We start from the raw sequence: 144179 nt of genomic DNA on the forward strand, positions 1-144179 counted from the left end.
TGAGCACCCAGCACCCTGAGCACTGAGCACCCAGCACCCTGAGTACTGAGCACCCAGCACCCTGAGCACTGAGCACCCAGCACCCTGAGTACCGAGCACCCAGCACCCTGATCACTGAGCACCGAGCACCCTGAGCACTGAGCACCCAGCACCCTGAGGACTGAGCACCCAGCACCCCGAGCACTGAGCACCCAGCACCCTGAGCACTGAGCACCCTGTGTACTGAGCACTGAGCACCCTGAGTACTGAGCACTGAGCACCCTGAGTACTGAGCACCCAGCACCCTGAGTACTGAGCACCCAGCACCCTGAGAACTGAGCACCGAGCACCCTGAGCACTGAGCACCCAGCACCCTGAGCACTGAGCACCCAGCACCCCGAGCAGTTAGCACCCAGCACCCTGATCCCTGAGCACCCTGATTACTGAGCACTGAGTACCCTGAGTACTGAGCACTGAGCACCCTGAGTACTGAGCACCCAGCACCCTGAGTACTGAGCACCCAGCACCCTGAGTACTGAGCACCCAGCACCCTGAGCAATGAGCACCCTGAGTACTGAGCACCCAGCACCCTGAGCACTGCGCACCCAGCACCCTGAGTATTGAGCAACCAGCACCCTGAGCACTGAGTACCCAGCACCCTGAGTACTGAGCATCCAGCACCCGGAGCACTGAGCACCCAGCTCTCTGAGTACTGAGCACTGAGCACCCAGCACCCCGAGCACTGCGCACCCAGCACCCTGTGTACTGAGCACTGAGTACCCAGCACCCCGAGCACTGAGCACCCAGCACCCTGAGCACTGAGCACCCTGAGTACTGAGCACTGAGCACCCTGCACCCTGAGTACTGAGCACCCAGCACCCTGAGCACTGAGCACCCTGAGTACTGAGCACCGAGCACCCTGACCACAGAGCACCCTGCACGCTGAGTACTGAGCACTGAGCACCCTGAGCACTGAGCACCCAGCACCCTGAGTACTGAGCACCGAGCACCCTGAGTACTGAGCACCCAGCACTCTAAGCACTGAGCACCCAGCACCCTGAGCACTGAGCACCGAGCACCCCGAGCACTGAGCACCCAGCACCCCGAGCACTGAGCACCCAGCACCCCGAGCACTGAGCCTGAGCACCCTGAGTACTGAGCACTGAGCACCGTGAGTACTGAGTACCGAGCACCCTGAGTACTGAGCACCCAGCACCCTGAGCACTGAGCACCCAGCACAACGAGTACTGAGCACCCAGCACCCTGATTACTGAGCACCAAGCACCCCGAGCACTGAGCACCGAGCACCCCGAGCACTGAGCACCCAACACCCCGAGCACTGAGCACCCAGCACCCTGAGTACTAAGCACCCAGCACCCTGAGTACTGAGCACCCAGCACCCCGAGCACTGAGCACCCAGCACCCTGAGTACTGAGCACTCAGCACCCTGAGCACTGAGCACCCAGCACCCTGAGTACTGAGCACCCAGCACCCTGAGTACTGAACACCCTGCACCCCGCGCACTGAGCACCCAGCACCCTGAGCACTGAGCAACGAGCACCCTGAGTACTGAGTACCCAGCACCCTGAGTACTGAGCACCCAGCACCCTGAGCACTGAGCACCCAGCACCCTGAGCACTGAGCACCCAGCACCCTGAGTACTGAGCACCCAGCACCATGAGTACTGAACACCCAGCACCCTGAGCACTGAGCACTGAGCACCCAGCACCCTGAGCACTAAGCACTGAGCACCCAGCACCCTGAGCACTGAGCACCCAGCACCCCGAGCACTGAGCTCCCAGCACCCTGAGCACCCAGCACCCTGAGCACTGAGCACCCTGAGCACTGAGCACTGAGCACCCAGCACCCTGAGTACTGAGCACCCAACACTCTGAGCACTGAGCACCCAGCACACTGAGTACTGAGCACCCAGCACCCCGAGCACTGAGTACCCAGCTCCCTGAGCACTGAGTACCCAGCACCCTGAGCACTGAGCACCCAGCACCCTGAGCACTGAGCACCCAGCACCCTGAGCACTGAGCACCCAGTACCCTGAGTACTGAGCACTGAGCACCCAGCACCCCGAGCACTGAGCACCCAGCACCCTGAGTACTGAGCACCCAACACCCCAAGCACTGAGCACCCTGAGTACTGAGCAACCAGCACCCCAAGCACTGAGCACCCTGAGTACTGAGCACCCAGCACACTGAGTACTGAGCACCCAGCACCCTGAGCACTGAGCACCCAGCACCCTGAGCACTGAGCACCCAGCACCCCGAGCACCGAGCACCCTGAGTACTAAGCACCGAGCACCCTGAGCACTGAGCACCCAGCACCCTGAGCACTGAGCACCCAGCACCCTGAGTACTGAGCACCCAGCACCCTGAGCACTGAGCACCCAGCACCCTGAGTACTGAGCACCCAGCACCCTGAGTACTGAGCACCGAGCACCCTGAGCACTGAGCACCCAGCACCCTGAGTACTGAGCATCCAGCACCCAGAGCACTGAGCACCCAGCTCCCTGAGTACTGAGCACTGAGCACCCAGCACCCCGAGCACTGAGCACCCAGCACCCTGTGTACTGAGCACTGAGTACCCAGCACCCCGAGCACTGAGCACCCAGCACCCTGAGCACTGAGCACCCTGAGTACTGAGCACTGAGCACCCTGCACCCTGAGTACTGAGCACCCAGCACCCTGAGCACTGAGCACACTGAGTACTGAGCACCGAGCACCGTGACCACTGAGCACCCTGCACGCTGACTACTGAGCACTGAGCACCCTGAGCACTGAGCACCCAGCACCCTGAGTACTGAGTACCGAGCACCCTGAGTACTGAGCACCCAGCACTCTAAGCACTGAGCACCCAGCACCCTGAGCACTGAGCACCCAGCAACCCGAGCACTGAGCACCCAGCACTCCGAGCACTGAGCACCCAGCACCCCGAGCACTGAGCCTGAGCACCCTGAGTACTGAGCACTGAGCACCGTGAGTACTGAGTACCGAGCACCCTGAGTACTGAGCACCCAGCACCCTGAGCACTGAGCACCCAGCACAACGAGTACTGAGCACCCAGCACCCTGATTACTGAGCACCAAGCACCCCGAGCACTGAGCACCGAGCACCCCGAGCACTGAGCACCCAGCACCCCGAGCACTGAGCACCCAGCACCCTGAGTACTAAGCACCCAGCACCCTGAGTACTGAGCACCCAGCACCCCGAGGACGGAGCACCCAGCACCCTGAGTACTGAGCACTCAGCACCCTGAGCACTGAGGACCCAGCACCCTGAGTACTGAGCACCCAGCACCTTGAGCACTGAGCACCCAGCACCCTGAGTACTGAGCACTGAGCACCCAGCACCCCGAGCACTGAGCACCCTGAGTACTGAGCACCAGCACCCCAAGCACTGAGCACCCTGAGTACTGACCACCCAGCACACTGAGTACTGAGCACCCAGCACCCCGAGCACTGTGCACCCAGCACCCTGATTACTGAGCAGCCAGCACCCTGAGTACTGAGCACCCAGCGTACTGAGCACCGAGCACGCAGAACCCTGAGTACTGAGCACCGAGCACCCTGAGTACTGAGCACCCAGCACCCTGAGCACTGAGCACCAAGCACCCTGAGTACTGAGCACCGAGCACCCCGAGTACTGAGCACCCAGCACCCCGAGCACTGAGCACCCAGCACCCCGAGCACTGAGCACCCAGCACCCCGAGCACTGAGCACCCAGCACCCTGAGCACTGAGCACCCAGCACCCTGAGCACTGAGCACCCAGCACCCCGAGCACCGAGCACCCTGAGTACTAAGCACCGAGCACCCTGAGCACTGAGCACCCAGCACCCTGAGCACTGAGCACCCAGCACCCTGAGTACTGAGCACCCAGCACCCTGAGCACTGAGCACCCAGCACCCTGAGTACCGAGCACCCAGCACCCTGATCACTGAGCACCGAGCACCCTGAGCACTGAGCACCCAGCACCCTGAGGACTGAGCACCCAGCACCCCGAGCACTGAGCACCCAGCACCCTGAGCACTGAGCACCCTGTGTACTGAGCTCTGAGCACCATGAGTACTGAGCACTGAGCACCCTGAGTACTGAGCACCCAGCACCCTGAGTACTGAGCACCCAGCACCCTGAGAACTGAGCACCGAGCACCCTGAGCACTGAGCACCCAGCACCCTGAGCACTGAGCACCCAGCACCCCGAGCAGTGAGCACCCAGCACCCTGAGCCCTGAGCACCCTGATTACTGAGCACTGAGCACCCTGAGTACTGAGCACTGAGCACCCTGAGTACTGAGCACCCAGCACCCTGAGTACTGAGCACCCAGCACCCTGAGTACTGAGCACCCAGCACCCTGAGCAATGAGCACCCTGAGTACTGAGCACCCAGCACCCTGAGCACTGAGCACCCAGCACCCTGAGTACTGAGCAACCAGCACCCTGAGCACTGAGTACCCAGCACCCTGAGTACTGAGCATCCAGCACCCGGAGCACTGAGCACCCAGCTCTCTGAGTACTGAGCACTGAGCACCCAGCACCCCGAGCACTGCGCACCCAGCACCCTGTGTACTGAGCACTGAGTACCCAGCACCCCGAGCACTGAGCACCCAGCACCCTGAGCACTGAGCACCCTGAGTACTGAGCACTGAGCACCCTGCACCCTGAGTACTGAGCACCCAGCACCCTGAGCACTGAGCACCCTGAGTACTGAGCACCGAGCACCCTGACCACAGAGCACCCTGCACGCTGAGTACTGAGCACTGAGCACCCTGAGCACTGAGCACCCAGCACCCTGAGTACTGAGCACCGAGCACCCTGAGTACTGAGCACCCAGCACTCTAAGCACTGAGCACCCAGCACCCTGAGCACTGAGCACCCAGCACCCCGAGCACTGAGCACCCAGCACCCCGAGCACTGAGCACCCAGCACCCCGAGCACTGAGCCTGAGCACCCTAAGTACTGAGCACTGAGCACCGTGAGTACTGAGTACCGAGCACCCTGAGTACTGAGCACCCAGCACCCTGAGCACTGAGCACCCAGCACAACGAGTACTGAGCACCCAGCACCCTGATTACTGAGCACCAAGCACCCCGAGCACTGAGCACCGAGCACCCCGAGCACTGAGCACCCAACACCCCGAGCACTGAGCACCCAGCACCCTGAGTACTAAGCACCCAGCACCCTGAGTACTGAGCACCCAGCACCCTGAGTACTAAGCACCCAGCACCCTGAGTACTGAGCACCCAGCACCCCGCGCACTGAGCACCCAGCACCCTGAGCACTGAGCAACGAGCACCCTGAGTACTGAGCACCCAGCACCCTGAGTACTGAGCACCCAGCACCCTGAGCACTGAGCACCCAGCACCCTGAGCACTGAGCACCCAGCACCCTGAGTACTGAGCACCCAGCACCATGAGTACTGAACACCCAGCACCCTGAGCACTGAGCACTGAGCACCCAGCACCCTGATCACTAAGCACTGAGCACCCAACACCCTGAGCACTGAGCACCCAGCACCCCGAGCACTGAGCACCCAGCACCCTGAGCACCCAGCACCCTGAGCACTGAGCACCCTGAGCACTGAGCACTGAGCACCCAGCACCCTGAGTACTGAGCACCCAACACTCTGAGCACTGAGCACCCAGCACGCTGAGTACTGAGCCCTGAGCACCCAGCACCCTGAGTACTGAGCACCCAGCACCCCGAGCACTGAGCACCCAGCAACCTGTGTACTGAGCATCGAGCACCCTGAGCACTGAGCACCCAGCACCCTGAGCACTGAGCACCCAGCACCCAGAGCACTGAGCACTGAGCACCCTGAGTACTGAGCACTGAGCACCCTGAGCACTGAGCACTGAGCACCCTGAGTACTGAGCACTGAGCACCCTGAGCACTGAGCACCCAGCACCCCGAGCACTGAGCACCCAGCACCCCGAGCACTGAGCACCCAGCACCCCGAGCACTGAGCACCCAGCACCCCGAGCACTGAGCACCAAGCACCCCGAGCACTGAGCACCCAGCACCCCGAGCACCGAGCACCCTGAGTACTAAGCACCGAGCACCCTGAGCACTGAGCATCCAGCACCCTGAGCACTGAGCACCCAGCACCCTGAGTACTGAGCACCCAGCACCCCGAGCACTGAGCACCCAGCACCCTGAGTACTGAGCACCCAGCACCCTGATCACTGAGCATCGAGCACCCTGATCACTGAGCACCCAGCAAACTGAGGACTGAGCACCCAGCACTCCGAGCACTGAGCTCCCAGCACCCTGAGCCCTGAGCACCCTGAGTACTGAGCACTGAGCACCCTGAGTACTGAGCACTGAGCACCCTGAGTACTGAGCACCCAGCACCCTGAGTACTGAGCACCCAGCACCCTGAGAACTGAGCACCGAGCACCCTGAGCACTGAGCACCCAGCACCCTGAGCACTGAGCACCCAGCACCCCGAGCAGTGAGCACCCAGCACCCTGAGCCCTGAGCACCCTGAGTACTGAGCACTGAGCACCCTGAGTACTGAGCACCCAGCACCCTGAGTACTGAGCACCCAGCACCCTGAGTACTGAGCACCCAGCACCCTGAGCAATGAGCACCCTGAGTACTGAGCACCCAGTACCCTGAGCAATGAGCACCCAGCACCCTGAGTACTGAGCAACCAGCACCCGGAGCACTGAGCACCCAGCACCCTGAGTACTGAGCATCCAGCACCCTGAGCACTGAGCACCCAGCTCCCTGAGTACTGAGCACTGAGCACCCAGCACCCCGAGCACTGAGCACCCAGCACACTGTGTACTGAGCACTGAGTACCCAGCACCCCGAGCACTGAGCACCCAGCACCCTGAGCACTGAGCACCCTGAGTACTGAGAACTGAGCACCCTGCACCCTGAGTACTGAGCACCCAGCACCCTGAGCACTAAGCACCCTGAGTACTGAACACCGAGCACCCTGACCACTGAGCACCCAGCACGCTGAGTACTGAGCACTGAGCACCCTGAGCACCGAGCACCCAGCACCCTGAGTACTGAGCACCGAGCACCCTGAGTACTGAGCACCCAGCACTCTGAGCACTGAGCACCCAGCACCCTGAGCACTGAGCACTGAGCACCCCGAGTACTGAGCACCGAGCACCCCGAGCACTGAGCACCCAGCACCCTGAGTACTGAGCACCCAGCACCCTGAGCACTGAGCACCCAGCACCCTGAGTCCTGAGCACCGAGCACCCTGAGTACTGAGCACCCAGGACCCTGAGTACTGAGCACCCAGCACCCTGAGTACTGAGCACCCAGCATACTGAGCACCGAGCACGCAGCACCCTGAGTACTGAGCACCCAGCACCCTGAGCACTGAGCACCCAGCACCCTGAGTACTGAGCACTGAGCACCCCGAGTACTGAGCACCGAGCACCCCGAACACTGAGCACCCAGCACCCTGAGCACCGAGCACCCTGAGTACTGAGCACCCAGCACCCTGAGCACTGAGCACCCAGCACCCTGAGCACTGAGCACCCAGCACCCTGAGCACTGAGCACCCTGCACCCTGAGTACTGGGCACCGAGCACCCCGAGCACTGATCACCCAGCACCCTGAGCACTGAGCACCCTTAGTACTGAGCACTGAGCACCCTGAGTACTGAGCACTGAGCACCCTGAGTACTGAGCACCCAGCACCCTGAGTACTGAGCACCCAGCACTCTGAGCAATGATCACCCTGAGTACTGAGCACCCAGCACCTTGAGCACTGAGCACCGAGCACGCCGTGCACTGGGCACCCAGCACCCGGAGTACTGAGCACCCAGCACCCTGAGTACTAAGCACCGAGCACCCTGAGTACTGAGCACCCAGCACCCTGAGCACTGAACACACAGCACCCTGAGTACTGAGCACCCCGAGCACTGAGCACCCAGCACCCTGAGTACTGAGCACCGAGCACCCCGAGCACTGAGCACCCAGCACCCCGAGCACTGAGCACCCAGCACCCCGAGCACTGAGCACCCAGCACCCTGAGTACTGAGCACCCAGCACCCTGAGTACTGAGCACCCAGCACCCCGAGCACTGAGCACCCAGCACCCTGAGCACTGAGCACCCAGCACCCTGAGCACTGAGCACCCAGCACCCCGAGCACTGAGCACCAAGCACCCTGAGTACTGAGCACTGAGCACCCAGCACCCCGAGCACTGAGCACTCAGCACCCTGAGTACTGAGCACTGAGCACCCAGCACCCTGAGCACTGAGCACCCAGCACCCTGAGCACTGAGCACCCAGCACCCGAGTACTGAGCACCCAGCACAATGAGTACTGAGCACCCAGCTCCCTGAGTACTGAGCACCCAGCACCCCGAGTACTGAGCACCCAGCACCCTGAGTACTGAGCACTCAGCACCCTGAGCACTGAGGACCCAGCACCCTGAGTACTGAGCACCGAGCACCGTGAGCACTGATCACCCAGCACCCTGAGTACTGAGCACCGAGTACCCTGAGTACTGAGCACCCAGCACCCCGAGCACTGAGCACTCAGCACCCTTAGTACTGAGCACTGAGCACCCAGCACCCCGAGCACTGAGCACCCAGCACCCTGTGTACTGAGCACTGAGTACCCAGTACCCCGAGCACTGAGAACCAGCACCCTGAGCAGTGAGCACCCAGCACCGCGAGTACTGAGCACACAGCACCCCGAGCACTGAGCAACCAGCACCCTGAGCACTGAGCACCCAGCACGCTGAGTACTGAGCACCCAGCACCCCGAGTACTGAGCACCCAGCACCCTGAGCACTGTTCACCCAGCACCCTGAGCACTGAGCACCGAGAACCCTGAGTACTGAGCACGGAGCACCCTGAGTAATGAGCACCCAGCACCCTGAGCACTGAGCACCCAGCACCCTGAGCACTGAGCACCCAGCACCCCGAGTACTGAGCACCCAGCACCCTGAGTACTGAACACCCAGCACCCCGAGCACTGAGCACCCAGCACGCTGAGCACTGAGCACCGAGCAACCTGAGTACTGAGCACCGAGCACCCTGAGTACTGAGCACCCAGCACCCTGAGCACTGAGCAACCAGCACCCTGAGCACTGAGCACCCAGCACCCTGAGTACTGAGCACCCAGCACCCTGAGTACTGAACACCCAGCACCCTGAGCACTGAGCACTGAGCACCCAGCACCCTGAGCACTGAGCACTGAGCACGCAGCACCCTGAGCACTGAGCACCCAGCACCCCGAGCACTGAGCACCCAGCACCCTGAGCACTGAGCACCCTGAGCACTGAGCACCCAGCACCCTGAGTACTGTGCACCCAACACTCTGAGCACTGAGCACCCAGCACGCTGAGTACTGAGCCCTGAGCACCCAGCACACTGAGTACTGAGCACCCAGCACCCCGAGCACTGAGCACCCAGCACCCTGTGTACTGAGCATCGAGCACCCCGAGCACTGAGCAACCAGCACCCTGAGTACTGAGCACCCAGCAAACCGAGAATGAGCACAAAGCACCCCGAGCACTGAGCACCCAGCACCCTGAGCACTGAGCACCCAGCACCCTGAGTACTGAGCACCCTGAGTACTGACCACCCAGCACCCTGAGTACTGAGCACACTGCACCCCAAGCACTGAGCTCCCTGAGTACTGAGCACCCAGCACCCTGAGTACTGAGCACACAGCACCCTGAGTACTGAGCACTGAGCATTCAGCACCCCGAGCACTGAGCATCCTGAGCTCTTAGCACCCTGAGTACTGAGCACCCAGCACCCTGAGTACTGAGCACCCAGCACCCTGATCACTGAGCACCCAGCACCCTGAGTACTGAGCACCCAGCACCCTGAGTACTGAGCACCGAGCACCCCGAGCACTGAGCACCCAGAACCCTGAGCACTGAGCACCCAGCACCCTGAGCACTGAGCACCCAGCACCCCGAGTACTGAGCACCGAGCACCCCGAGCACTGAGCACCCAGCACACTGAGTACTGAGCACTCAGCACCCTGAGCACTGAGCACCCAGCACCCCGAGTACTGAGCACCCAGCACCCCGAGTACTGAGCACTGATCACCCTGAGTACTGAGCACCCAGCACCCCGAGTACTGAGCACTGAGCACTATGAGTACTGAGCACCCAGCACCCTGAGTACTGAGCACCCAGTACCCTGAGCACTGAACACACAGAACCCTGAGTACTGAACACCCCGAGCACTGAGCACCCAGCACCCTGAGCACTGAGGACCCAGCACCCTGAGTACTGAGCACCCAGCACCCTGAGCACTGAGCACCCAGCACCCTGAGTACTGAGCACGAGGCACCCTGAGCACTGAGCACCCAGCACCCTAAGTACTGAGCATCCAGCACCCCGAGCACTGAGCACCCAGCACCCTGAGTACTGAGCACTGAGCACCCAGCACCCCGAGCACTGAGCACACAGCACCCTGTGTACTGAGCACTGAGTACCCAGCACCCCGAGCACTGAGCACCGAGCACCCTGAGTACTGAGCACTGAGCACACAGCACCCCGAGCACTGAGCACTCAGCACCCTGTGTACTGAGCACTGAGCACCCAGCACCCCGAGCACTGAGCACCGAGCACCCTGAGTATTGAGCACACAGCACACCGAGTACTGAGCACCCAGCACCCTGAGTACTGAGCACCCAGCACCCCGAGCACTGAGCACCGAGCACCCCGAGCACTGAGCACCCAGCACCCCAAGCACTGAGCACCCAGCACCCTGAGTACTGAGCACCCAGCACCCCGAGCACTGAGCACCCAGCACCCTGAGTACTGAGCACCGAGCACCCTGAGTACTGAGCACCCAGCACCCTGAGCACTGAGCACCCAGCACCCTTAGCACTGAGCACCCAGCACCCTGAGCACTGAGCACCCAGCACCCTGAGTACTGAGCACCCAATGTACTGAGCACTGAGCACCCTGAGCACTGAGCACCCAGCACCCTGAGTACTGAGCACCCAGCACCCTGGGTACTGAGCACCCAATGTACTGAGCACCGAGCACCCTGAGCACTGAGCACCCAGCACCCTGAGTACTGAGCACCCAGCACCCTGAGCACTGAGCACCCTGAGTACTGAGCACTGAGCACCCTGAGTACTGAGCAATGAGCACCCTGAGTACAGAGCACCCAGCACCCTGAGTACTGAGCACCCAGCAACCTGAGCACTGAGCACCGAGCACCCTGAGCACTGAGCACCCAGCACCCTGAGCACTGAGCACCCAGCACCCTGAGCACTGAGCACCCAGCACCCGAGCACTGAGCACCCAGCACCCTGAGCACTGAGAACCCTGAGTACTGAGCACTGAGCACCCTGAATACTGAGCACTGAGCACCCTGAGTATTGAGCAACCAGCACCCTGAGTACTGAGCACCCAGGACCCGGAGCAATGAGCACCCTGAGTACTGAGCTCCCAGCACCCTGAGCACTGAGCACCCAGCACCCTGAGTACTGAGCACCCAGCACCCTAAGCACTGAGCACCCAGCACCCTGAGTACTGAGCATCAAGCACCCTGAGCACTGAGCAGCCAGCACCCTGAGTACTGAGCTCGCCGAGCACTGAGCACCCAGCACCCTGAGCACTGAGGACCCAGCACCCTGAGTACTGAGCACCCAGCACCCTGAGCACTGAGCACCCAGCACCCTGAGTACTGAGCACCCAGCACCCTGAGCACTGATCACCCAGCACCCTGAGTACTGAGCATCCAGCACCCTGAGCACTGAGCAGCCAGCACCCTGAGTACTGAGCACTGAGCACCCAGCACCCAGAGCACTGAGCACTCAGCACCCTGTGTACTGAGCACTGAGCACCCAGCACCCTGAGCACTAAGCACCCTGAGTACTGAGCACCCAGCACCCTGAGCACTGAGCACCCAGCACCCCGAGCACTGAGCACCAAGCACCCTGAGCACTGAGCACTGAGCACCCTGAGTACTGAGCACTGAGCACCCTGAGCACTGAGCACAGAGCACCCTGAGTACTGAGCACTGAGCACCCTGAGCACTGAGCACCCAGCACCCTGAGTACTGAGCACCCAGCACCGTGAGCACTGAGCACCCAGCACGCTGAGTACTGAGCACTGAGAACCGTGAGTACTGAGTACCGAGCACCCTGAGTACTGAGCACCCAGCACCCTGAGCACTGAGCACCCAGCACAACGAGTACTGAGCACCCAGCACCCTGAGTACTGAGCACCAAGCACCCCGAGCACTGAGCACCGAGCACCCCGAGCACTGAGCACCCAGCACCCCGAGCACTGAGCACCCAGCACCCTGAGTACTAAGCACGCAGCACCCCGAGTACTGAGCACCGAGCACCCCGAGCACTGAGCACCCAGCACCCCGAGAACTGAGCACTCAGCACCCTGAGCACTGAGCACCCAGCACCCCGAGTACTGAGCACCCAGCACACTGAGTACTGAGCACTCAGCACCCTGAGCACTGAGCACCCAGCACCCTGAGTACTGAGCAACCAGCACCCTGAGTACTGAACACCAAGCACCCTGAGTACTGAGCACCCAGCACCCCGAGTACTGAGCACTGAGCACTATGAGTACTGAGCACCCAGCACCCTGCGTACTGAGCACCCAGTACCCTGAGCACTTAACACACAGAACCCTGAGTACTGAGCACCCCGAGCACTGAGCACCCAGCACCCTGAGCACTGAGGACCCAGCACCCTGAGTACTGAGCACCCAGCACCCTGAGCACTGAGCACCCAGCACCCTGAGTACTGAGCACGAGGCACCCTGAGCACTGAGCACCCAGCACCCTAAGTACTGAGCATCCAGCACCCCGAGCACTGAGCACCCAGCACCCGGAGTACTGAGCACTGAGCACCGAGCACCCCGAGCACTGAGCACCGAGCACCCTGAGTACTGAGCACTGAGCACCCAGCACCCCGAGCACTGAGCACCGAGCACCCTGAGTACTGAGCACCCAGCACACCGAGTACTGAGCACCCAGCACCCTGAGTACTGAGCACCCAGCACCCCGAGCACTGAGCACCGAGCACCCCGAGCACTGAGCACCCAGCACCCCGAGCACTGAGCACCCAGCACCCTGAGTACTGAGCACCCAGCACCCCGAGCACTGAGCACCCAGCATCCTGAGTCCTGAGCACCGAGCACCCTGAGTACTGAGCACCCAGCACCCTGAGCACTGAGCACCCAGCACCCTGAGCACTGAGCACCCAGCACCCTGAGCACTGAGCACCCAGCACCCTGAGTACTGAGCACCCAATGTACTGAGCACTGAGCACCCTGAGCACTGAGCACCCAGCACCCTGAGTATTGAGCACCCAGCACCCTGAGTACTGAGCACCCAATGTACTGAGCACCGAGCACCCTGAGCACTGAGCACCCAGCACCCTGAGTACTGAGCACCCAGCACCCTGAGTACTGAGCAATGAGCACCCTGAGTACTGAGCACCCAGCACCCTGAGTACTGAGCACCCAGCAACATGAGCACTGAGCACCCAGCACCCTGAGCACTGAGCACCCAGCACCCTGAGCACTGAGCACCCAGCACCCTGAGCACTGAGCACCCAGCACCCCGAGCACTGAGCACCCAGCACCCTGAGCACTGAGAACCCTGAGTACTGAGCACTGAGCACCCTGAGTACTGAGCACTGAGCACCCTGAGTATTGAGCACCCAGCACCCTGTGTACTGTGCACCCAGGACCCGGAGCAATGAGCACCCTGAGTACTGAGCACCCAGCACCCTGAGCACTGAGCACCGAGCACCCCGAGCACTGAGCACCCAGCACCCGGAGTACTGAGCACCTAGCACCCTGAGTACTAAGCACCGAGCACCCTGAGTACTGAGCACCCAGTACCCTGAGCACTGAACACACAGCACCCTGAGTACTGAGCTCCCCGAGCACTGAGCACCCAGCACCCTGAGCACTGAGGACCCAGCACCCTGAGTACTGAGCACCCAGCACCCTGAGCACTGAGCACCTAGCACCCTGAGTACTGAGCACCCAGCACCCTGAGCACTGAGCACCCAGCACCCTGAGTACTGAGCATCCAGCACCCTGAGCACTGAGCAGCCAGCACCCTGAGTACTGAGCACTGAGCACCCAGCACCCAGAGCACTGAGCACTCAGCACCCTGTGTACTGAGCACTGAGCACCCAGCGCCCTGAGCACTGAGCACCCTGAGTACTGAGCACCCAGCACCCTGAGCACTGAGCACCCAGCACCCCGAGCACTGAGCACCCAGCACCCTGAGCACTGAGCACTGAGCACCCTGAGTACTGAGCACTGAGCACCCTGAGCACTGAGCACCGAGCACCTTGAGTACTGAGCACTGAGCACCCTGAGCACTGAGCACCCAGCACCCTGAGTACTGAGCACCCAGCACCCTGAGCACTGAGCACCCAGCACGCTGAGTACTGAGCACTGAGCACCGTGAGTACTGAGTACCGAGCACCCTGAGTACTGAGCACCCAGCACCCTGAGCACTGAGCACCCAGCACAACGAGTACTGAGCACCCAGCACCCTGATTACTGAGCACCAAGAACCCCGAGCACTGAGCACCGAGCACCCCGAGCACTGAGCACCCAGCACCCCGAGCACTGAGCACCCAGCACCCTGAGTACTAAGCACCCAGCACCCTGAGTACTGAGCACCCAGCACCCCGAGCACTGAGCACCCAGCACCCTGAGTACTGAGCACTCAGCACCCTGAGCACTGAGCACCCAGCACCCTGAGTACTGAGCACCCAGCACCCTGAGTACTGAACACCCAGCACCCCGCGCACTGAGCACCCAGCATCCTGAGCACTGAGCAACGAGCACCCTGAGTACTGAGCACCCAGCACCCTGAGTACTGAGCACCCAGCACCCTGAGCACTGAGCACCCAGCACCCTGAGCACTGAGCACCCAGCACCCTGAGTACTGAGCACCCAGCACCGTGAGTACTGAACACCCAGCACCCTGAGCACTGAGCACTGAGCACCCAGCACCCTGAGCACTAAGCACTGAGCACCCAGCACCCTGAGCACTGAGCACCCAGCACCCCGAGCACTGAGCACCCAGCACCCTGAGCACCCAGCACCCTGAGCACTGAGCACCCTGAGCACTGAGCACTGAGCACCCAGCACCCTGAGTACTGAGCACCCAACACTCTGAGCACTGAGCACCCAGCACGCTGAGTACTGAGCCCTGAGCACCCAGCACCCTTAGTACTCAGCACCCAGCACCCCGAGCACTGAGCACCCAGCAACCTGTGTACTGAGCATCGAGCACCCCGAGCACTGAGCAACCAGCACCCTGAGTACTGAGCACCCAGCAGCCTGAGCACTGAGCACCCAGCACCCAGAGCACTGAGCACTGAGCACCCTGAGTACTGAGCACTGAGCACCCTGAGCACTGAGCACTGAGCACCCTGAGTACTGAGCACTGAGCACCCTGAGCACTGAGCACCCAGCACCCCGAGCACTGAGCACCCAGCACCCCGAGCACTGAGCACCCAGCACCCCGAGCACCGAGCACACTGAGTACTAAGCACCGAGCACCCTGAGCACTGAGCATCCAGCACCCTGAGCACTGAGCACCCAGCACCCTGAGTACTGAGCACCCAGCACCCCGAGCACTGAGCACCCAGCACCCTGAGCACTGAGCACCCAGCACCCTGAGTACTGAGCACCCTCAGTACTGACCACCCAGCACCCTGAGTACTGAGCACACTGCACCCCGAGCACCCAGCACCCCGAGCACTGAGTACCCAGCACCCCGAGCACTGAGCACCCAGCACCCCGAGCACCGAGCACACTGAGTACTAAGCACCGAGCACCCTGAGCACTGAGCATCCAGCACCCTGAGCACTGAGCACCCAGCACCCTGAGTACTGAGCACCCAGCACCCCGAGCACTGAGCACCCAGCACCCTGAGCACTGAGCACCCAGCACCCTGAGTACTGAGCACCCTGAGTACTGACCACCCAGCACCCTGAGTACTGAGCACACTGCACCCCGAGCACTCAGCTCCCTGAGTACTGAGCACCCAGCACCCTGAGTACTGAGCACACAGCACCCTGAGTACTGAGCACTGAGCACCCAGAGAACTGAGCACCCAGCACCCCGAGGACTGAGCACCCAGCACCCTGTGCACTGAGCACTGAGCATTCAGCACCCCGAGCACTGAGCACCCTGAGCTCTTAGCACCCTGAGTACTGAGCACCCAGCACCCTGAGTACTGAGCACCCAGCACCCTGATCACTGAGCACCCAGCACCCTGAGTACTGAGCACCCAGCACCCTGAGTACTGAGCACCGAGCACCCCGAGCACTGAGCACCCAGCACCCTGAGCACTGAGCACCCAGCACCCTGAGCACTGAGCACCCAGCACCCCGAGTACTGAGCACCGAGCACCCCGAGCACTGAGCACCCAGCTCCCTGAGTACTGAGCACTCAGCACCCTGAGCACTGAGCACCCAGCACCCCGAGTACTGAGCACCCAGCACCCCGAGTACTGAGCACTGATCACCCTGAGTACTGAGCACCCAGCACCCCGAGTACTGAGCACTGAGCACTATGAGTACTGAGCACCCAGCACCCTGAGTACTGAGCACCCAGTACCCTGAGCACTGAACACACAGAACCCTGAGTACTGAGCACCCCGAGCACTGAGCACCCAGCACCCTGAGCACTGAGGACCCAGCACCCTGAGTACTGAGCACCCAGCACCCTGAGCACTGAGCACCCAGCACCCTGAGTACTGAGCACGAGGCACCCTGAGCACTGAGCACCCAGCACCCTAATTACTGAGCATCCAACACCCCGAGCACTGAGCACCCAGCACCCTGAGTACTGAGCACTGAGCACCCAGCACCCCGAGCACTGAGCACACAGCACCCTGTGTACTGAGCACTGAGTACCCAGCACCCCGAGCACTGAGCACCGAGCACCCTGAGTACTGAGCACTGAGCACCCAGCACCCCGAGCACTGAGCACTCAGCACCCTGTGTACTGAGCACTGAGCACCCAGCACCCCGAGCACTGAGCACCGAACACCCTGAGTATTGAGCACCCAGCACACCGAGTACTGAGCACCCAGCACCCTGAGTACTGAGCACCCAGCACCCCGAGCACTGAGCACCGAGCACCCCGAGCACTGAGCACCCAGCACCCCGAGCACTGAGCACCCAGCACCCTGAGTACTGAGCACCCAGCACCCCGAGCACTGAGCACCCAGCACCCTGAGTACTGAGCACCGAGCACGCTGAGTACTGAGCACCCAGCACCCTGAGCACTGAGCACCCAGCACCCTGAGCACTGAGCACCCAGCACCCTGAGCACTGAGCACCCAGCACCCTGAGTACTGAGCACCCAATGTACTGAGCACTGAGCACCCTGAGCACTGAGCACCCAGCACCCTGAGTACTGAGCACCCAGCACCCTGAGTACTGAGCACCCAATGTACTGAGCACCGAGCACCCTGAGCACTGAGCACCCAGCACCCTGAGTACTGAGCACCCAGCACCCTGAGCACTGAGCATCCTGAGTACTGAGCACTGAGCACCCTGAGTACTGAGCAATGAGCACCCTGAGTACAGAGCACCAAGCACCCTGAGTACTGAGCACCCAGCAACCTGAGCACTGAGCACCGAGCACCCTGAGCACTGAGCACCCAGCACCCTGAGCACTGAGCACCCAGCACCCTGAGCACTGAGCACCCAGCACCCGAGCACTGAGCACACAGCACCCTGAGCACTGAGAACCCTGAGTACTGAGCACTGAGCACCCTGAGTATTGAGCACCCAGCACCCTGAGTACTGAGCACCCAGGACCCGGAGCAATGAGCACCCTGAGTACTGAGCTCCCAGCACCCTGAGCACTGAGCACCCAGCACCCTGAGTACTGAGCACCCAGGACCCGGAGCAATGAGCACCCTGAGTACTGAGCTCCCAGCACCCTGAGCACTGAGCACCCAGCACCCTGAGTACTGAGCACCCAGCACCCTGAGCACTGAGCACCCAGCACCCTGAGTACTGAGCACCGAGTACCCTGAGCACTGAGCAGCCAGCACCGTGAGTACTGAGCTCGCCGAGCACTGAGCACCCAGCACCCTGAGCACTGAGGACCCAGCACCCTGAGTACTGAGCACCCAGCACCCTGAGCACTGAGCACCCAGCACCCTGAGTACTGAGCACCCAGCACCCTGAGCACTGATCACCCAGCACCCTGAGTACTGAGCATCCAGCACCCTGAGCACTTAGCAGCCAGCACCCTGAGTACTGAGCACTGAGCACCCAGCACCCAGAGCACTGAGCACTCAGCACCCTGTGTACTGAGCACTGAGCACCCAGCACCCTGAGCACTAAGCACCCTGAGTACTGAGCACCCAGCACCCTGAGCACTGAGCACCCAGCACCCCGAGCACTGAGCACCAAGCACCCTGAGCACTGAGCACTGAGCACCCTGAGTACTGAGCACTGAGCACCCTGAGCACTGAGCACAGAGCACCCTGAGTACTGAGCACTGAGCACCCTGAGCACTGAGCAACCAGCACCCTGAGTACTGAGCACCCAGCACCCTGAGCACTGAGCACCCAGCACGCTGAGTACTGAGCACTGAGAACCGTGAGTACTGAGTACCGAGCACCCTGAGTACTGAGCACCCAGCACCCTGAGCACTGAGCACCCAGCACAACGAGTACTGAGCACCCAGCACCCTGAGTACTGAGCACCAAGCACCCCGAGCACTGAGCACCGAGCACCCCGAGCACTGAGCACCCAGCACCCCGAGCACTGAGCACCCAGCACCCTGAGTACTAAGCACCCAGCACCCCGAGTACTGAGCACCGAGCACCCCGAGCACTGAGCACCCAGCACCCCGAGAACTGAGCACCCAGCACCCTGAGCACTGAGCACCCAGCACCCCGAGTACTGAGCACCCAGCACCCTGAGTACTGAGCACTCAGCACCCTTAGCACTGAGCACCCAGCACCCTGAGTACTGAGCAACCAGCACCCTGAGTACTGAACACCAAGCACCCTGAGTACTGAGCACCCAGCACCCCGAGTACTGAGCACTGAGCACTATGAGTACTGAGCACCCAGCACCCTGCGTACTGAGCACCCAGTACCCTGAGCACTGAACACACAGAACCCTGAGTACTGAGCACCCCGAGCACTGAGCACCCAGCACCCTGAGCACTGAGGACCCAGCACCCTGAGTACTGAGCACCCAGCACCTTGAGCACTGAGCACCCAGCACCCTGAGTACTGAGCACGAGGCACCCTGAGCACTGAGCACCCAGCACCCTAAGTACTGAGCATCCAGCACCCCGAGCACTGAGCACCCAGCACCCTGAGTACTGAGCACTGAGCACCCAGCACCCCGAGCACTGAGCACCGAGCACCCTGAGTACTGAGCACTGAGCACCCAGCACCCCGAGCACTGAGCACTCAGCACCCTGTGTACTGAGCACTGAGCACCCAGCACCCCGAGCACTGAGCACCGAGCACCCTGAGTACTGAGCACCCAGCACACCGAGTACTGAGCACCCAGCACCCTGAGTACTGAGCACCCAGCACCCCGAGCACTGAGCACCGAGCACCCCGAGCACTGAGCACCCAGCACCCCGAGCACTGAGCACCCAGCACCCTGAGTACTGAGCACCCAGCACCCCGAGCACTGAGCACCCAGCACCCTGAGTCCTGAGCACCGAGCACCCTGAGTACTGAGCACCCAGCACCCTGAGCACTGAGCACCCAGCACCCTGAGCACTGAGCACCCAGCACCCTGAGCACTGAGCACCCAGCACCCTGAGTACTGAGCACCCAATGTACTGAGCACTGAGCACCCTGAGCACTGAGCACCGAGCACCCTGAGTATTGAGCACCCAGCACCCTGAGTACTGAGCACCCAATGTACTGAGCACCGAGCACCCTGAGCACTGAGCACCCAGCACCCTGAGTACTGAGCACCCAGCACCCTGAGTACTGAGCAATGAGCACCCTGAGTACTGAGCACCCAGCACCCTGAGTACTGAGCACCCAGCAACATGAGCACTGAGCACCCAGCACCCTGAGCACTGAGCACCCAGCACCCTGAGCACTGAGCACCCAGCACCCTGAGCACTGAGCACCCAGCACCCCGAGCACTGAGCACCCAGCACCCTGAGCACTGAGAACCCTGAGTACTGAGCACTGAGCACCCTGAGTACTGAGCACTGAGCACCCTGAGTATTGAGCACCCAGCACCCTGTGTACTGTGCACCCAGGACCCGGAGCAATGAGCACCCTGAGTACTGAGCACCCAGCACCCTGAGCACTGAGCACCGAGCACCCCGAGCACTGAGCACCCAGCACCCGGAGTACTGAGCACCTAGCACCCTGAGTACTAAGCACCGAGCACCCTGAGTACTGAGCACCCAGTACCCTGAGCACTGAACACACAGCACCCTGAGTACTGAGCTCCCCGAGCACTGAGCACCCAGCACCCTGAGCACTGAGGACCCAGCACCCTGAGTACTGAGCACCCAGCACCCTGAGCACTGAGCACCTAGCACCCTGAGTACTGAGCACCCAGCACCCTGAGCACTGAGCACCCAGCACCCTGAGTACTGAGCATCCAGCACCCTGAGCACTGAGCAGCCAGCACCCTGAGTACTGAGCACTGAGCACCCAGCACCCAGAGCACTGAGCACTCAGCACCCTGTGTACTGAGCACTGGCACCCAGCACCCTGAGCACTGAGCACCCTGAGTACTGAGCACACAGCACCCTGAGCACTGAGCACCCAGCAACCTGAGCACTGAGCACCCAGCACCCTGAGCACTGAGCACTGAGCACCCTGAGTACTGAGCACTGAGCACCCTGAGCACTGAGCACCGAGCACCTTGAGTACTGAGCACTGAGCACCCTGAGCACTGAGCACCCAGCACCCTGAGTACTGAGCACCCAGCACCCTGAGCACTGAGCACCCAGCACGCTGAGTACTGAGCACTGAGCACCGTGAGTACTGAGTACCGAGCACCCTGAGTACTGAGCACCCAGCACCCTGAGCACTGAGCACCCAGCACAACGAGTACTGAGCACCCAGCACCCTGATTACTGAGCACCAAGAACCCCGAGCACTGAGCACCCAGCACCCCGAGCACTGAGCACCCAGCACCCCGAGCACTGAGCACCCAGCACCCTGAGTACTAAGCACCCAGCACCCTGAGTACTGAGCACCCAGCACCCCGAGCACTGAGCACCCAGCACCCTGAGTACTGAGCACTCAGCACCCTGAGCACTGAGCACCCAGCACCCTGAATACTGAGCACCCAGCACCCTGAGTACTGAACACCAAGCACCCCGCGCACTGAGCACCCAGCATCCTGTGCACTGAGCAACGAGCACCGTGAGTACTGAGCACCCAGCACCCTGAGTACTGAGCACCCAGCACCCTGAGCACTGAGCACCCAGCACCCTGAGCACTGAGCACCCAGCACCCTGAGTACTGAGCACCCAGCACCGTGAGTACTGAACACCCAGCACCCTGAGCACTGAGCACTGAGCACCCAGCACCCTGAGCACTAAGCACTGAGCACCCAGCACCCTGAGCACTGAGCACCCAGCACCCCGAGCACTGAGCACCCAGCACCCTGAGCACCCAGCACCCTGAGCACTGAGCACCCTGAGCACTGAGCACTGAGCACCCAGCACCCTGTGTACTGAGCACCCAACACTCTGAGCACTGAGCACCCAGCACGCTGAGTACTGAGCCCTGAGCACCCAGCACCCTTAGTACTGAGCACCCAGCACCCCGAGCACTGAGCACCCAGCAACCTGTGTACTGAGCATCGAGCACCCCGAGCACTGAGCAACCAGCACCCTGAGTACTGAGCACCCAGCACCCTGAGCACTGAGCACCCAGCACCCTGAGCACTGAGCACCCAGCACCCAGAGCACTGAGCACTGAGCACCCTGAGTACTGAGCACTGAGCACCCTGAGCACTGAGCACTGAGCACCCTGAGTACTGAGCACTGAGCACCCTGAGCACTGAGCACCAAGCACCCCGAGCACTGAGCACCCAGCACCCCGAGCACTGAGCACCCAGCACCCCGAGCACTGAGCACCCAGCACCCCGAGCACTGAGCACCCAGCACCCCGAGCACTGAGCACCCAGCACCCCGAGTACCGAGCACACTGAGTACTAAGCACCGAGCACCCTGAGCACTGAGCATCCAGCACCCTGAGCACTGAGCACCCAGCACCCTGAGTACTGAGCACCCAGCACCCCGAGCACTGAGCACCCAGCACCCTGAGTACTGAGCACCCAGCACCCTGATCACTGAGCATCGAGCACCCTGATCACTGAGCACCCAGCAACCTGAGGACTGAGCACCCAGCACCCCGAGCACTGAGCTCCCAGCACCCTGAGCACTGAGAACCCTGAGTACTGAGCACTGAGCACCCTGAGTACTGAGCACTGAGCACCCTGAGTACTGAGCACCCAGCACCCTGAGTACTGAGCACCCAGCACCCTGAGAACTGAGCACCGAGCACCCTGAGCACTGAGCACCCAGCACCCTGAGCACTGAGCACCCAGCACCCCGAGCAGTGAGCACCCAGCACCCTGAGCCCTGAGCACCCGGAGTACTGAGCACTGAGCACCCTGAGTACTGAGCACCCAGCACCCTGAGTACTGAGCACCCAGCACCCTGAGTACTGAGCACCCAGCACCCTGAGCAATGAGCACCCTGAGTACTGAGCACCCAGCACCCTGAGCAATGAGCACCCAGCACCCTGAGTACTGAGCAACCAGCACCCTGAGCACTGAGCACCCAGCACCCTGAGTACTGAGCATCCAGCACCCTGAGCACTGAGCACCCAGCTCCCTGAGTACTGAGCACTGAGCACCCAGCACCCCGAGCACTGAGCACCCAGCACCCTGTGTACTGAGCACTGAGTACCCAGCACCCCGAGCACTGAGCACCCAGCACCCTGAGCACTGAGCACCCTGAGTACTGAGCACTGAGCACCCTGCACCCTGAGTACTGAGCACCCAGCACCCTGATCACTGAGCACCCTGAGTACTGAGCACCGAGCACCCTGACCACTGAGCACCCAGCACGCTGAGTCCTGAGCACTGAGCACCCTGAGCACTGAGCACCCAGCACCCTGACTACTGAGCACCGAGCACCCTGAGTACTGAGCACCCAGCACTCTGAGCACTGTGCACCCAGCACCCTGAGCACTGAGCACTGAGCACCCCGAGTACTGAGCACCGAGCACCCCGAGCACTGAGCACCCAGCACCCTGAGTACTGAGCACCCAGCACCCTGAGCACTGAGCACCCAGCACCCTGTGTCCTGAGCACCGAGCACCATGAGTACTGAGCACGCAGGACCCTGAGTACTGAGCACCCAGCACCCTGAGTACTGAGCACCCAGCATACTGAGCACCGAGGACGCAGCACCCTGAGTACTGAGCACCCAGCACCCTGAGCACTGAGCACCCAGCACCCTGAGTACTGAGCACTGAGCACCCCGAGTACTGAGCACCGAGCACCCCGAGCACTGAGCACCCAGCACACCGAGCACCGAGCACCCTGAGTAATGAGCACCCAGCACCCTGAGCACTGAGCACCCAGCACCCTGAGCACTGAGCACCCAGCACCCTGAGCACTGAGCACCCTGCACCCTGAGTACTGGGCACCGAGCACCCCGAGCACTGATCACCCAGCACCCTGAGCACTGAGCACCCTTAGTACTGAGCACTGAGCACCCTGAGTACTGAGCACTGAGCACCCTGAGTACTGAGCACCCAGCACCCTGAGTACTGAGCACCCAGCACTCTGAGCAATGATCACCCTGAGTACTGAGCACCCAGCACCTTGAGCACTGAGCACCGAGCACGCCGTGCACTGGGCACCCAGCACCCGGAGTACTGAGCACCCAGCACCCTGAGTACTAAGCACCGAGCACCCTGAGTACTGAGCACCCAGCACCCTGAGCACTGAACACACAGCACCCTGAGTACTGAGCACCCCGAGCACTGAGCACCCAGCACCCTGAGTACTGAGCACCCAGCACCCTGAGTACTGAGCACCAAGCACCCCGAGCACTGAGCACCCAGCAGACCGAGCACTGAGCACCCAGCACCCCGAGCACTGAGCACCCAGCACCCCGAGCACTGAGCACCCAGCACCCTGAGTACTGAGCACCCAGCACCCGAGTACTGAGCACCCAGCACAATGAGTACTGAGCACCCAGCACCCGAGTACTGAGCACCCAGCACAATGAGTACTGAGCACCCAGCTCCCCGAGCACTGAGCACCCAGCACCCTGAGTACTGAGCACCCAGCACCCCGAGCACTGAGCACCCAGCACCCTGAGCACTGAGCACCCAGCACCCTGAGCACTGAGCACCGAGCACCCCGAGCACTGAGCACCCAGCACCCGGAGTACTGAGCACCTAGCACCCTGAGTACTAAGCACCGAGCACCCTGAGTACTGAGCACCCAGTACCCTGAGCACTGAACACACAGCACCCTGAGTACTGAGCTCCCCGAGCACTGAGCACCCAGCACCCTGAGCACTGAGGACCCAGCACCCTGAGTACTGAGCACCCAGCACCCTGAGCACTGAGCACCTAGCACCCTGAGTACTGAGCACCCAGCACCCTGAGCACTGAGCACCCAGCACCCTGAGTACTGAGCATCCAGCACCCTGAGCACTGAGCAGCCAGCACCCTGAGTACTGAGCACTGAGCACCCAGCACCCAGAGCACTGAGCACTCAGCACCCTGTGTACTGAGCACTGAGCACCCAGCACCCTGAGCACTGAGCACCCTGAGTACTGAGCACCCAGCACCCTGAGCACTGAGCACCCAGCACCCTGAGCACTGAGCACCCAGCACCCTGAGCACTGAGCACTGAGCACCCTGAGTACTGAGCACTGAGCACCCTGAGCACTGAGCACCGAGCACCTTGAGTACTGAGCACTGAGCACCCTGAGCACTGAGCACCCAGCACCCTGAGTACTGAGCACCCAGCACCCTGAGCACTGAGCACCCAGCACGCTGAGTACTGAGCACTGAGCACCGTGAGTACTGAGTACCGAGCACCCTGAGTACTGAGCACCCAGCACCCTGAGCACTGAGCACCCAGCACAACGAGTACTGAGCACCCAGCACCCTGATTACTGAGCACCAAGAACCCCGAGCACTGAGCACCGAGCACCCCGAGCACTGAGCACCCAGCACCCCGAGCACTGAGCACCCAGCACCCTGAGTACTAAGCACCCAGCACCCTGAGTACTGAGCACCCAGCACCCCGAGCACTGAGCACCCAGCACCCTGAGTACTGAGCACTCAGCACCCTGAGCACTGAGCACCCAGCACCCTGAATACTGAGCACCCAGCACCCTGAGTACTGAACACCAAGCACCCCGCGCACTGAGCACCCAGCATCCTGTGCACTGAGCAACGAGCACCCTGAGTACTGAGCACCCAGCACCCTGAGTACTGAGCACCCAGCACCCTGAGCACTGAGCACCCAGCACCCTGAGCACTGAGCACCCAGCACCCTGAGTACTGAGCACCCAGCACCGTGAGTACTGAACACCCAGCACCCTGAGCACTGAGCACTGAGCACCCAGCACCCTGAGCACTAAGCACTGAGCACCCAGCACCCTGAGCACTGAGCACCCAGCACCCCGAGCACTGAGCACCCAGCACCCTGAGCACCCAGCACCCTGAGCACTGAGCACCCTGAGCACTGAGCACTGAGCACCCAGCACCCTGTGTACTGAGCACGGAACACTCTGAGCACTGAGCACCCAGCACGCTGAGTACTGAGCCCTGAGCACCCAGCACCCTTAGTACTGAGCACCCAGCACCCCGAGCACTGAGCACCCAGCAACCTGTGTACTGAGCATCGAGCACCCCGAGCACTGAGCAACCAGCACCCTGAGTACTGAGCACCCAGCACCCTGAGCACTGAGCACCCAGCACCCTGAGCACTGAGCACCCAGCACCCAGAGCACTGAGCACTGAGCACCCTGAGTACTGAGCACTGAGCACCCTGAGCACTGAGCACTGAGCACCCTGAGTACTGAGCACTGAGCACCCTGAGTACTGAGCACCCAGCACCCTGAGTACTGAGCACCCAGCACCCTGAGAACTGAGCACCGAGCACCCTGAGCACTGAGCACCCAGCACCCTGAGCACTGAGCACCCAGCACCGCGAGCAGTGAGCACCCAGCACCCTGAGCCCTGAGCACCCGGAGTACTGAGCACTGAGCACCCTGAGTACTGAGCACCCAGCACCCTGAGTACTGAGCACCCAGCACCCTGAGTACTGAGCACCCAGCACCCTGAGCAATGAGCACCCTGAGTACTGAGCACCCAGCACCCTGAGCAATGAGCACCCAGCACCCTGAGTACTGAGCAACCAGCACCCTGAGCACTGAGCACCCAGCACCCTGAGTACTGAGCATCCAGCACCCTGAGCACTGAGCACCCAGCTCCCTGAGTACTGAGCACTGAGCACCCAGCACCCCGAGCACTGAGCACCCAGCACCCTGTGTACTGAGCACTGAGTACCCAGCACCCCGAGCACTGAGCACCCAGCACCCTGAGCACTGAGCACCCTGAGTACTGAGCACTGAGCACCCTGCACCCTGAGTACTGAGCACCCAGCACCCTGATCACTGAGCACCCTGAGTACTGAGCACCGAGCACCCTGACCACTGAGCACCCAGCACGCTGAGTCCTGAGCACTGAGCACCCTGAGCACTGAGCACCCAGCACCCTGACTACTGAGCACCGAGCACCCTGAGTACTGAGCACCCAGCACTCTGAGCACTGAGCACCCAGCACCCTGAGCACTGAGCACTGAGCACCCCGAGTACTGAGCACCGAGCACCCCGAGCACTGAGCACCCAGCACCCTGAGTACTGAGCACCCAGCACCCTGAGCACTGAGCACCCAGCACCCTGTGTCCTGAGCACCGAGCACCATGAGTACTGAGCACGCAGGACCCTGAGTACTGAGCACCCAGCACCCTGAGTACTGAGCACCCAGCATACTGAGCACCGAGGACGCAGCACCCTGAGTACTGAGCACCCAGCACCCTGAGCACTGAGCACCCAGCACCCTGAGTACTGAGCACTGAGCACCCCGAGTACTGAGCACCGAGCACCCCGAGCACTGAGCACCCAGCACACCGAGCACCGAGCACCCTGAGTACTGAGCACCCAGCACCCTGAGCACTGAGCACCCAGCACCCTGAGCACTGAGCACCCAGCACCCTGAGCACTGAGCACCCTGCACCCTGAGTACTGGGCACCGAGCACCCCGAGCACTGATCACCCAGCACCCTGAGCACTGAGCACCCTTAGTACTGAGCACTGAGCACCCTGAGTACTGAGCACTGAGCACCCTGAGTACTGAGCACCCAGCACCCTGAGTACTGAGCACCCAGCACTCTGAGCAATGATCACCCTGAGTACTGAGCACCCAGCACCTTGAGCACTGAGCACCGAGCACGCCGTGCACTGGGCACCCAGCACCCGGAGTACTGAGCACCCAGCACCCTGAGTACTAAGCACCGAGCACCCTGAGTACTGAGCACCCAGCACCCTGAGCACTGAACACACAGCACCCTGAGTACTGAGCACCCCGAGCACTGAGCACCCAGCACCCTGAGTACTGAGCACCCAGCACCCTGAGTACTGAGCACCAAGCACCCCGAGCACTGAGCACCCAGCAGACCGAGCACTGAGCACCCAGCACCCCGAGCACTGAGCACCCAGCACCCCGAGCACTGAGCACCCAGCACCCTGAGTACTGAGCACCCAGCACCCGAGTACTGAGCACCCAGCACAATGAGTACTGAGCACCCAGCACCCGAGTACTGAGCACCCAGCACAATGAGTACTGAGCACCCAGCTCCCCGAGCACTGAGCACCCAGCACCCTGAGTACTGAGCACCCAGCACCCCGAGCACTGAGCACCCAGCACCCTGAGCACTGAGCACCCAGCACCCTGAGCACTGAGCACCCAGCACCCCGAGCACTGAGCACCAAGCACCCTGAGTACTGAGCACTGAGCACCCAGCACCCCGAGCACTGAGCACTCAGCACCCTGAGTACTCAGCACTGAGCACCCAGCACCCCGAGCACTGAGCACCCAGCACCCTGAGCACTGAGCACCCAGCACCCGAGTACTGAGCACCCAGCACAATGAGTACTGAGCACCCAGCTCCCTGAGTACTGAGAACCCAGCACCCCGAGTACTGAGCACCCAGCACCCTGAGTACTGAGCACTCAGCACCCTGAGCACTGAGGACCCAGCACCCTGAGTACTGAGCACCGAGCACCCTGAGTACTGAGCACCCAGCACCCTGAGTACTGAGCACCCAGCACACTGAGTACTGAGCACCCAGCACCCTGAGCACTGATCACCCAGCACCCTGAGTACTGAGCACCGAGCACCCAGCACCCCGAGGACTGAGCACTCAGCACCCTGTGTACTGAGCACTGAGCACCCAGCACCCCGAGCACTGAGCACCGAGCACCCTGAGTACTGAGCACCCAGCACACCGAGTACTGAGCACCCAGCACCCTGAGTACTGAGCACCCAGCACCCCGAGCACAGAGCACCGAGCACACCGAGCACTGAGCACCCAGCACCCTGAGCACTGAGCACCCAGCACCCTGAGTACTGAGCACCCAGCACCCCGAGCACTGAGCACCCAGCACCCTGAGTACTGAGCACCGAGCACCCTGAGTACTGAGCACCCAGCACCCTGAGCACTGAGCACCCAGCACCCTGAGCACTGAGCACCCAGCACCCTGAGCACTGAGCACCCAGCACCCTGAGTACTGAGCACCCAATGTACTGAGCACTGAGCACCCTGAGCACTGAGCACCCAGCACCCTGAGTAATGAGCACCCAGCACCCTGAGTACTGAGCACCCAATGTACTGAGCACCGAGCACCCTGAGCACTGAGCACCCAGCACCCTGAGTACTGAGCACCCAGCACCCTGAGCACTGAGCACCCTGTGTACTGAGCACTGAGCACCCTGAGTACTGAGCAATGAGCACCCTGAGTACTGAGCACCCAGCACCCTGAGTACTGAGCACCCAGCAACCTGAGCACTGAGCACCCAGCACCCTGAGCACTGAGCACCCAGCACCCTGAGCACTGAGCACCCAGCACCCTGAGCACTGAGCACTGAGCACCCTGAGTACTGAGCACTGAGCACCCTGAGCACTGAGCACCGAGCACCTTGAGTACTGAGCACTGAGCACCCTGAGCACTGAGCACCCAGCACCCTGAGTACTGAGCACCCAGCACCCTGAGCACTGAGCACCCAGCACGCTGAGTACTGAGCACTGAGCACCGTGAGTACTGAGTACCGAGCACCCTGAGTACTGAGCACCCAGCACCCTGAGCACTGAGCACCCAGCACAACGAGTACTGAGCACCCAGCACCCTGATTACTGAGCACCAAGAACCCCGAGCACTGAGCACCGAGCACCCCGAGCACTGAGCACCCAGCACCCCGAGCACTGAGCACCCAGCACCCTGAGTACTAAGCACCCAGCACCCTGAGTACTGAGCACCCAGCACCCCGAGCACTGAGCACCCAGCACCCTGAGTACTGAGCACTCAGCACCCTGAGCACTGAGCACCCAGCACCCTGAATACTGAGCACCCAGCACCCTGAGTACTGAACACCAAGCACCCCGCGCACTGAGCACCCAGCATCCTGTGCACTGAGCAACGAGCACCCTGAGTACTGAGCACCCAGCACCCTGAGTACTGAGCACCCAGCACCCTGAGCACTGAGCACCCAGCACCCTGAGCACTGAGCACCCAGCACCCTGAGTACTGAGCACCCAGCACCGTGAGTACTGAACACCCAGCACCCTGAGCACTGAGCACTGAGCACCCAGCACCCTGAGCACTAAGCACTGAGCACCCAGCACCCTGAGCACTGAGCACCCAGCACCCCGAGCACTGAGCACCCAGCACCCTGAGCACCCAGCACCCTGAGCACTGAGCACCCTGAGCACTGAGCACTGAGCACCCAGCACCCTGTGTACTGAGCACGGAACACTCTGAGCACTGAGCACCCAGCACGCTGAGTACTGAGCCCTGAGCACCCAGCACCCTTAGTACTGAGCACCCAGCACCCCGAGCACTGAGCACCCAGCAACCTGTGTACTGAGCATCGAGCACCCCGAGCACTGAGCAACCAGCACCCTGAGTACTGAGCACCCAGCACCCTGAGCACTGAGCACCCAGCACCCTGAGCACTGAGCACCCAGCACCCAGAGCACTGAGCACTGAGCACCCTGAGTACTGAGCACTGAGCACCCTGAGCACTGAGCACTGAGCACCCTGAGTACTGAGCACTGAGCACCCTGAGTACTGAGCACCCAGCACCCTGAGTACTGAGCACCCAGCACCCTGAGAACTGAGCACCGAGCACCCTGAGCACTGAGCACCCAGCACCCTGAGCACTGAGCACCCAGCACCCCGAGCAGTGAGCACCCAGCACCCTGAGCCCTGAGCACCCGGAGTACTGAGCACTGAGCACCCTGAGTACTGAGCACCCAGCACCCTGAGTACTGAGCACCCAGCACCCTGAGTACTGAGCACCCAGCACCCTGAGCAATGAGCACCCTGAGTACTGAGCACCCAGCACCCTGAGCAATGAGCACCCAGCACCCTGAGTACTGAGCAACCAGCACCCTGAGCACTGAGCACCCAGCACCCTGAGTACTGAGCATCCAGCACCCTGAGCACTGAGCACCCAGCTCCCTGAGTACTGAGCACTGAGCACCCAGCACCCCGAGCACTGAGCACCCAGCACCCTGTGTACTGAGCACTGAGTACCCAGCACCCCGAGCACTGAGCACCCAGCACCCTGAGCACTGAGCACCCTGAGTACTGAGCACTGAGCACCCTGCACCCTGAGTACTGAGCACCCAGCACCCTGATCACTGAGCACCCTGAGTACTGAGCACCGAGCACCCTGACCACTGAGCACCCAGCACGCTGAGTCCTGAGCACTGAGCACCCTGAGCACTGAGCACCCAGCACCCTGACTACTGAGCACCGAGCACCCTGAGTACTGAGCACCCAGCACTCTGAGCACTGAGCACCCAGCACCCTGAGCACTGAGCACTGAGCACCCCGAGTACTGAGCACCGAGCACCCCGAGCACTGAGCACCCAGCACCCTGAGTACTGAGCACCCAGCACCCTGAGCACTGAGCACCCAGCACCCTGTGTCCTGAGCACCGAGCACCATGAGTACTGAGCACGCAGGACCCTGAGTACTGAGCACCCAGCACCCTGAGTACTGAGCACCCAGCATACTGAGCACCGAGGACGCAGCACCCTGAGTACTGAGCACCCAGCACCCTGAGCACTGAGCACCCAGCACCCTGAGTACTGAGCACTGAGCACCCCGAGTACTGAGCACCGAGCACCCCGAGCACTGAGCACCCAGCACACCGAGCACCGAGCACCCTGAGTACTGAGCACCCAGCACCCTGAGCACTGAGCACCCAGCACCCTGAGCACTGAGCACCCAGCACCCTGAGCACTGAGCACCCTGCACCCTGAGTACTGGGCACCGAGCACCCCGAGCACTGATCACCCAGCACCCTGAGCACTGAGCACCCTTAGTACTGAGCACTGAGCACCCTGAGTACTGAGCACTGAGCACCCTGAGTACTGAGCACCCAGCACCCTGAGTACTGAGCACCCAGCACTCTGAGCAATGATCACCCTGAGTACTGAGCACCCAGCACCTTGAGCACTGAGCACCGAGCACGCCGTGCACTGGGCACCCAGCACCCGGAGTACTGAGCACCCAGCACCCTGAGTACTAAGCACCGAGCACCCTGAGTACTGAGCACCCAGCACCCTGAGCACTGAACACACAGCACCCTGAGTACTGAGCACCCCGAGCACTGAGCACCCAGCACCCTGAGTACTGAGCACCCAGCACCCTGAGTACTGAGCACCAAGCACCCCGAGCACTGAGCACCCAGCAAACCGAGCACTGAGCACCCAGCACCCCGAGCACTGAGCACCCAGCACCCCGAGCACTGAGCACCCAGCACCCTGAGTACTGAGCACCCAGCACCCGAGTACTGAGCACCCAGCACAATGAGTACTGAGCACCCAGCACCCGAGTACTGAGCACCCAGCACAATGAGTACTGAGCACCCAGCTCCCCGAGCACTGAGCACCCAGCACCCTGAGTACTGAGCACCCAGCACCCCGAGCACTGAGCACCCAGCACCCTGAGCACTGAGCACCCAGCACCCTGAGCACTGAGCACCCAGCACCCCGAGCACTGAGCACCAAGCACCCTGAGTACTGAGCACTGAGCACCCAGCACCCCGAGCACTGAGCACTCAGCACCCTGAGTACTCAGCACTGAGCACCCAGCACCCCGAGCACTGAGCACCCAGCACCCTGAGCACTGAGCACCCAGCACCCGAGTACTGAGCACCCAGCACAATGAGTACTGAGCACCCAGCTCCCTGAGTACTGAGAACCCAGCACCCCGAGTACTGAGCACCCAGCACCCTGAGTACTGAGCACTAAGCACCCTGAGCACTGAGGACCCAGCACCCTGAGTACTGAGCACCGAGCACCCTGAGTACTGAGCACCCAGCACCCTGAGTACTGAGCACCCAGCACACTGAGTACTGAGCACCCAGCACCCTGAGCACTGATCACCCAGCACCCTGAGTACTGAGCACCGAGCACCCAGCACCCCGAGGACTGAGCACTCAGCACCCTGTGTACTGAGCACTGAGCACCCAGCACCCCGAGCACTGAGCACCCAGCACCCTGAGCACTGAGCACCCAGCACCCTGAGCACTGAGCACCGAGCACCCCGAGCACTGAGCACCCAGCACCCGGAGTACTGAGCACCTAGCACCCTGAGTACTAAGCACCGAGCACCCTGAGTACTGAGCACCCAGTACCCTGAGCACTGAACACACAGCACCCTGAGTACTGAGCTCCCCGAGCACTGAGCACCCAGCACCCTGAGCACTGAGGACCCAGCACCCTGAGTACTGAGCACCCAGCACCCTGAGCACTGAGCACCTAGCACCCTGAGTACTGAGCACCCAGCACCCTGAGCACTGAGCACCCAGCACCCTGAGTACTGAGCATCCAGCACCCTGAGCACTGAGCAGCCAGCACCCTGAGTACTGAGCACTGAGCACCCAGCACCCAGAGCACTGAGCACTCAGCACCCTGTGTACTGAGCACTGAGCACCCAGCACCCTGAGCACTGAGCACCCTGAGTACTGAGCACCCAGCACCCTGAGCACTGAGCACCCAGCACCCTGAGCACTGAGCACCCAGCACCCTGAGCACTGAGCACTGAGCACCCTGAGTACTGAGCACTGAGCACCCTGAGCACTGAGCACCGAGCACCTTGAGTACTGAGCACTGAGCACCCTGAGCACTGAGCACCCAGCACCCTGAGTACTGAGCACCCAGCACCCTGAGCACTGAGCACCCAGCACGCTGAGTACTGAGCACTGAGCACCGTGAGTACTGAGTACCGAGCACCCTGAGTACTGAGCACCCAGCACCCTGAGCACTGAGCACCCAGCACAACGAGTACTGAGCACCCAGCACCCTGATTACTGAGCACCAAGAACCCCGAGCACTGAGCACCGAGCACCCCGAGCACTGAGCACCCAGCACCCCGAGCACTGAGCACCCAGCACCCTGAGTACTAAGCACCCAGCACCCTGAGTACTGAGCACCCAGCACCCCGAGCACTGAGCACCCAGCACCCTGAGTACTGAGCACTCAGCACCCTGAGCACTGAGCACCCAGCACCCTGAATACTGAGCACCCAGCACCCTGAGTACTGAACACCAAGCACCCCGCGCACTGAGCACCCAGCATCCTGTGCACTGAGCAACGAGCACCCTGAGTACTGAGCACCCAGCACCCTGAGTACTGAGCACCCAGCACCCTGAGCACTGAGCACCCAGCACCCTGAGCACTGAGCACCCAGCACCCTGAGTACTGAGCACCCAGCACCGTGAGTACTGAACACCCAGCACCCTGAGCACTGAGCACTGAGCACCCAGCACCCTGAGCACTAAGCACTGAGCACCCAGCACCCTGAGCACTGAGCACCCAGCACCCCGAGCACTGAGCACCCAGCACCCTGAGCACCCAGCACCCTGAGCACTGAGCACCCTGAGCACTGAGCACTGAGCACCCAGCACCCTGTGTACTGAGCACGGAACACTCTGAGCACTGAGCACCCAGCACGCTGAGTACTGAGCCCTGAGCACCCAGCACCCTTAGTACTGAGCACCCAGCACCCCGAGCACTGAGCACCCAGCAACCTGTGTACTGAGCATCGAGCACCCCGAGCACTGAGCAACCAGCACCCTGAGTACTGAGCACCCAGCACCCTGAGCACTGAGCACCCAGCACCCTGAGCACTGAGCACCCAGCACCCAGAGCACTGAGCACTGAGCACCCTGAGTACTGAGCACTGAGCACCCTGAGCACTGAGCACTGAGCACCCTGAGTACTGAGCACTGAGCACCCTGAGTACTGAGCACCCAGCACCCTGAGTACTGAGCACCCAGCACCCTGAGAACTGAGCACCGAGCACCCTGAGCACTGAGCACCCAGCACCCTGAGCACTGAGCACCCAGCACCGCGAGCAGTGAGCACCCAGCACCCTGAGCCCTGAGCACCCGGAGTACTGAGCACTGAGCACCCTGAGTACTGAGCACCCAGCACCCTGAGTACTGAGCACCCAGCACCCTGAGTACTGAGCACCCAGCACCCTGAGCAATGAGCACCCTGAGTACTGAGCACCCAGCACCCTGAGCAATGAGCACCCAGCACCCTGAGTACTGAGCAACCAGCACCCTGAGCACTGAGCACCCAGCACCCTGAGTACTGAGCATCCAGCACCCTGAGCACTGAGCACCCAGCTCCCTGAGTACTGAGCACTGAGCACCCAGCACCCCGAGCACTGAGCACCCAGCACCCTGTGTACTGAGCACTGAGTACCCAGCACCCCGAGCACTGAGCACCCAGCACCCTGAGCACTGAGCACCCTGAGTACTGAGCACTGAGCACCCTGCACCCTGAGTACTGAGCACCCAGCACCCTGATCACTGAGCACCCTGAGTACTGAGCACCGAGCACCCTGACCACTGAGCACCCAGCACGCTGAGTCCTGAGCACTGAGCACCCTGAGCACTGAGCACCCAGCACCCTGACTACTGAGCACCGAGCACCCTGAGTACTGAGCACCCAGCACTCTGAGCACTGAGCACCCAGCACCCTGAGCACTGAGCACTGAGCACCCCGAGTACTGAGCACCGAGCACCCCGAGCACTGAGCACCCAGCACCCTGAGTACTGAGCACCCAGCACCCTGAGCACTGAGCACCCAGCACCCTGTGTCCTGAGCACCGAGCACCATGAGTACTGAGCACGCAGGACCCTGAGTACTGAGCACCCAGCACCCTGAGTACTGAGCACCCAGCATACTGAGCACCGAGGACGCAGCACCCTGAGTACTGAGCACCCAGCACCCTGAGCACTGAGCACCCAGCACCCTGAGTACTGAGCACTGAGCACCCCGAGTACTGAGCACCGAGCACCCCGAGCACTGAGCACCCAGCACACCGAGCACCGAGCACCCTGAGTACTGAGCACCCAGCACCCTGAGCACTGAGCACCCAGCACCCTGAGCACTGAGCACCCAGCACCCTGAGCACTGAGCACCCTGCACCCTGAGTACTGGGCACCGAGCACCCCGAGCACTGATCACCCAGCACCCTGAGCACTGAGCACCCTTAGTACTGAGCACTGAGCACCCTGAGTACTGAGCACTGAGCACCCTGAGTACTGAGCACCCAGCACCCTGAGTACTGAGCACCCAGCACTCTGAGCAATGATCACCCTGAGTACTGAGCACCCAGCACCTTGAGCACTGAGCACCGAGCACGCCGTGCACTGGGCACCCAGCACCCGGAGTACTGAGCACCCAGCACCCTGAGTACTAAGCACCGAGCACCCTGAGTACTGAGCACCCAGCACCCTGAGCACTGAACACACAGCACCCTGAGTACTGAGCACCCCGAGCACTGAGCACCCAGCACCCTGAGTACTGAGCACCCAGCACCCTGAGTACTGAGCACCAAGCACCCCGAGCACTGAGCACCCAGCAGACCGAGCACTGAGCACCCAGCACCCCGAGCACTGAGCACCCAGCACCCCGAGCACTGAGCACCCAGCACCCTGAGTACTGAGCACCCAGCACCCGAGTACTGAGCACCCAGCACAATGAGTACTGAGCACCCAGCACCCGAGTACTGAGCACCCAGCACAATGAGTACTGAGCACCCAGCTCCCCGAGCACTGAGCACCCAGCACCCTGAGTACTGAGCACCCAGCACCCCGAGCACTGAGCACCCAGCACCCTGAGCACTGAGCACCCAGCACCCTGAGCACTGAGCACCCAGCACCCCGAGCACTGAGCACCAAGCACCCTGAGTACTGAGCACTGAGCACCCAGCACCCCGAGCACTGAGCACTCAGCACCCTGAGTACTCAGCACTGAGCACCCAGCACCCCGAGCACTGAGCACCCAGCACCCTGAGCACTGAGCACCCAGCACCCGAGTACTGAGCACCCAGCACAATGAGTACTGAGCACCCAGCTCCCTGAGTACTGAGAACCCAGCACCCCGAGTACTGAGCACCCAGCACCCTGAGTACTGAGCACTCAGCACCCTGAGCACTGAGGACCCAGCACCCTGAGTACTGAGCACCGAGCACCCTGAGTACTGAGCACCCAGCACCCTGAGTACTGAGCACCCAGCACACTGAGTACTGAGCACCCAGCACCCTGAGCACTGATCACCCAGCACCCTGAGTACTGAGCACCGAGCACCCAGCACCCCGAGGACTGAGCACTCAGCACCCTGTGTACTGAGCACTGAGCACCCAGCACCCCGAGCACTGAGCACCGAGCACCCTGAGTACTGAGCACCCAGCACACCGAGTACTGAGCACCCAGCACCCTGAGTACTGAGCACCCAGCACCCCGAGCACAGAGCACCGAGCACACCGAGCACTGAGCACCCAGCACCCTGAGCACTGAGCACCCAGCACCCTGAGTACTGAGCACCCAGCACCCCGAGCACTGAGCACCCAGCACCCTGAGTACTGAGCACCGAGCACCCTGAGTACTGAGCACCCAGCACCCTGAGCACTGAGCACCCAGCACCCTGAGCACTGAGCACCCAGCACCCTGAGCACTGAGCACCCAGCACCCTGAGTACTGAGCACCCAATGTACTGAGCACTGAGCACCCTGAGCACTGAGCACCCAGCACCCTGAGTAATGAGCACCCAGCACCCTGAGTACTGAGCACCCAATGTACTGAGCACCGAGCACCCTGAGCACTGAGCACCCAGCACCCTGAGTACTGAGCACCCAGCACCCTGAGCACTGAGCACCCTGTGTACTGAGCACTGAGCACCCTGAGTACTGAGCAATGAGCACCCTGAGTACTGAGCACCCAGCACCCTGAGTACTGAGCACCCAGCAACCTGAGCACTGAGCACCCAGCACCCTGAGCACTGAGCACCCAGCACCCTGAGCACTGAGCACCCAGCACCCTGAGCACTGAGCACTGAGCACCCTGAGTACTGAGCACTGAGCACCCTGAGCACTGAGCACCGAGCACCTTGAGTACTGAGCACTGAGCACCCTGAGCACTGAGCACCCAGCACCCTGAGTACTGAGCACCCAGCACCCTGAGCACTGAGCACCCAGCACGCTGAGTACTGAGCACTGAGCACCGTGAGTACTGAGTACCGAGCACCCTGAGTACTGAGCACCCAGCACCCTGAGCACTGAGCACCCAGCACAACGAGTACTGAGCACCCAGCACCCTGATTACTGAGCACCAAGAACCCCGAGCACTGAGCACCGAGCACCCCGAGCACTGAGCACCCAGCACCCCGAGCACTGAGCACCCAGCACCCTGAGTACTAAGCACCCAGCACCCTGAGTACTGAGCACCCAGCACCCCGAGCACTGAGCACCCAGCACCCTGAGTACTGAGCACTCAGCACCCTGAGCACTGAGCACCCAGCACCCTGAATACTGAGCACCCAGCACCCTGAGTACTGAACACCAAGCACCCCGCGCACTGAGCACCCAGCATCCTGTGCACTGAGCAACGAGCACCCTGAGTACTGAGCACCCAGCACCCTGAGTACTGAGCACCCAGCACCCTGAGCACTGAGCACCCAGCACCCTGAGCACTGAGCACCCAGCACCCTGAGTACTGAGCACCCAGCACCGTGAGTACTGAACACCCAGCACCCTGAGCACTGAGCACTGAGCACCCAGCACCCTGAGCACTAAGCACTGAGCACCCAGCACCCTGAGCACTGAGCACCCAGCACCCCGAGCACTGAGCACCCAGCACCCTGAGCACCCAGCACCCTGAGCACTGAGCACCCTGAGCACTGAGCACTGAGCACCCAGCACCCTGTGTACTGAGCACGGAACACTCTGAGCACTGAGCACCCAGCACGCTGAGTACTGAGCCCTGAGCACCCAGCACCCTTAGTACTGAGCACCCAGCACCCCGAGCACTGAGCACCCAGCAACCTGTGTACTGAGCATCGAGCACCCCGAGCACTGAGCAACCAGCACCCTGAGTACGGAGCACCCAGCACCCTGAGCACTGAGCACCCAGCACCCTGAGCACTGAGCACCCAGCACCCAGAGCACTGAGCACTGAGCACCCTGAGTACTGAGCACTGAGCACCCTGAGCACTGAGCACTGAGCACCCTGAGTACTGAGCACTGAGCACCCTGAGTACTGAGCACCCAGCACCCTGAGTACTGAGCACCCAGCACCCTGAGAACTGAGCACCGAGCACCCTGAGCACTGAGCACCCAGCACCCTGAGCACTGAGCACCCAGCACCCCGAGCAGTGAGCACCCAGCACCCTGAGCCCTGAGCACCCGGAGTACTGAGCACTGAGCACCCTGAGTACTGAGCACCCAGCACCCTGAGTACTGAGCACCCAGCACCCTGAGTACTGAGCACCCAGCACCCTGAGCAATGAGCACCCTGAGTACTGAGCACCCAGCACCCTGAGCAATGAGCACCCAGCACCCTGAGTACTGAGCAACCAGCACCCTGAGCACTGAGCACCCAGCACCCTGAGTACTGAGCATCCAGCACCCTGAGCACTGAGCACCCAGCTCCCTGAGTACTGAGCACTGAGCACCCAGCACCCCGAGCACTGAGCACCCAGCACCCTGTGTACTGAGCACTGAGTACCCAGCACCCCGAGCACTGAGCACCCAGCACCCTGAGCACTGAGCACCCTGAGTACTGAGCACTGAGCACCCTGCACCCTGAGTACTGAGCACCCAGCACCCTGATCACTGAGCACCCTGAGTACTGAGCACCGAGCACCCTGACCACTGAGCACCCAGCACGCTGAGTCCTGAGCACTGAGCACCCTGAGCACTGAGCACCCAGCACCCTGACTACTGAGCACCGAGCACCCTGAGTACTGAGCACCCAGCACTCTGAGCACTGAGCACCCAGCACCCTGAGCACTGAGCACTGAGCACCCCGAGTACTGAGCACCGAGCACCCCGAGCACTGAGCACCCAGCACCCTGAGTACTGAGCACCCAGCACCCTGAGCACTGAGCACCCAGCACCCTGTGTCCTGAGCACCGAGCACCATGAGTACTGAGCACGCAGGACCCTGAGTACTGAGCACCCAGCACCCTGAGTACTGAGCACCCAGCATACTGAGCACCGAGGACGCAGCACCCTGAGTACTGAGCACCCAGCACCCTGAGCACTGAGCACCCAGCACCCTGAGTACTGAGCACTGAGCACCCCGAGTACTGAGCACCGAGCACCCCGAGCACTGAGCACCCAGCACACCGAGCACCGAGCACCCTGAGTACTGAGCACCCAGCACCCTGAGCACTGAGCACCCAGCACCCTGAGCACTGAGCACCCAGCACCCTGAGCACTGAGCACCCTGCACCCTGAGTACTGGGCACCGAGCACCCCGAGCACTGATCACCCAGCACCCTGAGCACTGAGCACCCTTAGTACTGAGCACTGAGCACCCTGAGTACTGAGCACTGAGCACCCTGAGTACTGAGCACCCAGCACCCTGAGTACTGAGCACCCAGCACTCTGAGCAATGATCACCCTGAGTACTGAGCACCCAGCACCTTGAGCACTGAGCACCGAGCACGCCGTGCACTGGGCACCCAGCACCCGGAGTACTGAGCACCCAGCACCCTGAGTACTAAGCACCGAGCACCCTGAGTACTGAGCACCCAGCACCCTGAGCACTGAACACACAGCACCCTGAGTACTGAGCACCCCGAGCACTGAGCACCCAGCACCCTGAGTACTGAGCACCCAGCACCCTGAGTACTGAGCACCAAGCACCCCGAGCACTGAGCACCCAGCAAACCGAGCACTGAGCACCCAGCACCCCGAGCACTGAGCACCCAGCACCCCGAGCACTGAGCACCCAGCACCCTGAGTACTGAGCACCCAGCACCCGAGTACTGAGCACCCAGCACAATGAGTACTGAGCACCCAGCACCCGAGTACTGAGCACCCAGCACAATGAGTACTGAGCACCCAGCTCCCCGAGCACTGAGCACCCAGCACCCTGAGTACTGAGCACCCAGCACCCCGAGCACTGAGCACCCAGCACCCTGAGCACTGAGCACCCAGCACCCTGAGCACTGAGCACCCAGCACCCCGAGCACTGAGCACCAAGCACCCTGAGTACTGAGCACTGAGCACCCAGCACCCCGAGCACTGAGCACTCAGCACCCTGAGTACTCAGCACTGAGCACCCAGCACCCCGAGCACTGAGCACCCAGCACCCTGAGCACTGAGCACCCAGCACCCGAGTACTGAGCACCCAGCACAATGAGTACTGAGCACCCAGCTCCCTGAGTACTGAGAACCCAGCACCCCGAGTACTGAGCACCCAGCACCCTGAGTACTGAGCACTAAGCACCCTGAGCACTGAGGACCCAGCACCCTGAGTACTGAGCACCGAGCACCCTGAGTACTGAGCACCCAGCACCCTGAGTACTGAGCACCCAGCACACTGAGTACTGAGCACCCAGCACCCTGAGCACTGATCACCCAGCACCCTGAGTACTGAGCACCGAGCACCCAGCACCCCGAGGACTGAGCACTCAGCACCCTGTGTACTGAGCACTGAGCACCCAGCACCCCGAGCACTGAGCACCGAGCACCCTGAGTACTGAGCACCCAGCACACCGAGTACTGAGCACCCAGCACCCTGAGTACTGAGCACCCAGCACCCCGAGCACAGAGCACCGAGCACACCGAGCACTGAGCACCCAGCACCCCGAGCACTGAGCACCCAGCACCCTGAGTACTGAGCACCCAGCACCCCGAGCACTGAGCACCCAGCACCCTGAGTACTGAGCACCGAGCACCCTGAGTACTGAGCACCCAGCACCCTGAGCACTGAGCACCCAGCACCCTGAGCACTGAGCACCCAGCACCCTGAGCACTGAGCACCCAGCACCCTGAGTACTGAGCACCCAATGTACTGAGCACTGAGCACCCTGAGCACTGAGCACCGAGCACCCTGAGTAATGAGCACCCAGCACCCTGAGTACTGAGCACCCAATGTACTGAGCACCGAGCACCCTGAGCACTGAGCACCCAGCACCCTGAGTACTGAGCACCCAGCACCCTGAGCACTGAGCACCCTGTGTACTGAGCACTGAGCACCCTGAGTACTGAGCAATGAGCACCCTGAGTACTGAGCACCCAGCACCCTGAGTACTGAGCACCCAGCAACCTGAGCACTGAGCACCCAGCACCCTGAGCACTGAGCACCCAGCACCCTGAGCACTGAGCACCCAGCACCCTGAGCACTGAGCACCCAGCACCCCGAGCACTGAGCACCCAGCACCCTGAGCACTGAGAACCCTGAGTACTGAGCACTGAGCACCCTGAGTACTGAGCACTGAGCACCCTGAGTATTGAGCACCCAGCACCCTGAGTACTGAGCACCCAGGACCCGGAGAAATGAGCACCCTGAGTACTGAGCACCCAGCACCCTGAGCACTGAGCACCGAGCACCCCGAGCACTGAGCACCCAGCACCCTGAGTACTGAGCACCCAGTACCCTGAGCACTGAACACACAGCACCCTGAGTACTGAGCTCCCCGAGCACTGAGCACCCAGCACCCTGAGCACTGAGGACCCAGCACCCTGAGTACTGAGCACCCAGCACCCTGAGCACTGAGCACCCAGCACCCTGAGTACTGAGCACCCAGCACCCTGAGCACTGAGCACCCAGCACCCTGAGTACTGAGCATCCAGCACCCTGAGCCCTGAGCAGCCAGCACCCTGAGTACTGAGCACTGAGCACCCAGCACCCAGAGCACTGAGCACTCAGCACCCTGTGTACTGAGCACTGAGCACCCAGCACCCTGAGCACTGAGCACCCTGAGTACTGAGCACCCAGCACCCTGAGCACTGAGCACCCAGCACCCCGAGCCCTGAGCACCCAGCACCCTGAGCACTGAGCACTGAGCACCCTGAGTACTGAGCACTGAGCACCCTGAGCACTGAGCACCGAGCACCCTGAGTACTGAGCACTGAGCACCCTGAGCACTGAGCACCCAGCACCCTGAGTACTGAGCACCCAGCACCCTGAGCACTGAGCACCCAGCACGCTGAGTACTGAGCACTGAGCACCGTGAGTACTGAGTACCGAGCACCCTGAGTACTGAGCACCCAGCACCCTGAGCACTGAGCACCCAGCACAACGAGTACTGAGCACCCAGCACCCTGATTACTGAGCACCAAGCACCCCGAGCACTGAGCACCGAGCACCCCGAGCACTGAGCACCCAGCACCCCGAGCACTGAGCACCCAGCACCCTGAGTACTAAGCACCCAGCACCCTGAGTACTGAGCACCCAGCACCCCGAGCACTGAGCACCCAGCACCCTGAGTACTGAGCACTCAGCACCCTGAGCACTGAGCACCCAGCACCCTGAGTACTGAGCACCCAGCACCCTGAGTACTGAACACCCAGCACCCCGCGCACTGAGCACCCAGCATCCTGAGCACTGAGCAACGAGCACCCTGAGTACTGAGCACCCAGCACCCTGAGTACTGAGCACCCAGCACCCTGAGCACTGAGCACCCAGCACCCTGAGCACTGAGCACCCAGCACCCTGAGTACTGAGCACCCAGCACCGTGAGTACTGAACACCCAGCAACCTGAGCACTGAGCACTGAGCACCCAGCACCCTGAGCACTAAGCACTGAGCACCCAGCACCCTGAGCACTGAGCACCCAGCACCCCGAGCACTGAGCACCCAGCACCCTGAGCACCCAGCACCCTGAGCACTGAGCACCCTGAGCACTGAGCACTGAGCACCCAGCACCCTGAGTACTGAGCACCCAGCACCCCGAGCACTGAGCACCCAGCAACCTGTGTACTGAGCATCGACCACCCCGAGCACTGAGCAACCAGCACCCTGAGTACTGAGCACCCAGCACCCTGAGCACTGAGCACCCAGCACCCTGAGCACTGAGCACCCAGCACCCAGAGCACTGAGCACTGAGCACCCTGAGTACTGAGCACTGAGGACCCTGAGCACTGAGCACTGAGCACCCTGAGTACTGAGCACTGAGCACTGAGCACCCTGAGCACTGAGCACCCAGCACCCCGAGCACTGAGCACCCAGCACCCCGAGCACTGAGCACCCAGCACCCCGAGCACTGGGCACCCAGCACCCCGAGCACTGAGCACCCAGCACCCCGAGCACTGAGCACCCAGCACCCCGAGCACTGAGCACCCAGCACCCCGAGCACCGAGCACCCTGAGTACTAAGCACCGAGCACCCTGAGCACTGAGAATCCAGCACCCTGAGCACTGAGCACCCAGCACCCTGAGTACTGAGCACCCAGCATACTGAGCACCGAGGACGCAGCACCCTGAGTACTGAGCACCCAGCACCCTGAGCACTGAGCACCCAGCACCCTGAGTACTGAGCACTGAGCACCCCGTGTACTGAGCATCGAGCACCCCGAGCACTGAGCACCCAGCACACCGAGCACCGAGCACCCTGAGTACTGAGCACCCAGCACCCTGAGCACTGAGCACCCAGCACCCTGAGCACTGAGCACCCAGCACCCTGAGCACTGAGCACCCTGCACCCTGAGTACTGGGCACCGAGCACCCCGAGCACTGATCACCCAGCACCCTGAGCACTGAGCACCCTTAGTACTGAGCACTGAGCACCCTGAGTACTGAGCACTGAGCACCCTGAGTACTGAGCACCCAGCACCCTGAGTACTGAGCACCCAGCACTCTGAGCAATGATCACCCTGAGTACTGAGCACCCAGCACCTTGAGCACTGAGCACCGAGCACGCCGTGCACTGGGCACCCAGCACCCGGAGTACTGAGCACCCAGCACCCTGAGTACTAAGCACCGAGCACCCTGAGTACTGAGCACCCAGCACCCTGAGCACTGAACACACAGTACCCTGAGTACTGAGCACCCCGAGCACTGAGCACCCAGCACCCTGAGTACTGAGCACCCAGCACCCTGAGTACTGAGCACCAAGCACCCCGAGCACTGAGCACCCAGCAGACTGAGCACTGAGCACCCAGCACCCCGAGCACTGAGCACCCAGCACCCCGAGCACTGAGCACCCAGCACCCTGAGTACTGAGCACCCAGCACCCGAGTACTGAGCACCCAGCACAATGAGTACTGAGCACCCAGCACCCGAGTACTGAGCACCCAGCACAATGAGTACTGAGCACCCAGCTCCCCGAGCACTGAGCACCCAGCACCCTGAGTACTGAGCACCCAGCACCCCGAGCACTGAGCACCCAGCACCCTGAGCACTGAGCACCCAGCACCCTGAGCACTGAGCACCCAGCACCCCGAGCACTGAGCACCAAGCACCCTGAGTACTGAGCACTGAGCACCCAGCACCCCGAGCACTGAGCACTCAGCACCCTGAGTACTCAGCACTGAGCACCCAGCACCCCGAGCACTGAGCACCCAGCACCCTGAGCACTGAGCACCCAGCACCCGAGTACTGAGCACCCAGCACAATGAGTACTGAGCACCCAGCTCCCTGAGTACTGAGCACCCAGCACCCCGAGTACTGAGCACCCAGCACCCTGAGTACTGAGCACTCAGCACCCTGAGCACTGAGGACCCAGCACCCTGAGTACTGAGCACCGAGCACCCTGAGTACTGAGCACCCAGCACCCTGAGTACTGAGCACCCAGCACACTGAGTACTGAGCACCCAGCACCCTGAGCACTGATCTCCCAGCACCCTGAGTACTGAGCACCGAGCACCCAGCACCCTGAGCACTGAGCACTCAGCACCCTGTGTACTGAGCACTGAGCACCCAGCACCCCGAGCACTGAGCACCGAGCACCCTGAGTACTGAGCACCCAGCACACCGAGTACTGAGCACCCAGCACCCTGAGTACTGAGCACCCAGCACCCCGAGCACAGAGCACCGAGCACACCGAGCACTGAGCACCCAGCACCCCGAGCACTGAGCACCCAGCACCCTGAGTACTGAGCACCCAGCACCCCGAGCACTGAGCACCCAGCGCCCTGAGTACTGAGCACCGAGCACCCTGAGTACTGAGCACCCAGCACCCTGAGCACTGAGCACCCAGCACCCTGAGCACTGAGCACCCAGCACCCTGAGCACTGAGCACACAGCACCCTGAGTACTGAGCACCCAATGTACTGAGCACTGAGCACCCTGAGCACTGAACACCCAGCACCCTGAGTAATGAGCACCCAGCACCCTGAGTACTGAGCACCCAATGTACTGAGCACCGAGCACCCTGAGCACTGAGCACCCAGCACCCTGAGTACTGAGCACCCAGCACCCTGAGCACTGAGCACCCTGAGTACTGAGCACTGAGCACCCTGAGTACTGAGCAATGAGCACCCTGAGCACTGAGCACCCAGCACCCTGAGCACTGAGCACCCAGCACCCTGAGCACTGAGCACCCAGCACCCCGAGCACTGAGCACCCAGCACCCTGAGCACTGAGAACCCTGAGTACTGAGCACTGAGCACCCTGAGTACTGAGCACTGAGCACCCTGAGTATTGAGCACCCAGCACCCTGAGTACTGAGCACCCAGGACCCGGAGCAATGAGCACCCTGAGTACTGAGCACCCAGCACCTTGAGCACTGAGCACCGAGCACCCCGAGCACTGAGCACCCAGCACCCGGAGTACTGAGCACCCAGCACCCTGAGTACTAAGCACCGAGCACCCTGAGTACTGAGCACCCAGTACCCTGAGCACTGAACACACAGCACCCTGAGTACTGAGCTCCCCGAGCACTGAGCACCCAGCACCCTGAGCACTGAGGACCCAGCACCCCGAGTACTGAGCACCCAGCACCCTGAGTACTGAGCACTCAGCACCCTGAGCACTGAGGACCCAGCACCCTGAGTACTGAGCACCGAGCACCCTGAGTACTGAGCACCCAGCACCCTGAGTACTGAGCACCCAGCACACTGAGTACTGAGCACCCAGCACCCTGAGCACTGATCTCCCAGCACCCTGAGTACTGAGCACCGAGCACCCAGCACCCCGAGCACTGAGCACTCAGCACCCTGTGTACTGAGCACTGAGCACCCAGCACCCCGAGCACTGAGCACCGAGCACCCTGAGTACTGAGCACCCAGCACACCGAGTACTGAGCACCCAGCACCCTGAGTACTGAGCACCCAGCACCCCGAGCACAGAGCACCGAGCACACCGAGCACTGAGCACCCAGCACCCCGAGCACTGAGCACCCAGCACCCTGAGTACTGAGCACCCAGCACCCCGAGCACTGAGCACCCAGCGCCCTGAGTACTGAGCACCGAGCACCCTGAGTACTGAGCACCCAGCACCCTGAGCACTGAGCACCCAGCACCCTGAGCACTGAGCACCCAGCACCCTGAGCACTGAGCACACAGCACCCTGAGTACTGAGCACCCAATGTACTGAGCACTGAGCACCCTGAGCACTGAGCACCCAGCACCCTGAGTAATGAGCACCCAGCACCCTGAGTACTGAGCACCCAATGTACTGAGCACCGAGCACCCTGAGCACTGAGCACCCAGCACCCTGAGTACTGAGCACCCAGCACCCTGAGCACTGAGCACCCTGAGTACTGAGCACTGAGCACCCTGAGTACTGAGCAATGAGCACCCTGAGCACTGAGCACCCAGCACCCTGAGCACTGAGCACCCAGCACCCTGAGCACTGAGCACCCAGCACCCCGAGCACTGAGCACCCAGCACCCTGAGCACTGAGAACCCTGAGTACTGAGCACTGAGCACCCTGAGTACTGAGCACTGAGCACCCTGAGTATTGAGCACCCAGCACCCTGAGTACTGAGCACCCAGGACCCGGAGCAATGAGCACCCTGAGTACTGAGCACCCAGCACCTTGAGCACTGAGCACCGAGCACCCCGAGCACTGAGCACCCAGCACCCGGAGTACTGAGCACCCAGCACCCTGAGTACTAAGCACCGAGCACCCTGAGTACTGAGCACCCAGTACCCTGAGCACTGAACACACAGCACCCTGAGTACTGAGCTCCCCGAGCACTGAGCACCCAGCACCCTGAGCACTGAGGACCCAGCACCCCGAGTACTGAGCACCCAGCACCCTGAGTACTGAGCACTCAGCACCCTGAGCACTGAGGACCCAGCACCCTGAGTACTGAGCACCGAGCACCCTGAGTACTGAGCACCCAGCACCCTGAGTACTGAGCACCCAGCACACTGAGTACTGAGCACCCAGCACCCTGAGCACTGATCTCCCAGCACCCTGAGTACTGAGCACCGAGCACCCAGCACCCCGAGCACTGAGCACTCAGCACCCTGTGTACTGAGCACTGAGCACCCAGCACCCCGAGCACTGAGCACCGAGCACCCTGAGTACTGAGCACCCAGCACACCGAGTACTGAGCACCCAGCACCCTGAGTACTGAGCACCCAGCACCCCGAGCACAGAGCACCGAGCACACCGAGCACTGAGCACCCAGCACCCCGAGCACTGAGCACCCAGCACCCTGAGTACTGAGCACCCAGCACCCCGAGCACTGAGCACCCAGCGCCCTGAGTACTGAGCACCGAGCACCCTGAGTACTGAGCACCCAGCACCCTGAGCACTGAGCACCCAGCACCCTGAGCACTGAGCACCCAGCACCCTGAGCACTGAGCACACAGCACCCTGAGTACTGAGCACCCAATGTACTGAGCACTGAGCACCCTGAGCACTGAGCACCCAGCACCCTGAGTAATGAGCACCCAGCACCCTGAGTACTGAGCACCCAATGTACTGAGCACCGAGCACCCTGAGCACTGAGCACCCAGCACCCTGAGTACTGAGCACCCAGCACCCTGAGCACTGAGCACCCTGAGTACTGAGCACTGAGCACCCTGAGTACTGAGCAATGAGCACCCTGAGCACTGAGCACCCAGCACCCTGAGCACTGAGCACCCAGCACCCTGAGCACTGAGCACCCAGCACCCCGAGCACTGAGCACCCAGCACCCTGAGCACTGAGAACCCTGAGTACTGAGCACTGAGCACCCTGAGTACTGAGCACTGAGCACCCTGAGTATTGAGCACCCAGCACCCTGAGTACTGAGCACCCAGGACCCGGAGCAATGAGCACCCTGAGTACTGAGCACCCAGCACCTTGAGCACTGAGCACCGAGCACCCCGAGCACTGAGCACCCAGCACCCGGAGTACTGAGCACCCAGCACCCTGAGTACTAAGCACCGAGCACCCTGAGTACTGAGCACCCAGTACCCTGAGCACTGAACACACAGCACCCTGAGTACTGAGCTCCCCGAGCACTGAGCACCCAGCACCCTGAGCACTGAGGACCCAGCACCCTGAGTACTGAGCACCCAGCACCCTGAGCACTGAGCACCCAGCACCCTGAGTACTGAGCACCCAGCACCCTGAGCACTGAGCACCCAGCACCCTGAGTACTGAGCATCCAGCACCCTGAGCACTGAGCAGCCAGCACCCTGAGTACTGAGCACTGAGCACCCAGCACCCAGAGCACTGAGCACTCAGCACCCTGTGTACTGAGCACTGAGCACCCAGCACCCTGAGCACTGAGCACCCTGAGTACTGAGCACCCAGCACCCTGAGCACTGAGCACCCAGCACCCCGAGCCCTGAGCACCCAGCACCCTGAGCACTGAGCACTGAGCACCCTGAGTACTGAGCACTGAGCACCCTGAGCACTGAGCACCGAGCACCCTGAGTACTGAGCACTGAGCACCCTGAGCACTGAGCACCCAGCACCCTGAGTACTGAGCACCCAGCACCCTGAGCACTGAGCACCCAGCACGCTGAGTACTGAGCACTGAGCACCGTGAGTACTGAGTACCGAGCACCCTGAGTACTGAGCACCCAGCACCCTGAGCACTGAGCACCCAGCACAACGAGTACTGTGCACCCAGCACCCTGATTACTGAGCACCAAGCACCCCGAGCACTGAGCACCGAGCACCCCGAGCACTGAGCACCCAGCACCCCGAGCACTGAGCACCCAGCACCCTGAGTACTAAGCACCCAGCACCCTGAGTACTGAGCACCCAGCATCCCGAGCACTGAGCACACAGCACCCTGAGTACTGAGCACTCAGCACCCTGAGCACTGAGCACCCAGCACCCTGAGTACTGAGCACCCAGCACCCTGAGTACTGAACACCCAGCACCCCGCGCACTGAGCACCCAGCATCCTGAGCACTGAGCAACGAGCACCCTGAGTACTGAGCACCCAGCACCCTGAGTACTGAGCACCCAGCACCCTGAGCACTGAGCACCCAGCACCCTGAGCACTGAGCACCCAGCACCCTGAGTACTGAGCACCCAGCACCGTGAGTACTGAACACCCAGCAACCTGAGCACTGAGCACTGAGCACCCAGCACCCTGAGCACTAAGCACTGAGCACCCAGCACCCTGAGAACTGAGCACCCAGCACCCCGAGCACTGAGCACCCAGCACCCTGAGCACCCAGCACCCTGAGCACTGAGCACCCTGAGCACTGAGCACTGAGCACCCAGCACCCTGAGTACTGAGCACCCAACACTCTGAGCACTGAGCACCCAGCACGCTGAGTACTGAACCCTGAGCACCCAGCACCCTGAGTACTGAGCACCCAGCACCCCGAGCACTGAGCACCCAGCAACCTGTGTACTGAGCATCGAGCACCACGAGCACTGAGCAACCAGCACCCTGAGTACTGAGCACCCAGCACCCTGAGCACTGAGCACCCAGCACCCTGAGCACTGAGCACCCAGCACCCAGAGCACTGAGCACTGAGCACCCTGAGTACTGAGCACTGAGCACCCTGAGCACTGAGCACTGAGCACCCTGAGTACTGAGCACTGAGCACTGAGCACCCTGAGCACTGAGCACCCAGCACCCCGAGCACTGAGCACCCAGCACCCCGAGCACTGAGCACCCAGCACCCCGAGCACTGAGCACCCAGCACCCCGAGCACTGAGCACCCAGCACCCCGAGCACTGAGCACCCAGCACCCCGAGCACTGAGCACCCAGCACCCCGAGCACCGAGCACCCTGAGTACTAAGAACCGAGCACCCTGAGCACTGAGCATCCAGCACCCTGAGCACTGAGCACCCAGCACCCTGAGTACTGAGCACCCAGCACCCCGAGCACTGAGCACCCAGGACCCTGAGTACTGAGCACCCAGCACCCTGATCACTGAGCATCGAGCACCCTGATCACTGAGCACCCAGCAACCTGAGGACTGAGCACCCAGCACCCCGAGCACTGAGCTCCCAGCACCCTGAGCACTGAGCACCCTGAGTACTGAGCACTGAGCACCCTGAGTACTGAGCACTGAGCACCCTGAGTACTGAGCACCCAGCACCCTGAGTACTGAGCCCCAGCACCCTGAGAACTGAGCACCGAGCACCCTGAGCACTGAGCACCCAGCACCCTGAGCACTGAGCACCCATCACCCCGAGCAGTGAGCATCCAGCACCCTGAGCCCTGAGCACCCTGAGTACTGAGCACTGAGCACCCTGAGTACTGAGCACCCAGCACCCTGAGTACTGAGCACCCAGCACCCTGAGTACTGAGCACCCAGCACCCTGAGCAATGAGCACCCAGAGTACTGAGCACCCAGCACCCTGAGCAATGAGCACCCAGCACACTGAGTACTGAGCAACCAGCACCCTGAGCACTGAGCACCCAGCACCCTGAGTACTGAGCATCCAGCACCCTGAGCACTGAGCACCCAGCTCCCTGAGTACTGAGAACTGAGCACCCAGCACCCCGAGCACTGAGCACCCAGCACCCTGTGTACTGAGCACTGAGTACCCAGCACACCGAGCACTGAGCACCCAGCACCCTGAGCACTGAGCACCCTGAGTACTGAGCACTGAGCACCCAGCACCCCGAGCACTGAGCACCGAGCTCCCTGAGTACTGAGCACCCAGCACACCGAGTACTGAGCACCCAGCACCCTGAGTACTGAGCACCCAGCACCCCGAGAACTGAGCACCGAGCACCACGAGCACTGAGCACCCAGCACCCCGAGCACTGAGCACCCAGCACCCTGAGTACTGAGCACCGAGCACCCTGAGTACTGAGCACCCAGCACCCTGAGCACTGAGCACCCAGCACCCTGAGCACTGAGCACCCAGCACCCTGAGCACTGAGCACCCAGCACCCTGAGCACTGAGCACCCAGCACGCTGAGTACTGAGCACTGAGAACCGTGAGTACTGAGTACCGCGCACCCTGAGTACTGAGCACCCAGCACCCTGAGCACTGAGCACCCAGCACAACGAGTACTGAGCACCCAGCACCCTGAGTACTGAGCACCAAGCACCCCGAGCACTGAGCACCGAGCACCCCGAGCACAGAGCACCCAGCACCCCGAACACTGAGCACACAGCACCCTGAGTACTAAGCACCCAGCACCCCGAGTACTGAGCACCGAGCACCCCGAGCACTGAGCACCCAGCACCCCGAGAACTGAGCACCCAGCACCCTGAGCACTGAGCACCCAGCACCCCGAGTACTGAGCACCCAGCACCCTGAGTACTGAGCACTCAGCACCCTGAGCACTGAGCACCCAGCACCCTGAGTACTGAGCACCCAGCACCCTGAGCACTGAGGACCCAGCACCCTGAATACTGAGCACCCAGCACCCTGAGCACTGAGCACCCAGCACCCTGAGTACTGAGCACGAGGCACCCTGAGCACTGAGCACCCAGCACCCTAAGTACTGAGCATCCAGCACCCCGAGCACTGAGCACCCAGCACCCTGAGTACTGAGCACTGAGCACCCAGCACCCCGAGCACTGAGCACCGAGCACCCTGAGTACTGAGCACTGAGCACCCAGCACCCCGAGCACTGAGCACTCAGCACCCTGTGTACTGAGCACTGAGCACCCAGCACCCCGAGCACTGAGCACCGAGCACCCTGAGTACTGAGCACCCAGCACATCGAGTACTGAGCACCCAGCACCCTGAGTACTGAGCACTCAGCACCCTGAGCACTGAGCACCCAGCACCCCGAGCACTGAGCACCCAGCACCCTGAGCACTGAGGACCCAGCACCCTGAATACTGAGCACCCAGCACCCTGAGCACTGAGCACCCAGCACCCTGAGTACTGAGCACGAGGCACCCTGAGCACTGAGCACCCAGCACCCTAAGTACTGAGCATCCAGCACCCCGAGCACTGAGCACCCAGCACCCTGAGTACTGAGCACTGAGCACCCAGCACCCCGAGCACTGAGCACCGAGCACCCTGAGTACTGAGCACTGAGCACCCAGCACCCCGAGCACTGAGCACTCAGCACCCTGTGTACTGAGCACTGAGCACCCAGCACCCCGAGCACTGAGCACCGAGCACCCTGAGTACTGAGCACCCAGCACACCGAGTACTGAGCACCCAGCACCCTGAGTACTGAGCACCCAGCACCCCGAGCACTGAGCACCGAGCACCCCGAGCACTGAGCACCCAGCACCCCGAGCACTGAGCACCCAGCACCCTGAGTACTGAGCACCCAGCACCGCGAGCACTGAGCACCCAGCACCCTGAGTCCTGAGCACCGAGCACCCTGAGTACTGAGCACCCAGCACCCTGAGCACTGAGCACCCAGCACCCTGAGCACTGAGCACCCAGCACCCTGAGCACTGAGCACCCAGCACCCTGAGTACTGAGCACCCAATGTACTGAGCACTGAGCACCCTGAGCACTGAGCACCCAGCACCCTGAGTATTGAGCACCCAGCACCCTGAGTACTGAGCACCCAATGTACTGAGCACCGAGCACCCTGAGCACTGAGCACCCAGCACCCTGAGTACTGAGCACCCAGCACCCTGAGTACTGAGCAATGAGCACCCTGCGTACTGAGCACCCAGCACCCTGAGTACTGAGCACCCAGCAACATGAGCACTGAGCACCCAGCACCCTGAGCACTGAGCACCCAGCACCCTGAGCACTGAGCACCCAGCACCCTGAGCACTGAGCACCCAGCACCCCGAGCACTGAGCACCCAGCAGCCTGAGCACTGAGAACCCTGAGTACTGAGCACTGAGCACCCTGAGTACTGAGCACTGAGCACCCTGAGTATTGAGCACCCAGCACCCTGTGTCCTGTGCACCCAGGACCCGGAGCAATGAGCACCCTGAGTACTGAGCACCCAGCACCCTGAGCACTGAGCACCGAGCACCCCGAGCACTGAGCACCCAGCACCCGGAGTACTGAGCACCTAGCACCCTGAGTACTAAGCACCGAGCACCCTGAGTACTGAGCACCCAGTACCCTGAGCACTGAACACACAGCACGCTGAATACTGAGCTCCCCGAGCACTGAGCACCCAGCACCCTGAGCACTGAGGACCCAGCACCCTGAGTACTGAGCACCCAGCACCCTGAGAACTGAGCACCTAGCACCCTGAGTACTGAGCACCCAGCACCCTGAGCACTGAGCACCCAGCACCCTGAGTACTGAGCATCCAGCACCCTGAGCACTGAGCAGCCAGCACCCTGAGTACTGAGCACTGAGCACCCAGCACCCAGAGCACTGAGCACTCAGCACCCTGTGTACTGAGCACTGAGCACCCAGCACCCTGAGCACTGAGCACCCTGAGTACTGAGCACCCAGCACCCTGAGCACTGAGCACCCAGCACCCCGAGCACTGAGCACCCAGCACCCTGAGCACTGAGCACTGAGCACCCTGAGTACTGAGCACTGAGCACCCTGAGCACTGAGCACCGAGCACCTTGAGTACTGAGCACTGAGCACCCTGAGCACTGAGCACCCAGCACCCTGAGTACTGAGCACCCAGCACCCTGAGCACTGAGCACCCAGCACGCTGAGTACTGAGCACTGAGCACCGTGAGTACTGAGTACCGAGCACCCTGAGTACTGAGCACCCAGCACCCTGAGCACTGAGCACCCAGCACAACGAGTACTGAGCACCCAGCACCCTGATTACTGAGCACCAAGAACCCCGAGCACTGAGCACCGAGCACCCCGAGCACTGAGCACCCAGCACCCCGAGCACTGAGCACCCAGCACCCTGAGTACTAAGCACCCAGCACCCTGAGTACTGAGCACCCAGCACCCCGAGCACTGAGCACCCAGCACCCTGGGTACTGAGCACTCAGCACCCTGAGCACTGAGCACCCAGCACCCTGAGTACTGAGCACCCAGCACCCTGAGTACTGAACACCCAGCACCCCGCGCACTGAGCACCCAGCATCCTGAGCACTGAGCAACGAGCACCCTGAGTACTGAGCACCCAGCACCCTGAGTACTGAGCACCCAGCACCCTGAGCACTGAGCACCCAGCACCCTGAGCACTGAGCACCCAGCACCCTGAGTACTGAGCACCCAGCACCGTGAGTACTGAACACCCAGCACCCTGAGCACTGAGCACTGAGCACCCAGCACCCTGAGCACTAAGCACTGAGCACCCAGCACCCTGAGCACTGAGCACCCAGCACCCCGAGCACTGAGCACCCAGCACCCTGAGTACTGAGCACCCAGCACCCGAGTACTGAGCACCCAGCACAATGAGTACTGAGCACCCAGCACCCGAGTACTGAGCACCCAGCACAATGAGTACTGAGCACCCAGCTCCCCGAGCACTGAGCACCCAGCACCCTGAGTACTGAGCACCCAGCACCCCGAGCACTGAGCACCCAGCACCCTGAGCACTGAGCACCCAGCACCCTGAGCACTGAGCACCCAGCACCCCGAGCACTGAGCACCAAGCACCCTGAGTACTGAGCACTGAGCACCCAGCACCCCGAGCACTGAGCACTCAGCACCCTGAGTACTCAGCACTGAGCACCCAGCACCCCGAGCACTGAGCACCCAGCACCCTGAGCACTGAGCACCCAGCACCCGAGTACTGAGCACCCAGCACAATGAGTACTGAGCACCCAGCTCCCTGAGTACTGAGCACCCAGCACACCGAGTACTGAGCACCCAGCACCCTGAGTACTGAGCACTCAGCACCCTGAGCACTGAGGACCCAGCACCCTGAGTACTGAGCACCGAGCACCCTGAGTACTGAGCACCCAGCACCCTGAGTACTGAGCACCCAGCACACTGAGTACTGAGCACCCAGCACCCTGAGCACTGATCACCCAGCACCCTGAGTACTGAGCACCGAGCACCCAGCACCCCGAGCACTGAACACTCAGCACCCTGTGTACTGAGCACTGAGCACCCAGCACCCCGAGCACTGAGCACCGAGCACCCTGAGTACTGAGCACCCAGCACACCGAGTACTGAGCACCCAGCACCCTGAGTACTGAGCACCCAGCACCCCGAGCACAGAGCACCGAGCACACCGAGCACTGAGCACCCAGCACCCCGAGCACTGAGCACCCAGCACCCTGAGTACTGAGCACCCAGCACCCCGAGCACTGAGCACCCAGCACCCTGAGTACTGAGCACCGAGCACCCTGAGTACTGAGCACCCAGCACCCTGAGCACTGAGCACCCAGCACCCTGAGCACTGAGCACCCAGCACCCTGAGCACTGAGCACACAGCACCCTGAGTACTGAGCACCCAATGTACTGAGCACTGAGCACCCTGAGCACTGAGCACCCAGCACCCTGAGTAATGAGCACCCAGCACCCTGAGTACTGAGCACCCAATGTACTGAGCACCGAGCACACTGAGCACTGAGCACCCAGCACCCTGAGTACTGAGCACCCAGCACCCTGAGCACTGAGCATCCTGAGTACTGAGCACTGAGCACCCTGAGTACTGAGCAATGAGCACCCTGAGCACTGAGCACCCAGCACCCTGAGCACTGAGCACCCAGCACCCTGAGCACTGAGCACCCAGCACCCCGAGCACTGAGCACCCAGCACCCTGAGCACTGAGAACCCTGAGTACTGAGCACTGAGCACCCTGAGTACTGAGCACTGAGCACTCTGAGTATTGAGCACCCAGCACCCTGAGTACTGAGCACCCAGGACCCGGAGCAATGAGCACCCTGAGTACTGAGCACCCAGCACCTTGAGCACTGAGCACCGAGCACCCCGAGCACTGAGCACCCAGCACCCGGAGTACTGAGCACCCAGCACCCTGAGTACTAAGCACCGAGCACCCTGAGTACTGAGCACCCAGTACCCTGAGCACTGAACACACAGCACCCTGAGTACTGAGCTCCCCGAGCACTGAGCACCCAGCACCCTGAGCACTGAGGACCCAGCACCCTGAGTACTGAGCACCCAGCACCCTGAGCACTGAGCACCCAGCACCCTGAGTACTGAGCACCCAGCACCCTGAGCACTGAGCACCCAGCACCCTGAGTACTGAGCATCCAGCACCCTGAGCACTGAGCAGCCAGCACCCTGAGTACTGAGCACTGAGCACCCAGCACCCAGAGCACTGAGCACTCAGCACCCTGTGTACTGAGCACTGAGCACCCAGCACCCTGAGCACTGAGCACCCTGAGTACTGAGCACCCAGCACCCTGAGCACTGAGCACCCAGCACCCCGAGCCCTGAGCACCCAGCACCCTGAGCACTGAGCACTGAGCACCCTGAGTACTGAGCACTGAGCACCCTGAGCACTGAGCACCGAGCACCCTGAGTACTGAGCACTGAGCACCCTGAGCACTGAGCACCCAGCACCCTGAGTACTGAGCACCCAGCACCCTGAGCACTGAGCACCCAGCACGCTGAGTACTGAGCACTGAGCACCGTGAGTACTGAGTACCGAGCACCCTGAGTACTGAGCACCCAGCACCCTGAGCACTGAGCACCCAGCACAACGAGTACTGAGCACCCAGCACCCTGATTACTGAGCACCAAGCACCCCGAGCACTGAGCACCGAGCACCCCGAGCACTGAGCACCCAGCACCCCGAGCACTGAGCACCCAGCACCCTGAGTACTAAGCACCCAGCACCCTGAGTACTGAGCACCCAGCACCCCGAGCACTGAGCACCCAGCACCCTGAGTACTGAGCACTCAGCACCCTGAGCACTGAGCACCCAGCACCCTGAGTACTGAGCACCCAGCACCCTGAGTACTGAACACCCAGCACCCCGCGCACTGAGCACCCAGCATCCTGAGCACTGAGCAACGAGCACCCTGAGTACTGAGCACCCAGCACCCTGAGTACTGAGCACCCAGCACCCTGAGCACTGAGCACCCAGCACCCTGAGCACTGAGCACCCAGCACCCTGAGTACTGAGCACCCAGCACCGTGAGTACTGAACACCCAGCAACCTGAGCACTGAGCACTGAGCACCCAGCACCCTGAGCACTAAGCACTGAGCACCCAGCACCCTGAGCACTGAGCACCCAGCACCCCGAGCACTGAGCACCCAGCACCCTGAGCACCCAGCACCCTGAGCACTGAGCACCCTGAGCACTGAGCACTGAGCACCCAGCACCCTGAGTACTGAGCACCCAACACTCTGAGCACTGAGCACCCAGCACGCTGAGTACTGAACCCTGAGCACCCAGCACCCTGAGTACTGAGCACCCAGCACCCCGAGCACTGAGCACCCAGCAACCTGTGTACTGAGCATCGAGCACCCCGAGCACTGAGCAACCAGCACCCTGAGTACTGAGCACCCAGCACCCTGAGCACTGAGCACCCAGCACCCTGAGCACTGAGCACCCAGCACCCAGAGCACTGAGCACTGAGCACCCTGAGTACTGAGCACTGAGCACCCTGAGCACTGAGCACTGAGCACCCTGAGTACTGAGCACTGAGCACTGAGCACCCTGAGCACTGAGCACCCAGCACCCCGAGCACTGAGCACCCAGCACCCCGAGCACTGAGCACCCAGCACCCCGAGCACTGAGCACCCAGCACCCCGAGCACTGAGCACCCAGCACCCCGAGCACTGAGCACCCAGCACCCCGAGCACTGAGCACTCAGCACCCCGAGCACCGAGCACCCTGAGTACTAAGCACCGAGCACCCTGAGCACTGAGCATCCAGCACCCTGAGCACTGAGCACCCAGCACCCTGAGTACTGAGCACCCAGCACCCCGAGCACTGAGCACCCAGGACCCTGAGTACTGAGCACCCAGCACCCTGATCACTGAGCATCGAGCACCCTGATCACTGAGCACCCAGCAACCTGAGGACTGAGCACCCAGTACCCCGAGCACTGAGCTCCCAGCACCCTGAGCACTGAGCACCCTGAGTACTGAGCACTGAGCACCCTGAGTACTGAGCACTGAGCACCCTGAGTACTGAGCACCCAGCACCCTGAGTACTGAGCCCCAGCACCCTGAGAACTGAGCACCGAGCACCCTGAGCACTGAGCACCCAGCACCCTGAGCACTGAGCACCCAGCACCCCGAGCAGTGAGCACCCAGCACCCTGAGCCCTGAGCACCCTGAGTACTGAGCACTGAGCACCCTGAGTACTGAGCACCCAGCACCCTGAGTACTGAGCACCCAGCACCCTGAGTACTGAGCACCCAGCACCCTGAGCAATGAGCACCCTGAGTACTGAGCACCCAGCACCCTGAGCAATGAGCACACAGCACACTGAGTACTGAGCAACCAGCACCCTGAGCACTGAGCACCCAGCACCCTGAGTACTGAGCATCCAGCACCCTGAGCACTGAGCACCCAGCTCCCTGAGTACTGAGCACTGAGCACCCAGCACCCCGAGCACTGAGCACCCAGCACCCTGTGTACTGATCACTGAGTACCCAGCACACCGAGCACTGAGCACCCAGCACCCTGAGCACTGAGCACCCTGAGTACTGAGCACTGAGCACCCAGCACCCCGAGCACTGAGCACCCAGCACCCTGAGCACTGAGCACCCAGCACCCTGAGCACTGAGCACCCAGCACGCTGAGTACTGAGCACTGAGAACCGTGAGTACTGAGTACCGAGCACCCTGAGTACTGAGCACCCAGCACCCTGAGCACTGAGCACCCAGCACAACGAGTACTGAGCACCCAGCACCCTGAGTACTGAGCACCAAGCACCCCGAGCACTGAGCACCGAGCACCCCGAGCACTGAGCACCCAGCACCCCGAGCACTGAGCACCCAGCACCCTGAGTACTAAGCACCCAGCACCCCGAGTACTGAGCACCGAGCACCCCGAGCACTGAGCACCCAGCACCCCGAGAACTGAGCACCCAGCACCCTGAGCACTGAGCACCCAGCACCCCGAGTACTGAGCACCCAGCACCCTGAGTACTGAGCACTCAGCACCCTGAGCACTGAGCACCCAGCACCCTGAGTACTGAGCAACCAGCACCCTGAGTACTGAACACCAAGCACCCTGAGTACTGAGCACCCAGCACCCCGAGTACTGAGCACTGAGCACTATGAGTACTGAGCACCCAGCACCCTGCGTACTGAGCACCCAGTACCCTGAGCACTGAACACACAGAACCCTGAGTACTGAGCACCCCGAGCACTGAGCACCCAGCACCCTGAGCACTGAGGACCCAGCACCCTGAGTACTGAGCACCCAGCACCCTGAGCACTGAGCACCCAGCACCCTGAGTACTGAGCACGAGGCACCCTGAGCACTGAGCACCCAGCACCCTAAGTACTGAGCATCCAGCACCCCGAGCACTGAGCACCCAGCACCCTGAGTACTGAGCACTGAGCACCCAGCACCCCGAGCACTGAGCACCGAGCACCCTGAGTACTGAGCACTGAGCACCCAGCACCCCGAGCACTGAGCACTCAGCACCCTGTGTACTGAGCACTGAGCACCCAGCACCCCGAGCACTGAGCACCGAGCACCCTGAGTACTGAGCACCCAGCACACCGAGTACTGAGCACCCAGCACCCTGAGTACTGAGCACCCAGCACCCCGAGCACTGAGCACCGAGCACCCCGAGCACTGAGCACCCAGCACCCTGAGCACTGAGCACCCAGCACCCTGAGTACTGAGCACCCAGCACCGCGAGCACTGAGCACCCAGCACCCTGAGTCCTGAGCACCGAGCACCCTGAGTACTGAGCACCCAGCACCCTGAGCACTGAGCACCCAGCACCCTGAGCACTGAGCACCCAGCACCCTGAGCACTGAGCACCCAGCACCCTGAGTACTGAGCACCCAATGTACTGAGCACTGAGCACCCTGAGCACTGAGCACCCAGCACCCTGTGTATTGAGCACCCAGCACCCTGAGTAATGAGCACCCAATGTACTGAGCACCGAGCACCCTGAGCACTGAGCACCCAGCACCCTGAGTACTGAGCACCCAGCACCCTGAGTACTGAGCAATGAGCACCCTGAGTACTGAGCACCCAGCACCCTGAGTACTGAGCACCCAGCAACATGAGCACTGAGCACCCAGCACCCTGAGCACTGAGCACCCAGCACCCTGAGCACTGAGCACCCAGCACCCTGAGCACTGAGCACCCAGCACCCCGAGCACTGAGCACCCAGCAGCCTGAGCACTGAGAACCCTGAGTACTGAGCACTGAGCACCCTGAGTACTGAGCACTGAGCACCCTGAGTATTGAGCACCCAGCACCCTGTGTACTGTGCACCCAGGACCCGGAGCAATGAGCACCCTGAGTACTGAGCACCCAGCACCCTGAGCACTGAGCACCGAGCACCCCGAGCACTGAGCACCCAGCACCCGGAGTACTGAGCACCTAGCACCCTGAGTACTAAGCACCGAGCACCCTGAGTACTGAGCACCCAGTACCCTGAGCACTGAACACACAGCACCCTGAGTACTGAGCTCCCCGAGCACTGAGCACCCAACACCCTGAGCACTGAGGACCCAGCACCCTGAGTACTGAGCACCCAGCACCCTGAGCACTGAGCACCTAGCACCCTGAGTACTGAGCACCCAGCACCCTGAGCACTGAGCACCCAGCACCCTGAGTACTGAGCATCCAGCACCCTGAGCACTGAGCAGCCAGCACCCTGAGTACTGAGCACTGAGCACCCAGCACCCAGAGCACTGAGCACTCAGCACCCTGTGTACTGAGCACTGAGCACCCAGCACCCTGAGCACTGAGCACCCTGAGTACTGAGCACCCAGCACCCTGAGCACTGAGCACCCAGCACCCCGAGCACTGAGCACCCAGCACCCTGAGCACTGAGCACTGAGCACCCTGAGTACTGAGCACTGAGCACCCTGAGCACTGAGCACCGAGCACCTTGAGTACTGAGCACTGAGCACCCTGAGCACTGAGCACCCAGCACCCTGAGTACTGAGCACCCAGCACCCTGAGCACTGAGCACCCAGCACGCTGAGTACTGAGCACTGAGCACCGTGAGTACTGAGTACCGAGCACCCTGAGTACTGAGCACCCAGCACCCTGAGCACTGAGCACCCAGCACAACGAGTACTGAGCACCCAGCACCCTGATTACTGAGCACCAAGAACCCCGAGCACTGAGCACCGAGCACCCCGAGCACTGAGCACCCAGCACCCCGAGCACTGAGCACCCAGCACCCTGAGTACTAAGCACCCAGCACCCTGAGTACTGAGCACCCAGCACCCCGAGCACTGAGCACCCAGCACCCTGAGTACTGAGCACTCAGCACCCTGAACACTGAGCACCCAGCACCCTGAGTACTGAGCACCCAGCACCCTGAGTACTGAACACCCAGCACCCCGCGCACTGAGCACCCAGCATCCTGAGCACTGAGCAACGAGCACCCTGAGTACTGAGCACCCAGCACCCTGAGTACTGAGCACCCAGCACCCTGAGCACTGAGCACCCAGCACCCTGAGCACTGAGCACCCAGCACCCTGAGTACTGAGCACCCAGCACCGTGAGTACTGAACACCCAGCACCCTGAGCACTGAGCACTGAGCACCCAGCACCCTGAGCACTAAGCACTGAGCACCCAGCACCCTGAGCACTGAGCACCCAGCACCCCGAGCACTGAGCACCCAGCACCCTGAGCACCCAGCACCCTGAGCACTGAGCACCCTGAGCACTGAGCACTGAGCACCCAGCACCCTGAGTACTGAGCACCCAACACTCTGAGCACTGAGCACCCAGCACGCTGAGTACTGAGCCCTGAGCACCCAGCACACTTAGTACTGAGCACCCAGCACCCCGAGCACTGAGCACCCAACAACCTGTGTACTGAGCATCGAGCACCCCGAGCACTGAGCAACCAGCACCCTGAGTACTGAGCACCCAGCACCCTGAGCACTGAGCACCCAGCACCCTGAGCACTGAGCACCCAGCACCCCGAGCACTGAGCACCAAGCACCCTGAGTACTGAGCACTGAGCACCAAGCACCCCGAGCACTGAGCACTCAGCACCCTGAGTACTGAGCACTGAGCACCCAGCACCCCGAGCACTGAGCACCCATCACCCTGAGCACTGAGCACCCAGCACCCGAGTACTGAGCACCCAGCACCCCGAGCACTGAGCACCCAGCGCCCCGAGCACTGAGCACCCAGCACCCCGAGCACTGAGCACCCAGCACCCCAAGCACCGAGCACCCTGGGTACTAAGCACCGAGCACCCTGAGCACTGAGCATCCAGCACCCTGAGCACTGAGCACCCAGCACCCTGAGTACTGAGAACCCAGCACCCTGAGCACTGAGCACCCAGCACCATGAGTACTGAGAACCCAGCACCCTGAGCACTGAGCATCGAGCACCCTGATCACTGAGCACCCAGCAACCTGAGGACTGAGCACCCAGCACCCCGAGCACTGAGCTCCCAGCACCCTGAGCACTGAGCACCCTGAGTACTGAGCACTGAGCACCCTGAGTACTGAGCACCCAGCACCCTGAGTACTGAGCAGCCAGCACCCTGAGTACTGAGCACCCAGCGTACTGAGCACCGAGCACCCAGCACCCTGAGTACTGAGCACCGAGCACCCTGAGTACTGAGCAGCCAGCACCCTGAGTACTGAGCACCCAGCACCCTGAGCACTGAGCACCAAGCACCCTGAGTACTGAGCACCCAGCACCCTGAGCACTGAGCAGCCAGCACCCTGAGCATTGAGCACCCAGCACCCCGAGCACTGAGCACCAAGCACCCTGAGTACTGAGCACTGAGCACCCAGCACCCCGAGCACTGAGCACTCAGCACCCTGAGTATTCAGCACTGAGCACCCAGCACCCCGAGCACTGAGCACCCAGCACCCTGAGCACTGAGCACCCAGCACCCGAGTACTGAGCACCCAGCACAATGAGTACTGAGCACATATCTCCCTGAGTACTGAGCACCCAGCACCCCGAGTACTGAGCACCCAGCACCCTGAGTACTGAGCACTCAGCACCCTGAGCACTGAGGACCCAGCACCCTGAGTACTGAGCACCGAGCACCCTGAGTACTGAGCACCCAGCACCCTGAGTACTGAGCACCCAGCACACTGAGTACTGAGCACCCAGCACCCTGTGCACTGATCACCCAGCACCCTGAGTACTGAGCACCGAGCACCCAGCACCCCGAGCACTGAGCACCAAGCACCCTGAGTACTGAGCACTGAGCACCAAGCACCCTGAGTACTGAGCACCCAGCACCCTGAGCACTGAGCACACAGCACCCTGAGCACTGAGCACCCAGCACCCTGAGCACTGAGCACCCAGCACCCTGAGTACTGAGCACCCAATGTACTGAGCACTGAGCACCCTGAGCACTGAGCACCCAGCACCCTGATTACTGAGCACCCAGCACCCTGAGTACTGAGCACCCAATGTACTGAGCACCGAGCACCCTGAGCACTGAGCACCCAGCACCCTGAGTACTGAGCACCCAGCACCCTGAGCACTGAGCACCCTGAGTACTGAGCACCCAGCACCCTGAGTACTGAGCACCCAGCAACCTGAGCACTGAGCACCCAGCACCCTGAGCACTGAGCACCCAGCACCCTGAGCACTGAGCACCCAGCACCCTGAGCACTGAGCACCCAGCACCCCGAGCACTGAGCACCCAGCACCCTGAGCACTGAGAACCCTGAGTACTGAGCACTGAGCACCCTGAGTACTGAGCACTGAGCACCCTGAGTATTGAGCACCCAGCACCCTGAGTACTGAGCACCCAGGACCCGGAGCAATGAGCACCCTGAGTACTGAGCACCCAGCACCCTGAGCACTGAGCACCGAGCACCCCGAGCACTGAGCACCCAGCACCCGGAGTACTGGGCACGCAGCACCCTGAGTATTAAGCAGAGAGCACCCTGAGTACTGAGCACCCAGTACCCTGAGCACTGAACACACAGCACCCTGAGTACTGAGCTCCCCGAACACTGAGCACCCAGCACCCTGAGCACTGAGCACCCAGCACCCTGAGTACTGAGCATCCAGCACCCTGAGCACTGAGCAGCCAGCACCCTGAGTACTGAGCACTGAGCACCCAGCACCCAGAGCACTGAGCACTCAGCACCCTGTGTACTGAGCACTGAGCACCCAGCACCCTGAGCACTGAGCACCCTGAGTACTGAGCACCCAGCACCCTGAGCACTGAGCACCCAGCACCCCGAGCCCTGAGCACCCAGCACCCAGAGCACTGAGCACTGAGCACCCTGAGTACTGAGCACTGAACACCCTGAGCACTGAGCACCGAGCACCCTGAGTACTGAGCACTGAGCACCCTGAGCACTGAGCACCCAGCACCCTGAGTACTGAGCACCCAGCACCCTGAGCACTGAGCACCCAGCACGCTGAGTACTGAGCACTGAGCACCGTGAGTACTGAGTACCGAGCACCCTGAGTACTGAGCCCCCAGCACCCTGATTACTGAGCACCAAGCACCCGGAGCACTGAGCACCGAGCACCCCGAGCACTGAGCACCCAGCACCCCGAGCACTGAGCACCCAGCACCCTGAGTACTAAGCACCCAGCACCCTGAGTACTGAGCACCCAGCACCCCGAGCACTGAGCACCCAGCACCCTGAGTACTGAGCACTCAGCACCCTGAGCACTGAGCACCCAGCACACTGAGGACTGAGCACCCAGCACCCTGAGTACTGAACACCCAGCACCCCGCGCACTGAGCACCCAGCATCCTGAGCACTGAGCAACGATCACCCTGAGTACTGAGCACCCAGCACCCTGAGTACTGAGCACCCAGCGCCCTGAGCACTGAGCACCCAGCACCCTGAGCACTGAGCACCCAGCACCCTGAGTACTGAGCACCCAGCACCGTGAGTACTGAACACCCAGCACCCTGAGCACTGAGCACTGAGCACCCAGCACCCTGAGCACTAAGCACTGAGCACCCAGCACCCTGAGCACTGAGCACCCAGCACCCCGAGCACTGAGCACCCAGCACCCTGAGCACCCAGCACCCTGAGCACTGAGCACCCTGAGCACTGAGCACTGAGCACCCAGCACCCTGAGTACTGAGCACCCAACACTCTGAGCCCTGAGCACCCAGCACCCTGAGTACTGAGCACCCAGCACCCCGAGCACTGAGCACCCAGCAACCTGTGTACTGAGCATCGAGCACCCCGAGCACTGAGCAACCAGCACCCTGAGTACTGAGCACCCAGCACCCTGAGCACTGAGCACCCAGCACCCTGAGCACTGAGCACACAGCACCCAGAGCACTGAGCACTGAGCACCCTGAGTACTGAGCACTGAGCACCCTGAGCACTGAGCACTGAGCACCCTGAGCACTGAGCACCCAGCACCCCGAGCACTGAGCACCCAGCACCCCGAGCACTGAGCACCCAGCACCCCGAGCACTGAACATACAGCACCCCGAGCACTGAGCACCCAGCACCCCGAGCACTGAGCACCCAACTTCCCGAGCACCGAGCACCCTGAGTACTAAGCACCGAGCACCCTGAGCACTGAGCATCCAGCACCCTGAGCACTGAGCACCCAGCACCCTGAGTACTGAGCACCCAGCACCCCGAGCACTCAGCACCCAGCACCCTGAGTACTGAGCACCCAGCACCCTGATCACTGAGCATCGAGCACCCTGATCACTGAGCACCCAGCAACCTGAGGACTGAGCACCCAGCACCCCGAGCACTGAGCTCCCAGCACCCTGAGCACTGAGCACCCTGAGTACTGAGCACTGAGCACCCTGAGTACTGAGCACTGAGCACCCTGAGTACTGAGCACCCAGCACCCTGAGTACTGAGCCCCAGCACCCTGAGAACTGAGCACCGAGCACCCTGAGCACTGAGCACCCAGCACCCTGAGAACTGAGCACCCAGCACCCCGAGCAGTGAGCACCCAGCACCCTGAGCCCTGAGCACCCTGAGTACTGAGCACTGAGCACCCTGAGTACTGAGCACCCAGCACCCTGAGTACTGAGCACCCAGCACCCTGAGTACTGAGCACCCAGCACCCTGAGCAATGAGCACCCTGAGTACTGAGCACCCAGCACCCTGAGCAATGAGCACCCAGCACCCTGAGTACTGAGCAACCAGCACCCTGAGCACTGAGCACCCAGCACCCTGAGTACTGAGCATCCAGCACCCTGAGCACTGAGCACCCAGCTCCCTGTGTACTGAGCACTGAGCACCCAGCACCCCGAACACTGAGCACCCAGCACACTGTGTACTGAGCACTGAGTACCCAGCACCCCGAGCACTGAGCACCCAGCACCCTGAGCACTGAGCACCCTGAGTACTGAGCACCCAGCACCCCGAGCACTGAGCACCGTGCACCCCTAGCACTGAGCACCCAGCACCCCGAGCACTGAGCACCCAGCACCCTGAGTACTGAGGACCCAGCACCCCGAGCACTGAGCACCCAGCACCCTGAGTACTGAGCACCGAGCACCCTGAGTACTGAGCACCCAGCACCCTGAGCACTGAGCACCCAGCACCCTGAGCACTGAGCACCCAGCTCCCTGAGTACTGAGCACTGAGCACCCAGCACCCCGAGCACTGAGCACCCAGCACCCTGTGTACTGAGCACTGAGTACCCAGCACCCCGAGCACTGAGCACCCAGCACCCTGAGCACCCAGCACCCTGAGTACTGAGCACCCAGCACCCCGAGCACTGAGCACCGAGCACCCCGAGCACTGAGCACCCAGCACCCCGAGCACTGAGCACCCAGCACCCTGAGTACTGAGGACCCAGCACCCCGAGCACTGAGCACCCAGCACCCTGAGTACTGAGCACCGAGCACCCTGAGTACTGAGCACCCAGCACCCTGAGCACTGAGCACCCAGCACCCTGAGCACTGAGCACCCAGCACCCTGAGCACTGAGCACCCAGCACCCTGAGTACTGAGCACCCAATGTACTGAGCACTGAGCACCCTGAGCACTGAGCACCCAGCACCCTGAGTACTGAGCACCCAGCACCCTGAGTACTGAGCACCCAATGTACTGAGCACCGAGCACCCTGAGCACTGAGCACCCAGCACCCTGAGTACTGAGCACCCAGCACCCTGAGCACTGAGCACCCTGAGTACTGAGCACTGAGCACCCAGAGTACTGAGCAATGAGCACCCTGAGTACTGAGCACCCAGCACCCTGAGTACTGAGCACCCAGCACACTGAGTACTGAGCACTGAGCACCCAGCACCCCGAGCACTGAGCACCCAGCACCCTGAGTACTGAGCACCCAGCACCCTGAGCACTGAGCACCCAGCACCCTGAGTACTGAGCACCCAACACCCTGAGTACTGAGCACCCAGCGTACTGAGCACCGAGCACCCAGCACCCTGAGTACTGAGCAGCCAGCACCCTGAGTACTGAGCACCCAGCGTACTGAGCACCGAGCACCCAGCACCCTGAGTACTGAGCACCGAGCACCCTGAGTACTGAGCAGCCAGCACCCTGAGTACTGAGCACCCAGCACCCTGAGCACTGAGCACCAAGCACCCTGAGTACTGAGCACCCAGCACCCTGAGCACTGAGCAGCCAGCACCCTGAGTACTGAGCACTGAGCACCCAGCACCCAGAGCACTGAGCAGTCAGCACCCTGTGTACTGAGCACTGAGCACCCAGCACCATGAGCACTGGGCACCCTGAGTACTGAGCACCCAGCACCCTGAGCACTGTGCACCCAGCACCCCGAGCACTGAGCACCCAGCACCCTGAGCACTGAGCACTGAGCACCCTGAGTACTGAGCACTGAGCACCCTGAGCACTGAGCACCGAGCACCCTGAGTACTGAGCACCGAGCACCCTGAGCACTGAGCACCCAGCACCCTGAGCACTGAGCACCCAGCACAACGAGTACTGAGCACCCAGCACCCTGATTACTGAGCACCAAGCACCCCGAGCACTGAGCACCGAGCACCCCGAGCACTGAGCACCCAGCACCCCGAGCACTGAGCACCCAGCACCCTCAGAACTAAGCACCCAGCACCCTGAGTACTGAGCACCCAGCACCCAGAGCACTGAGCACCCAGCACCCTGAGTACTGAGCACTCAGCACCCTGAGCACTGAGCACCCAGCACCCTGAGTACTGAGCACCCAGCACCCTGAGTACTGAACACCCAGCACCCCGCGCACTGAGCACCCAGCATCCTGAGCACTGAGCAACGAGCACCCTGAGTACTGAGCAGCCAGCACCGTGAGTACTGAACACCCAGCACCCTGAGCACTGAGCACTGAGCACCCAGCACCCTGAGCACTAAGCACTGAGCACCCAGCACCCTGAGCACTGAGCACCCAGCACCCCGAGCACTGAGCACCCAGCACCCTGAGCACCCAGCACCCTGAGCACTGAGCACCCTGAGCACTGAGCACTGAGCACCCAGCACCCTGAGTACTGAGCACCCAACACTCTGAGCACTGAGCACCCAGCACGCTGAGTACTGAGCCCTGAGCACCCAGCACCCTGAGTACTGAGCACCCAGCACCCCGAGCACTGAGCACCCAGCAACCTGAGCCCTGAGCACCCTGAGTACTGAGCACTGAGCACCCTGAGTACTGAGCACCCAGCACCCTGAGTACTGAGCACCCAGCACCCTGAGCCCTGAGCACCCTGAGTACTGAGCACTGAGCACCCTGAGTACTGAGCACCCAGCACCCTGAGTACTGAGCACCCAGCACCCTGAGTACTGAGCACCCAGCACCCTGAGCAATGAGCACCCTGAGTACTGAGCACCCAGCACCCTGAGCAATGAGCACCCAGCACCCTGAGTACTGAGCAACCAGCACCCTGAGCACTGAGCACCCAGCACCCTGAGTACTGTGCATCCAGCACCCTGAGCACTGAGCACCCAGCTCCCTGAGTACTGAGCACTGAGCACCCAGCACCCCGAGCACTGAGCACCCAGCACCCTGTGTACTGAGCACTGAGTACCCAGCACCCCGAGCACTGAGCATCCAGCACCCTGAGCACTGAGCACCCTGAGTACTGAGCACTGAGCACCCTGCACCCTGAGTACTGAGCACCCAGCACCCTGAGCACTGAGCACCCTGAGTACTGAGCACCGAGCACCCTGACCACTGAGCACCCAGCACGCTGAGTACTGAGCACTGAGCACCCTGAGCACCGAGCACCCAGCACCCTGAGTACTGAGCACCGAGCACCCTGAGTACTGAGCACCCAGCACTCCGATCACTGAGCACCCAGCACCCTGACCACTGAGCAATGAGCACCCCGAGTACTGAGCACCGAGCAGCCCGAGCACTGAGCACCCAGCACCCTGAGTACTGAGCACCCAGCACCCTGAGCACTGAGCACCCAGCACCCTGAGTCCTGAGCACCGAGCACCCTGAGTACTGAGCACGCAGGACCCTGAGTACTGAGCACCCAGCACCCTGAGTACTGAGCACCCAGCATACTGAGCACCGAGCACGCAGCACCCTGAGTACTGAGCACCCAGCACCCTGAGCACTGAGCACCCAGCACCCTGAGTACTGAGCACTGAGCACCCCGAGTACTGAGCACCGAGCACCCCGAGCACTGAGCACCCAGCACACCGAGCACCGAGCACCCTGAGTACTGAGCACCCAGCACCCTGAGCACTGAGCACCCAGCACCCTGAGCACTGAGCACCCAGCACCCTGAGCACTGAGCACCCTGCACCCTCAGTACTGGGCACCGAGCACCCCGAGCACTGATCACCCAGCACCCTGAGCACTGAGCACCCTTAGTACTGAGCACTGAGCACCCTGAGTACTGAGCACTGAGCACCCTGAGTACTGAGCACCCAGCACCCTGAGTACTGAGCACCCAGCACTCTGAGCAATGATCACCCTGAGTACTGAGCACCCAGCACCTTGAGCACTGAGCACCGAGCACGCCGTGCACTGGGCACCCAGCACCCGGAGTACTGAGCACCCAGCACCCTGAGTACTAAGCACCGAGCACCCTGAGTACTGAGCACCCAGCACCCTGAGCACTGAGCACCCAGCACCCTGAGCACTGAGCACCCAGCACCCCGAGCACTGAGCACCAAGCACCCTGAGTACTGAGCACTGAGCACCCAGCACCCCGAGCACTGAGCACTCTGCACCCTGAGTACTGAGCACTGAGCACCCAGCACACCGAGCACTGAGCACCCAGCACCCTGAGCACTGAGCACCCAGCACCCGAGTACTGAGCACCCAGCACAATGAGTACTGAGCACCCAGCACCCCAAGCACTGAGCACCCTGAGTACTGAGCACCCAGCACCCTGAGTACTGAGCACTCAGCACCCTGAGCACTGAGGACCCAGCACCCTGAGTACTGAGCACCGAGCACCCTGAGTACTGAGCACCCAGCACCCTGAGTACTGAGCACCCAGCACACTGAGTACTGAGCACCCAGCACCCTGAGCACTGATCACCCAGCACCCTGAGTACTGAGCACCGAGTACCCTGAGTACTGAGCACCCAGCACCCCGAGCTCTGAGCACTCAGCACCCTGAGTACTGAGCACTGAGCACCCAGCACCCCGAGCACTGAGCACCCAGCACCCTGTGTACTGAGCACTGAGTACCCAGTACCCCGAGCACTGAGAACCAGCACCCTGAGCAGTGAGCACCCAGCACCGCGAGTACTGAACACACAGCACCCCGAGCACTGAGCAACCAGCACCCTGAGCACTGAGCACCCAGCACGCTGAGTACTGAGCACCCAGCACCCCGAGTACTGAGCAACCAGCACCCTGAGCACTGTGCACCCAGCACCCTGAGCACTGAGCACCGAGAACCCTGAGTACTGAGCACGGAGCACCCTGAGTACTGAGCACCCAGCACCCTGAGCACTGAGCACCCAGCAACCTGAGCACTGAGCACCCAGCACCCTGAGTACTGAGCACCCAACACCCTGAGTACTGAACACCCAGCACCCCGAGCACTGAGCACCCAGCACACTGAGCACTGAGCACCGAGCACCCTGAGTACTGAGCACCGAGCACCCTGAGTACTGAGCACCCAGCACCCTGAGCACTGAGCACCCAGCACCCTGAGCACTGAGCACCCAGCACCCTGAGTACTGAGCACCCAGCACCCTGAATACTGAACACCCAGCACCCTGAGCACTGAGCACTGAGCACCCAGCACCCTGAGCACTGAGCACTGAGCACCCAGCACCCTGAGCACTGAGCACCCAGCACCCCGAGCACTGAGCACCCAGCACCCTGAGCACCCAGCACCCTGAGCACTGAGCACCCTGAGCCCTGAGCACCCAGCACCCTGAGTACTGAGCACCCAGCACCCCGAGCACTGAGCACCCAGCACCCTGTGTACTGAGCATCGAGCACCCCGAGCACTGAGCAACCAGCACCCTGAGTACTGAGCACCCAGCACCCCGAGAATGAGCACCCAGCACCCCGAGCACTGAGCACCCAGCACCCTGAGCACTGAGCACCCAGCACCCTGAGTACTTAGCACCCTGAGTACTGACCACCCAGCACCCTGAGTACTGAGCACACTGCACCCCGAGCACTGAGCTCCCTGAGTACTGAGCACCCAGCACCCAGGGTACTGAGCACGAGGCACCCTGAGCACTGAGCACCCAGCACCCTAAGTACTGAGCATCCAGCACCCCGAGCACTGAGCACCCAGCACCCTGAGTACTGAGCACTGAGCACCCAGCACCCCGAGCACTGAGCACTCAGCACCCTGTGTACTGAGCACTGAGTACCCAGCACCCCGAGCACTGAGCACCGAGCACCCTGAGTACTGAGCACTGAGCACCCAGCACCCCGAGCACTGAGCACCCAGCACCTTGAGTACTGAGCACTGAGCACCCTGAGTACTGAGCACCCAGCACCCTGAGCACTGAGCACCCAGCACCCTGAGCACTGAGCACCCAGCACCCTGAGTACTGAGCACCCAATGTACTGAGCACTGAGCACCCTGAGCACTGAGCACCCAGCACCCTGAGTACTGAGCACCCAGCACCCTGAGTACTGAGCACCCAATGTTCTGAGCACCGAGCACCCTGAGCACTGAGCACCCAGCACCCTGAGTACTGAGCACCCAGCACCCTGAGCACTGAGCACCCTGAGTACTGAGCACTGAGCACCCTGAGTACTGAGCAATGAGCACCCTGAGTACTGAGCACCCAGCACCCTGAGTACTGAGCACCCAGCAACCTGAGCACTGAGCACCGAGCACCCTGAGCACTGAGCACCCAGCACCCTGAGCACTGAGCACCCAGCACCCTGAGCACTGAGCACCCAGCACCCCGCGCACTGAGCACCCAGCACCCTGAGCACTGAGAACCCTGAGTACTGAGCACTGAGCACCCTGAGTACTGAGCACTGAGCACCCTGAGTATTGAGCACCCAGCACCCTGAGTACTGAGCACCCAGGACCCGGAGCAATGAGCACCCTGAGTACTGAGCACCCAGCACCCTGAGCACTGAGCACCGAGCACCCCGAGCACTGAGCACCCAGCACCCGGAGTACTGAGCACCCAGCACCCTGAGTACTAAGCACCGAGCACCCTGAGTACTGAGCACCCAGTACCCTGAGCACTGAACCCACAGCACCCTGAGTACTGAGCTCCCCGAGCACTGAGCACCCAGCACCCTGAGCACTGAGGACCCAGCACCCTGAGCACTGAGCACCCAGCACCCTGAGCACTGAGCACCCAGCACCCTGAGTACTGAGCACCCAGCACCCTGAGCACTGAGCACCCAGCACCCTGAGTACTGAGCATCCAGCACACTGAGCACTGAGCAGCCAGCACCCTGAGTACTGAGCACTGAGCACCCAGCACCTAGAGCACTGAGCACTCAGCACCCTGTGTACTGAGCACTGAGCACCCAGCACCCTGAGCACTGAGCACCCTGAGTACTGAGCACCCAGCACCCTGAGCACTGAGCACCCAGCACCCCGAGCACTGAGCACCCAGCACCCTGAGCACTGAGCACTGAGCACCCTGAGTACTGAGCACTGAGCACCCTGAGCACTGAGCACCGAGCACCCTGAGTACTGAGCACTGAGCACCCTGAGCACTGAGCACCCAGCACCCTGAGTACTGAGCACCGAGCACCCTGAGCACTGAGGACCGAGCACCCTGAGTACTAAGCACCCAGCACCCTGAATACTGAGCACCCAGCACCCTGAGCACTGAGCACCCAGCACGCTGAGTACTGAGCACTGAGCACCCTGCGTACTGAGCACCGAGCACCCTGAGCACTGAGCACCCAGCACGCTGAGTACTGAGCTCTGAGCACTCTGAGTACTGAGCACCGAGCACCCTGAGTACTGAGCACCCAGCACTCTGAGCACTGAGCACCCAGCACCCTGAGCACTGAGCACCCAGCACCCCGAGTACTGAGCACCCAGCACCCCGAGTACTGAGTACTGAGCACCCTGAGTACTGAGCACCAAGCACCCCGAGTACTGAGCACTGAGCACTATGAGTACTGAGCACCCAGTACCCTGAGTACTGAGCACCCAGTACTCTGAGCACTGAACACACAGAACCCTGAGTACTGAGCACCCCGAGCACTGAGCACCCAGCTCCCTGAGCACTGAGGACCCAGCACCCTGAGTACTGAGCACCCAGCACCCTGAGGACTGAGCACCCAGCACCCTGAGTACTGAGCACGAGGCACCCTGAGCACTGAGCACCCAGCACCCTAAGTACTGAGCACTGAGCACCCAGCACCCTGAGCACTGAGCACTCAGCACCCTGTGTACTGAGCACTGAGTACCCAGCACCCCGAGCACTGAGCACCGAGCACCCTGAGTACTGAGCACTGAGCACCCAGCACCCCGAGCACTGAGCACTCAGCACCCTGTGTACTGAGCACTGAGCACCCAGCACCCCGAGCACTGAGCACCGAGCACCCTGAGTACTGAGCACCCAGCACACCGAGTACTGAGCACCCAGCACCCTGAGTACTGAGCACCCAGCACCCCGAGCACTGAGCACCGAGCACCCCGAGCACTGAGCACCCAGCACCCCGAGCACTGAGCACCCAGGACCCTGAGTACTGAGCACCCAGCACCCTGAGCACTGAGCACCCAGCACCTTGAGTACTGAGCACCGAGCACCCTGAGTAATGAGCACCCAGCACCCTGAGCACTGAGCACCCAGCACCCTGAGCACTTAGCACCCAGCACCCTGAGCACTGAGCACCCAGCACCCTGAGTACTGAGCACCCAATGTACTGAGCACTGAGCACCCTGAGCACTGAGCACCCAGCACCCTGAGTACTGAGCACCCAGCGGCCTGAGTACTGAGCACCCAATGTACTGAGCACCGAGCACCCTGAGCACTGAGTACCCAGCACCCTGAGTACTGAGCACCCAGCACCCTGAGAACTGAGCACCCTGAGTACTGAGCACTGAGCACCCTGAGTACTGAGCAATGAGCACCCTGAGTACTGAGCACCCAGCACCCTGAGTACTGAGCACCCAGCAACCTGAGCACTGAGCACCGAGCACCCTGAGCACTGAGCACCCAGCACCCTGAGCACTGAGCACCCAGCACCCCGAGCACTGAGCACCCAGCACCCTGAGCACTGAGAACCCTGAGTACTGAGCACTGAGCACCCTGAGTACTGAGCACTGAGCACCCTGTGTATTGAGCACCCAGCACCCTGAGTACTGAGCACCCAGCGGCCTGAGTACTGAGCACCCAATGTACTGAGCACCGAGCACCCTGAGCACTGAGCACCCAGCACCCTGAGTACTGAGCACCCAGCACCCTGAGCACTGAGCACCCTGAGTACTGAGCACTGAGCACCCTGAGTACTGAGCAATGAGCACCCTGAGTACTGAGCACCCAGCACCCTGAGTACTGAGCACCCAGCACCCTGAGCACTGAGCACCCAGCACCCTGAGCACTGAGCACCCAGCACCCTGAGCACTGAGCACCCAGCACCCCGAGCACTGAGCACCCAGCACCCTGAGCACTGAGAACCCTGAGTACTGAGCACTGAGCACCCTGAGTACTGAGCACTGAGCACCCTGTGTATTGAGCACCCAGCACCCTGAGTACTGAGCACCCAGGACCCGGAGCAATGAGCACCCGGAGTACTGAGCACCCAGCACCCTGAGTACTAAGCACCGAGCACCCTGAGTACTGAGCACCCAGTACCCTGAGCACTGAACACACAGCACCCTGAGTACTGAGCTCCCCGAGCACTGAGCACCCAGCACCCTGAGCACTGAGGACCCAGCACCCTGAGTACTGAGCACCCAGCACCCTGAGCACTGAGCACCCAGCACCCTGAGTACTGAGCACCCAGCACCCTGAGCACTGAGCACCCAGCACCCTGAGTACTGAGCATCCAGCACCCTGAGCACTGAACAGCCAGCACCCTGAGTACTGAGCACTGAGCACCCAGCACCTAGAGAACTGAGCACTCAGCACCCTGTGTACTGAGCACTGAGCACCCAGCACCCTGAGCACTGAGCACCCTGAGTTCTGAGCACCCAGCACCCTGAGCACTGAGCACCCAGCACCCCGAGCACTGAGCACCCAGCACCCTGAGCACTGAGCACTGAGCACCCAGAGTACTGAGCACTGAGCACCCTGAGCACTGAGCACCGAGCACCCTGAGTACTGAGCACTGAGCACCCTGAGCACTGAGCACCCAGCACCCTGAGTACTGAGCACCGAGCACCCTGAGCACTGAGGACCGAGCACCCTGAGTACTAAGCACACAGCACCCTGAGTACTGAGCACCCAGCACCCTGAGCACTGAGCACCCAGCACGCTGAGTACTGAGCACTGAGCACCCTGCGTACTGAGCACCGAGCACCCTGAGCACTGAGCACCCAGCACGCTGAGTACTGAGCTCTGAGCACTCTGAGTACTGAGCACCGAGCACCCTGAGTACTGAGCACCCAGCACTCTGAGCACTGAGCACCCAGCACCCTGAGCACTGAGCACCCAGCACCCCGAGCACTGAGCACCCAGCAACCCGAGCACTGAGCACCCAGCACCCCGAGCACTGAGCACCCAGCACCCTGAGCACTGAGCACTGAGCACCCTAAGTACTGAGCACTGAGCACCCTGAGTACTGAGCACCCAGCACCCTGAGTACTGAGCACCCAGCACCCCGAGCACTGAGCACCCAGCACCCTGAGTAGTGAGCACCGAGCACCCTGAGTACTGAGCACCCAGCACCCTGAGTACTGAGCACCCAGCGTACTGAGCACCGAGCACCCAGCACCCTGAGTACTGAGCACCCAGCACCCTGAGCACTGAGCACCCAGCACCCTGAGTACTGAGCACTGAGCACCCTGAGTACTGAGCACCGAGCACCCCGAGCACTGAGCACCCAGCACCCCGAGCACCGAGCACCCAGCACCCTGAGCACTGAGCACCCAGCACCCTGAGCACTGAGAACCCAGCACCCTGAGTACTGAGCACCCAGCACCTGAGTATTGAGCACCCAACGTACTGAGCACCGAGCACCCTGACCACTGAGCCCCCAGCACCCTGAGTACTGAGCACCCAGCACCCTGAGCAATGAGCACCCTGAGTACTGGGCACCCAGCACCTTGAGCACTGAGCACCGAGCACCCCGAGCACTGAGCACCCAGCACCCGAAGTACTGAGCACCCAGCACCCTGAGTACTAAGCACCGAGCACCCTGAGTACTGAGCACCCAGCACACTGAGCACGGAGCACCCACCACCCTGAGCACTGAGCAAACAGAACCCTGAGCACTGAGCAACCAGCACCCTGAGTACTGAGCACTGAGCACCCAGCACCCCGAGCACGGAGCACCCAGCACCCTTAGTACTGAGCACTGAGCACCCAGCACCCCGAGCACTGAGCACCCAGCACCCTGAGCACTGAGCACCCAGCACCCGAGTACTGATCACCCAGCACCCTGGGTACTGAGCACCCCGCACCATGAGTACTGAGCACCCAGCACGCTGAGCACTGAGCACCCAGCACCCTGAGCACTGAGCACCCAGCACCCCGAGCACTGCACACCCAGCACCCTGAGTACTGAGCACCCAGCACCCTGAGCACTGAGCACCCAGCACCCTGAGCACTGAGCACCCAGCACCCTGAGCAATGAGCACCCAGCACCCTGAGTAGTGAGCACCCAACGTACTGAGCACCGAGCACCCCGAGCACTGAGCACCCAGCACCCTGAGTACTGAGCACTGAGCACCCCGAGCACTGAGCACCCAGCACCCTGAGCACTGAGCACCCAGCACCCCGAGCACTGAGCACCCAGCACCCTGAGCACCCAGCACCCTGAGCACTGAGCACCCTGAGCACTGAGCACTGAGCACCCAGCACCCTGAGTACTGAGCACCCAACACTCTGAGCACTGAGCACCCAGCACGCTGACTACTGATCCCTGAGCACCCATCACCCTGAGTACTGAGCACCCAGCACCCCGAGCACTGAGCACCAAGCACCCTGTGTACTGAGCATCGAGCACCCTGAGCACTGAGCAACCAGCACCCTGAGTACTGAGCACCCAGCACCCCGAGAATGAGCACCCAGCACCCCGAGCACTGAGCACCCAGCACCCTGAGCACTGAGCACCCAGCACCCTGAGTACTGAGCACCCTGAGTACTGACCACCCAGCACCCTGAGTACTGAGCACACTGCACCCCGAGCACTGAGCTCCCTGAGTACTGAGCACCCAGCACCCTGAGTACTGAGCACACAGCACCCTGAGTACTGAGCACCGAGCACCCCGAGCACTGAGCACCCAGCACCCTGAGCACTGAGCACCCAGCACCCTGAGCACTGAGCACCCAGCACCCCGAGTACTGAGCACCGAGCACCCCGAGCACTGAGCACCCAGCACCCCGAGAACTGAGCACCCAGCACCCTGAGCACTGAGCACCCAGCACCCCGAGTACTGAGCACCCAGCACCCCGAGTACTGAGCACTGAGCACCCTGAGTACTGAGCACCCAGCACCCCGAGTACTGAGCACTGAGCACTATGAGTACTGAGCACCCAGCACCCTGAGTACTGAGCACCCAGTACCCTGAGCACTGAACACACAGAACCCTGAGTACTGAGCACCCCGAGCACTGAGCACCCAGCACCCTGAGCACTGAGGACCCAGCACCCTGAGTACTGAGCACCCAGCACCCTGAGCACTGAGCACCCAGCACCCTGAGTACTGAGCACGAGGCACCCTGAGCACTGAGCACCCAGCACCCTAAGTACTGAGCATCCAGCACCCCGAGCACTGAGCACCCAGCACCCTGAGTACTGAGCACCCAGCACCCTGAGCACTGAGCACCCAGCACCCTGAGTACTGAGCACGAGGCACCCTGAGCACTGAGCACCCAGCACAGTAAGTACTGAGCATCCAGCACCCCGAGCACTGAGCACCCAGCACCCTGAGTACTGAGCACCCAGCACCCTGAGTACTGAGCACCCAGCACCCGGAGCACTGAGCACTCAGCACCCTGTGTACTGAGCACTGAGTACCCAGCACCCCGAGCACTGAGCACCGAGCACCCTGAGTACTGAGCACTGAGCACCCAGCACCCTGAGCACTGAGCACTCAGCACCCTGTGTACTGAGCACTGAGCACCCAGCACCCCGAGCACTGAGCACCGAGCACCCTGAGTACTGAGCACCCAGCACACCGAGTACTGAGCACCCAGCACCCTGAGTACTGAGCACCCAGCACCCCGAGCACTGAGCACCGAGCACCCCGAGCACTGAGCACCCAGCACCCCGAGCACTGAGCACCCAGCACCCTGAGTACTGAGCACCCAGCACCCCGAGCACTGAGCACCCAGCACCCTGATTACTGAGCACCGAGCACCCTGAGTACTGAGCACCCAGCACCCTGAGCACTGAGCACCCAGCACCCTGAGCACTGAGCACCCAGCACCCTGAGCACTGAGCACCCAGCACCCCGAGCACTGAGCACCCAGCACCCTGAGCACTGAGCACCCAGCACCCTGAGCACTGAGCACCCAGCACCCCGAGCACTGAGCACCAAGCACCCTGAGTACTGAGCACTGAGCACCCAGCACCCCGAGCACTGAGCACTCTGCACCCTGAGTACTGAGCACTGAGCACCCAGCACCCCGAGCACTGAGCACCCAGCACCCTGAGCACTGAGCACCCAGCACCCGAGTACTGAGCACCCAGCACAATGAGTACTGAGCACCCAGCTCCCTGAGTACTGAGCACCTAGCACCCCGAGTACTGAGCACCCAGCACCCTGAGTACTGAGCACTCAGCACCCTGAGCACTGAGGACCCAGCACCCTGAGTACTGAGCACCGAGCACCCTGAGTACTGAGCACCCAGCACCCTGAGTACTGAGCACCCAGCACACTGAGTACTGAGCACCCAGCACCCTGAGCACTGATCACCCAGCACCCTGAGTACTGAGCACCGAGTACCCTGAGTACTGAGCACCCAGCACCCCGAGCTCTGAGCACTCAGCACCCTGAGTACTGAGCACTGAGCACCCAGCACCCCGAGCACTGAGAACCCAGCACCCTGTGTACTGAGCACTGAGTACCCAGTACCCCGAGCACTGAGAACCAGCACCCTGAGCAGTGAGCACCCAGCACCGCGAGTACTGAACACACAGCACCCCGAGCACTGAGCAACCAGCACCCTGAGCACTGAGCACCCAGCACGCTGAGTACTGAGCACCCAGCACCCCGAGTACTGAGCAACCAGCACCCTGAGCACTGTGCACCCAGCACCCTGAGCACTGAGCACCGAGAACCCTGAGTACTGAGCACGTAGCACCCTGAGTACTGAGCACCCAGCACCCTGAGCACTGAGCACCCAGCAACCTGAGCACTGAGCACCCAGCACCCTGAGTACTGAGCACCCAACACCCTGAGTACTGAACACCCAGCACCCCGAGCACTGAGCACCCAGCACCCTGAGCACTGAGCACCGAGCACCCTGAGTACTGAGCACCGAGCACCCTGAGTACTGAGCACCCAGCACCCTGAGCACTGAGCACCCAGCACCCTGAGCACTGAGCACCCAGCACCCTGAGTACTGAGCACCCAGCACCCTGAGTACTGAACACCCAGCACCCTGAGCACTGAGCACTGAGCACCCAGCACCCTGAGCACTGAGCACTGAGCACCCAGCACCCTGAGCACTGAGCACCCAGCACCCCGAGCACTGAGCACCCAGCACCCTGAGCACCCAGCACCCTGAGCACTGAGCACCCTGAGCACTGAGCACCCAGCACCCTGAGTACTGAGCACCCAACACTCTGAGCACTGAGCACCCAGCACGCTGAGTACTGAGCCCTGAGCACCCAGCACCCTGAGTAATGAGCACCCAGCACCTCGAGCACTGAGCACCCAGCACCCTGTGTACTGAGCATCGAGCACCCCGAGCACTGAGCAACCAGCACCCTGAGTACTGAGCACCCAGCACCCCGAGAATGAGCACCCAGCACCCCGAGCACTGAGCACCCAGGACCCTGAGCACTGAGCACCCAGCACCCTGAGTACTGAGCACCCTGAGTACTGACCACCCAGCACCCTGAGTACTGAGCACACTGCACCCCGAGCACTGAGCTCCCTGAGTACTGAGCACCCAGCACCCAGGGTACTGAGCACGAGGCACCCTGAGCACTGAGCACCCAGCACCCTAAGTACTGAGCATCCAGCACCCCGAGCACTGAGCACCCAGCACCCTGAGTACTGAGCACTGAGCACCCAGCACCCCGAGCACTGAGCACTCAGCACCCTGTGTACTGAGCACTGAGTACCCAGCACCCCGAGCACTGAGCACCGAGCACCCTGAGTACTGAGCACTGAGCACCCAGCACCCCGAGCACTGAGCACCCAGCACCTTGAGTACTGAGCACTGAGCACCCTGAGTACTGAGCACCCAGCACCCTGAGCACTGAGCACCCAGCACCCTGAGCACTGAGCACCCAGCACCCTGAGTACTGAGCACCCAATGTACTGAGCACTGAGCACCCTGAGCACTGAGCACCCAGCACCCTGAGTACTGAGCACCCAGCACCCTGAGTACTGAGCACCCAATGTTCTGAGCACCGAGCACCCTGAGCCCTGAGCACCCAGCACCCTGAGTACTGAGCACCCAGCACCCTGAGCACTGAGCACCCTGAGTACTGAGCACTGAGCACCCTGAGTACTGAGCAATGAGCACCCTGAGTACTGAGCACCCAGCACCCTGAGTACTGAGCACCCAGCAACCTGAGCACTGAGCACCGAGCACCCTGAGCACTGAGCACCCAGCACCCTGAGCACTGAGCACCCAGCACCCTGAGCACTGAGCACCCAGCACCCCGCGCACTGAGCACCCAGCACCCTGAGCACTGAGAACCCTGAGTACTGAGCACTGAGCACCCTGAGTACTGAGCACTGAGCACCCTGAGTATTGAGCACCCAGCACCCTGAGTTCTGAGCACCCAGGACCCGGAGCAATGAGCACCCTGAGTACTGAGCACCCAGCACCCTGAGCACTGAGCACCGAGCACCCCGAGCACTGAGCACCCAGCACCCGGAGTACTGAGCACCCAGCACCCTGAGTACTAAGCACTGAGCACCCTGAGTACTGAGCACCCAGTACCCTGAGCACTGAACCCACAGCACCCTGAGTACTGAGCACCCAATGTACTGAGCACTGAGCACCCTGAGCACTGAGCACCCAGCACCCTGAGTACTGAGCACCCAGCACCCTGAGTACTGAGCACCCAATGTTCTGAGCACCGAGCACCCTGAGCCCTGAGCACCCAGCACCCTGAGTACTGAGCACCCAGCACCCTGAGCACTGAGCACCCTGAGTACTGAGCACTGAGCACCCTGAGTACTGAGCAATGAGCACCCTGAGTACTGAGCACCCAGCACCCTGAGTACTGAGCACCCAGCAACCTGAGCACTGAGCACCGAGCACCCTGAGCACTGAGCACCCAGCACCCTGAGCACTGAGCACCCAGCACCCTGAGCACTGAGCACCCAGCACCCCGCGCACTGAGCACCCAGCACCCTGAGCACTGAGAACCCTGAGTACTGAGCACTGAGCACCCTGAGTACTGAGCACTGAGCACCCTGAGTATTGAGCACCCAGCACCCTGAGTACTGAGCACCCAGGACCCGGAGCAATGAGCACCCTGAGTACTGGGCACCCAGCACCCTGAGCACTGAGCACCGAGCACCCCGAGCACTGAGCACCCAGCACCCGGAGTACTGAACACCCAGCACCCTGAGTACTAAGCACTGAGCACCCTGAGTACTGAGCACCCAGTACCCTGAGCACTGAACCCACAGCACCCTGAGTACTGAGCTCCCCGAGCACTGAGCACCCAGCACCCCGAGCACTGAGCACCCAGCACCCTGAGCACTGAGCACTGAGCACCCTGAGTACTGAGCACTGAGCACCCTGAGCACTGAGCACCGAGCACCCTGAGTACTGAGCACTGAGCACACTGAGCACTGAGCACCCAGCACCCTGAGTACTGAGCACCGAGCACCCTGAGCACTGAGGACCGAGCACCCTGAGTACTAAGCACACAGCACCCTGAGTACTGAGCACCCAGCACCCTGAGCACTGAGCACCCAGCACGCTGAGTACTGAGCACTGAGCACCCTGCGTACTGAGCACCGAGCACCCTGAGCACTGAGCACCCAGCACGCTGAGTACTGAGCTCTGAGCACTCTGAGTACTGAGCACCGAGCACCCTGAGTACTGAGCACCCAGCACTCTGAGCACTGAGCACCCAGCACCCTGAGCACTGAGCACCCAGCACCCCGAGCACTGAGCACCCAGCAACCCGAGCACTGAGCACCCAGCACCCCGAGCACTGAGCACCCAGCACCCTAAGCACTGAGCACTGAGCACCCTAAGTACTGAGCACTGAGCACCCTGAGTACTGAGCACCCAGCACCCTGAGTACTGAGCACCCAGCACCCCGAGCACTGAGCACCCAGCACCCTGAGTAGTGAGCACCGAGCACCCTGAGTACTGAGCACCCAGCACCCTGAGTACTGAGCACCCAGCGTACTGAGCACCGAGCACCCAGCACCCTGAGTACTGAGCACCCAGCACCCTGAGCACTGAGCACCCAGCACCCTGAGTACTGAGCACTGAGCACCCTGAGTACTGAGCACCGAGCACCCCGAGCACTGAGCACCCAGCACCCCGAGCACCGAGCACCCAGCACCCTGAGCACTGAGCACCCAGCACCCTGAGCACTGAGAACCCAGCACCCTGAGTACTGAGCACCCAGCACCTGAGTACTGAGCACCCAACGTACTGAGCACCGAGCACCCTGACCACTGAGCCCCCAGCACCCTGAGTACTGAGCACCCAGCACCCTGAGCAATGAGCACCCTGAGTACTGAGCACCCAGCACCTTGAGCACTGAGCACCGAGCACCCCGAGCACTGAGCACCCAGCACCCGAAGTACTGAGCACCCAGCACCCTGAGTACTAAGCACCGAGCACCCTGAGTACTGAGCACCCAGCACACTGAGCACGGAGCACCCAGCACCCTGAGCACTGAGCAAACAGCACCCTGAGCACTGAGCAACCAGCACCCTGAGTACTGAGCACTGAGCACCCAGCACCCCGAGCACGGAGCACCCAGCACCCTTAGTACTGAGCACTGAGCACCCAGCACCCCGAGCACTGAGCACCCAGCACCCTGAGCACTGAGCACCCAGCACCCGAGTACTGATCACCCAGCACCCTGGGTACTGAGCACCCCGCACCATGAGTACTGAGCACGCAGCACGCTGAGCACTGAGCACCCAGCACCCTGAGCACTGAGCACCCAGCACCCCGAGCACTGCACACCCAGCACCCTGAGTACTGAGCACCCATCACCCTGAGCACTGAGCACCCAGCACCCTGAGCACTGAGCACCCAGCACCCTGAGCAATGAGCACCCAGCACCCTGAGTAGTGAGCACCCAACGTACTGAGCACCGAGCACCCCGAGCACTGAGCACCCAGCACCCTGAGTACTGAGCACTGAGCACCCCGAGCACTGAGCACCCAGCACCCTGAGCACTGAGCACCCAGCACCCCGAGCACTGAGCACCCAGCACCCTGAGCACCCAGCACCCTGAGCACTGAGCACCCTGAGCACTGAGCACTGAGCACCCAGCACCCTGAGTACTGAGCACCCAACACTCTGAGCACTGAGCACCCAGCACGCTGACTACTGATCCCTGAGCACCCAGCACCCTGAGTACTGAGCACCCAGCACCCCGAGCACTGAGCACCCAGCACCCTGTGTACTGAGCATCGAGCACCCCGAGCACTGAGCAACCAGCACCCTGAGTACTGAGCACCCAGCACCCCGAGAATGAGCACCCAGCACCCCGAGCACTGAGCACCCAGCACCCTGAGCACTGAGCACCCAGCACCCTGAGTACTGAGCACCCTGAGTACTGACCACCCAGCACCCTGAGTACTGAGCACACTGCACCCCGAGCACTGAGCTCCCTGAGTACTGAGCACCCAGCACCCTGAGTACTGAGCACACAGCACCCTGAGTACTGAGCACTGAGCACCCAGAGAACTGAGCACCCAGCACCCCGAGGACTGAGCACCCAGCACCCTGTGCACTGAGCACTGAGCATTCAGCACCCTGAGCACTGAGCACCCTGAGCTCTTAGCACCCTGAGTACTGAGCACCCAGCACCCTGAGTACTGAGCACCCAGCACCCTGAGCACTGAGCACCCAGCACCCTGAGTACTGAGCACCCAGCACCCTGAGTACTGAGCACCGAGCACCCCGAGCACTGAGCACCCAGCACCCTGAGCACTGAGCACCCAGCACCCTGAGCACTGAGCACCCAGCACCCCGAGTACTGAGCACCGAGCACCCCGAGCACTGAGCACCCAGCACCCCGAGAACTGAGCACCCAGCACCCTGAGCACTGAGCACCCAGCACCCCGAGTACTGAGCACCCAGCACCCCGAGTACTGAGCACTGAGCACCCTGAGTACTGAGCACCCAGCACCCCGAGTACTGAGCACTGAGCACTATGAGTACTGAGCACCCAGCACCCTGAGTACTGAGCACCCAGTACCCTGAGCACTGAACACACAGAACCCTGAGTACTGAGCACCCCGAGCACTGAGCACCCAGCACCCTGAGTACTGAGCACGAGGCACCCTGAGCACTGAGCACCCAGCACCCTAAGTACTGAGCATCCAGCACCCCGAGCACTGAGCACCCAGCACCCTGAGTACTGAGCACTGAGCACCCAGCACCCGGAGCACTGAGCACTCAGCACCCTGTGTACTGAGCACTGAGTACCCAGCACCCCGAGCACTGAGCACCGAGCACCCTGAGTACTGAGCACTGAGCACCCAGCACCCTGAGCACTGAGCACTCAGCACCCTGTGTACTGAGCACTGAGCACCCAGCACCCCGAGCACTGAGCACCGAGCACCCTGAGTACTGAGCACCCAGCACACCGAGTACTGAGCACCCAGCACCCTGAGTACTGAGCACCCAGCACCCCGAGCACTGAGCACCGAGCACCCCGAGCACTGAGCACCCAGCACCCCGAGCACTGAGCACCCAGCACCCTGAGTACTGAGCACCCAGCACCCCGAGCACTGAGCACCCAGCACCCTGATTACTGAGCACCGAGCACCCTGAGTACTGAGCACCCAGCACCCTGAGCACTGAGCACCCAGCACCCTGAGTACTGAGCACTGAGCACCCTGAGTACTGAGCACCGAGCACCCCGAGCACTGAGCACCCAGCACCCCGAGCACCGAGCACCCAGCACCCTGAGCACTGAGCACCCAGCACCCTGAGCACTGAGAACCCAGCACCCTGAGTACTGAGCACCCAGCACCTGAGTACTGAGCACCCAACGTACTGAGCACCGAGCACCCTGACCACTGAGCCCCCAGCACCCTGAGTACTGAGCACCCAGCACCCTGAGCAATGAGCACCCTGAGTACTGAGCACCCAGCACCTTGAGCACTGAGCACCGAGCACCCCGAGCACTGAGCACCCAGCACCCGAAGTACTGAGCACCCAGCACCCTGAGTACTAAGCACCGAGCACCCTGAGTACTGAGCACCCAGCACACTGAGCACGGAGCACCCAGCACCCTGAGCACTGAGCAAACAGCACCCTGAGCACTGAGCAACCAGCACCCTGAGTACTGAGCACTGAGCACCCAGCACCCCGAGCACGGAGCAGCCAGCACCCTTAGTACTGAGCACTGAGCACCCAGCACCCCGAGCACTGAGCACCCAGCACCCTGAGCACTGAGCACCCAGCACCCGAGTACTGATCACCCAGCACCCTGAGCACTGAGCACCCAGCACCCTGAGCACTGAGCACCCAGCACCCTGAGCAATGAGCACCCAGCACCCTGAGTAGTGAGCACCCAACGTACTGAGCACCGAGCACCCCGAGCACTGAGCACCCAGCACCCTGAGTACTGAGCACTGAGCACCCCGAGCACTGAGCACCCAGCACCCTGAGCACTGAGCACCCAGCACCCCGAGCACTGAGCACCCAGCACCCTGAGCACCCAGCACCCTGAGCACTGAGCACCCTGAGCACTGAGCACTGAGCACCCAGCACCCTGAGTACTGAGCACCCAACACTCTGAGCACTGAGCACCCAGCACGCTGACTACTGATCCCTGAGCACCCAGCACCCTGAGTACTGAGCACCCAGCACCCCGAGCACTGAGCACCCAGCACCCTGTGTACTGAGCATCGAGCACCCCGAGCACTGAGCAACCAGCACCCTGAGTACTGAGCACCCAGCACCCCGAGAATGAGCACCCAGCAATCCGAGCACTGAGCACCCAGCACCCTGAGCACTGAGCACCCAGCACCCTGAGTACTGAGCACCCTGAGTACTGACCACCCAGCACCCTGAGTACTGAGCACACTGCACCCTGAGCACTGAGCTCCCTGAGTACTGAGCACCCAGCACCCTGAGTACTGAGCACACAGCACCCTGAGTACTGAGCACTGAGCACCCAGAGAACTGAGCACCCAGCACCCCGAGGACTGAGCACCCAGCACCCTGTGCACTGAGCACTGAGCATTCAGCACCCTGAGCACTGAGCACCCTGAGCTCTTAGCACCCTGAGTACTGAGCACCCAGCACCCTGAGTACTGAGCACCCAGCACCCTGAGCACTGAGCACCCAGCACCCTGAGTACTGAGCACCCAGCACCCTGAGTACTGAGCACCGAGCACCCCGAGCACTGAGCACCCAGCACCCTGAGCACTGAGCACCCAGCACCCTGAGCACTGAGCACCCAGCACCCCGAGTACTGAGCACCGAGCACCCCGAGCACTGAGCACCCAGCACCCCGAGAACTGAGCACCCAGCACCCTGAGCACTGAGCACCCAGCACCCCGAGTACTGAGCACCCAGCACCCCGAGTACTGAGCACTGAGCACCCTGAGTACTGAGCACCCAGCACCCCGAGTACTGAGCACTGAGCACTATGAGTACTGAGCACCCAGCACCCTGAGTACTGAGCACCCAGTACCCTGAGCACTGAACACACAGAACCCTGAGTACTGAGCACCCCGAGCACTGAGCACCCAGCACCCTGAGCACTGAGGACCCAGCACCCTGAGTACTGAGCACCCAGCACCCTGAGCACTGAGCACCCAGCACCCTGAGTACTGAGCACGAGGCACCCTGAGCACTGAGCACCCAGCACCCTAAGTACTGAGCATCCAGCACCCCGAGCACTGAGCACCCAGCACCCTGAGTACTGAGCACTGAGCACCCAGCACCCGGAGCACTGAGCACTCAGCACCCTGTGTACTGAGCACTGAGTACCCAGCACCCCGAGCACTGAGCACCGAGCACCCTGAGTACTGAGCACTGAGCACCCAGCACCCTGAGCACTGAGCACTCAGCACCCTGTGTACTGAGCACTGAGCACCCAGCACCCCGAGCACTGAGCACCGAGCACCCTGAGTACTGAGCACCCAGCACACCGAGTACTGAGCACCCAGCACCCTGAGTACTGAGCACCCAGCACCCCGAGCACTGAGCACCGAGCACCCCGAGCACTGAGCACCCAGCACCCCGAGCACTGAGCACCCAGCACCCTGAGTACTGAGCACCCAGCACCCCGAGCACTGAGCACCCAGCACCCTGATTACTGAGCACCGAGCACCCTGAGTACTGAGCACCCAGCACCCTGAGCACTGAGCACCCAGCACCCTGAGCACTGAGCACCCAGCACCCTGAGCACTGAGCACCCAGCACCCCGAGCACTGAGCACCCAGCACCCTGAGCACTGAGCACCCAGCACCCTGAGCACTGAGCACCCAGCACCCCGAGCACTGAGCACCAAGCACCCTGAGTACTGAGCACTGAGCACCCAGCACCCCGAGCACTGAGCACTCTGCACCCTGAGTACTGAGCACTGAGCACCCAGCACCCCGAGCACTGAGCACCCAGCACCCTGAGCACTGAGCACCCAGCACCCGAGTACTGAGCACCCAGCACAATGAGTACTGAGCACCCAGCTCCCTGAGTACTGAGCACCCAGCACCCCGAGTACTGAGCACGAAGCACCCTGAGTACTGAGCACTCAGCACCCTGAGCACTGAGGACCCAGCACCCTGAGTACTGAGCACCGAGCACCCTGAGTACTGAGCACCCAGCACCCTGAGTACTGAGCACCCAGCACACTGAGTACTGAGCACCCAGCACCCTGAGCACTGATCACCCAGCACCCTGAGTACTGAGCACCGAGTACCCTGAGTACTGAGCACCCAGCACCCCGAGCTCTGAGCACTCAGCACCCTGAGTACTGAGCACTGAGCACCCAGCACCCCGAGCACTGAGCACCCAGCACCCTGTGTACTGAGCACTGAGTACCCAGTACCCCGAGCACTGAGAACCAGCACCCTGAGCAGTGAGCACCCAGCACCGCGAGTACTGAACACACAGCACCCCGAGCACTGAGCAACCAGCACCCTGAGCACTGAGCACCCAGCACGCTGAGTACTGAGCACCCAGCACCCCGAGTACTGAGCAACCAGCACCCTGAGCACTGTGCACCCAGCACCCTGAGCACTGAGCACCGAGAACCCTGAGTACTGAGCACGGAGCATCCTGAGTACTGAGCACCCAGCACCCTGAGCACTGAGCACCCAGCACCCTTAGCACTGAGCACCCAGCACCCTGAGTACTGAGCACCCAACACCCTGAGTACTGAACACCCAGCACCCCGAGCACTGAGCACCCAGCACCCTGAGCACTGAGCACCGAGCACCCTGAGTACTGAGCACCGAGCACCCTGAGTACTGAGCACCCAGCACCCTGAGCACTGAGCACCCAGCACCCTGAGCACTGAGCACCCAGCACCCTGAGTACTGAGCACCCAGCACCCTGAGTACTGAACACCCAGCACCCTGAGCACTGAGCACTGAGCACCCAGCACCCTGAGCACTGAGCACTGAGCACCCAGCACCCTGAGCACTGAGCACCCAGCACCCCGAGCACTGAGCACCCAGCACCCTGAGCACCCAGCACCCTGAGCACTGAGCACCCTGAGCACTGAGCACCCAGCACCCTGAGTACTGAGCACCCAACACTCTGAGCACTGAGCACCCAGCACGCTGAGTACTGAGCCCTGAGCACCCAGCACCCTGAGTACTGAGCACCCAGCACCCCGAGCACTGAGCACCCAGCACCCTGTGTACTGAGCATCGAGCACCCCGAGCACTGAGCAACCAGCACCCTGAGTACTGAGCACCCAGCACCCCGAGAATGAGCACCCAGCACCCCGAGCACTGAGCACCCAGCACCCTGAGCACTGAGCACCCAGCACCCTGAGTACTGAGCACCCTGAGTACTGACCACCCAGCACCCTGAGTACTGAGCACACTGCACCCCGAGCACTGAGCTCCCTGAGTACTGAGCACCCAGCACCCAGGGTACTGAGCACGAGGCACCCTGAGCACTGAGCACCCAGCACCCTAAGTACTGAGCATCCAGCACCCCGAGCACTGAGCACCCAGCACCCTGAGTACTGAGCACTGAGCACCCAGCACCCCGAGCACTGAGCACTCAGCACCCTGTGTACTGAGCACTGAGTACCCAGCACCCCGAGCACTGAGCACCGAGCACCCTGAGTACTGAGCACTGAGCACCCAGCACCCCGAGCACTGAGCACCCAGCACCTTGAGTACTGAGCACTGAGCACCCTGAGTACTGAGCACCCAGCACCCTGAGCACTGAGCACCCAGCACCCTGAGCACTGAGCACCCAGCACCCTGAGTACTGAGCACCCAATGTACTGAGCACTGAGCACCCTGAGCACTGAGCACCCAGCACCCTGAGTACTGAGCACCCAGCACCCTGAGTACTGAGCACCCAATGTTCTGAGCACCGAGCACCCTGAGCCCTGAGCACCCAGCACCCTGAGTACTGAGCACCCAGCACCCTGAGCACTGAGCACCCTGAGTACTGAGCACTGAGCACCCTGAGTACTGAGCAATGAGCACCCTGAGTACTGAGCACCCAGCACCCTGAGTACTGAGCACCCAGCAACCTGAGCACTGAGCACCGAGCACCCTGAGCACTGAGCACCCAGCACCCTGAGCACTGAGCACCCAGCACCCTGAGCACTGAGCACCCAGCACCCCGCGCACTGAGCACCCAGCACCCTGAGCACTGAGAACCCTGAGTACTGAGCACTGAGCACCCTGAGTACTGAGCACTGAGCACCCTGAGTATTGAGCACCCAGCACCCTGAGTACTGAGCACCCAGGACCCGGAGCAATGAGCACCCTGAGTACTGAGCACCCAGCACCCTGAGCACTGAGCACCGAGCACCCCGAGCACTGAGCACCCAGGACCCGGAGTACTGAGCACCCAGCACCCTGAGTACTAAGCACCGAGCACCCTGAGTACTGATCACCCAGTACCCTGAGCACTGAACCCACAGCACCCTGAGTACTGAGCTCCCCGAGCACTGAGCACCCAGCACCCTGAGCACTGAGGACCCAGCACCCTGAGCACTGAGCACCCAGCACCCTGAGCACTGAGCACCCAGCACCCTGAGTACTGAGCACCCAGCACCCTGAGCACTGAGCACCCAGCACCCTGAGTACTGAGCACCCAGCACCCCGAGCACTGAGCACCAAGCACCCTGAGTACTGAGCACTGAGCACCCAGCACCCCGAGCACTGAGCACTCTGCACCCTGAGTACTGAGCACTGAGCACCCAGCACCCCGAGCACTGAGCACCCAGCACCCTGAGCACTGAGCACCCAGCACCCGAGTACTGAGCACCCAGCACAATGAGTACTGAGCACCCAGCTCCCTGAGTACTGAGCACCCAGCACCCCGAGTACTGAGCACCCAGCACCCTGAGTACTGAGCACTCAGCACCCTGAGCACTGAGGACCCAGCACCCTGAGTACTGAGCACCGAGCACCCTGAGTACTGAGCACCCAGCACCCTGAGTACTGAGCACCCAGCACACTGAGTACTGAGCACCCAGCACCCTGAGCACTGATCACCCAGCACCCTGAGTACTGAGCACCGAGTACCCTGAGTACTGAGCACCCAGCACCCCGAGCTCTGAGCACTCAGCACCCTGAGTACTGAGCACTGAGCACCCAGCACCCCGAGCACTGAGCACCCAGCACCCTGTGTACTGAGCACTGAGTACCCAGTACCCCGAGCACTGAGAACCAGCACCCTGAGCAGTGAGCACCCAGCACCGTGAGTACTGAACACACAGCACCCCGAGCACTGAGCAACCAGCACCCTGAGCACTGAGCACCCAGCACGCTGAGTACTGAGCACCCAGCACCCCGAGTACTGAGCAACCAGCACCCTGAGCACTGTGCACCCAGCACCCTGAGCACTGAGCACCGAGAACCCTGAGTACTGAGCACGGAGCACCCTGAGTACTGAGCACCCAGCACCCTGAGCACTGAGCACCCAGCACCCTGAGCACTGAGCACCCAGCACCCTGAGTACTGAGCACCCAACACCCTGAGTACTGAACACCCAGCACCCCGAGCACTGAGCACCCAGCACCCTGAGCACTGAGCACCGAGCACCCTGAGTACTGAGCACCGAGCACCCTGAGTACTGAGCACCCAGCACCCTGAGCACTGAGCACCCAGCACCCTGAGCACTGAGCACCCAGCACCCTGAGTACTGAGCACCCAGCACCCTGAGTACTGAACACCCAGCACCCTGAGCACTGAGCACTGAGCACCCAGCACCCTGAGCACTGAGCACTGAGCACCCAGCACCCTGAGCACTGAGCACCCAGCACCCCGAGCACTGAGCACCCAGCACCCTGAGCACCCAGCACCCTGAGCACTGAGCACCCAGCACCCTGAGTACTGAGCACCCAACACTCTGAGCACTGAGCACCCAGCACGCTGAGTACTGAGCCCTGAGCACCCAGCACCCTGAGTACTGAGCACCCAGCACCCCGAGCACTGAGCACCCAGCACCCTGTGTACTGAGCATCGAGCACCCCGAGCACTGAGCAACCAGCACCCTGAGTACTGAGCACCCAGCACCCCGAGAATGAGCACCCAGCACCCCGAGCACTGAGCACCCAGCACCCTGAGCACTGAGCACCCAGCACCCTGAGTACTGAGCACCCTGAGTACTGACCACCCAGCACCCTGAGTACTGAGCACACTGCACCCCGAGCACTGAGCTCCCTGAGTACTGAGCACCCAGCACCCAGGGTACTGAGCACGAGGCACCCTGAGCACTGAGCACCCAGCACCCTAAGTACTGAGCATCCAGCACCCCGAGCACTGAGCACCCAGCACCCTGAGTACTGAGCACTGAGCACCCAGCACCCCGAGCACTGAGCACTCAGCACCCTGTGTACTGAGCACTGAGTACCCAGCACCCCGAGCACTGAGCACCGAGCACCCTGAGTACTGAGCACTGAGCACCCAGCACCCCGAGCACTGAGCACCCAGCACCTTGAGTACTGAGCACTGAGCACCCTGAGTACTGAGCACCCAGCACCCTGAGCACTGAGCACCCAGCACCCTGAGCACTGAGCACCCAGCACCCTGAGTACTGAGCACCCAATGTACTGAGCACTGAGCACCCTGAGCACTGAGCACCCAGCACCCTGAGTACTGAGCACCCAGCACCCTGAGTACTGAGCACCCAATGTTCTGAGCACCGAGCACCCTGAGCACTGATCACCCAGCACCCTGAGTACTGAGCACCCAGCACCCTGAGCACTGAGCACCCTGAGTACTGAGCACTGAGCACCCTGAGTACTGAGCAATGAGCACCCTGAGTACTGAGCACCCAGCACCCTGAGTACTGAGCACCCAGCAACCTGAGCACTGAGCACCGAGCACCCTGAGCACTGAGCACCCAGCACCCTGAGCACTGAGCACCCAGCACCCTGAGCACTGAGCACCCAGCACCCCGCGCACTGAGCACCCAGCACCCTGAGCACTGAGAACCCTGAGTACTGAGCACTGAGCACCCTGAGTACTGAGCACTGAGCACCCTGAGTATTGAGCACCCAGCACCCTGAGTACTGAGCACCCAGGACCCGGAGCAATGAGCACCCTGAGTACTGAGCACCCAGCACCCTGAGCACTGAGCACCGAGCACCCCGAGCACTGAGCACCCAGCACCCGGAGTACTGAGCACCCAGCACCCTGAGTACTAAGCACCGAGCACCCTGAGTACTGAGCACCCAGTACCCTGAGCACTGAACCCACAGCACCCTGAGTACTGAGCTCCCCGAGCACTGAGCACCCAGCACCCTGAGCACTGAGGACCCAGCACCCTGAGCACTGAGCACCCAGCACCCTGAGCACTGAGCACCCAGCACCCTGAGTACTGAGCACCCAGCACCCTGAGCACTGAGCACCCAGCACCCTGAGTACTGAGCATCCAGCACCCTGAGCACTGAGCAGCCAGCACCCTGAGTACTGAGCACTGAGCACCCAGCACCTAGAGCACTGAGCACTCAGCACCCTGTGTACAGAGCACTGAGCACCCAGCACCCTGAGCACTGAGCACCCTGAGTACTGAGCACCCAGCACCCTGAGCACTGAGCACCCAGCACCCCGAGCACTGAGCACCCAGCACCCTGAGCACTGAGCACTGAGCACCCTGAGTACTGAGCACTGAGCACCCTGAGCACTGAGCACCGAGCACCCTGAGTACTGAGCACTGAGCACCCTGAGCACTGAGCACCCAGCACCCTGAGTACTGAGCACCGAGCACCCTGAGCACTGAGGACCGAGCACCCTGAGTACTAAGCACCCAGCACCCTGAATACTGAGCACCCAGCACCCTGAGCACTGAGCACCCAGCACGCTGAGTACTGAGCACTGAGCACCCTGCGTACTGAGCACCGAGCACCCTGAGCACTGAGCACCCAGCACGCTGAGTACTGAGCTCTGAGCACTCTGAGTACTGAGCACCGAGCACCCTGAGTACTGAGCACCCAGCACCCTGAGTACTGAGCACCCAGCACCCCGAGCACTGAGCACCAAGCACCCTGAGTACTGAGCACTGAGCACCCAGCACCCCGAGCACTGAGCACTCTGCACCCTGAGTACTGAGCACTGAGCACCCAGCACCCCGAGCACTGAGCACCCAGCACCCTGAGCACTGAGCACCCAGCACCCGAGTACTGAGCACCCAGCACAATGAGTACTGAGCACCCAGCTCCCTGAGTACTGAGCACCCAGCACCCCGAGTACTGAGCACCCAGCACCCTGAGTACTGAGCACTCAGCACCCTGAGCACTGAGGACCCAGCACCCTGAGTACTGAGCACCGAGCACCCTGAGTACTGAGCACCCAGCACCCTGAGTACTGAGCACCCAGCACACTGAGTACTGAGCACCCAGCACCCTGAGCACTGATCACCCAGCACCCTGAGTACTGAGCACCGAGTACCCTGAGTACTGAGCACCCAGCACCCCGAGCTCTGAGCACTCAGCACCCTGAGTACTGAGCACTGAGCACCCAGCACCCCGAGCACTGAGCACCCAGCACCCTGTGTACTGAGCACTGAGTACCCAGTACCCCGAGCACTGAGAACCAGCACCCTGAGCAGTGAGCACCCAGCACCGCGAGTACTGAACACACAGCACCCCGAGCACTGAGCAACCAGCACCCTGAGCACTGAGCACCCAGCACGCTGAGTACTGAGCACCCAGCACCCCGAGTACTGAGCAACCAGCACCCTGAGCACTGTGCACCCAGCACCCTGAGCACTGAGCACCGAGAACCCTGAGTACTGAGCACGGAGCACCCTGAGTACTGAGCACCCAGCACCCTGAGCACTGAGCACCCAGCACCCTGAGCACTGAGCACCCAGCACCCTGAGTACTGAGCACCCAACACCCTGAGTACTGAACACCCAGCACCCCGAGCACTGAGCACCCAGCACCCTGAGCACTGAGCACCGAGCACCCTGAGTACTGAGCACCGAGCACCCTGAGTACTGAGCACCCAGCACCCTGAGCACTGAGCACCCAGCACCCTGAGCACTGAGCACCCAGCACCCTGAGTACTGAGCACCCAGCACCCTGAGTACTGAACACCCAGCACCCTGAGCACTGAGCACTGAGCACCCAGCACCCTGAGCACTGAGCACTGAGCACCCAGCACCCTGAGCACTGAGCACCCAGCACCCCGAGCACTGAGCACCCAGCACCCTGAGCACCCAGCACCCTGAGCACTGAGCACCCTGAGCACTGAGCACCCAGCACCCTGAGTACTGAGCACCCAACACTCTGAGCACTGAGCACCCAGCACGCTGAGTACTGAGCCCTGAGCACCCAGCACCCTGAGTACTGAGCACCCAGCACCCCGAGCACTGAGCACCCAGCACCCTGTGTACTGAGCATCGAGCACCCCGAGCACTGAGCAACCAGCACCCTGAGTACTGAGCACCCAGCACCCCGAGAATGAGCACCCAGCACCCCGAGCACTGAGCACCCAGCACCCTGAGCACTGAGCACCCAGCACCCTGAGTACTGAGCACCCTGAGTACTGACCACCCAGCACCCTGAGTACTGAGCACACTGCACCCCGAGCACTGAGCTCCCTGAGTACTGAGCACCCAGCACCCAGGGTACTGAGCACGAGGCACCCTGAGCACTGAGCACCCAGCACCCTAAGTACTGAGCATCCAGCACCCCGAGCACTGAGCACCCAGCACCCTGAGTACTGAGCACTGAGCACCCAGCACCCCGAGCACTGAGCACTCAGCACCCTGTGTACTGAGCACTGAGTACCCAGCACCCCGAGCACTGAGCACCGAGCACCCTGAGTACTGAGCACTGAGCACCCAGCACCCCGAGCACTGAGCACCCAGCACCTTGAGTACTGAGCACTGAGCACCCTGAGTACTGAGCACCCAGCACCCTGAGCACTGAGCACCCAGCACCCTGAGCACTGAGCACCCAGCACCCTGAGTACTGAGCACCCAATGTACTGAGCACTGAGCACCCTGAGCACTGAGCACCCAGCACCCTGAGTACTGAGCACCCAGCACCCTGAGTACTGAGCACCCAATGTTCTGAGCACCGAGCACCCTGAGCACTGATCACCCAGCACCCTGAGTACTGAGCACCCAGCACCCTGAGCACTGAGCACCCTGAGTACTGAGCACTGAGCACCCTGAGTACTGAGCAATGAGCACCCTGAGTACTGAGCACCCAGCACCCTGAGTACTGAGCACCCAGCAACCTGAGCACTGAGCACCGAGCACCCTGAGCACTGAGCACCCAGCACCCTGAGCACTGAGCACCCAGCACCCTGAGCACTGAGCACCCAGCACCCCGCGCACTGAGCACCCAGCACCCTGAGCACTGAGAACCCTGAGTACTGAGCACTGAGCACCCTGAGTACTGAGCACTGAGCACCCTGAGTATTGAGCACCCAGCACCCTGAGTACTGAGCACCCAGGACCCGGAGCAATGAGCACCCTGAGTACTGAGCACCCAGCACCCTGAGCACTGAGCACCGAGCACCCCGAGCACTGAGCACCCAGCACCCGGAGTACTGAGCACCCAGCACCCTGAGTACTAAGCACCGAGCACCCTGAGTACTGAGCACCCAGTACCCTGAGCACTGAACCCACATCACCCTGAGTACTGAGCTCCCCGAGCACTGACCACCCAGCACCCTGAGCACTGAGGACCCAGCACCCTGAGCACTGAGCACCCAGCACCCTGAGCACTGAGCACCCAGCACCCTGAGTACTGAGCACCCAGCACCCTGAGCACTGAGCACCCAGCACCCTGAGTACTGAGCATCCAGCACCCTGAGCACTGAGCAGCCAGCACCCTGAGTACTGAGCACTGAGCACCCAGCACCTAGAGCACTGAGCACTCAGCACCCTGTGTACTGAGCACTGAGCACCCAGCACCCTGAGCACTGAGCACCCTGAGTACTGAGCACCCAGCACCCTGAGCACTGAGCACCCAGCACCCCGAGCACTGAGCACCCAGCACCCTGAGCACTGAGCACTGAGCACCCTGAATACTGAGCACTGAGCACCCTGAGCACTGAGCACCGAGCACCCTGAGTAATGAGCACTGAGCACCCTGAGCACTGAGCACCCAGCACCCTGAGTACTGAGCACCGAGCACCCTGAGCACTGAGGACCGAGCACCCTGAGTACTAAGCACCCAGCACCCTGAATACTGAGCACCCAGCACCCTGAGCACTGAGCACCCAGCACGCTGAGTACTGAGCACTGAGCACCCTGCGTACTGAGCACCGAGCACCCTGAGCACTGAGCACCCAGCACGCTGAGTACTGAGCTCTGAGCACTCTGAGTACTGAGCACCGAGCACCCTGAGTACTGAGCACCCAGCACTCTGAGCACTGAGCACCCAGCACCCTGAGCACTGAGCACCCAGCACCCCGAGTACTGAGCACCCAGCACCCCGAGTACTGAGCACTGAGCACCCTGAGTACTGAGCACCAAGCACCCCGAGTACTGAGCACTGAGCACTATGAGTACTGAGCACCCAGTACCCTGAGTACTGAGCACCCAGTACTCTGAGCACTGAACACACAGAACCCTGAGTACTGAGCACCCCGAGCACTGAGCACCCAGCTCCCTGAGCACTGAGGACCCAGCACCCTGAGTACTGAGCACCCAGCACCCTGAGGACTGAGCACCCAGCACCCTGAGTACTGAGCACGAGGCACCCTGAGCACTGAGCACCCAGCACCCTAAGTACTGAGCACTGAGCACCCAGCACCCTGAGCACTGAGCACTCAGCACCCTGTGTACTGAGCACTGAGTACCCAGCACCCCGAGCACTGAGCACCGAGCACCCTGAGTACTGAGCACTGAGCACCCAGCACCCCGAGCACTGAGCACTCAGCACCCTGTGTACTGAGCACTGAGCACCCAGCACCCCGAGCACTGGGCACCGAGCACCCTGAGTACTGAGCACCCAGCACACCGAGTACTGAGCACCCAGCACCCTGAGTACTGAGCACCCAGCACCCCGAGCACTGAGCACCGAGCACCCCGAGCACTGAGCACCCAGCGGCCTGAGTACTGAGCACCCAGCACCCTGAGCACTGAGCACCCAGCACCTTGAGTACTGAGCACCGAGCACCCTGAGTAATGAGCACCCAGCACCCTGAGCACTGAGCACCCAGCGGCCTGAGTACTGAGCACCCAATGTACTGAGCACCGAGCACCCTGAGCACTGAGCACCCAGCACCCTGAGTACTGAGCACCCAGCACCCTGAGCACTGAGCACCCAGCACCCTGAGTACTGAGCACCCAATGTACTGAGCACTGAGCACCCTGAGCACTGAGCACCCAGCACCCTGAGTACTGAGCACCCAGCGGCCTGAGTACTGAGCACCCAATGTACTGAGCACCGAGCACCCTGAGCACTGAGCACCCAGCACCCTGAGTACTGAGCACCCAGCACCCTGAGCACTGAGCACCCTGAGTACTGAGCACTGAGCACCCTGAGTACTGAGCAATGAGCACCCTGAGTACTGAGCACCCAGCACCCTGAGTACTGAGCACCCAGCAACCTGAGCACTGAGCACCGAGCACCCTGAGCACTGAGCACCCAGCACCCTGAGCACTGAGCACCCAGCACCCTGAGCACTGAGCACCCAGCACCCCGAGCACTGAGCACCCAGCACCCTGAGCACTGAGAACCCTGAGTACTGAGCACTGAGCACCCTGAGTACTGAGCACTGAGCAGCCTGTGTATTGAGCACCAAGCACCCTGAGTACTGAGCACCCAGGACCCGGAGCAATGAGCACCCTGAGTACTGAGCACCCAGCACCCTGAGCACTGAGCACCGAGCACCCCGAGCACTGAGCACCCAGCACCCGGAGTACTGAGCACCCAGCACCCTGAGTACTAAGCACCGAGCACCCTGAGTACTGAGCACCCAGTACCCTGAGCACTGAACACACAGCACCCTGAGTACTGAGCTCCCCGAGCACTGAGCACCCAGCACCCTGAGCACTGAGGACCCAGCACCCTGAGTACTGAGCACCCAGCACCCTGAGCACTGAGCACCCAGCACCCTGAGTACTGAGCACCCAGCACCCTGAGCACTGAGCACCCAGCACCCTGAGTACTGAGCATCCAGCACCCTGAGCACTGAACAGCCAGCACCCTGAGTACTGAGCACTGAGCACCCAGCACCTAGAGAACTGAGCACTCAGCACCCTGTGTACTGAGCACTGAGCACCCAGCACCCTGAGCACTGAGCACCCTGAGTTCTGAGCACCCAGCACCCTGAGCACTGAGCACCCAGCACCCCGAGCACTGAGCACCCAGCACCCTGAGCACTGAGCACTGAGCACCCTGAGTACTGAGCACTGAGCACCCTGAGCACTGAGCACCGAGCACCCTGAGTACTGAGCACTGAGCACCCTGAGCACTGAGCACCCAGCACCCTGAGTACTGAGCACCGAGCACCCTGAGCACTGAGGACCGAGCACCCTGAGTACTAAGCACACAGCACCCTGAGTACTGAGCACCCAGCACCCTGAGCACTGAGCACCCAGCACGCTGAGTACTGAGCACTGAGCACCCTGCGTACTGAGCACCGAGCACCCTGAGCACTGAGCACCCAGCACGCTGAGTACTGAGCTCTGAGCACTCTGAGTACTGAGCACCGAGCACCCTGAGTACTGAGCACCCAGCACTCTGAGCACTGAGCACCCAGCACCCTGAGCACTGAGCACCCAGCACCCCGAGCACTGAGCACCCAGCAACCCGAGCACTGAGCACCCAGCACCCCGAGCACTGAGCACCCAGCACCCTGAGCACTGAGCACTGAGCACCCTAAGTACTGAGCACTGAGCACCCTGAGTACTGAGCACCCAGCACCCTGAGTACTGAGCACCCAGCACCCCGAGCACTGAGCACCCAGCACCCTGAGTAGTGAGCACCGAGCACCCTGAGTACTGAGCACCCAGCACCCTGAGTACTGAGCACCCAGCGTACTGAGCACCGAGCACCCAGCACCCTGAGTACTGAGCACCCAGCACCCTGAGCACTGAGCACCCAGCACCCTGAGTACTGAGCACTGAGCACCCTGAGTACTGAGCACCGAGCACCCCGAGCACTGAGCACCCAGCACCCCGAGCACCGAGCACCCAGCACCCTGAGCACTGAGCACCCAGCACCCTGAGCACTGAGAACCCAGCACCCTGAGTACTGAGCACACAGCACCTGAGTACTGAGCACCCAACGTACTGAGCACCGAGCACCCTGACCACTGAGCCCCCAGCACCCTGAGTACTGAGCACCCAGCACCCTGAGCAATGAGCACCCTGAGTACTGAGCACCCAGCACCTTGAGCACTGAGCACCGAGCACCCCGAGCACTGAGCATCCAGCACCCGAAGTACTGAGCACCCAGCACCCTGAGTACTAAGCACCGAGCACCCTGAGTACTGAGCACCCAGCACACTGAGCACGGAGCACCCAGCACCCTGAGCACTGAGCAAACAGCACCCTGAGCACTGAGCAACCAGCACCCTGAGTACTGAGCACTGAGCACCCAGCACCCCGAGCACGGAGCACCCAGCACCCTTAGTACTGAGCACTGAGCACCCAGCACCCCGAGCACTGAGCACCCAGCACCCTGAGCACTGAGCACCCAGCACCCGAGTACTGATCACCCAGCACCCTGGGTACTGAGCACCCCGCACCATGAGTACTGAGCACCCAGCACGCTGAGCACTGAGCACCCAGCACCCTGAGCACTGAGCACCCAGCACCCCGAGCACTGCACACCCAGCACCCTGAGTACTGAGCACCCAGCACCCTGAGCACTGAGCACCCAGCACCCTGAGCACTGAGCACCCAGCACCCTGAGCAATGAGCACCCAGCACCCTGAGTAGTGAGCACCCAACGTACTGAGCACCGAGCACCCCGAGCACTGAGCACCCAGCACCCTGAGTACTGAGCACTGAGCACCCCGAGCACTGAGCACCCAGCACCCTGAGCACTGAGCACCCAGCACCCCGAGCACTGAGCACCCAGCACCCTGCGCACCCAGCACCCTGAGCACTGAGCACCCTGAGCACTGAGCACTGAGCACCCAGCACCCTGAGTACTGAGCACCCAACACTCTGAGCACTGAGCACCCAGCACGCTGACTACTGATCCCTGAGCACCCAGCACCCTGAGTACTGAGCACCCAGCACCCCGAGCACTGAGCACCCAGCACCCTGTGTACTGAGCATCGAGCACCCCGAGCACTGAGCAACCAGCACCCTGAGTACTGAGCACCCAGCACCCCGAGAATGAGCACCCAGCACCCCGAGCACTGAGCACCCAGCACCCTGAGCACTGAGCACCCAACACCCTGAGTACTGAGCACCCTGAGTACTGACCACCCAGCACCCTGAGTACTGAGCACACTGCACCCCGAGCACTGAGCTCCCTGAGTACTGAGCACCCAGCACCCTGAGTACTGAGCACACAGCTCCCTGAGTACTGAGCACTGAGCACCCAGAGAACTGAGCACCCAGCACCCCGAGGACTGAGCACCCAGCACCCTGTGCACTGAGCACTGAGCATTCAGCACCCTGAGCACTGAGCACCCTGAGCTCTTAGCACCCTGAGTACTGAGCACCCAGCACCGTGATTACTGAGCACCCAGCACCCTGAGCACTGAGCACCCAGCACCCTGAGTACTGAGCACCCAGCACCCTGAGTACTGAGAACCGAGCACCCCGAGCACTGAGCACCCAGCACCCTGAGCACTGAGCACCCAGCACCCTGAGCACTGAGCACCCAGCACCCCGAGTACTGAGCACCGAGCACCCCGAGCACTGAGCACCCAGCACCCCGAGAACTGAGCACCCAGCACCCTGAGCACTGAGCACCCAGCACCCTGAGTACTGAGCACCCAGCACCCCGAGTACTGAGCACTGAGCACCCTGAGTACTGAGCACCCAGCACCCCGAGTACTGAGCACTGAGCACTATGAGTACTGAACACACAGAACCCTGAGTACTGAGCACCCCGAGCATTGAGCACCCAGCACCCTGAGCACTGAGGACCCAGCACCCTGAGTACTGAGCACCCAGCACCCTGAGCACTGAGCACCCAGCACCCTGAGTACTGAGCACGAGGCACCCTGAGCACTGAGCACCCAGCACCCTAAGTACTGAGCATCCAGCACCCCGAGCACTGAGCACCCAGCAGCCTGAGTACTGAGCACTGAGCACCCAGCACCCGGAGCACTGAGCACTCAGCACCCTGTGTACTGAGCACTGAGTACCCAGCACCCCGAGCACTGAGCACCGAGCACCCTGAGTACTGAGCACTGAGCACCCAGCACCCTGAGCACTGAGCACTCAGCACCCTGTGTACTGAGCACTGAGCACCCAGCACCCCGAGCACTGAGCACCGAGCACCCTGAGTACTGAGCACCCAGCACACCGAGTACTGAGCACCCAGCACCCTGAGTACTGAGCACCCAGCACCCCGAGCACTGAGCACCGAGCACCCCGAGCACTGAGCACCCAGCACCCCGAGCACTGAGCACCCAGCACCCTGATTACTGAGCACCGAGCACCCTGAGTACTGAGCACCCAGCACCCTGAGCACTGAGCACCCAGCACCCTGAGCACTGAGCACCCAGCACCCTGAGCACTGAGCACCCAGCACCCTGAGTACTGAGCACCCAATGTACTGAGCACTGAGCACCCTGAGCACTGAGCACCCAGCACCCTGAGCACTGAGCACCCAGCACCCTGAGCACTGAGCACCCAGCACCCTGAGTACTGAGCACCCAATGTACTGAGCACTGAGCACCCTGAGCACTGAGCACCCAGCACCCTGAGTACTGAGCACCCAGCACCCTGAGCACTGAGCACCCTGAGTACTGAGCACTGAGCACCCTGAGTACTGAGCAATGAGCACCCTGAGTACTGAGCACCCAGCACCCTGAGTACTGAGCACCCAGCAACCTGAGCACTGAGCACTGAGCACCCTGAGCACTGAGCACACAGCACCCTGAGCACTGAGCACCCAGCACCCTGAGCACTGAGCACCCAGCACCCCGAGCACTGAGCACCCAGCACCCTGAGCACGGAGAACCCAGAGTACTGAGCACTGAGCACCCTGAGTACTGAGCACTGAGCACCCTGAGTATTGAGCACCCAGCACCCTGAGTACTGAGCACCCAGGACCCGGAGCAATGAGCACCCTGAGTACTGAGCACCCAGCACCCTGAGCACTGAGCACCGAGAACCCCGAGCACTGAGCAGCCAGCACCCTGAGTACTGAGCACCCAGCACCCTGAGCACTGAGGACCGAGCACCCTGAGTACTAAGCACCCAGCACCCTGAGTACTGAGCACCCAGCACCCTGAGCACTGAGCACCCAGCAAGCTGAGTACTGAGCACTGAGCACCCTGAGTACTGAGCACCGAGCACCCTGAGCACTGAGCACCCAGCACGCTGAGTACTGAGCTCTGAGCACTCTGAGTACTGAGCACCGAGCACCCTGAGTACTGAGCACCCAGCACTCTGAGCACTGAGCACCCAGCACCCTGAGCACTGAGCACCCAGCACCCCGAGCACTGAGCACCCAGCAACCCGAGCACTGAGCACCCAGCACCCCGAGCACTGAGCACCCAGCAACCTGAGCACTGAGCACTGAGCACCCTAAGTACTGAGCAGTGAGCACCCTGAGTACTGAGCACCCAGCACCCTGAGTACTGAGCACCCAGCGTACTGAGCACCGAGTACCCCGAGCACTTAGCACCCAGCACCCTGAGTACTGAGCACCCAGCACCCCGAGCACTGAGCACCCAGCACCCTGAGTAGTGAGCACCGAGCACCCTGAGTACTGAGCACCCAGCACCCTGAGTACTGAGCACCCAGCGTACTGAGCACCGAGCACCCAGCACCCTGAGTACTGAGCACCCAGCACCCTGAGCACTGAGCACCCAGCACCCTGAGTACTGAGCACTGAGCACCCTGAGTACTGAGCACCGAGCACCCCGAGCACTGAGCACCCAGCACCCCGAGCACCGAGCACCCAGCACCCTGAGCACTGAGCACCCAGCACCCTGAGCACTGAGCACCCAGCACCCTGAGTACTGAGCACCCAGCACCTGAGTACTGAGCACCCAACGTACTGTGCACCGAGCACCCTGACCACTGAGCACCCAGCACCCTGAGTACTGAGCACCCAGCACCCTGAGCAATGAGCACCCTGAGTACTGAGCACCCAGCACCTTGAGCACTGAGCACCGAGCACCCCGAGCATTGAGCACCCAGCACCCGAAGTACAGAGCACCCAGCACCCTGAGTACTAAGCACCGAGCACCCTGAGTACTGAGCACCCAGCACCGTGAGCACTGAGCACCCAGCACCCTGAGCACTGAGCACACAGCACCCTGAGCACTGAGCATCCAGCACCCTGAGTACTGAGCACTGAGCACCCAGCACCCCGAGCACGGAGCACCCAGCACCCTGAGTACAGAGCACTGAGCACCCAGCACCCCGAGCACTGAGCACCCAGCACCCTGAGCACTGAGCACCCAGCACAGGAGTACTGATCACCCAGCACCCTGGGTACTGAGCACCCCGCACCATGAGTACTGAGCACCCAGCACCCCGAGTACTGAGCACCCAGCACGCTGAGCACTGAGCACCCAGCACCCTGAGCACTGAGCACCCAGCACCCCGAGCACTGCACACCCAGCACCCTGAGTACTGAGCACCCAGCACCCTGAGCACTGAGCACCCAGCACCCTGAGCACTGAGCAACCAGCACCCTGAGCAATGGGCACACAGCACCCTGAGTAGTGAGCACCCAACGTACTGAGCACCGATCACCCCGAGCACTGAGCACCCAGCACCCGGAGTACTGAGCACCCAGCACCCTGAGTACTAAGCACAGAGCACCCTGAGTACTGAGCACCCAGCACCCTGAGCACTGAGCACCCAGCACCCTGAGTACTGTGCAGCAAGCACCCCGAGTACTGAGCACCCAGCACCCCGAGCACTGAGCACCCAGCACCCCGAGCACTGAGCACCCAGCACCCTGAGTACTGAGCACCCAGCACCCTGAGTACTGAGCACCCAGCACCCCGAGCACTGAGTACCCAGCACCCTGAGCACTGAGCACCCAGCACCCTGAGCACAGAGCACCCAGCACCCTGAGCACTGAGCACCCAGCACCCTGAGTACTGAGCACTGAGCACCCTGCACCCCGAGCCCTGAGCACCCAGCACCCTGAGTACTGAGCACTGAGCACCCAGCACCCAGAGCACTGAGCACACAGCACCCTGAGCACTGAGCACCGAGCACCCGAGTACTGAGCACCCAGCACCCTGAGTACTGAGCACCCAGCACCCCGAGCACTGAGCACCCAGCACCCTGAGTACTGAGCACCCAGCACCCTGAGCACTGAGCACCGAGCACCCTGAGCACTGAGCACCCAGCACCCTGAGGACTGAGCACCCAGCACCCCGAGCACTGAGCACCTAGCACCCTGAGCACTGAGCACCCTGAGTACTGAGCACTGAGCACCCTGAGTACTGAGCAATGAGCACCCTGAGTACTGAGCACCAAGCACACTGAGTACTGAGCACCCAGCAACCTGAGCACTGAGCACCGAGCACCCTGAGCACTGAGCACCCAGCACCCTGAGCACTGAGCACCCAGCACCCTGAGCACTGAGCACCCAGCACCCCGAGCACTGAGCACCCAGCACCCTGAGCACTGAGAACCCTGAGTACTGAGCACTGAGCACCCTGAGTACTGAGCACTGAGCACCCTGAGTATTGAGCACCCAGCACCCTGAGTACTGAGCACCCAGGACACGGAGCAAAGAGCACCCTGAGTACTGAGCACCCAGCACCCTGAGCACTGAGCACCGAGCACCCCGAGCACTGAGCACCCAGCACCCGGAGTACTGAGCACCCAGCACCCTGAGTACTAAGCACCGAGCACCCTGAGTACTGAGCACCCTGTACCCTGAGCACTGAACACACAGCACCCTGAGTACTGAGCACCCCGAGCACTGAGCACCCAGCACCCTGAGAACTGAGGACCCAGCACCCTGAGTACTGAGCACCCAGCACCCTGAGCACTGAGCACCCAGCACCCTGAGTACTGAGCACCCAGCACCCTGAGCACTGAGCACCCAGCACCCTGAATACTGAGCATCCAGCACCCCGAGCACTGAGCAGCCAGCACCCTGAGTACTGAGCACTGAGCACCCAGCACCCAGAGCACTGAGCACTCAGCACCCTGTGTACTGAGCACTGAGCACCCAGCACCCTGAGCACTGAGCACCGTGAGTACTGAGCACAAAGCACCCTGAGCACTGAGCACCCAGCACCCCGAGCGCTGAGCAACCAGCACCCAGAGAACTGAGCACTGAGCACCCTGAGTACTGAGCACTGAGCACCCTGAGCACTGAGCACCGAGCACCCTGAGTACTGAGCACTGAGCACCCTGAGCACTGAGCACCCAGCACCCTGAGTACTGAGCACCCAGCACCCTGAGCACTGAGGACCGAGGACCCTGAGTACTAAGCACCCAGCACCCTGAGTACTGAGCACCCAGCACCCTGAGCACTGAGCACCCAGCACGCTGAGTACTGAGAACTGAGCACCCTGAGTACTGAGCACCGAGCACCCAGAGCACTGAGCACCCTGCACGCTGAGTACTGAGCACTGAGCACCCTGAGCACTGAGCACCCAGCACCCTGAGTACTGAGCACTGAGCACCCTGAGTACTGAGCACCCAGCACCATGAGTACTGAGCACCCAGCACCCTGAGCAATGAGCAATCTGAGTACTGATCACCCAGCACACTGAGCACTGAGCACCGAGCACCCCGAGCAGTGAGCACCCAGCACCCTGAGCACTGAGGACCCAGCACCCTGAGTACTGAGCACCCAGCACCCTGAGCACTGAGCACACAGCACCCTGAGTACTGAGCACCCAGCACCCTGAGCACTGAGCACCCAGCACCCTGAGTACTGAGCATCCAGCACCCCGAGCACTGAGCACCCAGCACCCCGAGCACTGAGCACTCAGCACCCTGTGTACTGAGCACTGAGTACTCAGCACCCCGAGCACTGAGCACCCAGCACCCTGAGCACTGAGCACCCTGAGTACTGAGCACCCAGCACCCTGAGCACTGAGGACCCAGCACCCTGAGTACTGAGCACCCAGCACCCTGAGCACTGAGCACACAGCACCCTGAGTACTGAGCACCCAGCACCCTGAGCACTGAGCACCCAGCACCCTGAGTACTGAGCACCCAGCACCCTGAGCACTGAGCACCCAGCACCCTGAGTACTGAGCACCCAGCACCCTGAGCACTGAGCACCCAGCACCCTGAGTACTGAGCATCCAGCACCCTGAGCACTGAACAGCCAGCACCCTGAGTACTGAGCACTGAGCACCCAGCACCTAGAGAACTGAGCACTCAGCACCCTGTGTACTGAGCACTGAGCACCCAGCACCCTGAGCACTGAGCACCCTGAGTTCTGAGCACCCAGCACCCTGAGCACTGAGCACCCAGCACCCCGAGCACTGAGCACCCAGCACCCTGAGCACTGAGCACTGAGCACCCTGAGTACTGAGCACTGAGCACCCTGAGCACTGAGCACCGAGCACCCTGAGTACTGAGCACTGAGCACCCTGAGCACTGAGCACCCAGCACCCTGAGTACTGAGCACCGAGCACCCTGAGCACTGAGGACCGAGCACCCTGAGTACTAAGCACACAGCACCCTGAGTACTGAGCACCCAGCACCCTGAGCACTGAGCACCCAGCACGCTGAGTACTGAGCACTGAGCACCCTGCGTACTGAGCACCGAGCACCCTGAGCACTGAGCACCCAGCACGCTGAGTACTGAGCTCTGAGCACTCTGAGTACTGAGCACCGAGCACCCTGAGTACTGAGCACCCAGCACTCTGAGCACTGAGCACCCAGCACCCTGAGCACTGAGCACCCAGCACCCCGAGCACTGAGCACCCAGCAACCCGAGCACTGAGCACCCAGCACCCCGAGCACTGAGCACCCAGCACCCTGAGCACTGAGCACTGAGCACCCTAAGTACTGAGCACTGAGCACCCTGAGTACTGAGCACCCAGCACCCTGAGTACTGAGCACCCAGCACCCCGAGCACTGAGCACCCAGCACCCTGAGTAGTGAGCACCGAGCACCCTGAGTACTGAGCACCCAGCACCCTGAGTACTGAGCACCCAGCGTACTGAGCACCGAGCACCCAGCACCCTGAGTACTGAGCACCCAGCACCCTGAGCACTGAGCACCCAGCACCCTGAGTACTGAGCACTGAGCACCCTGAGTACTGAGCACCGAGCACCCCGAGCACTGAGCACCCAGCACCCCGAGCACCGAGCACCCAGCACCCTGAGCACTGAGCACCCAGCACCCTGAGCACTGAGAACCCAGCACCCTGAGTACTGAGCACCCAGCACCTGAGTACTGAGCACCCAACGTACTGAGCACCGAGCACCCTGACCACTGAGCCCCCAGCACCCTGAGTACTGAGCACCCAGCACCCTGAGCAATGAGCACCCTGAGTACTGAGCACCCAGCACCTTGAGCACTGAGCACCGAGCACCCCGAGCACTGAGCACCCAGCACCCGAAGTACTGAGCACCCAGCACCCTGAGTACTAAGCACCGAGCACCCTGAGTACTGAGCACCCAGCACACTGAGCACGGAGCACCCAGCACCCTGAGCACTGAGCAAACAGCACCCTGAGCACTGAGCAACCAGCACCCTGAGTACTGAGCACTGAGCACCCAGCACCCCGAGCACGGAGCACCCAGCACCCTTAGTACTGAGCACTGAGCACCCAGCACCCCGAGCACTGAGCACCCAGCACCCTGAGCACTGAGCACCCAGCACCCGAGTACTGATCACCCAGCACCCTGGGTACTGAGCACCCCGCACCATGAGTACTGAGCACCCAGCACGCTGAGCACTGAGCACCCAGCACCCTGAGCACTGAGCACCCAGCACCCCGAGCACTGCACACCCAGCACCCTGAGTACTGAGCACCCAGCACCCTGAGCACTGAGCACCCAGCACCCTGAGCACTGAGCACCCAGCACCCTGAGCAATGAGCACCCAGCACCCTGAGTAGTGAGCACCCAACGTACTGAGCACCGAGCACCCCGAGCACTGAGCACCCAGCACCCTGAGTACTGAGCACTGAGCACCCCGAGCACTGAGCACCCAGCAACCTGAGCACTGAGCACCCAGCACCCCGAGCACTGAGCACCCAGCACCCTGCGCACCCAGCAACCTGAGCACTGAGCACCCTGAGCACTGAGCACTGAGCACCCAGCACCCTGTGTACTGAGCATCGAGCACCCCGAGCACTGAGCAACCAGCACATTGAGCACTGAGCACCCAGCACCCTGAGTACTGAGCACCCTGAGTACTGACCACCCAGCACCCTGAGTACTGAGCACACTGCACCCCGTGCACTGAGCTCCCTGAGTACTGAGCACCCAGCACCCTGAGTACTGAGCACACAGCTCCCTGAGTACTGAGCACTGAGCACCCAGAGAACTGAGCACCCAGCACCCCGAGGACTGAGCACCCAGCACCCTGTGCACTGAGCACTGAGCATTCAGCACCCTGAGCACTGAGCACCCTGAGCTCTTAGCACCCTGAGTACTGAGCACCCAGCACCCTGAGTACTGAGCACCCAGCACCCTGAGCACTGAGCACCCAGCACCCTGAGTACTGAGCACCCAGCACCCTGAGTACTGAGCACCGAGCACCCCGAGCACTGAGCACCCAGCACCCTGAGCACTGAGCACCCAGCACCCTGAGCACTGAGCACCCAGCACCCCGAGTACTGAGCACCGAGCACCCCGAGCACTGAGCACCCAGCACCCCGAGAACTGAGCACCCAGCACCCTGAGCACTGAGCACCCAGCACCCCGAGTACTGAGCACCCAGCACCCCGAGTACTGAGCACTGAGCACCCTGAGTACTGAGCACCCAGCACCCCGAGTACTGAGCACTGAGCACTATGAGTACTGAACACACAGAACCCTGAGTACTGAGCACCCCGAGCACTGAGCACCCAGCACCCTGAGCACTGAGGACCCAGCACCCTGAGTACTGAGCACCCAGCACCCTGAGCACTGAGCACCCAGCACCCTGAGTACTGAGCACGAGGCAGCCTGAGCACTGAGCACCCAGCACCCTAAGTACTGAGCATCCAGCACCCCGAGCACTGAGCACCCAGCACCCTGAGTACTGAGCACTGAGCACCCAGCACCCGGAGCACTGAGCACTCAGCACCCTGTGTACTGAGCACTGAGTACCCAGCACCCCGAGCACTGAGCACCGAGCACCCTGAGTACTGAGCACTGAGCACCCAGCACCCTGAGCACTGAGCACTCAGCACCCTGTGTACTGAGCACTGAGTACCCAGCAACCCGAGCACTGAGCACCGAGCACCCTGAGTACTGAGCACCCAGCACACCGAGTACTGAGCACCCAGCACCCTGAGTACTGAGCACCCAGCACCCCGAGCACTGAGCACCGAGCACCCCGAGCACTGAGCACCCAGCACCCCGAGCACTGAGCACCCAGCACCCTGAGTACTGAGCACCCAGCACCCCGAGCACTGAGCACCCAGCACCCTGATTACTGAGCACCGAGCACCCTGAGTACTGAGCACCCAGTACCCTGAGCACTGAGCACCCAGCACCCTGAGCACTGAGCACCCAGCACCCTGAGCACTGAGCACCCAGCACCCTGAGTACTGAGCACCCAATGTACTGAGCACTGAGCACCCTGAGCACTGAGCACCCAGCACCCTGAGCACTGAGCACCCAGCACCCTGAGCACTGAGCACCCAGCACCCTGAGTACTGAGCACCCAATGTACTGAGCACTGAGCACCCTGAGCACTGAGCACCCAGCACCCTGAGTACTGAGCACCCAGCACCCTGAGTACTGAGCACCCAGCACTCTGAGCACTGAGCACCCAGCACCCTGAGCACTGAGCACCCAGCACCCCGAGCACTGAGCACCCAGCAACCCGAGCACTGAGCACCCAGCACCCCGAGCACTGAGCACCCAGCACCCTGAGCACTGAGCTCTGAGCACCCTAAGTACTGAGCACTGAGCACCCTGAGTACTGAGCACCCAGCACCCTGAGTACTGAGCACCCAGCACCGCGAGCACTGAGCACCCAGCACCCTGAGTAGTGAGCACCGAGCACCCTGAGTACTGAGCACCCAGCACCCTGAGTACTGAGCACCCAGCGTACTGAGCACCGAGCACCCAGCACCCTGAGTACTGAGCACCCAGCACCCTGAGCACTGAGCACCCAGCACCCTGAGTACTGAGCACTGAGCACCCTGAGTACTGAGCACCGAGCACCCCGAGCACTGAGCACCCAGCACCCCGAGCACCGAGCACCCAGCACCCTGAGCACTGAGCACCCAGCACCCTGAGCACTGAGAACCCAGCACCCTGAGTACTGAGCACCCAGCACCTGAGTACTGAGCACCCAACGTACTGAGCACCGAGCACCCTGACCACTGAGCCCCCAGCACCCTGAGTACTGAGCACCCAGCACCCTGAGCAATGAGCACCCTGAGTACTGAGCACCCAGCACCTTGAGCACTGAGCACCGAGCACCCCGAGCACTGAGCACCCAGCACCCGAAGTACTGAGCACCCAGCACCCTGAGTACTAAGCACCGAGCACCCTGAGTACTGAGCACCCAGCACACTGAGCACGGAGCACCCAGCACCCTGAGCACTGAGCAAACAGCACCCTGAGCACTGAGCAACCAGCACCCTGAGTACTGAGCACTGAGCACCCAGCACCCCGAGCACGGAGCACCCAGCACCCTTAGTACTGAGCACTGAGCACCCAGCACCCCGAGCACTGAGCACCCAGCACCCTGAGCACTGAGCACCCAGCACCCGAGTACTGATCACCCAGCACCCTGGGTACTGAGCACCCCGCACCATGAGTACTGAGCACCCAGCACGCTGAGCACTGAGCACCCAGCACCCTGAGCACTGACCACCCAGCACCCCGAGCACTGCACACCCAGCACCCTGAGTACTGAGCACCCAGCACCCTGAGCACTGAGCACCCAGCACCCTGAGCACTGAGCACCCAGCACCCTGAGCAATGAGCACCCAGCACCCTGAGTAGTGAGCACCCAACGTACTGAGCACCGAGCACCCCGAGCACTGAGCACCCAGCACCCTGAGTACTGAGCACTGAGCACCCCGAGCACTGAGCACCCAGCACCCTGAGCACTGAGCACCCAGCACCCCGAGCACTGAGCACCCAGCACCCTGCGCAACCAGCACCCTGAGCACTGAGCACCCTGAGCACTGAGCACTGAGCACCCAGCACCCTGAGTACTGAGCACCCAACACTCTGAGCACTGAGCACCCAGCACGCTGACTACTGATCCCTGAGCACCCAGCACCCTGAGTACTGAGCACCCAGCACCCCGAGCACTGAGCACCCAGCACCCTGTGTACTGAGCATCGAGCACCCCGAGCACTGAGCAACCAGCACCCTGAGTACTGAGCACCCAGCACCCCGAGAATGAGCACCCAGCACCCCGAGCACTGAGCACCCAGCACATTGAGCACTGAGCACCCAGCACCCTGAGTACTGAGCACCCTGAGTACTGACCACCCAGCACCCTGAGTACTGAGCACACTGCACCCCGAGCACTGAGCTCCCTGAGTACTGAGCACCCAGCACCCTGAGTACTGAGCACACAGCTCCCTGAGTACTGAGCACTGAGCACCCAGAGAACTGAGCACCCAGCACCCCGAGGACTGAGCACCCAGCACCCTGTGCACTGAGCACTGAGCATTCAGCACCCTGAGCACTGAGCACCCTGAGCTCTTAGCACCCTGAGTACTGAGCACCCAGCACCCTGAGTACTGAGCACCCAGCACCCTGAGCACTGAGCACCCAGCACCCTGAGTACTGAGCACCCAGCACCCTGAGTACTGAGCACCGAGCACCCCGAGCACTGAGCACCCAGCACCCTGAGCACTGAGCACCCAGCACCCTGAGCACTGAGCACCCAGCACCCCGAGTACTGAGCACCGAGCACCCCGAGCACTGAGCACCCAGCACCCCGAGAACTGAGCACCCAGCACCCTGAGCACTGAGCACCCAGCACCCCGAGTACTGAGCACCCAGCACCCCGAGTACTGAGCACTGAGCACCCTGAGTACTGAGCACCCAGCACCCCGAGTACTGAGCACTGAGCACTATGAGTACTGAACACACAGAACCCTGAGTACTGAGCACCCCGAGCACTGAGCACCCAGCACCCTGAGCACTGAGGACCCAGCACCCTGAGTACTGAGCACCCAGCACCCTGAGCACTGAGCACCCAGCACCCTGAGTACTGAGCACGAGGCACCCTGAGCACTGAGCACCCAGCACCCTAAGTACTGAGCACTGAGCACCCTGAGCACTGAGCACCCAGCACCCTGAGTACTGAGCACTGAGCACCCAGCACCCGGAGCACTGAGCACTCAGCACCCTGTGTACTGAGCACTGAGTACCCAGCACCCCGAGCACTGAGCACCGAGCACCCTGAGTACTGAGCACTGAGCACCCAGCACCCTGAGCACTGAGCACTCAGCACCCTGTGTACTGAGCACTGAGCACCCAGCACCCCGAGCACTGAGCACCGAGCACCCTGAGTACTGAGCACCCAGCACACCGAGTACTGAGCACCCAGCACCCTGAGTACTGAGCACCCAGCACCCCGAGCACTGAGCACCGAGCACCCCGAGCACTGAGCACCCAGCACCCCGAGCACTGAGCACCCAGCACCCTGAGTACTGAGCACCCAGCACCCCGAGCACTGAGCACCCAGCACCCTGATTACTGAGCACCGAGCACCCTGAGTACTGAGCACCCAGCACCCTGAGCACTGAGCACCCAGCACCCTGAGCACTGAGCACCCAGCACCCTGAGCACTGAGCACCCAGCACCCTGAGTACTGAGCACCCAATGTACTGAGCACTGAGCACCCTGAGCACTGAGCACCCAGCACCCTGAGCACTGAGCACCCAGCACCCTGAGCACTGAGCACCCAGCACCCTGAGTACTGAGCACCCAATGTACTGAGCACTGAGCACCCTGAGCACTGAGCACCCAGCACCCTGAGTACTGAGCACCCAGCACCCTGAGCACTGAGCACCCTGAGTACTTAGCACTGAGCACCCTGAGTACTGAGCAATGAGCACCCTGAGTACTGAGCACCCAGCACCCTGAGTACTGAGCACCCAGCAACCTGAGCACTGAGCACTGAGCACCCTGAGCACTGAGCACACAGCACCCTGAGCACTGAGCACCCAGCACCCTGAGCACTGAGCACCCAGCACCCCGAGCACTGAGCACCCAGCACCCTGAGCACGGAGAACCCAGAGTACTGAGCACTGAGCACCCTGAGTACTGAGCACTGAGCAACCTGAGTATTGAGCACCCAGCACCCTGAGTACTGAGCACCCAGGACCCGGAGCAATGAGCACCCTGAGTACTGAGCACCCAGCACCCTGAGCACTGAGCACCGAGAACCCCGAGCACTGAGCAGCCAGCACCCTGAGTACTGAGCACCCAGCACCCTGAGCACTGAGGACCGAGCACCCTGAGTACTAAGCACCCAGCACCCTGAGTACTGAGCACCCAGCACCCTGAGCACTGAGCACCCAGCAAGCTGAGTACTGAGCACTGAGCACCCTGAGTACTGAGCACCGAGCACCCTGAGCACTGAGCACCCAGCACGCTGAGTACTGAGCTCTGAGCACTCTGAGTACTGAGCACCGAGCACCCTGAGTACTGAGCACCCAGCACTCTGAGCACTGAGCACCCAGCACCCTGAGCACTGAGCACCCAGCACCCCGAGCACTGAGCACCCAGCAACCCGAGCACTGAGCACCCAGCACCCCGAGCACTGAGCACCCAGCAACCTGAGCACTGAGCACTGAGCACCCTAAGTACTGAGCACTGAGCACCCTGAGTACTGAGCACCCAGCACCCTGAGTACTGAGCACCCAGCGTACTGAGCACCGAGTACCCCGAGCACTTAGCACCCAGCACCCTGAGTACTGAGCACCCAGCACCCCGAGCACTGAGCACCCAGCACCCTGAGTAGTGAGCACCGAGCACCCTGAGTACTGAGCACCCAGCACCCTGAGTACTGAGCACCCAGCGTACTGAGCACCGAGCACCCAGCACCCTGAGTACTGAGCACCCAGCACCCTGAGCACTGAGCACCCAGCACCCTGAGTACTGAGCACTGAGCACCCTGAGTACTGAGCACCGAGCACCCCGAGCACTGAGCACCCAGCACCCCGAGCACCGAGCACCCAGCACCCTGAGCACTGAGCACCCAGCACCCTGAGCACTGAGCACCCAGCACCCTGAGTACTGAGCACCCAGCACCTGAGTACTGAGCACCCAACGTACTGAGCACCGAGCACCCTGACCACTGAGCACCCAGCACCCTGAGTACTGAGCACCCAGCACCCTGAGCAATGAGCACCCTGAGTACTGAGCACCCAGCACCTTGAGCACTGAGCACCGAGCACCCCGAGCATTGAGCACCCAGCACCCGAAGTACAGAGCACCCAGCACCCTGAGTACTAAGCACCGAGCACCCTGAGTACTGAGCACCCAGCACCGTGAGCACTGAGCACCCAGCACCCTGAGCACTGAGCACACAGCACCCTGAGCACTGAGCATCCAGCACCCTGAGTACTGAGCACTGAGCACCCAGCACCCCGAGCACGGAGCACCCAGCACCCTGAGTACTGAGCACTGAGCACCCAGCACCCCGAGCACTGAGCACCCAGCACCCTGAGCACTGAGCACCCAGCACCCGAGTACTGATCACCTAGCACCCTGGGTACTGAGCACCCCGCACCATGAGTACTGAGCACCCAGCACCCCGAGTACTGAGCACCCAGCACGCTGAGCACTGAGCACCCAGCACCCTGAGCACTGAGCACCCAGCACCCCGAGCACTGCACACCCAGCACCCTGAGTACTGAGCACCCAGCACCCTGAGCACTGAGCACCCAGCACCCTGAGCACTGAGCAACCAGCACCCTGAGCAATGGGCACACAGCACCCTGAGTAGTGAGCACCCAACGTACTGAGCACCGATCACCCCGAGCACTGAGCACCCAGCACCCGGAGTACTGAGCACCCAGCACCCTGAGTACTAAGCACAGAGCACCCTGAGTACTGAGCACCCAGCACCCTGAGCACTGAGCACCCAGCACCCTGAGTACTGTGCAGCAAGCACCCCGAGTACTGAGCACCCAGCACCCCGAGCACTGAGCACCCAGCACCCCGAGCACTGAGCACCCAGCACCCTGAGTACTGAGCACCCAGCACCCTGAGTACTGAGCACCCAGCACCCCGAGCACTGAGTACCCAGCACCCTGAGCACTGAGCACCCAGCACCCTGAGCACTGAGCACCCAGCACCCTGAGCACTGAGCACCCAGCACCCTGAGTACTGAGCACTGAGCACCCAGCACCCAGAGCACTGAGCACACAGCACCCTGAGCACTGAGCACCGAGCACCCGAGTACTGAGCACCCAGCACCCTGAGTACTGAGCACCCAGCACCCCGAGCACTGAGCACCCAGCACCCTGAGTACTGAGCACCCAGCACCCTGAGCACTGAGCACCGAGCACCCTGAGCACTGAGCACCCAGCACCCTGAGGACTGAGCACCCAGCACCCCGAGCACTGAGCACCTAGCACCCTGAGCACTGAGCACCCTGAGTACTGAGCACTGAGCACCCTGAGTACTGAGCAATGAGCACCCTGAGTACTGAGCACCAAGCACACTGAGTACTGAGCACCCAGCAACCTGAGCACTGAGCACCGAGCACCCTGAGCACTGAGCACCCAGCACCCTGAGCACTGAGCACCCAGCACCCTGAGCACTGAGCACCCAGCACCCCGAGCACTGAGCACCCAGCACCCTGAGCACTGAGAACCCTGAGTACTGAGCTCTGAGCACCCTGAGTACTGAGCACTGAGCACCCTGAGTATTGAGCACCCAGCACCCTGAGTACTGAGCACCCAGGACACGGAGCAAAGAGCACCCTGAGTACTGAGCACCCAGCACCCTGAGCACTGAGCACCGAGCACCCCGAGCACTGAGCACCCAGCACCCGGAGTACTGAGCACCCAGCACCCTGAGTACTAAGCACCGAGCACCCTGAGTACTGAGCACCCAGTTCCCTGAGCACTGAACACACAGCACCCTGAGTACTGAGCACCCCGAGCACTGAGCACCCAGCACCCTGAGAACTGAGGACCCAGCACCCTGAGTACTGAGCACCCAGCACCCTGAGCACTGAGCACCCAGCACCCTGAGTACTGAGCACCCAGCACCCTGAGCACTGAGCACCCAGCACCCTGAATACTGAGCATCCAGCACCCCGAGCACTGAGCAGCCAGCACCCTGAGTACTGAGCACTGAGCACCCAGCACCCAGAGCACTGAGCACTCAGCACCCTGTGTACTGAGCACTGAGCACCCAGCACCCTGAGCACTGAGCACCGTGAGTACTGAGCACAAAGCACCCTGAGCACTGAGCACCCAGCACCCCGAGCGCTGAGCAACCAGCACCCAGAGAACTGAGCACTGAGCACCCTGAGTACTGAGCACTGAGCACCCTGAGCACTGAGCACCGAGCACCCTGAGTACTGAGCACTGAGCACCCTGAGCACTGAGCACCCAGCACCCTGAGTACTGAGCACCCAGCACCCTGAGCACTGAGGACCGAGGACCCTGAGTACTAAGCACCCAGCACCCTGAGTACTGAGCACCCAGCACCCTGAGCACTGAGCACCCAGCACGCTGAGTACTGAGAACTGAGCACCCTGAGTACTGAGCACCGAGCACCCAGAGCACTGAGCACCCTGCACGCTGAGTACTGAGCACTGAGCACTCTGAGTACTGAGCACCGAGCACCCTGAGTACTGAGCACCCAGCACTCTGAGCACGGAGCACCCAGCACGCTGAGCACTGAGCACCCAGCACCCCGAGCACTGAGCACCCAGCACCCCGAGCACTGAGCACCCAGCACCCCGAGCACTGAGCACCCAGCACCCTGAGCACTGAACACTGAGCACCCTAAGTACTGAGCACTGAGCACCCTGAGTACTGAGCACCCAGCACCCTGAGTACTGAGCACCCAGCGTACTGAGCACTGAGCACCCCGAGCACTGAGCACCCAGCACCCTGAGTACTGAGCACCCAGCACCCCGAGCACTGAGCACCCAGCACGCTGAGTAGTGAGCACCGAGCACCCTGAGTACTGAGCACCCAGCACCCTGAGTACTGAGCACCCAGCGTACTGAGCACCGAGCACACAGCACCCTGAGTACTGAGCACCAAGCACCCTGAGCACTGAGCACCCAGCACCCTGAGTACTGAGCACTGAGCACCCTGAGTACTGAGCACCGAGCACCCCGAGCACTGAGCACCCAGCACCCCGAGCACCGAGCACCCAGCACCCTGAGCACTGAGCACCCATCACCCTGAGCACCGAGCACCCAGCACCCTGAGTACTGAGCACCCAGCACCCTGAGCACTGAGCACCCAGCACCCTGAGTACTGAGCACTGAGCACCCTGAGTACTGAGCACCCAGCACCATGAGTACTGAGCACCCAGCACCCTGAGCAATGAGCACCCTGAGTACTGATCACCCAGCACACTGAGCACTGAGCACCGAGCACCCCGAGCAGTGAGCACCCAGCACCCTGAGCACTGAGGACCCAGCACCCTGAGTACTGAGCACCCAGCACCCTGAGCACTGAGCACACAGCACCCTGAGTACTGAGCACCCAGCACCCTGAGCACTGAGCACCCAGCACCCTGAGTACTGAGCATCCAGCACCCCGAGCACTGAGCACCCAGCACCCCGAGCACTGAGCACTCAGCACCCTGTGTACTGAGCACTGAGTACTCAGCACCCCGAGCACTGAGCACCCAGCACCCTGAGCACTGAGCACCCTGAGTACTGAGCACCCAGCACCCTGAGCACTGAGGACCCAGCACCCTGAGTACTGAGCACCCAGCACCCTGAGCACTGAGCACACAGCACCCTGAGTACTGAGCACCCAGCACCCTGAGCACTGAGCACCCAGCACCCTGAGTACTGAGCACCCAGCACCCCGAGCACTGAGCACCCAGCACCCAGAGCACTGAGCACTGAGCACCCTGAGTACTGAGCACTGAGCACCCTGAGCACTGAGCACCCAGCACCATGAGTACTGAGCACCCAGCACCCTGAGCACTGAGCACCCTGAGTACTAAGAACCCAGCACCCTGAGTACTGAGCACCCAGCACCCTGAGTACTGAGCACCCAGCACCCCGAGTACTGAGCACCCAGCGTAATGAGCACCGAGCACCCCGAGCACTGAGCAATCAGCACCCCTTGCACTGAGCACCCAGCAGCCGGAGTACTGAGCAGTGAGCACCCTGAGTATTGAGCTCCGAGCACCCCGAGCACTGAGCACCCAGCACCCCGAGCACCGAGCACCCAGCACCCTGAGCACTGAACACCCAGCACCCTGAGCACTGAGCACCCAGCACCCTGAGCACTGAGCACCCAGCACCCTGAGTACTGAGCACCCAACGTACTGAGCACCGAGCACCCTGAGCACTGAGCACCCAGCACCCTGAGTACTGAGCACCCAGGACCCTGTGCAATGAGCACCCTGAGTACTGAGCACCCAGCACATTGAGCACTGAGCACCGAGCACCCCGAGCACTGACCACCCAGCACTCTGAGCACTGAGCACCCAGCACCCTGAGTACTGAGCACCCAGCACCCTGAGCACTGAGCACCCAGCACCCTGAGCACTGAGCACCCAGCACCCTGAGCACTGAGCACCCAGCACCCTGAGTAGTGAGCACCGAGCACCCTGAGTACTGAGCACCCAGCACCCTGAGTACTGAGCACCCAGCGTATTGAGCACCGAGCACCCAGCACCCTGAGTACTGAGCACCAAGCACCCTGAGTAGTGAGCACCGAGCACCCTGAGTACTGAGCACCCAGCACCCTGAGTACTGAGTACCCAGCATACTGAGCACTGAGCACCCCGAGCACTGAGCACCCAGCACCCTGAGTACTGAGCACCCAGCACCCCGAGCACTGAGCACCCAGCACCCTGAGTAGTGAGCACCCAGCACCCTGAGCACTGAGCACCCAGCACCCTGAGTACTGAGCACCCAACGTACTGAGCACCGAGCACCCTGAGCACTGAGCACCCAGCACCCTGAGTACTGAGCACCCAGGACCCTGTGCAATGAGCACCCTGAGTACTGAGCACCCAGCACATTGAGCACTGAGCACCGAGCACCCCGAGCACTGACCACCCAGCACTCTGAGCACTGAGCACCCAGCACCCTGAGTACTGAGCACCCAGCACCCTGAGCACTGAGCACCCAGCACCCTGAGCACTGAGCACACAGCACCCTGAGCACTGAGCACCCAGCACCCTGAGTACTGAGCACTGAGCACCCAGCACCCCGAGCACTGAGCACCCAAGCACCCTGAGTACTGAGCACTGAGCACCCAGCACCCCGAGCACTGAGCACCCAGCACCCTGAGCACTGAGCACCCAGCACCCGAGTACTGATCACACAGCACCCTGAGTACTGAGCAGCCCGCAACCTGAGTACTGAGCACCCAGCACCCCGAGTACTGAGCACCCAGCACCCTGAGCACTGAGCACCCAGCACCCTGAGCACTGAGCACCCAGCACCGCGAGCACTGCGCACCCAGCACCCTGAGTACTGAACACCCAGCACCCTGAGCACTGAGCACCCAGCACCCTGAGCACTGAGCACCCAGTACCCTGAGCACTGAGCACCCAGCACCCTGAGTAGTGAGCACCCAACGTACTGAGCACCCAGCGTACTGAGCACCGAGCACCCTGACCACTGAGCACCCAGCACCCTGAGTACTGAGCACCCAGCACCCTGAGTACTGAGCACCCAGCACCTGAGTACTGAGCACCCAACGTACTGAGCACCGAGCACCCTGACCACTGAGCACCCAGCACCCTGAGTACTGAGCACCCAGCACCCTGAGCAATGAGCACCCTGAGTACTGAGCACCCAGCACCTTGAGCACTGAGCACCGAGCACCCCGAGCATTGAGCACCCAGCACCCGAAGTACAGAGCACCCAGCACCCTGAGTACTAAGCACCGAGCACCCTGAGTACTGAGCACCCAGCACCGTGAGCACTGAGCACCCAGCACCCTGAGCACTGAGCACACAGCACCCTGAGCACTGAGCATCCAGCACCCTGAGTACTGAGCACTGAGCACCCAGCACCCCGAGCACGGAGCACCCAGCACCCTGAGTACTGAGCACTGAGCACCCAGCACCCCGAGCACTGAGCACCCAGCACCCTGAGCACTGAGCACCCAGCACCCGAGTACTGATCACCCAGCACCCTGGGTACTGAGCACCCCGCACCATGAGTACTGAGCACCCAGCACCCCGAGTACTGAGCACCCAGCACGCTGAGCACTGAGCACCCAGCACCCTGAGCACTGAGCACCCAGCACCCCGAGCACTGCACACCCAGCACCCTGAGTACTGAGCACCCAGCACCCTGAGCACTGAGCACCCAGCACCCTGAGCACTGAGCAACCAGCAACCTGAGCAATGGGCACACAGCACCCTTAGTAGTGAGCACCCAACCTACTGAGCACCGATCACCCCGAGCACTGAGCACCCAGCACCCGGAGTACTGAGCACCCAGCACCCTGAGTACTAAGCACAGAGCACCCTGAGTACTGAGCACCCAGCACCCTGAGCACTGAGCACCCAGCACCCTGAGTACTGTGCAGCAAGCACCCCGAGTACTGAGAACCCAGCACCCCGAGCACTGAGCACCCAGCACCCCGAGCACTGAGCACCCAGCACCCTGAGTACTGAGCACCCAGCACCCTGAGTACTGAGCACCCAGCACCCCGAGCACTGAGTACCCAGCACCCTGAGCACTGAGCACCCAGCACCCTGAGCACTGAGCACCCAGCACCCTGAGCACTGAGCACCCAGCACCCTGAGTACTGAGCACTGAGCACCCTGCACCCCGAGCACTGAGCACCGAGCACCCTGAGTACTGAGCACTGAGCACCCAGCACCCAGAGCACTGAGCACCCAGCACCCTGAGCACTGAGCACCGAGCACCCGAGTACTGAACACCCAGCACCCTGAGTACTGAGCACCCAGCACCCCGAGCACTGAGCACCCAGCACCCTGAGTACTGAGCACCCAGCACCCTGAGCACTGAGCACCGAGCACCCTGAGCACTGAGCACCCAGCACCCTGAGGACTGAGCACCCAGCACCCCGAGCACTGAGCACCTAGCACCCTGAGCACTGAGCACCCTGAGTACTGAGCACTGAGCACCCTGAGTACTGAGCAATGAGCACCCTGAGTACTGAGCACCAAGCACCCTGAGTACTGAGCACCCAGCAACCTGAGCACTGAGCACCGAGCACCCTGAGCACTGAGCACCCAGCACCCTGAGCACTGAGCACCCAGCACCCTGAGCACTGAGCACCCAGCACCCCGAGCACTGAGCACCCAGCACCCTGAGCACTGAGAACCCTGAGTACTGAGCACTGAGCACCCTGAGTACTGAGCACTGAGCACCCTGAGTATTGAGCACCCAGCACCCTGAGTACTGAGCACCCAGGACACGGAGCAAAGAGCCCCCTGAGTACTGAGCACCCAGCACCCTGAGCACTGAGCACCGAGCACCCCGAGCACTGAGCACCCAGCACCCGGAGTACTGAGCACCCAGCACCCTGAGTACTAAGCACCGAGCACCCTGAGTACTGAGCACCCAGTACCCTGAGCACTGAACACACAGCACCCTGAGTACTGAGCACCCCGAGCACTGAGCACCCAGCACCCTGAGAACTGAGGACCCAGCACCCTGAGTACTGAGCACCCAGCACCCTGAGCACTGAGCACCCAGCACCCTGAGTACTGAGCACCTAGCACCCTGAGCACTGAGCACCCAGCACCCTGAATACTGAGCATCCAGCACCCCGAGCACTGAGCAGCCAGCACCCTGAGTACTGAGCACTGAGCACCCAGCACCCAGAGCACTGAGCACTCAGCACCCTGTGTACTGAGCACTGAGCACCCAGCACCCTGAGCACTGAGCACCGTGAGTACTGAGCACAAAGCACCCTGAGCACTGAGCACCCAGCACCCCGAGCGCTGAGCAACCAGCACCCAGAGAACTGAGCACTGAGCACCCTGAGTACTGAGCACTGAGCACCCTGAGCACTGAGCACCGAGCACCCTGAGTACTGAGCACTGAGCACCCTGAGCACTGAGCACCCAGCACCCTGAGTACTGAGCACCCAGCACCCTGAGCACTGAGGACCGAGGACCCTGAGTACTAAGCACCCAGCACCCTGAGTACTGAGCACCCAGCACCCTGAGCACTGAGCACCCAGCACGCTGAGTACTGAGAACTGAGCACCCTGAGTACTGAGCACCGAGCACCCAGAGCACTGAGCACCCTGCACGCTGAGTACTGAGCACTGAGCACTCTGAGTACTGAGCACCGAGCACCCTGAGTACTGAGCACCCAGCACTCTGAGCACGGAGCACCCAGCACGCTGAGCACTGAGCACCCAGCACCCCGAGCACTGAGCACCCAGCACCCCGAGCACTGAGCACCCAGCACCCCGAGCACTGAGCACCCAGCACCCTGAGCACTGAACACTGAGCACCCTAAGTACTGAGCACTGAGCACCCTGAGTACTGAGCACCCAGCACCCTGAGTACTGAGCACCCAGCGTACTGAGCACTGAGCACCCCGAGCACTGAGCACCCAGCACCCTGAGTACTGAGCACCCAGCACCCCGAGCACTGAGCACCCAGCACGCTGAGTAGTGAGCACCGAGCACCCTGAGTACTGAGCACCCAGCACCCTGAGTACTGAGCACCCAGCGTACTGAGCACCGAGCACACAGCACCCTGAGTACTGAGCACCAAGCACCCTGAGCACTGAGCACCCAGCACCCTGAGTACTGAGCACTGAGCACCCTGAGTACTGAGCACCGAGCACCCCGAGCACTGAGCACCCAGCACCCCGAGCACCGAGCACCCAGCACCCTGAGCACTGAGCACCCATCACCCTGAGCACCGAGCACCCAGCACCCTGAGTACTGAGCACCCAGCACCCTGAGCACTGAGCACCCAGCACCCTGAGTACTGAGCACTGAGCACCCTGAGTACTGAGCACCCAGCACCATGAGTACTGAGCACCCAGCACCCTGAGCAATGAGCACCCTGAGTACTGATCACCCAGCACACTGAGCACTGAGCACCGAGCACCCCGAGCAGTGAGCACCCAGCACCCTGAGCACTGAGGACCCAGCACCCTGAGTACTGAGCACCCAGCACCCTGAGCACTGAGCACACAGCACCCTGAGTACTGAGCACCCAGCACCCTGAGCACTGAGCACCCAGCACCCTGAGTACTGAGCATCCAGCACCCCGAGCACTGAGCACCCAGCACCCCGAGCACTGAGCACTCAGCACCCTGTGTACTGAGCACTGAGTACTCAGCACCCCGAGCACTGAGCACCCAGCACCCTGAGCACTGAGCACCCTGAGTACTGAGCACCCAGCACCCTGAGCACTGAGGACCCAGCACCCTGAGTACTGAGCACCCAGCACCCTGAGCACTGAGCACACAGCACCCTGAGTACTGAGCACCCAGCACCCTGAGCACTGAGCACCCAGCACCCTGAGTACTGAGCACCCAGCACCCCGAGCACTGAGCACCCAGCACCCAGAGCACTGAGCACTGAGCACCCTGAGTACTGAGCACTGAGCACCCTGAGCACTGAGCACCCAGCACCATGAGTACTGAGCACCCAGCACCCTGAGCACTGAGCACCCTGAGTACTAAGAACCCAGCACCCTGAGTACTGAGCACCCAGCACCCTGAGTACTGAGCACCCAGCACCCCGAGTACTGAGCACCCAGCGTAATGAGCACCGAGCACCCCGAGCACTGAGCAATCAGCACCCCTTGCACTGAGCACCCAGCAGCCGGAGTACTGAGCAGTGAGCACCCTGAGTATTGAGCTCCGAGCACCCCGAGCACTGAGCACCCAGCACCCCGAGCACCGAGCACCCAGCACCCTGAGCACTGAACACCCAGCACCCTGAGCACTGAGCACCCAGCACCCTGAGCACTGAGCACCCAGCACCCTGAGTACTGAGCACCCAACGTACTGAGCACCGAGCACCCTGAGCACTGAGCACCCAGCACCCTGAGTACTGAGCACCCAGGACCCTGTGCAATGAGCACCCTGAGTACTGAGCACCCAGCACATTGAGCACTGAGCACCGAGCACCCCGAGCACTGACCACCCAGCACTCTGAGCACTGAGCACCCAGCACCCTGAGTACTGAGCACCCAGCACCCTGAGCACTGAGCACCCAGCACCCTGAGCACTGAGCACCCAGCACCCTGAGCACTGAGCACCCAGCACCCTGAGTAGTGAGCACCGAGCACCCTGAGTACTGAGCACCCAGCACCCTGAGTACTGAGCACCCAGCGTATTGAGCACCGAGCACCCAGCACCCTGAGTACTGAGCACCAAGCACCCTGAGTAGTGAGCACCGAGCACCCTGAGTACTGAGCACCCAGCACCCTGAGTACTGAGTACCCAGCATACTGAGCACTGAGCACCCCGAGCACTGAGCACCCAGCACCCTGAGTACTGAGCACCCAGCACCCCGAGCACTGAGCACCCAGCACCCTGAGTAGTGAGCACCCAGCACCCTGAGCACTGAGCACCCAGCACCCTGAGTACTGAGCACCCAACGTACTGAGCACCGAGCACCCTGAGCACTGAGCACCCAGCACCCTGAGTACTGAGCACCCAGGACCCTGTGCAATGAGCACCCTGAGTACTGAGCACCCAGCACATTGAGCACTGAGCACCGAGCACCCCGAGCACTGACCACCCAGCACTCTGAGCACTGAGCACCCAGCACCCTGAGTACTGAGCACCCAGCACCCTGAGCACTGAGCACCCAGCACCCTGAGCACTGAGCACCCAGCACCCTGAGCACTGAGCACCCAGCACCCTGAGTACTGAGCACTGAGCACCCAGCACCCCGAGCACTGAGCACCCAAGCACCCTGAGTACTGAGCACTGAGCACCCAGCACCCCGAGCACTGAGCACCCAGCACCCTGAGCACTGAGCACCCAGCACCCGAGTACTGATCACACAGCACCCTGAGTACTGAGCAGCCCGCAACCTGAGTACTGAGCACCCAGCACCCCGAGTACTGAGCACCCAGCACCCTGAGCACTGAGCACCCAGCACCCTGAGCACTGAGCACCCAGCACCGCGAGCACTGCGCACCCAGCACCCTGAGTACTGAACACCCAGCACCCTGAGCACTGAGCACCCAGCACCCTGAGCACTGAGCACCCAGTACCCTGAGCACTGAGCACCCAGCACCCTGAGTAGTGAGCACCCAACGTACTGAGCACCCAGCGTACTGAGCACCGAGCACCCTGACCACTGAGCACCCAGCACCCTGAGTACTGAGCACCCAGCACCCTGAGTACTGAGCACCCAGCACCTGAGTACTGAGCACCCAACGTACTGAGCACCGAGCACCCTGACCACTGAGCACCCAGCACCCTGAGTACTGAGCACCCAGCACCCTGAGCAATGAGCACCCTGAGTACTGAGCACCCAGCACCTTGAGCACTGAGCACCGAGCACCCCGAGCATTGAGCACCCAGCACCCGAAGTACAGAGCACCCAGCACCCTGAGTACTAAGCACCGAGCACCCTGAGTACTGAGCACCCAGCACCGTGAGCACTGAGCACCCAGCACCCTGAGCACTGAGCACACAGCACCCTGAGCACTGAGCATCCAGCACCCTGAGTACTGAGCACTGAGCACCCAGCACCCCGAGCACGGAGCACCCAGCACCCTGAGTACTGAGCACTGAGCACCCAGCACCCCGAGCACTGAGCACCCAGCACCCTGAGCACTGAGCACCCAGCACCCGAGTACTGATCACCCAGCACCCTGGGTACTGAGCACCCCGCACCATGAGTACTGAGCACCCAGCACCCCGAGTACTGAGCACCCAGCACGCTGAGCACTGAGCACCCAGCACCCTGAGCACTGAGCACCCAGCACCCCGAGCACTGCACACCCAGCACCCTGAGTACTGAGCACCCAGCACCCTGAGCACTGAGCACCCAGCACCCTGAGCACTGAGCAACCAGCAACCTGAGCAATGGGCACACAGCACCCTTAGTAGTGAGCACCCAACCTACTGAGCACCGATCACCCCGAGCACTGAGCACCCAGCACCCGGAGTACTGAGCACCCAGCACCCTGAGTACTAAGCACAGAGCACCCTGAGTACTGAGCACCCAGCACCCTGAGCACTGAGCACCCAGCACCCTGAGTACTGTGCAGCAAGCACCCCGAGTACTGAGAACCCAGCACCCCGAGCACTGAGCACCCAGCACCCCGAGCACTGAGCACCCAGCACCCTGAGTACTGAGCACCCAGCACCCTGAGTACTGAGCACCCAGCACCCCGAGCACTGAGTACCCAGCACCCTGAGCACTGAGCACCCAGCACCCTGAGCACTGAGCACCCAGCACCCTGAGCACTGAGCACCCAGCACCCTGAGTACTGAGCACTGAGCACCCTGCACCCCGAGCACTGAGCACCGAGCACCCTGAGTACTGAGCACTGAGCACCCAGCACCCAGAGCACTGAGCACCCAGCACCCTGAGCACTGAGCACCGAGCACCCGAGTACTGAACACCCAGCACCCTGAGTACTGAGCACCCAGCACCCCGAGCACTGAGCACCCAGCACCCTGAGTACTGAGCACCCAGCACCCTGAGCACTGAGCACCGAGCACCCTGAGCACTGAGCACCCAGCACCCTGAGGACTGAGCACCCAGCACCCCGAGCACTGAGCACCTAGCACCCTGAGCACTGAGCACCCTGAGTACTGAGCACTGAGCACCCTGAGTACTGAGCAATGAGCACCCTGAGTACTGAGCACCAAGCACCCTGAGTACTGAGCACCCAGCAACCTGAGCACTGAGCACCGAGCACCCTGAGCACTGAGCACCCAGCACCCTGAGCACTGAGCACCCAGCACCCTGAGCACTGAGCACCCAGCACCCCGAGCACTGAGCACCCAGCACCCTGAGCACTGAGAACCCTGAGTACTGAGCACTGAGCACCCTGAGTACTGAGCACTGAGCACCCTGAGTATTGAGCACCCAGCACCCTGAGTACTGAGCACCCAGGACACGGAGCAAAGAGCCCCCTGAGTACTCAGCACCCAGCACCCTGAGCACTGAGCACCGAGCACCCCGAGCACTGAGCACCCAGCACCCGGAGTACTGAGCACCCAGCACCCTGAGTACTAAGCACCGAGCACCCTGAGTACTGAGCACCCAGTACCCTGAGCACTGAACACACAGCACCCTGAGTACTGAGCACCCCGAGCACTGAGCACCCAGCACCCTGAGAACTGAGGACCCAGCACCCTGAGTACTGAGCACCCAGCACCCTGAGCACTGAGCACCCAGCACCCTGAGTACTGAGCACCTAGCACCCTGAGCACTGAGCACCCAGCACCCTGAATACTGAGCATCCAGCACCCCGAGCACTGAGCAGCCAGCACCCTGAGTACTGAGCACTGAGCACCCAGCACCCAGAGCACTGAGCACTCAGCACCCTGTGTACTGAGCACTGAGCACCCAGCACCCTGAGCACTGAGCACCGTGAGTACTGAGCACAAAGCACCCTGAGCACTGAGCACCCAGCACCCCGAGCACTGAGCACCCAGCACCCAGAGAACTGAGCACTGAGCACCCTGAGTACTGAGCACTGAGCACCCTGAGCACTGAGCACCGAGCACCCTGAGTACTGAGCACTGAGCACCCTGAGCACTGAGCACCCAGCACCCTGAGTACTGAGCACCCAGCACCCTGAGCACTGAGGACCGAGGACCCTGAGTACTAAGCACCCAGCACCCTGAGCACTGAGGACCCAGCACCCTGAGCACTGAGCACCCAGCACGCTGAGTACTGAGAACTGAGCACCCTGAGTACTGAGCACCGAGCACCCAGAGCACTGAGCACCCTGCACGCTGAGTACTGAGCACTGAGCACTCTGAGTACTGAGCACCGAGCACCCTGAGTACTGAGCACCCAGGACTCTGAGCACGGAGCACCCAGCACCCTGAGCACTGAGCACCCAGCACCCCGAGCACTGAGCACCCAGCACCCCGAGCACTGAGCACCCAGCACCCCGAGCACTGAGCACCCAGCACCCTGAGCACTGAGCACCCTAAGTACTGAGCACTGAGCACCCTGAGTACTGAGCACCCAGCACCCTGAGTACTGAGCACCCAGCGTACTGAGCACTGAGCACCCCGAGCACTGAGCACCCAGCACCCTGAGTACTGAGCACCCAGCACCCCGAGCACTGAGCACCCAGCACCCTGAGTAGTGAGCACCGAGCACCCTGAGTACTGAGCACCCAGCACCCTGAGTACTGAGCACCCAGCGTACTGAGCACCGAGCACCCAGCACCCTTAGTACTGAGCACCCAGCACCCTGAGCACTGAGCACCCAGCACCCTGAGTACTGAGCACTGAGCACCCTGAGTACTGAGCACCGAGCACCCCGAGCACTGAGCACCCAGCACCCCGAGCACCGAGCACCCAGCACCCTGAGTACTGAGCACCCAGCACCCTGAGCACCGAGCACCCAGCACCCTGAGTACTGAGCACCCAGCACCCTGAGCACTGAGCACCCAGCACCCTGAGTACTGAGCACTGAGCACCCTGAGTACTGAGCACCCAGCACCATGAGTACTGAGCACCCAGCACCCTGAGCAATGAGCACCCTGAGTACTGATCACCCAGCACACTGAGCACTGAGCACCGAGCACCCCGAGCAGTGAGCACCCAGCACCCTGAGCACTGAGGACCCAGCACCCTGAGTACTGAGCACCCAGAACCCTGAGCACTGAGCACACAGCACCCTGAGTACTGAGCACCCAGCACCCTGAGCACTGAGCACCCAGCACCCTGAGTACTGAGCATCCAGCACCCCGAGCACTGAGCACCCAGCACCCCGAGCACTGAGCACTCAGCACCCTGTGTACTGATCACTGATTACTCAGCACCCCGAGCACTGAGCACCCAGCACCCTGAGCACTGAGCACCCTGAGTACTGAGCACCCAGCACCCGGAGCACTGAGGACCCAGCACCCTGAGTACTGAGCACCCAGCACCCTGAGAACTGAGCACACAGCACCCTGAGTACTGAGCACCCAGCACCCTGAGCACTGAGCACCCAGCACCCTGAGTACTGAGCACCCAGCACCCCGAGCACTGAGCACCCAGCACCCAGAGCACTGAGCACTGAGCACCCTGAGTACTGAGCACTGAGCACCCTGAGCACTGAGCACCCAGCACCATGAGTACTGAGCACCCAGCACCCTGAGCACTGAGCACCCTGAGTACTAAGAACCCAGCACCCTGAGTACTGAGCACCCAGCACCCTGAGTACTGAGCACCCAGCACCCCGAGTACTGAGCACCCAGCGTAATGAGCACCGAGCACCCCGAGCACTGAGCAATCAGCACCCCTTGCACTGAGCACCCAGCAGCCGGAGTACTGAGCAGTGAGCACCCTGAGTATTGAGCTCCGAGCACCCCGAGCACTGAGCACCCAGCACCCCGAGCACCGAGCACCCAGCACCCTGAGCACTGAACACCCAGCACCCGGAGCACTGAGCACCCAGCAACCTGAGCACTGAGCACCCAGCACCCTGAGTACTGAGCACCCAACATACTGAGCACCGAGCACCCTGAGCACTGAGCACCCAGCAACCTGAGTACTGAGCACCCAGGACCCTGTGCAATGAGCACCCTGAGTACTGAGCACCCAGCACATTGAGCACTGAGCACCGAGCACCCCGAGCACTGACCACCCAGCACTCTGAGCACTGAGCACCCAGCACCCTGAGTACTGAGCACCCAGCACCCTGAGCACTGAGCACCCAGCACCCTGAGCACTGAGCACCCAGCACCCTGAGCACTGAGCACCCAGCACCCTGAGTAGTGAGCACCGAGCACCCTGAGTACTGAGCACCCAGCACCCTGAGTACTGAGCACCCAGCGTATTGAGCACCGAGCACCCAGCACCCTGAGTACTGAGCACCCAGCACCCTGAGTAGTGAGCACCGAGCACCCTGAGTACTGAGCACCCAGCACCCTGAGTACTGAGCACCCAGCATACTGAGCACCGAGCACCCCGAGCACTGAGCACCCAGCACCCTGAGTACTGAGCACCCAGCACCCCGAGCACTGAGCACCCAGCACCCTGAGTAGTGAGCACCCAGCACCCTGAGCACTGAGCACCCAGCAACCTGAGTACTGAGCACCCAACGTACTGAGCACCGAGCACCCTGAGCACTGAGCACCCAGCACCCTGAGTACTGAGCACCCAGGACCCTGTGCAATGAGCACCCTGAGTACTGAGCACCCAGCACATTGAGCACTGAGCACCGAGCACCCCGAGCACTGACCACCCAGCACTCTGAGCACTGAGCACCCAGCACCCTGAGTACTGAGCACCCGGCACCCTGAGCACTGAGCACCCAGCACCCTGAGCACTGAGCACCCAGCACCCTGAGCACTGAGCACCCAGCACCCTGAGTACTGAGCACTGAGCACCCAGCACCCCGAGCACTGAGCACCCAAGCACCCTGAGTACTGAGCACTGAGCACCCAGCACCCCGACCACTGAGCACCCAGCACCCTGAGCACTGAGCACCCAGCACCCGAGTACTGATCACACAGCACCCTGAGTACTGAGCAGCCCGCAACCTGAGTACTGAGCACCCATCACCCCGAGTACTGAGCACCCAGCACCCTGAGCACTGAGCACCCAGCACCCTGAGCACTGAGCACCCAGCACCGCGAGCACTGCGCACCCAGCACCCTGAGTACTGAACACCCAGCACCCTGAGCACTGAGCACCCAGCACCCTGAGTAGTGAGCACCCAACGTACTGAACACCGAGCACCCCGAGCACTGAGCACCCAGCACCCTGAGTACTGAGCACCGAGCAACCGGAGCACTGAGCACCCAGCACCCTGAGCACTGATCTCTGAGCACCCAGCACCCTGAGCACTGAGCACTGAGCACCCAGCACCCCGAGCACTGAGCACCCAGCACCCCGAGCACTGAGCACCCAGCACCCTGAGCACTGAGCACACAGGACCCTGAGCACTGAGCACCCAGCACCCTGAGTACTGAGCACCCAGCACCCTGAGTACTGAGCACCCAGCACCCTGAGTACTGAGCACCGAGCACCCCGAGCACTGAGCACCCAGCACCTTGAGCACTGAGCACCCTGAGGACTGAGCACCCAGCACCCTGAGCAATGAGCACCGATCACCCTGAGCACTGAGCACCCAGCTCCCCGAGCACTGAGCACCCAGCACCCTGAGTACTGAGCACCCAGCACCCTGAGTACTGAGCACCCAGCACCCTGAGTACTGAGCACCCAGCACCCCAAGCACTGAGCACCCAGCACCCTGAGTACTGAACACCCTGAGTACTGAGCACTGAGCACCGAGCACCCTGAGTACTGAGCACCCTGAGGACTGAGCACCCAGCACCCTGAGCACTGAGCACTGAGCACCCAGCACCCTGAGTACTGCGCACCCAGCACCCTGAGCACTGAGCACCCAGCACCTTGAGTACTGAGCACCCAGCACACTGAGTACTGAACACCGAGCACTCTGAGTACTGAGCACCCAGCACCCTGAGTACTGAGCACCCAGCACCCTGAGCACTGAGCAACCAGCACCCTGAGCACTGAGCACCAAGCACCCTGAGTACTGAGCACCCAGCACCCTGAGTACTGAACACCCAGCACCCTGAGCACTGAGCACTGAGCACCCAGCACCCTGAGCACTGAGCACTGAGCACCCAGCACCCTGAGCACTGAGCAACCAGCACCCCGAGCACTGAGCACCCAGCACCCTGAGCACCCAGCACCCTGAGCACTGAGCACCCTGAGCACTGAGCACTGAGCACCCAGCACCCTGAGTACTGAGCACCCAACACTCTGAGCACTGAGCACCCAGCACGCTGAGTACTGAGCACTGAGCACACAGCACCCTGAGTACTGAGCACGCAGAACTCTGAGCACTGAGCACCCAGCTCCCCGAGCACTGAGCACTGAGCACCCTGAGCACTGAGCACCCAGCACCCCGAGTGCTGAGCACTGAGCACCCTGAGCACTGAGCACCCAGCACCCCGAGTGATGAGCACTGAGCACCCTGAGAACTGAGCACCCAGCACCCTGAGCACTGAGCACTGAGAACCCTGAGTAATGAGCACCGAGCACCCTGAGTACTGAGCACCCAGCACCCTGAGCCCTGAGCACCCAGCACCCCGAGCACTGAGCACCCAGCACTCCGAGCACTGAGCACCCAGCACCCCGAGCACTGAGCACCCAGCACCCTGAGCACTGAGCACTGAGCACCCTAAGTACTGAGCACTGATCACCCTGAGTACTGAGCACCCAGCACCCTGAGTACTGAGCACCCAGCGTACTGAGCACCGAGCACCCCGAGCACTGAGCACCCAGCACCCTGAGTACTGAGCACCCAGCACCCCGAGCACTGAGCACCCAGCACCCTGAGTAGTGAGCACCGAGCACCCTGAGTACTGAGCACCCAGCACCCTGAGTACTGAGCACCCAGCGTATTGAGCACCGAGCACCCAGCACCCTGAGTACTGAGCACCCAGCACCCTGAGTAGTGAGCACCGAGCACCCTGAGTACTGAGCACCCAGCACCCTGAGTACTGAGCACCCAGCGTACTGAGCACCGAGCACCCCGAGCACTGAGCACCCAGCACCCTGAGTACTGAGCACCCAGCACCCCGAGCACTGAGCACCCAGTACCCTGAGCACTGAGCACCCAGCACCCTGAGTAGTGAGCACCCAACGTACTGAGCACCGAGCACCCCGAGCACTGAGCACCCAGCACCCTGAGTACTGAGCACCGAGCAACCGGAGCACTGAGCACCCAGCACCCTGAGCACTGATCACTGAGCACCCAGCACCCTGAGCCCTGAGCACTGAGCACCCAGCACCCCGAGCACTGAGCACCCAGCACCCCGAGCACTGAGCACCCAGCACCCTGAGCACTGAGCACCCAGCACCCTGAGCACTTAGCACCCAGCACCCTGAGTACTGAGCACCCAGCACCCTGAGTACTGAGCAACCAGCACCCTGAATACTGAGCACTCAGCACCCTGAGTACTGAGCACCGAGCACCCCGAGCACTGAGCACCCAGCACCTTGAGCACTGAGCACCCTGAGGACTGAGCACCCAGCACCCTGAGCCCTGAGCACCGATCACCCTGAGCACTGAGCACCCAGCTCCCCGAGCACTGAGCACCCAGCACCCTGAGTACTGAGCACCCAGCACCCTGAGTACTGAGCACCCAGCACCCTGAGTACTGAGCACCCAGCACCAAAAGCACTGAGCACCCAGCACCCTGAGTACTGAACACCCTGAGTACTGAGCACTGAGCACTGAGCACCCTGAGTACTGAGCACCCTGAGGACTGAGCACCCAGCACCCTGAGCACTGAGCACTGAGCACCCAGCACCCTGAGTACTGAGCACCCAGCACCCTGAGCACTGAGCACCCAGCACCTTGAGTACTGAGCACCCAGCACACTGAGTACTGAACACCGAGCACCCGGAGTACTGAGCACCCAGCACCCTGAGTACTGAGCACCCAGCGCCCTGAGCACTGAGCAACAAGCACCCTGAGCACTGAGCACCAAGCACCCTGAGTACTGAGCACCCAGCACCCTGAGTACTGAACACCCAGCACCCTGAGCACTGAGCACTGAGCACCCAGCACCCTGAGCACTGAGCACTGAGCACCCAGCACCCTGAGCACTGAGCAACCAGCACCCCGAGCACTGAGCACCCAGCACCCTGAGCACCCAGCACCCTGAGCACTGAGCACCCTGAGCACTGAGCACTGAGCACCCAGCACCCTGAGTACTGAGCACCCAACACTCTGAGCACTGAGCACCCAGAACGCTGAGTACTGAGCACTGAGCACACAGCACCCTGAGTACTGAGCACGCAGAACTCCGAGCACTGAGCACCCAGCTCCCCGAGCACTGAGCACTGAGCACCCTGAGCACTGAGCACCCAGCACCCCGAGTGCTGAGCACTGAGCACCCTGAGCACTGAGCACCCAGCACCCCGAGTGATGAGCACTGAGCACCCTGAGAACTGAGCACCCAGCACCCTGAGCACTGAGCACTGAGAACCCTGAGTACTGAGCACCGAGCACCCTGAGTACTGAGCACCCAGCACCCTGAGCCCTGAGCACCCAGCACCCCGAGCACTGAGCACCCAGCACCCCGAGCACTGAGCACCCAGCACCCCGAGCACTGAGCACCCAGCACCCTGAGCACTGAGCTCTGAGCACCCTAAGTACTGAGCACCCAGCACCCTGAGCACTGAGCACCCAGCACCCGAGTACTGATCACACAGCACCCTGAGTACTGAGCAGCCCGCAACCTGAGTACTGAGCACCCAGCACCCCGAGCACTGAGCACCCAGCACCCTGAGCACTGAGCACTGAGCACCCTAAGTACTGAGCACTGAGCACCCTGAGTACTGAGCACCCAGCACCCTGAGTACTGAGCACCCAGCGTACTGAGCACCGAGCACCCCGAGCACTGAGCACCCAGCACCCTGAGTACTGAGCACCCAGCACCCCGAGCACTGAGCACCCAGCACCCTGAGTAGTGAGCACCGAGCACCCTGAGTACTGAGCACCCAGCACCCTGAGTACTGAGCACCCAGCGTATTGAGCACCGAGCACCCAGCACCCTGAGTACTGAGCACCCAGCACCCTGAGTAGTGAGCACCGAGCACCCTGAGTACTGAGCACCCAGCACCCTGAGTACTGAGCACCCAGCGTACTGAGCACAGAGCACCCCGAGCACTGAGCACCCAGCACCCTGAGTACTGAGCACCCAGCACCCCGAGCACTGAGCACCCAGTACCCTGAGCACTGAGCACCCAGCACCCTGAGTAGTGAGCACCCAACGTACTGAGCACCGAGCACCCCGAGCACTGAGCACCCAGCACCCTGAGTACTGAGCACCGAGCAACCGGAGCACTGAGCACCCAGCACCCTGAGCACTGATCACTGAGCACCCAGCACCCTGAGCCCTGAGCACTGAGCACCCAGCACCCCGAGCACTGAGCACCCAGCACCCCGAGCACTGAGCACCCAGCACCCTGAGCACTGAGCACCCAGCACCCTGAGCACTTAGCACCCAGCACCCTGAGTACTGAGCACCCAGCACCCTGAGTACTGAGCACCCAGCACCCTGAATACTGAGCACTCAGCACCCTGAGTACTGAGCACCGAGCACCCCGAGCACTGAGCACCCAGCACCTTGAGCACTGAGCACCCTGAGGACTGAGCACCCAGCACCCTGAGCCCTGAGCACCGATCACCCTGAGCACTGAGCACCCAGCTCCCCGAGCACTGAGCACCCAGCACCCTGAGTACTGAGCACCCAGCACCCTGAGTACTGAGCACCCAGCACCCTGAGTACTGAGCACCCAGCACCAAAAGCACTGAGCACCCAGCACCCTGAGTACTGAACACCCTGAGTACTGAGCACTGAGCACTGAGCACCCTGAGTACTGAGCACCCTGAGGACTGAGCACCCAGCACCCTGAGCACTGAGCACTGAGCACCCAGCACCCTGAGTACTGAGCACCCAGCACCCTGAGCACTGAGCACCCAGCACCTTGAGTACTGAGCACCCAGCACACTGAGTACTGAACACCGAGCACCCGGAGTACTGAGCACCCAGCACCCTGAGTACTGAGCACCCAGCGCCCTGAGCACTGAGCAACAAGCACCCTGAGCACCGAGCACCAAGCACCCTGAGTACTGAGCACCCAGCACCCTGAGTACTGAACACCCAGCACCCTGAGCACTGATCACTGAGCACCCAGCACACTGAGCACTGAGCACTGAGCACCCAGCACCCTGAGCACTGAGCAACCAGCACCCTGAGCACTGAGCACCCAGCACCCTGAGCACCCAGCACCCTGAGCACTGAGCACCCTGAGCACTGAGCACTGAGCACCCAGCACCCTGAGTACTGAGCACCCAACACTCTGAGCACTGAGCACCCAGAACGCTGAGTACTGAGCACTGAGCACACAGCACCCTGAGTACTGAGCACGCAGAACTCCGAGCACTGAGCACCCAGCTCCCCGAGCACTGAGCACTGAGCACCCTGAGCACTGAGAACCCAGCACCCCGAGTGCTGAGCACTGAGCACCCTGAGCACTGAGCACCCAGCACCCCGAGTGATGAGCACTGAGCACCCTGAGAACTGAGCACCCAGCACCCTGAGCACTGAGCACTGAGAACCCTGAGTACTGAGCACCGAGCACCCTGAGTACTGAGCACCCAGCACCCTGAGCCCTGAGCACCCAGCACCCCGAGCACTGAGCACCCAGCACCCCGAGCACTGAGCACCCAGCACCCCGAGCACTGAGCACCCAGCACCCTGAGCACTGAGCTCTGAGCACCCTAAGTACTGAGCACTGAGCACCCTGAGTACTGAGCACCCAGCACCCTGAGCACTGAGCACCCAGCACCCGAGTACTGATCACACAGCACCCTGAGTACTGAGCAGCCCGCAACCTGAGTACTGAGCACCCATCACCCCGAGTACTGAGCACCCAGCACCCTGAGCACTGAGCACCCAGCACCCTGAGCACTGAGCACCCAGCACCGCGAGCACTGCGCACCCAGCACCCTGAGTACTGAACACCCAGCACCCTGAGCACTGAGCACCCAGCACCCTGAGTAGTGAGCACCCAACGTACTGAACACCGAGCACCCCGAGCACTGAGCACCCAGCACCCTGAGTACTGAGCACCGAGCAACCGGAGCACTGAGCACCCAGCACCCTGAGCACTGATCACTGAGCACCCAGCACCCTGAGCCCTGAGCACTGAGCACCCAGCACCCCGAGCACTGAGCACCCAGCACCCCGAGCACTGAGCACCCAGCACCCTGAGCACTGAGCACCCAGCACCCTGAGCACTGAGCACCCAGCACCCTGAGTACTGAGCACCCAGCACCCTGAGCACTGAGCACTGAGAACCCTGAGTACTGAGCACCGAGCACCCTGAGTACTGAGCACCCAGCACCCTGAGCCCTGAGCACCCAGCACCCCGAGCACTGAGCACCCAGCACTCCGAGCACTGAGCACCCAGCACCCTGAGCACTGAGCACCCAGCACCCGAGTACTGATCACACAGCACCCTGAGTACTGAGCAGCCCGCAACCTGAGTACTGAGCACCCATCACCCCGAGTACTGAGCACCCAGCACCCTGAGCACTGAGCACCCAGCACCCTGAGCACTGAGCACCCAGCACCCTGAGCACTGAGCACCCTGAGCACTGAGCACTGAGCACCCAGCACCCTGAGTACTGAGCACCCAACACTCTGAGCACTGAGCACCCAGCACGCTGAGTACTGAGCACTGAGCACACAGCACCCTGAGTACTGAGCACGCAGAACTCTGAGCACTGAGCACCCAGCTCCCCGAGCACTGAGCACTGAGCACCCTGAGCACTGAGCACCCAGCACCCCGAGTGCTGAGCACTGAGCACCCTGAGCACTGAGCACCCAGCACCCCGAGTGATGAGCACTGAGCACCCTGAGAACTGAGCACCCAGCACCCTGAGCACTGAGCACTGAGAACCCTGAGTACTGAGCACCGAGCACCCTGAGTACTGAGCACCCAGCACCCTGAGCCCTGAGCACCCAGCACCCCGAGCACTGAGCACCCAGCACTCCGAGCACTGAGCACCCAGCACCCCGAGCACTGAGCACCCAGCACCCTGAGCACTGAGCACTGAGCACCCTAAGTACTGAGCACTGAGCACCCTGAGTACTGAGCACCCAGCACCCTGAGTACTGAGCACCCAGCGTACTGAGCACCGAGCACCCCGAGCACTGAGCACCCAGCACCCTGAGTACTGAGCACCCAGCACCCCGAGCACTGAGCACCCAGCACCCTGAGGAGTGAGCACCGAGCACCCTGAGTACTGAGCACCCAGCACCCTGAGTACTGAGCACCCAGCGTATTGAGCACCGAGCACCCAGCACCCTGAGTACTGAGCACCCAGCACCCTGAGTAGTGAGCACCGAGCACCCTGAGTACTGAGCACCCAGCACCCTGAGTACTGAGCACCCAGCGTACTGAGCACCGAGCACCCCGAGCACTGAGCACCCAGCACCCTGAGTACTGAGCACCCAGCACCCCGAGCACTGAGCACCCAGTACCCTGAGCACTGAGCACCCAGCACCCTGAGTAGTGAGCACCCAACGTACTGAGCACCGAGCACCCCGAGCACTGAGCACCCAGCACCCTGAGTACTGAGCACCGAGCAACCGGAGCACTGAGCACCCAGCACCCTGAGCACTGATCACTGAGCACCCAGCACCCTGAGCCCTGAGCACTGAGCACCCAGCACCCCGAGCACTGAGCACCCAGCACCCCGAGCACTGAGCACCCAGCACCCTGAGCACTGAGCACCCAGCACCCTGAGCACTTAGCACCCAGCACCCTGAGTACTGAGCACCCAGCACCCTGAGTACTGAGCACCCAGCACCCTGAATACTGAGCACTCAGCACCCTGAGTACTGAGCACCGAGCACCCCGAGCACTGAGCACCCAGCACCTTGAGCACTGAGCACCCTGAGGACTGAGCACCCAGCACCCTGAGCCCTGAGCACCGATCACCCTGAGCACTTAGCACCCAGCTCCCCGAGCACTGAGCACCCAGCACCCTGAGTACTGAGCACCCAGCACCCTGAGTACTGAGCACCCAGCACCCTGAGTACTGCGCACCCAGCACCAAAAGCACTGAGCACCCAGCACCCTGAGTACTGAACACCCTGAGTACTGAGCACTGAGCACTGAGCACCCTGAGTACTGAGCACCCTGAGGACTGAGCACCCAGCACCCTGAGCACTGAGCACTGAGCACCCAGCACCCTGAGTACTGAGCACCCAGCACCCTGAGCACTGAGCACCCAGCACCTTGAGTACTGAGCACCCAGCACACTGAGTACTGAACACCGAGCACCCGGAGTACTGAGCACCCAGCACCCTGAGTACTGAGCACCCAGCGCCCTGAGCACTGAGCAACAAGCACCCTGAGCACTGAGCACCAAGCACCCTGAGTACTGAGCACCCAGCACCCTGAGTACTGAACACCCAGCACCCTGAGCACTGAGCACTGAGCACCCAGCACCCTGAGCACTGAGCACTGAGCACCCAGCACCCTGAGCACTGAGCAACCAGCACCCCGAGCACTGAGCACCCAGCACCCTGAGCACCCAGCACCCTGAGCACTGAGCACCGTGAGCACTGAGCACTGAGCACCCAGCACCCTGAGTACTGAGCACCCAACACTCTGAGCACTGAGCACCCAGAACGCTGAGTACTGAGCACTGAGCACACAGCACCCTGAGTACTGAGCACGCAGAACTCCGAGCACTGAGCACCCAGCTCCCCGAGCACTGAGCACTGAGCACCCTGAGCACTGAGCACCCAGCACCCCGAGTGCTGAGCACTGAGCACCCTGAGCACTGAGCACCCAGCACCCCGAGTGATGAGCACTGAGCACCCTGAGAACTGAGCACCCAGCACCCTGAGCACTGAGCACTGAGAACCCTGAGTACTGAGCACCGAGCACCCTGAGTACTGAGCACCCAGCACCCTGAGCCCTGAGCACCCAGCACCCCGAGCACTGAGCACCCAGCACCCCGAGCACTGAGCACCCAGCACCCCGAGCACTGAGCACCCAGCACCCTGAGCACTGAGCTCTGAGCACCCTAAGTACTGAGCACTGAGCACCCTGAGTACTGAGCACCCAGCACCCTGAGTACTGAGCACACAGCGTACTGAGCACCGAGCACCCCGAGCACTGAGCACCCAGCACCATGAGTACTGAGCACCCAGCACCCCGAGCACTGAGCACCCAGCACCCTGAGTAGTGAGCACCCAGCACCCTGAGCACTGAGCACCCAGCACCCTGAGTACTGAGCACCCAACGTACTGAGCACCGAGCACCCTGAGCACTGAGCACCCAGCACCCTGAGTACTGAGCACCCAGGACCCTGTGCAATGAGCACCCTGAGTACTGAGCACCCAGCACATTGAGCACTGAGCACCGAGCACCCCGAGCACTGACCACCCAGCACTCTGAGCACTGAGCACCCAGCACCCTGAGTACTGAGCACCCAGCACCCTGAGCACTGAGCACCCAGCACCCTGAGCACTGAGCACCCAGCACCCTGTGCACTGAGCACCCAGCACCCTGAGTACTGAGCACTGAGCACCCAGCACCCCGAGCACTGAGCACCCAAGCACCCTGAGTACTGAGCACTGAGCACCCAGCACCCCGAGCACTGAGCACCCAGCACCCTGAGCACTGAGCACCCAGCACCCGAGTACTGATCACCCAGCACCCTGAGTACTGAGCAGCCCGCAACCTGAGTACTGAGCACCCAGCACCCCGAGTACTGAGCACCCAGCACCCTGAGCACTGAGCACCCAGCACCCTGAGCACTGAGCACCCAGCACCGCGAGCACTGCGCACCCAGCACCCTGAGTACAGAACACCCAGCACCCTGAGCACTGAGCACCCAGCACCCTGAGCACTGAGCACCCAGTACCCTGAGCACTGAGCACCCAGCACCCTGAGTAGTGAGCACCCAACGTACTGAGCACCCAGCACCCTGAGTACTGAGCACCGAGCAACCGGAGCACTGAGCACCCAGCACCCTGAGCACTGATCACTGAGCACCCAGCACCCTGAGCCCTGAGCACTGAGCACCCAGCACCCCGAGCACTGAGCACCCAGCACCCCGAGCACTGAGCACCCAGCACCCTGAGCACTGAGCACCCAGCACCCTGAGCACTGAGCACCCAGCACCCTGAGTACTGAGCACGCAGCACCCTGAGTACTGAGCACCCAGCACCCTGAGTACTGAGCACTCAGCATCCTGAGTACTGAGCACCGAGCACCCCGAGCACTGAGCACCCAGCACCTTGAGCACTGAGCACCCTGAGGACTGAGCACCCAGCACCCTGAGCACTGAGCACCGATCACCCTGAGCACTGAGCACCCAGCACCCCGAGCACTGAGCACCCAGCACCCTGAGTACTGAGCACCCAGCACCCTGAGTACTGAGCACCCAGCACCCTGAGTACTGAGCACCCAGCACCCCAAGCACTGAGCACCCAGCACCCTGAGTACTGAACACCCTGAGTAACTGAGCACTGAGCACCGAGCACCCTGAGTACTGAGCACCCTGAGGACTGAGCACCCAGCACCCTGAGCACTGAGCACTGAGCACCCAGCACCCTGAGTACTGAGCACCCAGCACCCTGAGCACTGAGCACCCAGCACCTTGAGTACTGAGCACCCAGCACCCTGAGTACTGAACACTGAGCACCCTGAGTACTGAGCACCCAGCACCCTGAGTACTGAGCACCCAGCACCCTGAGCACTGAGCAACCAGCACCCTGAGCACTGAGCACCAAGCACCCTGAGTACTGAGCACCCAGCACCCTGAGTACTGAACA

This window comes from Microtus oregoni, unplaced genomic scaffold (assembly GCF_018167655.1).
Source record: "Microtus oregoni isolate MIOR12 unplaced genomic scaffold, Mior012 000051F_ref0000332, whole genome shotgun sequence".
Taxonomy (NCBI): domain Eukaryota; kingdom Metazoa; phylum Chordata; class Mammalia; order Rodentia; family Cricetidae; genus Microtus; species Microtus oregoni.